General features: G+C 60.1%; 9 protein-coding genes across 14 annotated transcripts in view; 4 read left to right on the top strand and 5 right to left on the bottom strand.

Annotated features, from left to right (window-relative positions):
- Positions 1 to 32,562: 32,562 nt before the first annotated feature.
- Positions 32,563 to 34,971, bottom strand: PPIA (peptidylprolyl isomerase A). The gene is made up of 5 exons (XM_074808031.1): positions 34,828 to 34,971; positions 33,515 to 33,545; positions 33,332 to 33,420; positions 32,962 to 33,134; positions 32,563 to 32,875 (listed from the first exon to the last, which is right to left on the bottom strand). The coding sequence occupies exons 1-5, from the start codon at positions 34,894 to 34,896 to the stop codon at positions 32,740 to 32,742; spliced, it is 498 nt and encodes a 165-aa protein (XP_074664132.1). The 5' UTR covers positions 34,897 to 34,971; the 3' UTR covers positions 32,563 to 32,739.
- A 557-nt stretch (positions 34,972 to 35,528) lies between these two features.
- On the bottom strand, positions 35,529 to 43,422 carry ZMIZ2 (zinc finger MIZ-type containing 2). Its single transcript, XM_074807907.1, is given in 31 exon segments — positions 35,529 to 36,045; positions 36,161 to 36,361; positions 36,475 to 36,555; positions 36,557 to 36,651; positions 36,741 to 36,985; positions 37,100 to 37,168; positions 37,256 to 37,323; positions 37,416 to 37,450; positions 37,453 to 37,572; positions 37,744 to 37,849; positions 37,940 to 38,150; positions 38,399 to 38,543; positions 39,310 to 39,387; positions 39,390 to 39,480; positions 39,559 to 39,584; positions 39,587 to 39,623; positions 39,704 to 39,823; positions 39,826 to 39,876; positions 39,955 to 40,013; positions 40,016 to 40,208; positions 40,292 to 40,472; positions 40,572 to 40,641; positions 40,644 to 40,730; positions 40,733 to 40,772; positions 40,885 to 40,999; positions 41,088 to 41,223; positions 41,666 to 42,270; positions 42,272 to 42,298; positions 42,300 to 42,475; positions 42,591 to 43,025; positions 43,348 to 43,422. Coding segments are annotated over 31 exon segments (4,086 nt in total). The 3' UTR covers positions 35,529 to 35,937.
- Positions 43,335 to 79,489, bottom strand: OGDH (oxoglutarate dehydrogenase). 5 transcript variants are annotated; one of them, XM_074808296.1, is made up of 24 exons: positions 79,410 to 79,489; positions 75,989 to 76,238; positions 68,886 to 69,074; positions 63,504 to 63,606; positions 58,625 to 58,669; positions 56,114 to 56,229; positions 54,793 to 54,947; positions 54,205 to 54,351; positions 53,661 to 53,751; positions 52,557 to 52,736; positions 50,371 to 50,499; positions 49,602 to 49,781; positions 49,102 to 49,254; positions 48,332 to 48,434; positions 47,989 to 48,117; positions 46,929 to 47,079; positions 46,307 to 46,434; positions 46,045 to 46,223; positions 45,812 to 45,883; positions 45,222 to 45,344; positions 44,661 to 44,733; positions 43,895 to 44,058; positions 43,658 to 43,812; positions 43,335 to 43,565 (listed from the first exon to the last, which is right to left on the bottom strand). In XM_074808296.1, the coding sequence occupies exons 2-24, from the start codon at positions 76,208 to 76,210 to the stop codon at positions 43,445 to 43,447; spliced, it is 3,108 nt and encodes a 1,035-aa protein (XP_074664397.1). In that variant the 5' UTR covers positions 76,211 to 76,238; positions 79,410 to 79,489; the 3' UTR covers positions 43,335 to 43,444. The 5 variants fall into 5 exon arrangements, with proteins under 5 accessions (XP_074664397.1, XP_074664399.1, XP_074664398.1 ...); XM_074808298.1 differs by lacking the exon at positions 63,504 to 63,606 and adding an exon at positions 63,736 to 63,826; XM_074808297.1 differs by lacking the exon at positions 79,410 to 79,489 and adding an exon at positions 78,086 to 78,232.
- A 2,096-nt stretch (positions 79,490 to 81,585) lies between these two features.
- On the top strand, positions 81,586 to 83,256 carry LOC141916012 (interleukin-1 receptor antagonist protein-like). Its single transcript, XM_074808037.1, has 6 exons — positions 81,586 to 81,720; positions 81,808 to 81,856; positions 81,963 to 82,152; positions 82,260 to 82,430; positions 82,540 to 82,685; positions 82,773 to 83,256. The coding sequence occupies exons 1-6, from the start codon at positions 81,680 to 81,682 to the stop codon at positions 82,983 to 82,985; spliced, it is 810 nt and encodes a 269-aa protein (XP_074664138.1). The 5' UTR covers positions 81,586 to 81,679; the 3' UTR covers positions 82,986 to 83,256.
- Positions 83,257 to 84,263: 1,007 nt separating this feature from the next.
- Positions 84,264 to 91,878, top strand: CKAP2L (cytoskeleton associated protein 2 like). 2 transcript variants are annotated; one of them, XM_074808179.1, is made up of 9 exons: positions 84,264 to 84,336; positions 85,437 to 85,503; positions 87,342 to 87,411; positions 87,767 to 88,893; positions 89,336 to 89,528; positions 90,170 to 90,325; positions 90,857 to 90,920; positions 91,237 to 91,384; positions 91,477 to 91,878. In XM_074808179.1, the coding sequence occupies exons 1-9, from the start codon at positions 84,309 to 84,311 to the stop codon at positions 91,718 to 91,720; spliced, it is 2,097 nt and encodes a 698-aa protein (XP_074664280.1). In that variant the 5' UTR covers positions 84,264 to 84,308; the 3' UTR covers positions 91,721 to 91,878. The 2 variants fall into 2 exon arrangements, with proteins under 2 accessions (XP_074664280.1, XP_074664281.1); XM_074808180.1 differs by lacking the exon at positions 91,477 to 91,878 and having other exon boundaries at positions 90,823 to 90,920; positions 91,237 to 91,375.
- Positions 91,879 to 92,563: 685 nt separating this feature from the next.
- On the bottom strand, positions 92,564 to 98,032 carry LOC141916029 (cytosolic purine 5'-nucleotidase-like). The gene is made up of 18 exons (XM_074808065.1): positions 97,890 to 98,032; positions 97,347 to 97,420; positions 97,121 to 97,238; positions 96,954 to 97,049; positions 96,760 to 96,851; positions 96,596 to 96,653; positions 96,371 to 96,464; positions 96,170 to 96,223; positions 95,975 to 96,058; positions 95,788 to 95,829; positions 95,600 to 95,707; positions 94,768 to 94,834; positions 94,520 to 94,690; positions 94,268 to 94,319; positions 94,117 to 94,177; positions 93,845 to 94,021; positions 93,596 to 93,697; positions 92,564 to 93,480 (listed from the first exon to the last, which is right to left on the bottom strand). Exons 1-18 carry the CDS (start codon positions 97,976 to 97,978, stop codon positions 93,424 to 93,426), a joined length of 1,596 nt encoding a protein of 531 aa, XP_074664166.1. The 5' UTR covers positions 97,979 to 98,032; the 3' UTR covers positions 92,564 to 93,423.
- Positions 98,033 to 99,280: 1,248 nt separating this feature from the next.
- SLC20A1 (solute carrier family 20 member 1) lies at positions 99,281 to 108,257 on the bottom strand. The gene is given in 16 exon segments (XM_074807995.1): positions 99,281 to 100,002; positions 100,423 to 100,507; positions 100,805 to 100,990; positions 101,092 to 101,641; positions 101,728 to 101,976; positions 103,556 to 103,675; positions 105,417 to 105,489; positions 105,492 to 105,515; positions 107,054 to 107,139; positions 107,239 to 107,310; positions 107,313 to 107,378; positions 107,464 to 107,545; positions 107,547 to 107,582; positions 107,584 to 107,708; positions 107,711 to 107,964; positions 108,128 to 108,257. Coding segments are annotated over 15 exon segments (1,995 nt in total). The 5' UTR covers positions 107,790 to 107,964; positions 108,128 to 108,257; the 3' UTR covers positions 99,281 to 99,840.
- Positions 108,258 to 119,939: 11,682 nt separating this feature from the next.
- On the top strand, positions 119,940 to 122,460 carry LOC141915953 (uncharacterized). Its single transcript, XM_074807908.1, has 4 exons — positions 119,940 to 119,971; positions 120,418 to 120,454; positions 121,143 to 121,287; positions 121,597 to 122,460. The coding sequence occupies exons 1-4, from the start codon at positions 119,940 to 119,942 to the stop codon at positions 122,421 to 122,423; spliced, it is 1,041 nt and encodes a 346-aa protein (XP_074664009.1). The 3' UTR covers positions 122,424 to 122,460.
- Positions 122,461 to 123,531: 1,071 nt separating this feature from the next.
- NUDCD3 (NudC domain containing 3) overlaps positions 123,532 to 134,866 on the top strand; it is a 33,321-nt gene continuing 21,986 nt past the window's right edge. The window contains exons 1-2 of the mRNA XM_074807899.1: positions 123,532 to 123,793; positions 126,396 to 126,703. Coding sequence (XP_074664000.1) covers positions 123,596 to 123,793; positions 126,396 to 126,703 — 506 coding nt within the window. The 5' untranslated portion in view covers positions 123,532 to 123,595. The remainder of the gene's footprint in view (positions 123,794 to 126,395; positions 126,704 to 134,866) is intronic.

The raw sequence follows: 134,866 nt of genomic DNA on the forward strand, positions 1-134,866 counted from the left end.
GCTGGCTGGATTAAATGGTTTCATAGTATTACAGAAAAAGAAAACCTAGGAGGCATTACATTTGTTGGGGCCAAGGACTTTGCTTTGTTTCAAAAAGCAGTGGGGAAAAACCAATTTACTCTTCTTGGATATCATGGTTGCACCGCTAATGTTGGGGTGTGCAAAATGTAGACATTTGAGATACTGTCTTGATTTAGAAAAGGAGTAGAGAACCAGCTCAGGGTTTGGAAGTGGGATGTAAAATAAACAGAAAGTGAGGAAAAAAATTGATTCCGAACGTGGGAATAAAAAGGGAGAAAGCAAACCCAGGGCTGTGTGTTGAGGTGTGTGCTACCAAAAAAATCAATGTTCTCCCCTGCAATGTGGGATTGCACTGCTCAGAGGAAGGCAGGGGAAACATGGCTGAAAGGAGCCAACTTTATTTCCCTTCTTTCTCAGAAGAAAACAAGTACAAACCCTGCTTGGATTAGAGAGGATTATGGGCTGCCCATTTGGGAATTCATGCTTGGGACTTCATGATGATGCAGCTGGGTAAGTGATCTCACTGCAGTTATTTGGGAGGAAATGTTTTGATAGCATCTAAAACGGTTTGAGTGTCGCAGTCAGTCCCTTCGTTGAACGCTGGAGTTCTTCCTTCATGGGTTAAAACAGAGGAAGGGAATGCTCCCACGGATGGTGTAAGCTGTCTGTGCCAGCACTGCCCTCCTCTCCCTGGGGCCTCACTGCAGCCCTTGTCTTTGCCTTTGCTGCAGCTCCGTGTCCTCTGCAAGACACCAGCTGTGCCCAGTTACTCTGTGGGTTCGATCTGGTGAGTGCAGCACTGATGCCAGGAAAGATGTTTCTGATGTGCCTGTGTCACCCGCCAGGGGCTCTGGTCCTGGTGTCCAGAGCTGGGCAGTGCCTGTGCTGGGGCTTTGTCTCGGAGCCTGCAGCAGGGCTGCGGGGGGATGCAGGCTGATGGTGCCCTGTGTCCTTCTGGCACTGCAGCAAGAGAGAGGTTAATAATGCCACACGCCTGCTGCTGCCCTTGGCTGTACGTTCGTGTGTTTGTGCAGGAGGATGAGAGCTGTCAGCAGCATTTCCCAGGGCGTGGGGGAAGGATTTTCAGCCCTGTAGATTGGCTCCCTGCGTGAACCAACAGTTCCCTGTGCCTCTGAAGAGAGCAGGGCCAGCAGCCTGCTTCGGTCAGACCCTGCTAGGATGGAGGAGGGTGGCTTGTCTGAAGTGCTGAGGGGGCTGGCTTGCTTCTGTGCTGGGCTGTGTGCCAGTGTGATCCCCTCTCCATGCCCTGGGCTGCTCCACATGTCTTCTCTTGGAGTCAGAAATGCAGGCAGCCAGCTGAGAGCCAAATGTGAGTTGGGAATGACGGCTCCAAGCTAAGCTTACTGGTGACAGTTGGATATTGTGCAGGAAAGCAGAGGGGAGCTCATGGAGCAGAGAGAGTGTTGGCAAGGGAAGAGGGGCTTGTTGGTCCCTGAGGGAGCAGAGGTGGGTATGTCCAACCCCCGGAATGGAGAGGGGGCAGCGATATAAACCCTATACCTCCTCTGACTCCGCAGTCCTGAGCATCCATGGTGGTGTGAATTTCAACTTCTGGGCTCTCTTTTTGAAAGCGGGGGTCTCCCCTGGGGGCAATGGCTGGTGCTTCATTTTGTGGCTGGCTTGCAAGCCTTCTTGGAACCGATAAGCCCGGACATTGGGAAGAAGCCTGGAAGAGACTTGGTCCTTCCTCCACTTCCCTGTCTCAGCTGCACCCGTGTACCTGGGCAGGGAGCTCTGTGTGAGGGGGGGGTCTGTCTGAGGAATTTTCCATCTCCAGTCACGGTGAGGCCCAGGACTGGGTCAGAGAGCGGAACGGGGTCAGCAAGGGACTGTCTGTAGCCGCTGCCCCGTGCCGGGGTAACGCACCCGGGGCTGCGGCTGTGCTGGAGCCAGGCGGGTGTGCTGGAGGCGGTTTCAGGGCCTGCTTGCTGTGCTCACTGGGTGCTTTGGGCACTGAGCATCCCTGTCCCCTCTGCCCCCGTGTCCCGGAGCTGCCCCCCATTGTGTCCCCGCCGTTGCCGTGGCAGTGTTGGGGCCAGCCGGGACGCCCAGTCGCCCTGTCAATGGGGGCAACAGCCAGTCTGGCATTGGGGATCCTCCCGTGAGTGTGTCCCCACGGCCCCGTGGAGTGGGAGAGGTGGGGGATGTAGGGGGAGGTGGTGGCTGCATCCCCTCCCTGGCAGCACTGGGGAGCCCCTGAGCAGCGCCCAGCAGCACTCAGGCCTTTCCGGGAACAGCTGGCACCACTGCTGGCACCACTGTGGCCTGGGAAACAGTCACCCCTTTCCCCTCTGATGTGGAACTAGCATCTAATGCGGGGAGGAAGAAAGAGAAGTGGGAGATCTTATGGACAGGGAGGAAGCAGAGAAGTCCCGCAGGCTGAGCTCCGGCCACCTGGCATGGGATCTGCTTGCAATGGAGCCTAAAGGTGTCTCTGAGCTGGGAGAGGCCCCTTGTGCCCAAGCCCCTGAGCAGGTCCCAGGGGCAGCTGCTCAGCCTGGGCCTGAATCAAGTGCAGCCAAGACCTTGGGTGTCCCGTGCAGGTGTCCCGCCTCGGGGTGAGGTGTCCTGGGGCAGGACTGTGCCAGGGAAGGACACGCTCTCTGGTTCGGAAAGGGGAAAGCCAGCCATCAGAGGGATCCCTCTGTCTGCAGCCAGGACTTTTACATCCCACATAGAAAGCCTTTTCTGGGTGCCCAGGCAGTCCCCCTTGGGTGTCAGGTTGGTCCAGCCCAAAGCCAGCCTCCAGACCCTGCTGCTGTCTCATGAGGGGTGTCAGAGAATCCCCTCTTTCCCCCAGGGCTGCCCTCAGTGGAGGGATGGGCCTTGCAGCCAGGGAAAGCGCAGCCCTTTTTGGAGACAGTTACCAGGGGAGCTACTTCTGCTGCTCTTGATGCCACCTGTTGTTCTCAGAGACGTGCCTGAATATGTTCCTCCATTGGTGATAACGGCTCCAGCCTTCTGAGGACCTGGACCGTTCGTGGGGAAAGGTGGCTGCAACAACAGGGAACAGCCCACCTCAGCCTCTGCCAGAGATCCCCTCTGCCTTCCCCTCGTCCAGCCCCTGCACCTACCCAGTCCCACGTGTGCCCACCCTTTCACCCTGTTGAGAGTTTTCGGCCTTGGCTGGGGGGGTAACCCAGGTCACACCCATGTTAAGAGAGTCCTGGGTGCCACATTGTTCTCCCAGCCCGTTGGGACCCTCAGGCAGGGCTCTCGCAGCAGCCCCCAGCCCTGTCCACCCACCCCCACAGACCAGCAGCTGCAGCTTTTGACACTGGACAGCCCCACTAGGTCACCAAAATCGGGAATAAACCTCTCAACACCAATGTAGCGTTAAGAAGCAGGCATTTCATTATTCGGCGCTGGGTGCGTGGGGGATCATGCACACACTAAAACAAAAGGTCACCCTTTATGTACCTTCAAGCCATGAATATTCATACGTTTTTCGAGAAGCCTCCGCCTTTCCACCTATCTACTCCATTTCCATAATGCAGGTGTTGCAACACTTCACTACGCATGTGCAGGGGTCTCAGGTGGTCGTCTGGGGAGTCACCCCCCTACTCCTTTTTCCCTTTTATGGTCACGAGACTTTTGAGGACAATTTCTTCTCCTTGGATGTTCCCCAACTCTGTTGCCCGGCCAAGCTGTTCTTTCTTTTCTGCCTTGTTCCAGCAGTTCTGCCAGGATGTGTCTCTTATCAAGGTTAGGATATCTCCTCTGTACACTTCAATTACTCAGGCCTTGTTCCACACAAAGTTCAACATTGTCTGGCAACACAATTTTTCAAAAACTGCAACCCTTTGTAAAAGAGCTCCTGAAAAACTTACCCGTGCTGGAGAGCTGCAGGAGCGTGGGGAACAAGCTGCACAGCTCACAGCTGACAGCCACAGTGCAGCAGCCCTCCATCACGCTTGCCACCTGTTGCCGTCAGCTCAGAAAAAAAGATGCTCTTCACAGTGTCCCTGGAGCCGGCCCTGTGCCACCTGCCCCGGGGCAGCCCCTCCCCCGGGCCGTTGCTGAAGGGGAGAGGCCGCACTGTGAGGTCACAGAGGCCTGCGGTGCCACGCCGGGGTGTGCAGTGCTGTTGCCAGGCAACACATCAGATGTGCCAGCAGCTGCAGTAGCAGCAACACTGTGCACATGCAGGTGAAGGGGACCATGGCTCCCACACTGATCCTCGTCCTGCTGCTAGTGGCCCTGCGAGCCCAGGGTGCCGGGGCTGCTCCATGGCAAGCGCGGGGATTAGGTAGGTGGGCAGATGAGGGCCAACGCCCAGCCCTGGCAGCGTGGGGCAGCACCCACTGCACCTCGGGCTGACAGCGGGGCTGGGGTCGTGGTGGGGCAGGGCCGGCAGAGCCGCAGGGCCGGGCTGGGCCGGGCGAGCTGTGTCCAGCTCCGCGGGCAGCAGGAGGCAGATGCCCTGTACGGAGGCGCAGGGGGCTGCCTCCGCTGCGGGGGCCTTTTCCGGGTGGATGGTGGGACTGGGAGCAGCAGTGAGAAAGTGTCCCTGGAGCCGGCCCTGTGCCACCTGCCCCGGGGCAGCCTTGCCCCAGTTTGCGTGTCAGGGCCCGGCAGCACGGCAGCAGTCGGGCAATAGCGCTCGGGAGCACTTCTTCCCCAGGCCGGGCACAGCCACGTCTGGGGGGTTTGTGTCTTTGCCGTTCCCCGGCTGGACCCCAGCTTTCAGCCTCGGGGACGTCCCTCCTGGGGAGGTGTCCACTGGGGAAAACAGGAGCATTCCTGCTCCAGCCCTGCAACGCTCTCCCCGCTCTCCCCGGGCCAGCCCGGGTCACCATGGGACACACAGCCCCAGCCCACAGCCCGGGGAACAGACAGGGCAGCGCTGGGGCAGCCTCTCCCTGGCCACTGGGCTCTTCTCCGTCAGATAGGTGAACAATAATGTCTTCACGTGGGCGCCTTTTCTGCCCAGAAAACGTGTCCCAGGAAGAAATGCCCAGGGGCCATACATGTATACATCCGGTCCTTGAGGGCTGTTGCACAGGTCCTGGAAACAGTATTTTGAAAGGCTCCAGGTGCAGCTAACAGGTCACCCCGGCCCCTCTGCACCTCTGGAAATGTCCACCCACGTCTGGGTCCCATGGCATCACCTGACCCCCTCCAGTCACTGCAGGTCACTGGCAAAGGAGCTCACAACCTCTCATGGGAATGTGCTTGATTACAGCTGTGCCCGAAGCCAACGGCCACCCGACGGCTCGGCCGGATCTTGTCTCGGGGCCTGGAGGCGATCGCACAGGTATGTCCCCTGAATGAGTGAGCACTTAGGTTTTAATATTCCGTTCTTGTGAAATTTCAGTTAACGCTCTCTTGGCCCACGCTCAGCCGAGCAGAAGAGGGGCAGAGAGGGACTGGCTTGGGCTCAGAGATGTGAGCACTCTGCCTTGCGAAGGTGTCTGTGCCAGCCTCTCCGGCCCTGCGCTGCTTCCAGTGCCTGCTGCAAGGCCAGCGGTGGGCTTGTTGGGGTTGAGTTTAGAGCTGGTTCGAGCTCCAGGGAGTCCTTTCTCCCAACACCTCCGTGCATGTCTTGTTTTAGATCCTCCTGCTCCAGGCACCCAGTACCTGTCTCCACAGCGCTCCTGATGGAGGGGGGGGATGAGTGCCACGGAGCACTCCCGTGTTGGAAGTGCCTTCGCGGCCGTTCAGACCTGCAGAGGTGTATTGAAATAGCTCATGGGAGCTTCTCTGTTCTGTCTGTTCACAGACGTGGCTGGAGGCGATCACTATCCTGTTTCCCAGCTGGGTTCCAGGGGGGACGCTCAGGGAGATGGCACGGGTACGTCACGGCTTTTGAATTCCTCTGAGAGCCGCCGGCTCAAAGCCCAGATGTGAGCGAGGCGTCTCTCGCGGCTCTGAGAACGTGGACCTGCACTGTGTGTGCCGTGCCATTGCGTGATCCGCTCGTATGTTCTGCTGCTCGGTCATGACGGTGTATGATGGAAATTCTCGTGGGTGTTTGGTTGCAGATGTGGGTACAGGGAGGGCTTTTCCAGCTCCTCATCCGGATCCTGCGCTGGCACTTCCCTGGCGTCGCAGGGGCGAGTTTTCTTGGCTGACTCCACAGACGACACACTTGTTTTCAATATTCTATTTGTGAGAAATTTAACTTTGGACTTTCCATTCAGGTCCTCAAAGAGCAAAGTACAACTCTGAAACAGGAAAACCCTCCCAGTGGACCTCAGAAGTCATGCAGAGAATTCTGAAGGAGCTTGTCAGGACCACCCGAGCCCAAGGTGGGTGTCTGTCCCTGTTAAGCAGAAGCCTTGTCAAGCTGAGGTTTTAGATGCGTGGATGGACAAGCCGTAGCCTGCACAGTAGGAAGGGGCCGCTCAGAGCCTCACTGCAGTGACACTCAGTTAAAGGCCTTGCGGGCGCTGGCGAGCTGCAGACATGGTCGAGTCTCTGGTGGCAGTTGGGGTTCCAGCCGAGCCCCAGGAACAGCTGCTGCCCCAGTTACAGCCTTAGTGGGGCCAAAGCTGTTCTGGGCAGATGGTGGTGTCCATCTGGCAGGAGCTGGTGGGACTCACTGCCTTGAGTGGGTGAGGGACTTGCTGAGGAGCTGATGGCTGCTCAGTGCTGAGAGGGCAGCACCTTGCCAGTCCCCAGAGGGGAGAGCGCAGAGGATGCGCAGGCAGCGTGGGGCAGCACCCACTGCACCTTGGGCTGACAGCGGGGCTGGGGTCGTGGTGGAGCAGGGCCGGCAGAGCCGCAGGGCCGGGCTGGGCCGAGCGAGCTGTGTCCAGCTCCGTGGGCAGCAGGAGGCAGATGCCCTGTACGGAGGCGCAGGGGGCTGCCTCCGCTGCGGGGGCCTTTTCCGGGTGGACGGTGGGACTGGGAGCAGCAGTGAGAAAGTGTCCCTGGAGCCGGCCCTGTGCCACCTGCCCCGGGGCAGCCCCTCCCCCGGGCCGTGGCTGAAGGGGAGAGGCCGCACTGTGAGGTCACAGAGGCCTGCGATGCCATGCCGGGTTGTGCAGTGCTGTTGCCAGGCAACACATCAGATGTGCCAGCAGCTGCAGTAGCAGCAACACTGTGCACATGCAGGTGAAGGGGACCATGGCTCCCACACTGATCCTCATCCTGCTGCTAGTGGCCCTGCGAGCCCAGAGTGCCGGGGCTGCTCCATGGCAAGCGCGAGGATTAGGTAGGTGGGCAGATGAGGGCCAACGCCCAGCCCTGGCAGCATGGGGCAGCACCCACTGCACCTCGGGCTGACAGCGGGGCTGGGGTCGTGGTGGGGCAGGGCCGGCAGAGCCGCAGGGCCGGGCTGGGCCGGGCGAGCTGTGTCCAGCTCCGCGGGCAGCAGGAGGCAGATGCCCTGTACGGAGGCACAGGGGGCTGCCTTTGCTGCAGGGGCCTTTTCCGGGTGGATGGTGGGACTGGGAGCAGCAGTGAGAAAGTGTCCCTGGAGCCGGCCCTGTGCCGCCTACCCCAGGGCAGCCTTGCCCCGGTCTGCGTGTCAGGGCCCGGCAGCACGGCAGCAGCCGGGCAATAGCCCTCGGGAGCACTTCTTCCCCAGGCCGGGCACAGCCACGTCCGGGGGGTTTGTGTCTCTGCCGTTCCCCGGCTGGACCCCAGCTTTCAGCCTCGGGGACGTCCCTCCTGGGGAGGTGTCCACTGGGGAAAACAGGAGCATTCCTGCTCCAGCCCTGCAACGCTCTCCCCGCTCTCCCCGGGCCAGCCCGGGTCACCATGGGACACACAGCCCCAGCCCACAGCCCGGGGAACAGACGGGGCAGCGCTGGGGCAGCCTCTCCCTGGCCACTGGGCTCTTCTCCGTCAGATAGGTGAACAATAACGTCTTCACGTGGGCGCCTTTTCTGCCCAGAAAACGTGTCCCAGGAAGAAATGCCCAGGGGCCATACATGTATACATCCAGTCCTTGAGGGCTGTTGCACAGGGCCTGGAAACAATATTTTGAAAGGCTCCAGGTGCAGCTAACAGGTCACCCCGGCCCCTCTGCACCTCTGGAAATGTCCACCCACGTCCGGGTCCCATGGCATCACCTGACCCCCTCCAGTCACTGCAGGTCACTGGCAAAGGAGCTCACAACCTCTCATGGGAATGTGCTTGATTACAGCTGTGCCCGAAGCCAACAGCCACCCGACGGCTCGGCCGGATCTTGTCTCGGGGCCTGGAGGCGATCGCACAGGTATGTCCCCTGAATGAGTGAGCACTTAGGTTTTAATATTCCGTTCTTGTGAAATTTCAGTTAACGCTCTCTTGGCCCACGCTCAGCCGAGCAGAAGAGGGGCAGAGAGGGACTGGCTTGGGCTCAGAGATGTGAGCACTCTGCCTTGCGAAGGTGTCTGTGCCAGCCTCTCCGGCCCTGCGCTGCTTCCAGTGCCTGCTGCAAGGCCAGCGGTGGGCTTGTTGGGGTTGAGTTTAGAGCTGGTTCGAGCTCCAGGGAGTCCTTTCTCCCAACACCTCCGTGCTTGTCTTGTTTTAGATCCTCCTGCTCCAGGCACCCAGTACCTGTCTCCACAGCGCTCCTGATGGAGGGGGGGGATGAGTGCCACGGAGCACTCCCGTGTTGGAAGTGCCTTCGCGGCCGTTCAGACCTGCAGAGGTGTATTGAAATAGCTCATGGGAGCTTCTCTGTTCTGTCTGTCCACAGACGTGGCTGGAGGCGATCACTATCCTGTTTCCCAGCTGGGTTCCAGGGGGGAAGCTCAGGGAGATCGCACGGGTACGTCACGGCTTTTGAATTCCTCTGAGAGCCGCCGGCTCAAAGCCCAGATGTGAGCGAGGCGTCTCTCGCGGCTGTGAGAACGTGGACCTGCACTGTGTGTGCTGTGCCATTGGGCGATCCACTCGTATGTTCTGCTGCTCGGTCATGACGGTGTATGATGGAAATTCTCGTGGGTGTTTGGTTGCAGATGTGGGTACAGGGAAGGCTTTTCCAGCTCCTCATCCGGGTCCTGCGCTGGCGCTCCCCTGGCGTCGCAGGGGTAAGTAGTCAGTCTTAACTGACTCCACAGACGACACACTTGTTTTCAATATTGTATTTGTGAGAAATTTAACTTTGGACTTTCCATTCAGGTCCTCAAAGAGCAAAGTACAACTCTGAAACAGGAAAACCCTCCCAGTGGGCCTCAGAAGTTGTCCAGGGAATTCTGAAGGAGCTGGACAGGACCATGCCAGCCCACGGTGGGTATCTGTCCCTGTTAAGCAGAAGCCTTGTCAAGCTGAGGTTTTAGATGCGTGGATGGACAAGCCGTAGCCTGCAAAGTAGGAAGGGGCCGCTCAGAGCCTCACTGCAGCGACACTCAGTTACAGGCCTTGCGGGCGCTGGCGAGCTGCAGACATGGTCGAGTCTCTGGTGGCAGTTGGGGTTCCAGCCGAGCCCCAGGAACAGCTGCTGCCCCAGTTACAGCCTTACTGGGGCCAGAGCTGTTCTGGGCAGATGGTGGTGTCCAGCTGGCAGGAGCTGGTGGGACTCATGCCTTGAGTGGGTGAGGGACTTGCTGAGGAGCTGATGGCTGCTCAGTGCTGAGAGGGCAGCACCTTGCCAGTCCCCAGAGGGGAGAGCGCAGAGGATGTGCAGGCAGCGTGGGGCAGCACCCACTGCACCTCGGGCTGACAGTGGGGCTGGGGTCGTGGTGGGGCAGGGCCGGCAGAGCCACAGGGCCGGGCTGGGCCGAGCGAGCTGTGTCCAGCTCCGTGGGCAGCAGGAGGCAGATGCCCTGTACGGAGGTGCAGGGGGCTGCCTCCGCTGCGGGGGCCTTTTCCGGGTGGACGGTGGGACTGAGAGCAGCAGTGAGAAAGTGTCCCTGGAGCCGGCCCTGTGCCACCTGCCCCGGGGCAGCCTTGCCCCAGTCTGTGTATCAGGGCCCGGCAGCACGGCAGCAGCCGGGCAATAGCCCTCGGGAGCACTTCTTCCCCAGGCCGGGCACAGCCACGTCCTGGGGGTTTGTGTCTCTGCCGTTCCCCGGCTGGACCCCAGCTTTCAGCCTCGGGGACGTCCCTCCTGGGGAGATGTCCACTGGGGAAAACAGGAGCATTCCTGCTCCAGCCCTGCAACGCTCTCCCCGCTCTCCCCGGGCCAGCCCGGGTCACCATGGGACACACAGCCCCAGCCCACAGCCCAGGGAACAGACGGGGCAGCGCTGGGGCAGCCTCTCCCTTGCCACTGGGCTCTTCTCCGTCAGATAGGTGAACAATAGCGTCTTCACGTGGGCGCCTTTTCTGCCCAGAAAACGTGTCCCAGGAAGAAATGCCCAGGGGCCATACATTTATCCATCTGGACCTTGAGGGCTGTTGCACAGGGCCTGGAAACAGTATTTTGAAAGGCTCCAGGTGCAGCTAACAGGTCACCCCGGCCCCTCTGCACCTCTGGAAATGTCCACCCACGTCCGGGTCCCATGGCATCACCTGACCCCCTCCAGTCACTGCAGGTCACTGGCAAAGGAGCTCACAACCTCTCATGGGAATGTGCTTGATTACAGCTGTGCCCGAAGCCAACGGCCACCCGACGGCTCGGCCGGATCTTGTCTCGGGGCCTGGAGGCGATCGCACAGGTATGTCCCCTGAATGAGTGAGCACTTAGGTTTTAATATTCCGTTCTTGTGAAATTTCAGTTAACGCTCTCTTGGCCCACGCTCAGCCGAGCAGAAGAGGGGCAGAGAGGGACTGGCTTGGGCTCAGAGATGTGAGCACTCTGCCTTGCGAAGGTGTCTGTGCCAGCCTCTCCGGCCCTGCGCTGCTTCCAGTGCCTGCTGCAAGGCCAGCGGTGGGCTTGTTGGGGTTGAGTTTAGAGCTGGTTCGAGCTCCAGGGAGTCCTTTCTCCCAGCACCTCCGTGCTTGTCTTGTTTTAGATCCTCCTGCTCCAGGCACCCAGTACCTGTCTGCACAGCGCTCCTGATGGAGGGGGGGGGATGAGTGCCACGGAGCACTCCCGTGTTGGAAGTGCCTTCGCGGCCGTTCAGACCTGCAGAGGTGTATTGAAATAGCTCATGGGAGCTCCTCTATTCTGTCTGTTCACAGACGTGGCTGGAGGCGATCACTATCCTGTTTCCCAGCTGGGTTCCAGGGGGGAAGCTCAGGGAGATCGCACGGGTACGTCACGGCTTTTGAATTCCTCTGAGAGCCGCCGGCTCAAAGCCCAGATGTGAGCGAGGCGTCTCTCGCGGCTGTGAGAACGTGGACCTGCACTGTGTGTGCCGTGCCATTGCGCGATCCGCTCGTATGTTCTGCTGCTCGGTCATGATGGTGTATGATGGAAATTCTCGTGGGTGTTTGGTTGCAGATGTGGGTACAGGGAAGGCTTTTCCAGCTCCTCATCCGGATCCTGCGCTGGCGCTTCCCTGGCGTCACAGGGGCCAGTAGTCAGTCTTGACTGACTCCACAGACGACACACTTGTTTTCAATATTGTATTTGTGAGAAATTTAACTTTGGACTTTCCATTCAGGTCCTCAAAGAGCAGAGTACAACTCTGAAACAGGAAAACCCTCCCAGTGGGCCTCAGAAGTCGTCCAGGGAATTCTGAAGGAGCTGGACAGGACCATGCCAACCCACGGTGGGTGTCTGTCCCTGTTAAGCAGAAGCCTTGTCAAGCTGAGGTTTTAGATGCGTGGATGGACAAGCCATAGCCTGCACAGTAGGAAGGGGCCGCTCAGAGCCTCACTGCAGCGACACTCAGTTACAGGCCTTGCGGGCGCTGGCGAGCTGCAGACATGGTCGAGTCTCTGGTGGCAGTTGGGGTTCCAGCCGAGCCCCAGGAACAGCTGCTGCCCCAGTTACAGCCTTACTGGGGCCAGAGCTGTTCTGGGCAGACGGTGGTGTCCAGCTGGCAGGAGCTGGTGGGACTCACGCCTTGAGTGGGTGAGGGACTTGCTGAGGAGCTGATGGCTGCTCAGTGCTGAGAGGGCAGCACCTTGCCAGTCCCCAGAGGGGAGAGCACAGAGGATGCGCAGGCAGCGTGGGGCCACTGAGACCAGCAGACACTGTCAGGTCTGCAGGCCTGTCCTTGCCAGGATCGGAGCAGCCTCAGCTTCAGATCCTGGTCCGGGCCCCTGGTGTTCCTTGATGTCTGAGGCCTCTCGGTGACGCCTCGGTGTCAGTGATGGATGAAAGCTGGACACCCAGCATAAGGCCAGACACCTGACCTGAAGGCAGCGAAAAGGAAGGGCTGTGAATTCAGTCTCGGGTGCTTTAGCTCCCTCCTTCTAGTTACAGATGGACGGTGGGACTGGGAGCAGCAGTGAGAAAGTGTCCCTGGAGCCGGCCCTGTGCCACCTGCCCCGGGGCAGCCTTGCCCCAGTCTGTGTGTCAGGGCCTGGCAGCACGGCAGCAGCTGGGCAATAGCCCTCGGGAGCACTTCTTCCCCAGGCCAGGCACAGCCACGTCCTGGGGGTTTGTGTCTCTGCCGTTCCCCGGCTAGACCCCAGCTTTCAGCCTCGGGGACGTCCCTCCTGGGGAGATGTCCACTGGGGAAAACAGGAGCATTCCTGCTCCAGTCCTACAACGCTCTCCCCGCTCTCCCCGTGCCAGCCCGGGTCACCATGGGACACACAGCCCCAGCCCACAGCCCAGGGAACAGACGGGGCAGCGCTGGGGCAGCCTCTCCCTGGTCACTGGGCTCTTCTCTATCAAATAGGTGAACAATAGCGTCTTCACGTGGGTGCCTTTCCTGCCTAGAAAATGTGTCCCAGGAAGAAAGTGAAAACGGACTTGTTTTCAATATTCTCTTTGTGTGAAATTTAACTTTGGACTTTCCATTCAGGTCCTCAAAGAGCAAAATACAACTCTGAAACAGGAAAACCCTTTCATCAGTCCTCAGAATTCCTCGAGGACATCCTTAAGGCAATGGACAGGGCCGCTACAGCCTACGGTGGGTGTCTGTCCCTGTTAAGCAGAAGCCTTGCCAAGCTGAGGTTTTAGATGCGTGGATGGACAAGCCGTAGCCTGCACAGTAGGAAGGGGCTGCTCAGAGCCTCACTGCAGCGACGCTCAGTTTCAGGCCTTGCGGGCGCTGGCGAGCTGCAGACATGGTCGAGTCTCTGGTGGCAGTTGGGGTTCCAGCCGAGCCCCAGGAACAGCTGCTGCCCCAGTTACAGCCTTACTGGGGCCAGAGCTGTTCTGGGCAGACGGTGGTGTCCAGCTGGCAGGAGCTGGTGGGACTCACGCCTTGAGTGGGTGAGGGACTTGCTGAGGAGCTGATGGCTGCTCAGTGCTGAGAGGGCAGCACCCTGCCAGTCGCCAGAGGGGAGAGCGCAGAGGATGCGCAGGCAGCTGGGGGCCGCTGAGAGCAGCAGACACTGCCAGGGCTGCAGGCCTGCCCTGGCCAGGATCGGAGCAGCCCAAGCTTCAGATCCTTAGCATTGTGAATGTATTTTGGGAAGTACTGCCCTTGGAAGATGTCATCTTCTTGAAGGGGAACAGTTCCTTCAACTTAATCTGACCTTCTTTCTTTCTAAAGGGATGAACGGTGAACCTGTGGAGAAGGAGGCATTTCGGGAAGGAGGCAGCCAGGCAGCGCCAGCCTCTGATGAAAGTACAGGGGCAATTCAATCAACGGGCATGCCAGGTAATTGCTGTCCTTTGTTCTCCCAGTGTCATACATCCAAACCTCTCCCTGTCTGCAGGCTCTGCCCCCAGTGCCCGCTACTGCACACCCTGTCAGCAGCACAACCCACAACTGTTAGTGCAGAGCAAGTGTTTTAAAAGAAGCCGGGAAGGGCTCTCTGAGGAGGACTGTCACCTCTGGGGGGTGGAGTTTTTTGCCAGAGACACACACACTCGTAACGCTCTGTGGATGCAGAAAGACGCTCACCTCCCAGCACAGCCCATCACAGGAATTTCAGGACTTTGCCAGTTGGGGAACAAGAGCATCTCAGACACGCTCAGCAGACAGTGGGAAATGTGACTCTTAATCAAATGGGCCTCCCGCAACACCTGCATCCCAGAGCTTGCTGTGGGTGCCTGGAGGCCCCAGGCACAGCAGAGGGGGATCCCTGCTGTGACCTGAGGGCCAAAGGGGTGCACTGACAGATCAGGCACAGGCTTAGAGGGAACCTGCCCCATCCTTCCGCACCCTCTATGCCTGAGCCATGACCTTTGTCTGAGGCATTACCTTTCTCTGACTCTTGGCAGTGCTGAAAACTGGAGGCACGTGAGCAGTACCCACACTGGAGAAAAGGCGAAGTGGGAGAGCGAGGCTCAGGCCTCTCCCAAGAGGGCCCGAGTCTGTCCCCTCGGGCTGTGGGTGCTGGGCTGGGGAGGGAGAGCTGGGGGGGCACGCCCTGATGCAGGGATGTTTTCTGTCCCTCTCGCTCAAAGGGGCGATTGCTGTGCTCCCCCACACGCTCTCCATCTGGCCCAATGACTTCAGTTCAGAGGGACGACTTGTCCCAAAGGGCCAGAGGGAGCCTCCGTGCAGCAGCACTAGCAAGCCTCGGAGACTGACGGTGGGCAAGCGCCAAAGGAATTGTGCGCAGATGGGAAGGGTGACCAAGAAAGGGGAGGAACCCCTGACACTGGGAAAACTCAATTATGGCCACCCCAGAGTGTAGGCAAAGCTGAGAGGAGAAAGGGACGCTCCAGAGTGCATTGATGTGCAATGGCTTTGGGAGTTGCCTTTCTTCTGCTGAAACCAAGGAAACATCACAGCCCCAGGACAGTCACTGGCTCAGAGTTGCTGACAAAGGGAGAAGGAACTGTCCCTGGCCATGTCAGACCTCCTGTGAGATGACCAGTCATGTGCGGGACACACTAACGCACAGAATTGTTCCTCCAGGAACGGACGGCAAGAGTAGACCAAATGCCACGGGTCCTAAAAATTACTGGAGGTACATCGTAGACGCCTCCCTGGTATGTCTGGGCTACATTCTGACTTCCATGATCTTCTGCTGTGTGATCCATGTGTGCACGAAGTTAAAACGGTGAGTGTTGGCAAACTTCTGTCTCAGATGGCTGTTCTATTAGCCGTGAAGCATGTAGAGGTGGGGTATTCTGGAGTGCCGAGTTAGTCACTGGCCAAACTCTACTGAGATTTCTGCTGCAAGAAGTTGGAACTGCCCTCTCAATTCATGGGCACTATTTTCTGAACCCCCTTCTTCCTGTTGCAAGTGTTACTTAAAAGCAACCCTCCCCCAGCAAGAGCAGACCCAGTGACAGAGGTAGGCAGGGCAAGGTCAGGAAGAAGAGCAGTGAGGAAGGGCGTTGCCATGGAAAGGGAGCAGCGCAATAGTGACATCTCCCTGCCAGTGAACCTCCCGGCAGAAATCACCGTGTTAGGCAAAGCTGTAAATCCCACATGTTCCCCTCGGCCAAGGTGTCCCGGCAGCTCAGACCGTGATGATGAACCTTCCCAGCTCTCAGCCTGGCTTTGGAGCAGGAGGGTCGTTCTGTCCCACCTGCGCCCAAACGCTGCCAGCGTGCGTGTTCTCAGCACAGGCCCCCAGGGGTTTTGTCTGTGCAGAGGTCTGCATCTCTTTGGATAAGTGTTCTGAAGAGAGGATGGAGGGCCCCTCCCCTCCCCGAGAGCCGAGGCTGCCCCTTGTCTGGGCAGGGACGGGCAGGGGAGCCACGTGCTGGTCTCTGGCAGCACCAGGAGCCAGGAGAACAGGAGGCTCTCCTGGCCGCGCAGGGCCGTGCCCAGCTCTGGTCCCCTCGCTCTGCTGGGGTCAGGTCTCCTTCCCGGCACGTGCAGAGCAGCCAGGTCAGGATGGTGAGGGCGGAGAGGAGATGAGCCCAGGGCAGGCCAGCAGAGCCCCAGCCGAGGGGTGAGGGGCACCCCATTTTCTGCACAGAGCTCTCTGTGCCCACAGCTCCCACGTGCAGCTGGGTGCCCACACTCTACAGGGTGCCCAGTGCTGCCCCACACCCTCGCACCCGCCTTCAGTCAGGCCTCAGCAGTCTCCTCTCTCCTCTCTCTGCAGGCGCCTCACCAAAACTTCAGGATCCCAACCACCAGCACCGTCCCTCCCACCTGAACAGCCGGACTGTCCACCCCAGCAACCCTGAGAGCTGGGACAGACACCAGCAGCCGCCATCGCCTGTGCTGGAAACCTGTCCCGCCTGCCACAGAGCTCCAGGGGCCTGGCCCTCGCCAGCCCGGACAAACACCTGGCCCGCCTGCTTCCAGCCTGGCCTCCACGTCCAGTGTCCCAGTTTCGACCAGGATGGAGTTAATTTTCATTGGAGTATTTCATACCATGTGATGTCATGCCCAGGTGAGTGGGCTCTCTCGCTCTGGTTCGCTCTCCCTCTCGCTGGCGCGCTCGCCGTCTGCTCATCGGCCGGTATTGTTGCTGTGTGGGGGCGATCTCTGCGCTCGGTAAGCCACTGCTGCATTTTACCTGTTTTCTTTTTGAACTTACTATTGCTACTGTTGTTCCCTTGTTATATTTAGTAAATTCTTTCCTTTTATTCAAGCCACTAATTCTCTTCTTTTGTTCCTCCCCTATCTTACCAGAGCGGGGAGGGGGAGGTGAACGGCCGGCCACGTGTGCCTGGCTGGCAACTGAGTTCAGACCTCCACATCCAGCCAGCACAGGCAGCCAGCTGCTGTGGGACCAGCCCAGCACCCTCCTGCCCCCGGAGAATGGAATCCAGAGCCCTGTCTTCTGAGCCCATTGCCCCGGCCCTCCTGCAAGGGCCAGAGGCGGCCCCGCCAGGGCACAGGTTTGGCGTGCAATGACAGACTCCCAACCGTCAGCTCCAGGGACCGACCATTTATTTCAGAATAACTGCATGTCCTGGTTTAGCCAGGATAGGGTTAAGTTTCCCCAGCAGTGGGGGGGAGCTCTAGCCGGGTTATTCAGATACCATGCGGACGTCACATCCTGGCGCCGAAGCGAGACGGTCGGTTAACACGTGTGTTATGCCATCACTCTGTTCTCACTGCTGTATTGGTAGATAGCTTGCTCTGTTCATTGTTATTACTGTTGTTGTTTGTTTTGTTGCTGTTGCACTGTTGTATTAAACCTCTCCTTATCTCAGCCCCGGGGCTTTGTATTTCACTCCCTTTGTGGGGGAGGGGCAGCGGCCGCGTGGTCTCAGACCCCGGCAGGGACTAATCCACCACACTGCATTGCAATAAATACAGATCAGGAGCACAATTGTCCGGGTCGTAATGACAGCAAACCCAGGAATTCACCAATTCTGTGCTGAACTTCATCTCGGGACAAGCAGAGACATGTGTCAGCAGGCAGGAAACTGGGCATGGGACCATGGTGCGGACTGTGGGAACCCAGCTTCCCTGGTGTTACCAACCTGATAAATTCTGAGCCGCAGAAGCACTGATGGGGCTTGTTAACAAGTCATCACCTCACCTCTGCTCCCTGTGCCAGCTCTGTCCTCAGGTGCACAGGAGGTGGATACTCTGTAGGGCAATACCAGCCCCAGCCACTATGTTGTTTGCACACCAAATACACCATAAACAAATAAAAGAAATAAAACACAGAGTGGTACAAAGCTGCTGTCAAGCCATAATGGATATACCATCTGTTGCCGGTTTGACTGGGATGGAGTTAATTTTCTTCCTAGCAGCCCGTATGGTGCTGAGTGTTGGAATTGTGACCTAACCAGTGTTGGTAGGACACACATGTTTTAGCTATTGCTGAACACTGCTTGCACAGCACCAAGGCTTCCTCTGTTCACATGCTGCCCTGCCAGCAAGGGATCTGGGGGTGCACTGATGGATAAAAAACTGGAAGTAAGTCAGCACTGTGCACTTGCAGGCCAGAAAGCCAAATGTGTCCTGGGCTGCATCAAAAGCAGCATGGCCAGCAGGTCCAGGGAGGGGATTCTGCCCCTCTGCTCTCCTGAGACCCCACCTGGACCACTGCATCCAGCTCTGGGGTCCCCAGCACAAGAAAGACGTGGACCTGCTGGAGTGGGTCCAGGGGAGGCCATGAAAATGATGCCAGGGCTGGAACACCTCTCCTGTGCAGAAAGGCTGAAAGAGTTGGGGGTGTTCAGCCCGGAGAAGAGCAGGCTCCAGGGAGACCTTACTGCAAAAAGAAAGGTGCAGGGAGACTTTTTACCAGGGTCTGCAGTGACAGGAGAAGGGGTGAGGGTTTTAAACTGAAAGAGGGTTGGTTTAGATTAGCTATACGGAAGAAATGTTTTATGGTAACAGTGGTGAGACACTGGAACGGCTTGTCCAGAGAAGTTGTAGATGCCCCATCACTGAAAGTGTTCAAGGTCAGGTTGGACGGGAGTTTGAGCAACCTGATCTAGTGGGACATGTCCCTGCTGATGGCAGGGGCAAGATAGACTAGACGATCTTTGAAGGTCCTTTCCAACCTAAACCATTCGATGTTTCTATAATTTTTGCTCCTTACAGTGGGAGGACAAAACGCTCTGGGAGAAGCCTGGGAGGAGTCTCAGGGAGCTACTGGGCATTGACCTGCCTCCAGCAGACACAAAACTGCTCAGGTAGCTTCCTTGGAGAAGTCTGGGGCTGCTAACTTTTTTTGCCTCTTGCAGCAAGCACAAGGCAATAATTTTATGTTCCCAGAGTTCCTCTGCTGACATGGGCTGCCATCAGGACATGCTGTGCAGGACAGCCAACAGTCCTGGGCTCAGGACAGCATTGCAGCTGCGAAAGCTGGTTGTGTTACAGCTGCTGTGGAGTATGGACCCAGCAGTGTGGTGCCTGGTGACGGGTGCTGAATTGGGCTGTCCCTGTGGCAGTGACACGCTGGAAATCTTGTGGAAAGGAAACATATTTTGAGGAGCAAAAACCAAGGGCCAGACTCCCCAAAAAACCTGCCAAGAGCTACAGAGCACAACCAGGGCAGGAGGGCAGGGACCGGTCACCTCGAAAAGTGCACACAGACGCGGGAGCAAGGTCAGACCGTCGGCGCAAGGGCAGCAGAGGCGTCAGTGCAAGGGCAGTGACCCACTGCTGACCCATCCAGCATGCTGACATTTTACTGTTTCCTGACTGTCTACACAAGTTCCCTTGATTTAAATCCCCTTCATACCCTTGCTGGAGAGGGGACAGTTAAATGGCCCACACAGCTTCCTTGGTGAGGCCTTGTAACTTCTCTTGACCCCAGGACCCAGCTTCTTCACACCAAGCAGCAGAGAGGGCACAGCCTCCACGAGAGCCATTCCTGGTGCTGGATGTGCTCAGCGGGGAGGCTGTCCTGTACCTCCTTGGCTCTCTCTGCACCTCCTGGGGATGCGCTGGCTCAGTTGATCTGCGATGGAGCAAAAGTTCCTGGGGAAAACTGAGACCTCTGAAGCAATTTAGCTAATTAGAGCTGTGATTGTCTGCATGCTCTCCATTTAGTCTGAACACTGGAACTAAGTCTATGTCTTAATTTGCCCTCCCTGAGTGACACAGGCAGGTGGTCTAGAAAAACGCAGCCGCTTTCCAGCCGGCACACAGCTCCCCAATAACAAGACACACACAGACATGGAGTGAAGCCTCCCCTTTGTTCACGAGTTCTGGAAGAACAAGGATTTTCCTGGTTCAAGGGAATTTGCAGGCAGTGAGTCCTGGGCAGGACCAGCAATGCTGCGAGACCTGCATCTTCCAGGCAGGTGCTGGTGGGTCTCCACTCCTCGCACAGGAGGATTTAGTGTCCCTGTGCAGAGAAACAGCTGCACAAAGCGCTGGGATGTGACCGTCCCAGGTTGCTGTCACCTGGCAGCCGTATGCTGAGAAGACAAATGAAATTATTTCCCAGTGGCTCCAATTCCTGCAGGAATTACCTACCTGTTGTGGAGTGCGCTAGGTCCCCTTTCTGTCTGCTTTCCAAGTACATTCAAGATGAGCATCCAAGTGCACATGAAAGGTGAATTTTTCAAATCACCTGCCTGGACATTCTCATGAGGTTGTATATTCAACTGCACCAGACAGAAGGACCTGTGCTGAACATGCTTGTGCAGTCACCCGGACTGGAAGAAAGCCACCGCTAGCTAGCTTATCTGACCGGCCACAGCTCACTGACAGTGTGTGAAAGGAACAAGCTTTAAACATGCAGTTGGGACAAGAGTTAACATGTATATGGACTCTAGATATGCTTTTGGTATCTGTCACGCAACTGGGACTTTATGGAGAGAAAGGCAGGGAAGACTATGGCTCATGGAAAGCAGATCAAAGAATTATTAAAGATGATACAACTACCCTCTGAGACTTCTGTCTTCTATATAAAAGCACATACTCAGAGACAAGATATGATTTCAAAAGGAAATTCTTTAGCTGACCAAGCAGCCAGAGCCACAGCACGGCAGGTTGTGTCTACCATGTCATTATCACAACATGAGATGATATCCGAAGTCCCGCATATAAATAAGTTATATGAAGAAAAAGAGCAGTGGATCCAACTTGGAGCCCAAGGATGAGGAGGACAATGGATGCTCAATAATAAGCCTCTTCTTCTAAAAAAGTGTTGAGTACCGATTACGTGATGGCATCACGAAAAAACTCACGGGGGTCCAGAGAGCTTCACGCTCCGGATTCAGAGATTTTGGGCTGCCCTGGGAATTTGTGCAGCAGCCAAAAGAATCTGTGAAGGATGTAAACTTTGTAAACAGTATGCTTCTGTATGAATTAAGGCTCCCAGTGGAAAAAAGGCCTCCAGGCACCTTTCCTTTTCAAAAACTTCAACCTGATTATGCTGAAATGCCAAAAACAATGGGGTACTCTGACATGTTAGTGATAGTTGGTCAGCTAACAGGATGGGTAGAAGCTTTTCCTGCTAGGAAAAATGAGTCAAAAGCAGTAGTAAAAATTTTACTGAAGGAAATAATTCCAAGATACGGAGTTCCTGAAGTTATCGATTCTGATCGAGGAAGCCATTTCACAGCTGCAATTTTAATTTAAATTTATAATTCTTTAGGAATTTTTAGTCAATTTCATACTCCAATCACCCTGAATCATCCGACCAAGTAGAATGAATGAATAGAACCTTAAAAGAAAAACTAGTTAAGGTTTGTAAACAGACTGGCCTAAAGTGGCCCCATGCTTTAAATTTAGTGTTATGGGATATAAGGAATACCCCAAGACAGCTGATTGGGATTTGCCCAGCTGAAATTTTATTTGGAAGAATACTTGCTGTGCCAGGTACGTCCATGCCAGCAAAAACCAGTCTTTTGGATGGAGATGAACAGGTTACACAATATCTTTTATATGTGCAAAATTCTTTTTTTTTCAAATGCGCAATTACGCTTACTGGTATCAGGGAGGTACCCCTGAGATTCAGGTTCACGACACCCAACCAGGAGACAAAGTTTACATTAAGAATTTGAAAAGGAAAAACAGATTTGAACCAAAATGGGAAGGGCCTTATACTCTTTTGTTAACTTCTTTTTATGCTATTAAGGTATCTGGGAAAGAGACTTGGATCCATCGTTCTCATGCCCGCCAGGAATCTGAAGCATAACGGGCTGTTGTGAAGTGTTAGTCTGGTCTGTGCTTATCTGTATCTTTTCCTGGGGCTACACCTTGTGGACAAAGTTTGTGCTGCGCTATCAGGATGCCAATGCCAATAGAACTGGTATTGTATAGAGTGATTGTTCTTGTGAGCTTACGGGTCAGATTACAGGTCATCAAACAGAGGCTGACAAAAATTTTTTCGTCTAGTCATCCGAAGACCAGCCAGAGAGACCTTATTTATCCGTCTAATAATTTTCTCAAATTCTGTGCAAATGTTAGATGTAGACTTGGCGATCCATGGAATACTTGGACCGAGGGCTGTGGCAAGTCTAAACGGTTGGGCTTTTCAGATCTTGTTTATGTGTATCACATCCAGAGAGAGGAACCAACGTGGGGAGTTGGGACGTGGTCTCCGATCATCAGATGTGGGGAATTTGTGAGAATGGAGATGGGTGCTGTTGTGGATTTAATGTATCGGGCAATCATTTCACTTTTAAATTTAGGATTGTGATTCATAACATGATGTGGGGATCACAATTAAATTCTTCTTTTTGGCTAATGAGTTTAGGCATGCCACAGCTCGTGTAAATCATCCAGACTATCGTTCAAATTTATATCGAAGTGAGCGATCAATTCAAAAATCTAGGGATCTTAACCAAGTTAATCCAACGAATATGTGGGAAGAACATGTGCATGTGTCTTTAACGAGATCTTTTACTAACAATTTGAATCTAAGTGAATGTTGGATTTGTGTAGCCTTACCTAAACCGGTGAATCAAGGGTTTCAATTAGTGGGAATTCCAATTCCCAAAAATACAGATTGGACGGAATATTGGTGTAACACCACTTTCTCTGAGACTTAGGAGGAACAAATTTGGGAAATAGGTTTATCTGCTTTAGGAGATTACTCGCAGGCCCACTGTGTGCAGAGATGTTATCCCCCAAGTGCTGATAATCAGCATTTATGTAAAAATCATTCTTTTGTAGGAAATTGGACTCAATGTCAAAATACTACTTCTATTACTACAGAATTGCATTTAAGCTGGCGAGCACCTGAGGATCTGGGAATATTTTAATTATGTGGAAACAAGGCCTATAAAGCCTTACCACTGAATTGGGGAGGTATTTGTACTTTAGGAATGATGTCTACTGATTTAGAAATTCATCCAAAAACTATGGCAGGTTCAACATGACACAGAACCTTTTTAATTCGAACTCAAAGAACAAGCAATCCCCTAACTGAAAGACCAACTGGATTTAATTCATTTGTTAGATGGCTCAGCCCCTCTTTCGGAGTTAATGAGTTAAGGAGTTTTGCTCCATTAGATCTTGTACATGTGTTTTTTTCCTTGTACAAATTACATAATAGCCTCTTCATTTCCCTGTTCTGTGTTGGTAGCTCTGAACATTTAATCTGGTCCCCCTGAGTCTCCTCAGGGTGTTGGGTAAGAGCCCTGCGGAGTGAGGGTGAGAGCGTGCGGAATGGCTGGGCGTGAACAGAGGGATGGTGGAGGAGAAGGACTTTCCCAAGCGGGGGGCAGATGCGAGGTTAATCACTATCGGTGTGTTGAATTGTTTGGTTCTGTCATATGTCAAAGCAAAGCTAAACCACATTCCAAACAAAACACACACACACACACACACACAAAAAAAGGATAAATAGTATTACAATAATAAGAGCTTTCATTAGTATTTTTTGGAAATTTAAGCATGGTATCTAACCAAACAGTTCAGAAAGTGAAAATCCGTCAGGAGATACTGTGATTTGATGTAGCGGTTGTAAATGTCTGGAAAAGATGCTGACATCATGTTCAGTTTGTTAAGATTTGTTAACATCAGTGCAACAGATGGAATTCATGAATGCACAGATGCCTCCTTGTTGCAGGGTAAGCATTGCAAGTACCAGGCAATTTTGTTCTACTGTAATGCTAAAGAAGAAACTTCTTGTTGCAAGGCTCAAATGGCATCTCCTGTGCGGCTGACCATGAGCCAGCAGTGTGCCCAGGTGGCCAAGAAAGCCAACGGCCTCCTGGCTTGTATCAGCACTAGTGTGACCAGCAGAAGCAGGGAGGTGACAGTCCCCCTGTGCTCTGCACTGGTGAGGCCACACCTGGAGGGTTGTGTCCAGTTTTGGGCACCTCAATCCGAGAGAGATCTCGAGGGGCTGGAGCGAGGGCAGAGGAGGGCAACGAGGTGGGGAAGGGCCTGGAGAATAAATCCTGTGAGGAGCGACTGAAGGAGCTGGGACTGTTCAGTGTGAGGAGGAGAAGGGGAGGGGAGACCTCATCACTCTCTGCAGCTCCCTGAAAGGACGTTGTGGAGAGGTTGGTGCTGGTCTCTGCTCCCAGGGAATTAGTGACAGAACGAGAGGGAACGGCTTTAAACTGCAACAGGGGAGGGTCAGACTGGACATGAGGAACAAATGTTTCCCCGCCAGAGTGGTCAGAGAGTGGAATAGGCTGCCCAGGGAGGGGGTGGAGTCCCCACCCCTGGGGGTGTTTAAGGGCCGTTTGGATGAGCTGTGGGGGGATGTGGGGTAGGGGAGAACTTTGTAGAGTCGGGCTGAGGGTTGGATCGATGATCCCGAGGGGCTTTTCCAGCCTGAAGGATTCTGGGATTCTGTGTGATTGTCTGTGTCTTCCATGGTAGCGGGTAGATTTATAAGACCTCTTTCTAGTTCATTTACCGCAAGTCTGGGAATTAAGGTTCTGATTAAACTTCTCCATCTGGAATCGTCAGGGGTTCCTCATATACCGGAGTGAAGAGGTGGGGGGTCAGATCTACACATGCAGCGGGGGCTGCATTAACCCTCCCGCCTCCTGCTGCGCCAATGCCCGCAAGCAGAGGCACTGCAAAATAAACACCAAACTTTTAATGAATTAAGCAATAAATAGAGACATGGCAGAGGACTGTGGCCGGGGTGGGTGGATCCAGGTCACATGTCATGGGGATGCATGTCCACACCTTCCCCATCAACAGCACTCAGGGGGGGCACAGGGCACTTTGCCCCCCTGCATCTCCTGGGCTCTATCTCTCTTCCTGGGCACATTGCTGTTGTCAGATGCCCTCCACTTGCTGCCCACTGCTGCCTGCTCGTTGCCTGCAGCTGCCTGACTGTCCCCATCTGGCTTCTCCTCCCACAGTGTTTTCCATTGTTTTACCACCTGGCACACCACCACCTTCTTCTCCTTGGCTGGAATATTGTCCTGCGGGGAAGTCTCTTCTGCGCTGTGCCGGCTGACACAGGGCACTTGCCCGCTTCAGGCAGCAAGAATGGTGAAAAACCAGAGTTGCTTTGCAAAGTTTGACTATGAGGAGTAATCGGTAGTGTGGGTGTTAGCGATTAGTCCAGTCATCCTGTACCTGAACAATTGAGGGGTATAAGAACCCTGTGTAAAGGCACATTTGGGGTGCCCCAGTTGGGCTGGGACATGGCATGTGCATGAAAAAATATTTGCCTCTGTAATTCTATAATTGTGTCTCAGCCCCTCTCCTCGGTCAGCACAGGCCAGGTGTGAATTTTTCATGACACCGGCTCGGGGCTCACCCGTGGACAGGGGGGTTTTCTGGGTGAGGTCCAAGCAGCACTGGACGATGCCATAGAGGGGGTGGAGCGGGCTGGGCAGTCAGCGCAGCACCAGCTCTGGGATCTCAGCCCGCGAGCCCCGAGCCAGCTGCCAGCTGAGTTTTCCACATTCAGCCAGTCCCTGCCTGGTCGCCCCAGGGCAGCTGTGGCTCCTTCCCAGGGCCGAATCCAGCTCGCCGGCAGTGATCTGGTGCTGAGGCCATGATGGTGATGCCGGTACTGGGGCCTCCATCCTCCTGGCATTGATACTACTCAGCAGGTTACTCCCAAGGGGACCTGCCACCCAGAGCGGTGCCCCATGTACCCATCTTCTCGGTGGCCTTCCCCAGCCCAGCTCAGCCCCCCATGGGGTGGGCAGGGGCTGAGTTAACCCCCTCACAGCCCTTCCCACTGTGCAAACAACTGCAGGCAGAGAGAGGTGCTGCGAAGCAAACACCCAACTCTTTTAATGAATTAAGCAAGGATCTGAGAGAGGGCTGGGGCTGGAGTGGCTGGGTGGGTCTCTGCCTCCAGATCTCCTTTGCATGTGGGTGCTATGGGGGATGGTGCTGGACCGGTGGGCTGTGGGTGGCTGTACTCGTTGGCTACCTCTGTGTCAGTCTCCCTCAGCACAAAAAACTGCAGATGGCCCAGTGACATCTGCAGGGTCACCCACTCCTCCTGGGCAGCTTCTTCCTGCGCTCCCACTCAGGCCTCTGCTCACGTGTGATGGGCACTGACCCCTCCTGCTCCACCAGCAGGGTGGGCGCAGCCGTAAGGCCGCCCCCAGGCACCAAGGGGTAGCACGGAGTCAGCAGGAGGGCATGGCAGCGGCAGTGGCAGCCCCTCCTGGGGGGTCAGAGCCACCAGCCAGGGATTGAGGACGTGGGGGGCACGCCAGGGCTGGCCTGGCCTCTGGTCGGGCATTGGCACCCCAGCCCCAGCACCTTCACACTACCCCAGAGGGTTGAATCTCCGCGGGAGCTCATCAAGTGCTCCTTCGGGTCGGTGTGGGGCCCCACAGCATTTTGCCCCAGACCATTTTGCGCAGCAGCCTGTCCTGGGGCTGCGTGTTGTGGGGATGGGAGGGCAACGGGCACAGGGCGCTTCGGCCCCCGCTGTCCCCAGGGCACACTGGTCTCCTCAGATGCCCCGTGCTCACTGCCGCCCACTTGTTGCCTGCTGCTGCCTGCTGCTGCCTGCTGCTGCCTGCTGCCACGCCATCCCTGTCCAGCTTCCCCATCCACAGGGTTTTTGAGTGTTTTGCCACCCAGCACAACACCATCTTCTTTGGTGGGATCTTGTTCCACCAGGAGGTTTCTTGTGTCTTGGGGGTGCCGGCCGACCTGCTCGCCACCCACCTTGCCCACTCTGGGCACCACCTGTCAGGAGACAGCAGCAGCAAGCAGGTCAAAACCACCCAGGGCTGCTTCTGCAGGGCCTCCTCCACCAGTTGGGCCGTGTGGGGTGGATGATGCTGGGGAGCAGCTGGGGTCTGGCCAGGGATCCACAGGGGGATCTGTAGGGGACTCTCCAGAGGACGCTTCCAGGGACCCTCCATAGGACTCTCCATCAGAATCTCTGAACTCTCTATGGGACTCTGTAAGACTCTCCTGAGAAGGGTCCCCAGGACTCTCTGGCAGCCAGGTGGGGAGGACCATCACCACCCCACCCTGCTTCCTTTTGGGGTCCAGCAAGGGGGACATCACCACCCGCACCCCACTCCCCTCCAGGAGGGGTTTTAGCTTCCCCCAGCATTGCTACCACAACTTGACCCTCAGGGCAGTCACCCTCTGCCCTGTACTCTGAGAAGTCAGGGAGCTGGTTGAGGAAGGAGGTTCTGTTGGGGACCTCAGGGACACCGAGGATGTCAGGGCCATGGGGGATGGTGCCCATCCTGTCCCCCAGCATCACGGCCCCTGCTTGCTCCTTGGGGCAGCCGCCCTCTGCCACACAGTCAGAGAGGTTGGGGAGCTCATGGAAGAGGGCAGTCAAGCTGGGGCTGTCAGGGACATTGGGGACAGTGTCCTGCCATCCACGGTGTCGAGCCAGGAGAGCATATAGTTGACAGTGACGTCCTCTGCCTGCTCAGGAAAGGCCTCAGTGAAGGTGGCTGGCCCCTGCTTGGGCAGAGCCGTGGACTTCCCCAGGGCCATCAGGGTGGTCACGGCTGCTGAAAAAGCAAACAAACCCAGCCCAACCGCGGGGCCACGGGGATGGATGTGGAGCTTGGCCACCCACCTGTGGGCTCTGCCACTCCCTAAAACTCACCTCTGGGCTTTGTCGTGGTTCTGCCGGTCAGCAGAGCCAGAGCGGGCTGGTGGGGGCTGACAGCAGGGACACTGTCCTCCATGGCCACTGCTTCCTTTTTGGAGGTTTCCAAAGGCTTCTGGGCACTGCCAGGGAGAGTGTGGAGCACAGGGGGGCCCTGCACCCAGTGCTGAGCCATGGGGTGGTGGGGGGCCAGGGCAGGCAGCGATGTGCAGCCTGTGGGGTACAGGGGATCCCCCTAGAACACAGCCCCCCATCAGCTGGGGGGGCACCAGTGTCCCCACCACCACCTGCTGTCCCCAGCTGTGGGCAGGGGCACAGGGGGGAACTGCACTGTAAAAGGAACAGCTTTTAGGAAACTCTTTTCTCTTAGGATATTATTAATAGCAGGAATAATTAATAAATAGATATTGGTTTGTAGGTTTAATTAATAGAGCACAGGTGCTCTAGAAACAATACTGACAGTTCAATGCCAATACTGCTCATCTGTCCCCTGTACAGCCCCTCATCACAGCTGGCTTGAAACCCAGTCAGGCTGAATTACTAAAAATTAATCTTACGTATTAAGTTTTAGATATAACAAAAGGGGGGAGCTGCACCAGCTTCCCTGAGGCCCCTATGGGCCCTGGCCACCCCCTGCCAGACGCTGGCCTGGGGCAGCTGCGGGGAGACCTGGGCAGGCTCAGAGGATGCCGGCAGCCCCGGGACAGAGCGCAGCATATCGGCAGTGACCAGGGGCAGCACGGCCGGGGCGGTGAAGCTCACACCAGGCACCTCCAACACCGTCAGCAGCCGGAGAGGGAACCTCTGTTGGGGGAAGTGAAGGGGGTGACAGGGTGAGATATCGGGGGGCAGAGCTGGCTGGGGTGTCACCCGCAGGGCAGGAGCCCCAGGAGGGGCAGGAGCCTGCTGCTGTACCGGCCACGGCGGGTGGGCAGGGTGGGGTTTTGGGGGGCAAACAGCGTTCTGGGGGGTCCCTCCCCACAGCAATCGCTCTGCCAGCACCGCTTCAGCCAGAGCCTTGCGAGGCTTCGAGTTTTCACACCACAACTTCCCATGGGAAATCTCAATAATTTCCTGTCCTACTGTCCTCAGTGATGATTTCCCATCCCCATGATGGTTTCCCATCCCAACAGATTTCTATCCCAACGATGATTTCCCATCACAGTGATGGTTTCCCATCCCAGTGATGATTTCTCAGCCTCGTGATCATTTCCTGTCCCAATGGTCTCCCATCCTCATGATTTCCCATCCCAAGTGTGACCTTTGTGGGGCGGTAACTTCCTGTACAAGGGGAAGGGATGGAGCCAGCACTGGTGGCCCTGGAGGTGGGCGCTTGGGGCACTTTTGGGTTGTTTTTGTCCTCCCCCTCTCTGCCCCAGGGGGCAACTGCTGCTCCCAACTGTGGTGGAACCAGCGGTACCATGTGGCCATGATGAGGAGCTGTCACAAAAATTCTGCCGACCGAGGAGAGAGGCTGGGACACAAAGTATAGCATACAAGAGGAATTCTTGCATTCATGTGCATGAAGTGTCCCGTTCAAACTGGGGCATCCTGAGCGTGATCTTACACATGGTTCTTACACATCCAAGTCCAACACGATTTGGCTGATTGCTGCTTGACACGCACACACGCTGCTGTTTTGCAAAGCAACTCTAATTCTGCGTCGTCGTCATCCATCTGCTTCTTTCCTGATCCAGGCATCCCTGGAGCAGGTCTTGTGCTGTTCCTTATCTCTGATGCCAGATAAGGGGATGGGTTCACTGCGGTGTCGGAGGGGCTGGGATGCCAGCGTGATCTGGGGAGTTCAGAGGTATCCTTTCTTCTTGCGGGGGGCTGTCCTTCTCCTCCCTGCAATGAGTCCTTCAGTCACGCTGACTGAACCATGGCTGATACATCTGTATCTCTCTCTCTGTCTTCATAGAATCTCGGAATTACTCAGGTTGGAAAAGCCCCTCGGGATCATCGAGTCCAACCCTCAGCCCGACTCTACAAAGTTCTCCCCTACCCCACATCCCCCCACAGCTCATCCAAACGGCCCTTAAACACCCCCAGGGGTGGGGACTCCACCCCCTCCCTGGGCAGCCTATTCCACTCTCTGACCACTCTGGCGGGGAAACATTTTTCCCTCCTGTCCAGTCTGAACCTCCCCTGTTGCAGTTTAAAGCCGTTCCCTCTCGTTCTGTCACTAATCTGTCTTAAGGAACTGGATCCAGTTTCATACTCTCAAGACAACTTGGTGCAATAGTTAGGGAATGAGCTTTTCACAAGACTGCACCTGGGGTGTTCCCTCGTGGGGGGTCTCTGGGAGGTACTTGTGGGGGTTGCTTGTAGTGGGGGGGGGGGGTATACTGGAGGCGACAGCAGCAGCGAAGGGTGGAGATGCTGTTCCTGGGGACGCTGGTAGTGGCCTGAGGTGGGAGGTTGGGGTGGGCCTGGGTCCCAGGGCCTGGGAGGGGGCAGCGCTCTTTGTTCATCTCCATTTGAGCTGAAGGCTGTCATACATCATCAGCCTTGGCCAAACGAGAACTTCAGCTTCTGGGCACGTTTGTCACGCTGTAGGGCTTTGCCCCAGTCTCAAGTCATCGGTCAGGCCTGGAAACCCTCAGCTGAACCGTCCCAAAGCCTGAGCACGGTCTGGCTTGGCTCGGTGTAACCCGAGTGTCAGTCTGTGCCTGGCTTTGCTCGCTGCCTGCGTCCTTCTCTTTGAAGGGATGGTCTTTGGGAGATTCTGCAGCACCGATCTGCCTCCTCCGACCTATCCCGCTGTGCCTGCATTTAACGCCCGCTGTTCCACACCTTCTCCTCTCACAGTGCCAGCAGAACCTTCATCCGGGGGAGAGCTGTCTGCCTTGTGACTGCACGAAGAAAATCTGCGAGCAGAAGGAAGAGCTGGGCCTGATGATAGACCTGATGTTCAGAACTCGTGACTTGGGCCAGAGGTCAGTGCTGGTCTTGCTGTCGGGGAGCGAAGCTCTGGGACGGTCACGTGTCGGGGCTGTGCCAGGGAGTGACAACTGAGTCACAGAAACAGACTCTACAACTCGAGGAGAGTTATGGACAGGTATGTTTACTCCGGTGCCGGGGTGCAAGGGGATTTCTCCACAAAGCTTGCACCCCAACGGCACATTTTACCAGAAACTTATCGAGTGTGGATATACATATTCATTGGATTACGTAGCACAAATATCCATATGCATGAGTGAGGCTGGGGTCAGCAGTTTGTGTTCTCTTTGCACCTGCCCATTGCCTCCTGGGGGGTGTCTCCAGGGGTCTGTTGGAGGAAGGCTCACAGTCCTCCTCACCTTGTACTTTTCTTGAACACCCAGAATGGTTCCCACTGGTTTATCACCTCTATCTTATCTAAAAGTACAGGTCTATTAATTTCTACCGCCCATACGTGGCTATCGATCCACTGCAAAGACTAAACTTGCTAGAACTCATCTGCTTTCCAAGGACACGTCGCTTAATTTTGCCAAATAGTAATTCTTGGTAAGTTTGAGGCCGCCCCTCGATGAGTGGGTTCAGTTTTGGGCCCCTCACTCCAAAAAGGCCCTTGAATGACTCGAGCGTGTCCAGAGAAGGGCAACGGAGCTGGTGCAGGGTCTGGAGCACAGGTCTGATGGGGAGCGGCTGAGGGAACTGGGGGGTTTAGTGTGGAGAAGAGGAGGCTGAGGGGAGACCTCCTGGCCCTCTACAACTCCCTGAAAGGAGGGTGCAGAGAGGGGGGAGGAGTCTCTTGAGCCAAGGAACCAGCGGCAGGCCAAGAGGGAATGGCCTCAAGCTGCGCCAGGGCAGGGTCAGACTGGCTCTTAGGAAGGATTTCTTTGCAGAAGGGGCTGTTGGGCGTTGGAATGGGCTGCCCAGGGCAGGGGGGGAGTCCCCATCCCTGGAGGGGTTGAAGAGTCGGGTTGAGCCAGCGCTGAGGGATCTGGTGGAGTTGGGAACGGTCAGGGTGAGGTTCATGGTGGGGCTGGAGGAGCTTCAAGGGCTTTTCCAACCCAGATGGTTCTGGGGTTCTGTGTAATTCCGAACAAGTTTCCACAGAAAACTGCTTTGTTTTGATGACCACAGCAGCCCTTCCACAGAACAGTCGGGGCAGGCAGGATTATGAAGCCGTGCTCAGAAATCACTGCAAGTTGCTTTAAGTAAATAAGTTGCAAAGCAGGGGATCGTTCCCGTGTATCAGGAGCCGTCCCGAGCACGCGGCAGGGTGGTGGCAGCGGGTCCCCGCGGGGTCTGGCAGCACGAGGGGTCCGTCCACCCGCAGTTAGCGAGGGCGGCCGGTGCCCCCCGCCACAGCCCGGCTCGGCCGGTCCCTGGGAGCGTCCCCGACAGATGCCCAGACCCCGAAGGAGGCCGAGGGGAGATGTCAGAGGGAGCCGGAGCTCGAGCGCCATGATGGGGAGATGTGGGAAGGGAGCGGCCCCCGCTGACCCCGCCGAGGGAGGAGAAAACATCGGGGGGGCGAGGAGGCGCCCACCCCCCCCGCCCTGGTGCTCCACAGGCGTCGCCTGCGCTGACCCGCTGCGACCCCGACCGCTGTCCCCCTCCCGCCCGGGTGCTGCAGGGAATCGCCTCCCCGTGTGCACCGCGGAAAGGTTCCCCCAGCACCGCCCCATCCGGCCCCCGCCCCCCCCGCGGCCACCCGCCGCCCGGGCTCCCCCTCAGGGGCGGGGCCAGGACCGAAAGCAGCGCCCGGGCCTCCCCTGGCAGCCCTTGCACCGCCCCCCCCCCCCCCCCCACGGCGGACCCTCCTCCTCCTCCTCCTCACCCCCCCAAGGCGCAGCCCAGCTCCAAAGCGCGCCCCCCCCCGCGCAGTGCGAGGGGAGGGTGGAATGGGGCAGCTCTGGGGGCAGGCAGGGGGCGCAGGCAGCGGGGTCATCCCAGAGCCAGGCACCAACCACCCTGCCCCCAACTGGGACCCAGAACAGAGCTGGGCACCCCCCAACTGGGACCACTGCCCCCCCCCCCAGGACAACTGGATCCTCCCAGACCTGGACTCTCCTACTGGGACCACCAGGGTCCATGTTCCGCAACAGCCCAGCAGCCCCCAGGGGCAGGGGAGGGCAGTCCCACAGCCACAGGGGGTCCATGGCAGCCGGCAAAGCCGGTGGGAAATGTCTCCCTTCCCTTTTTGCAGCAGAGGCCCCCAAGGATCGAGTCTGAGCCAGAACCAGCTGCCTGGTTCACTCTGGACCCTACTGAGAGCCTGGCACAGCCACATCACAAGGGTCCTCATGCCCCCCCCTCTCCAGAATCCCCTCCTTCCTCCCCCTCCAGCCCCACACACACCACCCACCCCAGTAAGGGGGAAGAGAAACAGGCCACTGTGGTTTAACTCTTTTTATTTAGACTCGTAAAGGTAACTGCGGCCCAGCTGGACCGTGCACATGGGGCTGAGACCCAGTAGAAACGCAGCAGTAAGTCAGGAGCGGGGTGGGATGGGGTGAGCTGCAGCGAGGTGCAGCGCCCAGGCTGCCGAGGAATGGTCAGTTGGAGGAGGGTTTACGAGAGCTGCCCGCAGTCGGTAATGGTGATCTTCTTGCTCGTTTTGCCATCTTTCGAGCCACAGCGCTCCATGGCCTCCACCACGTTCATCCCCTCCTTGACACGGCCGAAGACAACATGCTTGCCATCCAACCTGCAGGAGAAGCACCGGTCACGGCTGGGCTGTCACCTCCCCAGCTGGGGACCCCCAAACTCGCCCTCCCACAGCCCCCAACTCACCACTCAGTCTTGGCAGTGCAGATGAAGAACTGGGAGCCGTTTGTGTTGGGGCCAGCGTTGGCCATGGACAGGATGCCAGGGCCCGTGTGCTTCAGGATGAAGTTCTCATCAGGGAACTTCTCCCCATAGATGGATTTGCCGCCAGTGCCATTGTGGCGTGTGAAGTCGCCACCCTGTAAAGAAGCGGCATTTCAGGTCACAGGCAGAGGAGAAAACTCCCCAAGCAGGCGTGGCAGCCCCGCAGAGGCTGCAGGCAAGAGGCAGAACCACCCTCCCACCCCAAATCTGCCAGCACCCAACTCCTAAACCCATGCGAGTGCCAGATCTCCTCACCCGCCCACCTCCCTGCTGCAGCGGGAGCACCACGCACCTGGCACATGAACCCAGGAATGATTCTGTGGAAGCAGGATCCCTTGTAACCAAATCCCTTCTCACCAGTGCTCAGGGCACGGAAGTTTTCTGCAAAGAGGAAAACCACCATGAATGGCTCGTTTTGTCCAGAGAGCATCGGCGTTTGGTGTAGCCACAGCGTGGCCAGTGCCGCTTTACCCACCTGCTGTCTTGGGGACCTTGTCTGCAAACAGCTGCAAAGAGAGGAGAGGCCGTTAGTCAGGTCGGGGTGAAGACTGGCCACCGCCCCCCCTCCTGGGGGCACCCCCAGCCCGTGGGGATCCCCCCCCCGCCCCCCGCTGCTCGTAGCCCATGGAAGGTGGATCCCAGCCGTGCCTGCGGCTGCAGAGCACTCCCCACCTCGCGCTTTCATCTGGGAACCAACCAGACACGGCATCCAACCGAGTTTAAATACGCCACACGTCTCATCAGCGGGGCAGATGCGCCTTCGTTCCGCTGGCTGGGATTAAATTAAAAACCTCTTTGACTGGAGCCTTCGCAGACAGAGCGCACGCCGCCTCCAAATGACTTCAGGAGGATTTTGGGCAGGGAGCTGCCATCTGCACAGCGAGGCGCTGCCAGGCGGGGAGGGAACGCGCTCGCCGCGGGCTCTGCGACAGCCGCAGCGCAGTCCCCGGCCGTGCCAGAGATGCTTCGCACCCCCGGGGGCCGCTTCACGGGGCGCTAAATGCTTTGCTCTGGCCGTGACAATCCCGCAGCGATCAGGTTGCTCCCGCTCGCGCTCTCCGCTGGCCCGGCAGCACGACGGGCGCCCTAGAAGAGCATCTCCCGGGATGGGGGACGCGACTCGCCCCGATGCACCGAGCGGCTCCGGGGGCCGCTGCCGCCCGCTGAAGGGCGGCCCCGTTTCGGGGGGGACTGGGACAAAATGGCGGCGCGGGCCCGATCCCGCAGCCGGGGAAGCCGCCGCCGCCCCCCCGCCGCGCCGCTCCCCGGGGCGGAGCAGGGAAGCGCGGGGCAGGAATGCGGGCTGGCGGCGGGGCCAAGGCGGGCCGGCGCTAACGGGCCGGCAGGTGCGGCGGCCCGGCGGCGGGGCGGAGCACACGCTGCGGCGGCGGGGCGGGAGGTGCAGGGCGGCGGCGCAGCCCGGGCTGGCCCCGCACCGCCGCCGCCTTCCCGGCGAGCCCCGCCGCATCCTCCGCCGCGCTCAGCCCGCAGCGGGGGCGGCGGCACCGGGTCCTTTGTTCCCTCCCCGCCGCTGCCGGGGCCGAGCAGCCCGGGGCGCCGTTAACACCCCATCCCCCCCCCCCCCTCCCCGAGGGAGCCGCGGCCACGTGGAGGCGGCGCGGGCCCCCCACCGCCCCCCCACCCCCGGCCGCGCAGGCGCAGCGCCCACCGCCCCTCCCCCCGGAACGGCCCCGCGCGCCCCGGCGAGGAAATGGCGGCGGCCCCCTCCCCCTTCAGCGCTGCCGCCCGCCTCCCCCCCCGGCCTGCCCACCCTCCCCACCCCCCCACCTCAAAGGTGACGCGGCCCAGGGGTTCGCCGTTGGCGGCGATATCGAAGAAGACGACGGGGTTGGCCATGGCGGGGCGGGAGCGAGGCGGAGGCGACGGCTCCGTGCAGCGGGCGCGGCGCAGCAGAAGGAGAGGGGCTGCCCGCCGCCCTTTATATAGGGCCGTGGAGGACCCGCCTCTCCCGCGGCGCCGGCCAATGGGCGCCGGTCTTGTGGCGGAGTGGCGGGGCGGACGGCCAATCGGCGGCGCCGCGTTTGAAAGGGGGAAGAAAAAAAAAAAAAAGGCGGGGGCGGGGGGCGCGCGGGTCTGGCGGCCGGGCAGGGCGGGGCGCGCATGCGCAGTGCCGCGGGCGGGGGAGGGGGCGATGGGGGCCGCGGCGCCGGGCGGGGGCCGGGGCCGGTTCCAGCAGTCCGGCGTGCGGGGCCGGGGGCTGCGGGGCGGCCGGGCCCTGCTGGGGGTCCAGCCGGGCCCCGCTCCCACCGTCGAGGCGCCCCCGGGCCGGGGCCGCGCCGCCGCCCCGCCGTGCTGCCCGGGGCCTGCGGGCCGCGCTGCCCGCCCCGCCCGCCGTTAATGATTGCCGGCGGAGGGCACGGTCACCGCCCGCAGCCGCGCTTGGGGGGGGCAGCCCCCACCCGGCCCCGCCGCGGGGTAACGAAAGCCCGAGGGGACCCGCGGGGAGCACCCCAGTGACACGCGTGAGCCCCGCCGAAACGAAATCCTTTAATAGCGATATGGAGCCGGTACAGGGAGCCACGGCGGGGGGGGGCCGTGGGGCGGGGGCTGAGCCCCGCACGCGTGTCCCGCAGGGAAGCAGCGTATGCACATTTATACAGGGGGCGCGGGCCAGCCCCGCAGCGACGCACTTGCCTTTAAATACGGGGAGGGGGGGTCTCGGTGAGGGGGGGGGCAGTAGTGTTTCTACACTATGTACAGCCTTGTGCTTCTGGGGGGGCCGAGCCCATCCGTCTGTCTGTCCCATGGCATCCTTTCAGAGGAAGCCCCCTTGCTGGGGGGGGATCCCGGCTCTGCGGCGGGCAGGGGCACACCAGTGCTGCCCCCCCGGCCCCGTGGGGGGGGGTGGGGGGGTCCAGTGAGGAGGGCAAGGATGGCTCAGTTGTTCTCGAAGAGGGAGAGAAGATCATCGTTGCTGCTGCTGGGGAGGTCGGGGGGGCCCAGGTAGGAGAGCAGCTCGTCGGGGTTCGTCAGCTCGGGCAGGAGCTGGGGGGTGGCAGCGTGTGACAACCAGCTTCCCCCCCCCCACCCCCACCCGACGGCGGCCGGGGTCCCAAACCAGCAGCAGCAGCCCCGGCCGCCCCCTGCCCAGGGTACTCACGTCGAGGGCAGGCTCTGAGCCATCGCCCGTCCCGGCCATGCCGGGCGCAGGGGGGAAGGTGAGCTCCGCAGCGTGGGCCGGGCCGGGGGGGCCCAGGGGGGGCCGTGCCGGCACGCTCCGGTGGTGCAGCGGCTGCGCTGGCTGGCTGCCCGGGGGCTGCATCGGGGGGTGGGACGGCTCCATCCGCCCCGGCGGGGGCAGCTGGTGGGGGGAGAGCGCGGCAGTGAGAGCCACCCCCCACCGGGACACCCCTGGTCCCCCCAGAGGGAGACGTGGGTGCTGGGGGGGAGCCCCCCACCCACAGCCCAGCTGACCTGTGCAGGGAGAGGGGGTGCGGGGGGTTTCTCAGGGGCCAGGAGGCCACCGGGGATGTCGGACTGGTAGGAGATGGGGGGGGGGTCCCGGCGCGAAGTCGCTCAGCGTCGGCGTGCCGGGAGCGCCGGGGGCAGGGAATGGCTCTGGGAAGCCCCCGGGTCCCGGAAAGCTGGAACCTGCGGGAGGAAAGGAGGCGATTGGGGCAGGGGGGATCGGACACGCCAGGGACAGGGCCCATCCCCATCCCCCGTGGGCTCCCCCGTACCCGGGGCACCGTAGTCGGCGGCGGCACCCGCCGGTGGTGGCGGCAGTGCCGGGAAGGGCGCGGAGCCGGGCCCCAGGGCCGCGATCATCTCCATGATGTTGGGCAGCACCATGTGCGTGGGGCTGAGGGTCCGGCACCGCTTCAGCGCTGGCCCCTCCGGCTCCTCCTTGACGTGGACGTCGGGTTTGACCGGGACGGGTTTCCAGCTGCAGGTCGGGTCGATGGTGATCTCCTCATGCTCCGAGCTGGGGGGGCAGGAGAGTGGGGAGGCTCAGGTTGGGGTGGGGGGGTGTCAGCTGCACGGCCCCCCTGGGGGTGGCACAGTGCTGGCCACGGACAGACGGAGTGGGGACACTTACTTCTGGATGTAGATCAGGATGCCCAGCATGTACTGGTCCACCTCCAGCCCCTCCAGCAGGGCTGTCTTACTGCAGGCAGGGAGAGGCAGGGTGAGGGCAGGGAAACCCCCCCCAGGGAGGGAAAACGGGGCACGGCCCCGCTGGGGGGCCACTCACTTGCAGACAGGACAGCGCCACGTCCCCCTCTCGCAGTTGAGCTGCAGGTAGGACTCCAGGTCAAAGCACTGTGGGGGAAAGCGGTGGCTGAGCTGGGGCAGGGGGGGACCGGGCACAGGGTGGGGAGCACCCAACAGCCCCCGGCCACTACCACCCCCACCTGTATGTGCCGGCAGTCGTGGCCCCTGGCGGGAGCTGAATCCTGCGGAAGGTGATGGGGCATTTGAGAGACACCTTGATGGCCGTCTGCTCCACACCGTCCTCGCCGTTGGGCCCCGGGGTCCCCGGGATGGTCCCGCTGCTGAAGTTGCGCTTGACTGGGGGAGGGGGAACCCAGGCACCAAGGGTCAGAACTTGGACGCCGGGATGGGGGTGGCACCATCACCCCCATCATGCTGCAGCCCCCGACCAGGGTGTTCCCCCCTCCCCCACCACGCTGCAGCCCCCCAGGACCTGGGGGGGCCGGGGGTGCCGGCCGCAGCGCTCACTTTTGGTGATGCAGTGCTCAGCGGGGAGCAGGCGCTTCTTGATGAGACCCTGCAGCACCGAGCGCACCGAGGGCCGGTGCACCAGCTGCAGGACGAAGAGGTGGGACTGCGGAGAGACGGGGCGGGGGGGGGCTGAGCCACGGCCCCAACTGCCGCCGCTCACCCCCCACCGCGGGACCCCCCGTCGGTGACTCACGCAGCAGCAGGCAGTGACGGTGATCTGGATGGTGTTCCTGCCAGGCTGGCAGACGTGCTTCAGGTAGAGCGGCTTGTGGGAGGTCTTGTTGTCGCCGCGCTCGATGGTGAGCGGCGTGGCGTTGACGCTCACCTGCACGGAGGCCGGCCAGTTGGTGTTCATCTGCCGGTCCTCGTGGTGGTAGCACTTGAACTGCAGCTCCAGGTCAGGCCTGGCGGGGCAGGCAGGGGTGTGGGCAGGGGTGCGGGCAGGGGGGGGTCCCACGCGAGCCGCCGCGCCACGTACCGCCGCGCCACACAGCCCCAGGCCGCGCCGAGCCGTGCCCTGTACCACGGCGCTGTGCCGGGCCGAGCCACGCCGCGCGCCACCGCGGCGAGCTACATCGCGCACCGGGACGCGACGCAGCGCCGTGCCACTCTGTGCCCCCGCGGTGCGCGCGGTCCCCCCGCCGCCCCCCACCTCATCATGAGGGTCTTGTAGACGGAGTCGCGCAGCTGGAAGACGTGGGTTGCTGACGGCCAGGTTGTGCTGCAGGCGAAGGGCTCCAGCACCACGCCGTCCCGCACCGGGAAGGTCAGCCGCAGCTCCTCCCCGGGGGCCGGCCCTGCCAGGGGACGTGTCAGCAGGGACCCCCATGCCCGGCCACGCCCCGGCAAGCCCCACCCACTGGCTGAAGCCCCGCCCCTCTCCAGGGTGCCCGTGGCTATACAGCAGCTCCTCCCACTCGGAGCCCCCACCCCCCCAGTGGAGCCCCCTCCCACCCCGGGCACCCGTCCCACTCAGAGGCCCCACCCCTACACCACAGGCCCCTCCCACTATGCAGGCCCCCCCCAGGCAACGAGCCCCTCCCACTGCAGCCACACCCCATCCCTGCAGGTAGCCCAGCCCCCTGGAAGCCCACCCACTACCCGAGAGGCCCCGCCCACTACCTGTGAGGCTCCTCCCACTACTCAAGAGGCCCCACTCACTACCCAAGAGTCCCCGCCCACTATCCCATAGGCCCCTCCCACAGCAAATAGGCCCCACCCTTTCAGTGGAAGCCCCTCCCACTGACCCCCACCCTTTGCACAACCCCCTCACTGCTCCTAGTCCTGCCCCCCCACGTCCCGCCCACTGCCTCCAGCTGCTCTCATTGGGCAGTGCCTGCAATGCCACGCCCCCCCGGCACTGGCCACGCCCCCTGCACTAAGCCCCTCCCTCTCCTTCAATTCCTCCCCCACAGCACCTTGTCCTTAAAGGGGCAACAGCCACCGAGGTACCAGCAGCGCCGCTCACGCGGGGGCCCTGGGGCATGGCGGCGGGGGCGGGGGGGGTCTCTCCGACGTGTCCCCCCACCCGGCAGCCTCCCCACCCCTGCTGGGGGCACCTACCGAGGGAGACGGTTGCAGGGGAGGTGACGCTGGGCTTCATGTCCGGCAGGAAGGGCGACTTGACGTCCTGACCCGGGACGCGTAGGGGGGGATGCCGCTGCCCGGCGTCATGGGCGGTGTGGGGTTCCCGGCCAGCGGCGAGCTGGGGTACCCCGGCAGCGACCGGCCCGGCTGCGGAAGCACCGCGCACCCTCAGCGCCCAGCCGGGCCCAGCACTGCCCCCCCACCCTGCCCGGTGCCGGGACTCACCCCGTTGACGGCTGCTTGGCTGTAGTGCCGAAGCCGGTGCTCTGCCCGTTGAACTGCTCAGCCGGCTGCGGGAGGAGGGAGATCCCCAGGGGCTGGCACCAGTGGACGGCAGATCCCGCCCCCCGCCCCAGCCCCGCTGCGGTACCTTGTAATAGGGTCCGGAGTTGCCCGAGGCAGAGAGGTACTGGCCCATACCCTGCTGCAGCCTGTGGCCGGGGTAGGAGGGGGACGGAGCGGAGGGCTGGGGGGCGCTGGGGGCGTACTGGCACCAGCCGCAGCATACTGCCCGCCCTGGAGGTACTGCTGCGCCGGGTACCCCTGCAGGGCACAGGGCTCAGCGCCGGCAGGAGGGGAGGGGGCGGCACCGCCACGGCCCCCACCGGCACCCACACTCACCTCGTTGGAGTACGCCCGCTTGAGGCCCTGGCGGGGGAGCTGCTGGCTCGGGGGGGGCCGGGGTAGGCGTGCTGGGGCATCCGCTGCCCGCCGTACAGGGGGCTGGTCCCGGGTGCCCGCGCGGGGCTCATGCTCACGGGGGAGACGCCGAGGGAGCCATGACGCCCGCCAATGCCAGCCGGGCTCATGCCAGAGGGGCCACGAGGTCCCGCGTGGGGCAGGAACTGGCTGCTGAAGGGCTGCCCTGCGCCCATCTGCGGCGGGGGAGACGGCGGGGGGTCACGGTGGGGCAGGGGTGGCCGCCGGCTCCCCAGCTCTGCCACGGCCAGGCTCTTACCGCGCCGTACTGGCTCAGCTCCTGGCTCTGCTTCTCCTGCAGCGCCGCCACCGTCGCCGTAGCCGTGGCCGTGGCTGTGGCAGCGGCGGCAGCCACGGCGGCGGCGGCAGCCGCCTGGGTGAAGTCAGCGGGGGGCCGGCTGGCGTGCGAGGGGAGCCCCATCCCACCGGGGCCGCCGGGGCTGCCCGGCGTAGCTGGAGGACAGAGAGGCGGGCGAGGGGCGTGCAGCGGCCCCGCGGCAGGGCGCAGGCCAGGACGGGGCGGGCAGGGCCGGCCTTACCTGGCAGCGAAGCCCGGCCCGCCGGGGTAGGTGCTGCGGCCATAGACGCCCGGCTGCACGTAGCCCTTCCCGGCGCCCCCTCAGCGAAGGGCTGCTGCGGCAGGAACGGTGGCGAGCTCATGCCCGAGCCGGTGCCGGCCATGCCGGGCAGCAGCGGGTGCTGGAGCTGCTCCCCCCGGGGCCCATGGGGCTGCCGAAAACCTGAGGGGTGCCGGTGGGGGGTGCGGGGGTGGGCAGCGGGTCAGGCAGGGGGCAGCCATGCCCGTCTGCGCGGGGGGGTTCCCGGGGTGGGGGACGAGGATGCTGCGGGTACCTGGCTCTGGGAGGTGTTGCTGACACCCCAGACGGTGGTTACCACGGAGAGGGATCCCGCCGGCTGATTGGTGCTCGGTTGCCAAGGAACAGCCTCGTATGCAAATGAACCATCACTAGAAAGAAAAACAAATTAATTAAGACGAAGGACAGAGGGACAGAGGCCACTGGCCAGGGCAGCAGCGGGTGCAGCCCCCGGGGTGCCGGCGCTCACCCCGTGGGGGCGTGGGTGGCAGGGAGGGTTTCATGGGTTCATGGAGTTCATCGGCGACGGGCGGGCGCAGGCTGGGTCTTCCGAGGCCGTGGCGGGCGCTGCGGGACGGCGTCACCGTCCCCGGGGCTGTGGGAGGCGGAGGAAACAGCGGGTGAGGGGACGGCCACCCCCGGCAGGGGACCAGGGACCCCGGCGGGGCCGAGGCTGGGGAGGGGGGAGGCCCGAGCCCGCACGGCCCCCCCCGGCCTCCAGCACCAGGACTTGGCGTCCTGCCCGGGCCTGGCACCGGGACCCGGCCGGCACGCGGCCGCCCCCACTGCCCCCGGGGGGGGGTGTCCGTGGCCCTCCCAGGAAGCGCCCCCCCTGCCCTCCCCTCCCCTCCCCTCCCCCGTGGCGGCCCCCGCGGCTTCCACCCCAAAAACCCCCGCGGGCACAGACACCCCCCCCCCCGCCCCGGGGCCGCGGCTGCCGTGGGCTTTCCCCCACGCCTGCGGGTGGGGGGGAGCCGCGGGGACTTTCCGGGGTGCGGGGGGGTGGGACACACACACACACACACACACACACACACACACGACACGACGCGGCCCCCCCGTGGCATCGCCCCGCACCGGGGGCCGCCGGCGCCGCCCGGGGTATTTCCAGCGCGGCGAGGGGGGGGCCCGCGGGGTCACCGCGGCGGCTTTCGGTTCCCTCCCGGCCCCGCGGGAGGGCGGCGGGGATGGGGCCGCCACAGGCCGGGGAGGGGGGCGCAGGGGGGCATCCGCGCCGAGCCGGGCCTGCCCCGGCCCTCCGGGAGGTGCCACCGCCGGGCCACCAGCCCCGGGCGCCCCCCCGCCGGCCGTGACAGCCCTCTCCCTCCCCGGCCGCGGCCCGGTGGCACCGCGGGGACAGGCCCCGGGGCCAGGCCGCCCCCCCCATTGCCATAGCAACCGCCCCCGGGCACGGGGCGGGGGGGAGGCGGGGGGGGGGGGGGGGCGCGGAGCTATTTTCAGCCGCGGCGCGGGGCTGCGCACAGGGACCCGCCTGGCGCGGCGCTGCCCGTCCCTGCCCGCCCCGGCGCTGCCCGCACTCACCGTCGCGAGCGGCCCAAAATGGCCCTGGCGGCGCCGGGCGCGCGCGGCTGCGCGGAAGCTGCGCGGGATTTTCAGCCCGCGCGCGGCCCCGGCTCCATGGCGGTGGCGGCGGCGGCGCGGGGGGGGGCGGGGCGGGGCGCGCGGGGGCGGGGCGGGGCGGGGCCGAGCCGAGCCGAACCGGGCCGGGCCGAGCCGAGCCCGCGCCGCCGCGCACAATGGGGCCGCGGGCGCAAGCAGTGGTGCGCGGGCCGCCCCGCCCCGCCCCGCCCCGCCAGGCGCGACCAGCCGAGCGCCGAGCGGCAGAGCTGGGGGCGGGGGGGGGGGGGCGCAGCTGTGCGGGGGGGGGGCGCTCCGACACGGGCACCGCGCGCGACAACCGGCGCGTGAGCAGCGGGACACGGCGCGTGACCGTGTCGCGACACGGCGTGTGCGGGGCGATGGGGCGCGACAGGCGCGTGGGGCGGCGGGAGAGGGAGCGAGGGCGGCGGTGGCGTGAGCAGGGGGGGTGCGGAGGGGGGGGGGCCCGCTGTGTGCGACCGGCTGCGCGGCAGCACCCCCGCACCGACCCACCCCCGCGCTGGGGGCGGCCGCGCACGCCTGTGGCACCACGCGGGGGGGGGGGGGGGGGGGGGGCGCGCGCCCCCTCCCGGTCCCGCCCCGCGGCCGAAGGACACGGGTGGCAACCGGAGGGTCTCGGTGTTTATCGGGGAAGCCGAAGGCGGGCCCTGACCGGCCGGGGGCGCCCCCCCGCACTCGGGGCCCCCCCGGAGGAGGCGGCGCCCAGCACCGGCGCAGGCAGAGGGGGGCGCAGCGCTCCCCGGGAACGGGCAAACGGCCCCAGGGGGGGCGCTGAAGCTGCGGGGGGGGGGGGCAGGGGGGAGGGCAGCAGCCTCAGCCCTGCCTGGGTCCTGCGAGGGGGGCAGCCCCCCCCGAACTCCCCCAGAGAGGCTTGCAGGGGCAAGTGTGACACCGAACTGGGAGGAACTGGGAGGGGGCTGGACCCAGTGCACCGGCCCCCCCCCAGAGAAGTGTCGTGGGGCCCAGCCCCTCCTGGGGGATGTGGGGGCCGGATTGGGGGCGGGGGGGGGGCATTTTGCATCCCCTCTTGCCCGCCGGGACGGCACCCACCCCCCGGTGCCAGGCAGACAAGGACTCAGGCGCCAGCACGGGGTTGTACAAGGTCTGTAGTTAAGGAGGGAGGGGGGAGGCGAGCAAGGGACAGGCAGACGGACAGACAGACGGACGGGCGCATGCTGCCGCCGCCGCGGTGGCGCTTAGGCCAGGTCCTTGAAGGCGTCGAGATTGAAGGCCGTGTCGAGGAGCCGCTGCAGCTCCGTCAGGTGGGTTTTCTTGTTGCCAGTGGCAGGGGCAGCTGCCGGTTCTCGCCCCGCGTACCTGCGGGGTAAAAGGGGGGGGTGAGGGGGCCTCTGCACCCCCAAGACCCCTCCCCAGCATCCCAGCCCCCCTCCCCGCCCCCAGGTCCCTACCAGACGGGCTTGGCGCGGTTGATGGTGGTGCGGAGCCGGGGTTTGACGTAGTCGTAGTAGCCCTGGTTCTTGTGCTCCTCCTGGCACCACACCAGCTCGGCAGCCGGGTACTTCTGGGCTTCCCGCTGAAGGAGGTCGAAGGGGAACGGGGAGAGCTGCGGGGGACACGGGGGGGGGCGTCACGGGGGCCGCGGCAGCCCCGGCTCACGGGCTTGGAGGTGGCCGGACCCTGCTCACCTGCTCCACCCTGGTGATGGCCACGTCGGCCTCCATCTGCCGGGCCTTGCGCTCGCGGGTCAGGTCGTAGTAGACCTTCCCGGTGCAGAACAGCACCCGCTTGACCTGCTCGGGGCTCTGGGCCGCGGGGCCGCCGTCGGGGATGACACGGAGAAAGTGGGTGCCTGCCAAGGGACAGGACAGCAGCGTCAGCCACAGTGGCCCAGGGGACCGCGCCGGCAGCTGCCTGCACCCACATCCCCTGCCAGCCCCTCCCGGGACTCCAGCCTGAGCAGGCAAAGCCCAGAGGCAGAGACAGACCAGCTGGTACCGGGTCCAGCTCCCAGTACAAACCATCAGGGCTCTGGGACACTCGGGGCTGCCGAAGCCCGGCTGCACCGCTGCGGCAGGAAGGGGCTGTCGATGGAGGAATTGCCACGGCAACCCCCGGAAAGCCGAGCCACGTCTCTCCGGGATGCCAGACCCGGCGCTAACGAGGGGGGGCTCCAATTTGCTGGGTAGATGGGTGCAGCTGGCCCAGCCCGGCCGCGGTGGGGGCGAGCACGCCAGCTCGGCACCGGAGGGGAGCGGGGAGGGCGGGAGGCAGCCCACAGCCTGTGCCGTCCGCGCTGCCCTGATGCCGCTGGCGGCAGCCTCGCTCGGCCGCTCACCGGCACGGGGAAGCTGCTGCCAGGCGGACTTTACCCACGGTGGCCAGCTCCTGCCCTTCACCCTTCGTCCCGCAGAGCGGCGCGGGGGCAAACAGGCACCTCCGTGCTGCTCGTACCTGGCAGCATGTCATCAAAGCTGGAGCGGGCTTCGGGGTGGCGCAGCAGCGACTTTGGAGTGAAGATTATCAGCTGGAGGAGGGGAGAAGAGGCAGAGCAAGGTGGTCAGCCTCACCAGAAACACCTCTGCTGCAAGCAACGGCCGGAGCACCGACCCCCGTCCTGAGCACCCTCCCCTGCAAGAGATTTGCTCCCTGCTCGGCCGCTGTGCTCGGCTGGTTTCTGACAGCACCGTCTTTCCCCTGGGGAAGAGGCTGAGGTGCTGCCGGGGACCCGCGTGTCCCGCAGCCGGAGCTGGAGGCAGGCGGCTGGACCAGGTTATTCACTGACCACGGGCCCCGACGTCTCCCCACGGAGCGCAGGAAGGGGCTGCGGCCACCCCAGCCTGCACGAGCTGGCCGGCGGCACGTCCCGTACCGAGCCAGCCCCGAGCGCCAAGAGGTCCTTGGCCCAGGCAGAGGCAAAGGGCCCGTGTTTGCTGCCAAGGTGAGAACCAGCCCCCTGCGAGTCCTGTCCCCAGGCCGGGCAGGGACGCGGGGCTGCCCTGCCTTGGCACTGACCGGTTTGCGGAAGGGCAGGAGGATCTGGCGCCGGAGGACGTGGAAGAAGTTGGCCGGAGTGGAGCAGTTCACCACAATCCAGTTGCAGTCGTAGAGCTGGCGCACGTCGAAGTCGTCCAGTTTCTGCCTCGGCAGTCGAGGGGATTTCAAGAAACACAAGGTGCCTCTTGGCCTCGCAGCTCCGGCAGTGGGGAGAAGAGTGGCCCCCAGCCCTCCCTCCCTCCCTCCTCTCCCCCTCCAGAGCACACGGAGACCTGGGAGAGGCTGCAGGTCTGTGCCCCCCCCACCTTGGGCCAGCAGCCCCCTCCCACGCTGCTTCTGGAGCCACCTCTGCCTCGCACATGGCAGCAGCCCGGGGGGTGGTGGAGGTGCAGCCTGGGCACCAGGTTCAGCCCTTTTCCCCAAACCCTCCCGGCCGCAGCGTGAGCTCAGGGTGTCCCACACCTGCTACCCGCCCCGTGACAACCCCCCCCGCCGGCAGCGCTGCGCCGAGCCCACCCGGGCAGGGTTGCTCCCCTCCCCATTTCAAGGCAGCGGTGGATCCGGGACACGGGAGGGGCCGTGCTGAGCTCGGCGTGGCCGCCACTCACGGGGAAGACATCGGGATCGTCGTTGCACATCTGCAGGAATCGCTCCGGGCGGGCGGAGGAGTGCTCGGGGCCCTGCAGGGAGCACGTAGAGGGGGGAGTGAGCTGGGGGGGCAAGGCTGGCGCGAGAGGCTGACGCCCCACCCTGCCAGCAGCGCTGCCTGCCGCTGCTGCCCTCGGCTCTGCTGCTGGGCAGTGGGCACCCCTGGGTGCCCACGAGCTGGGGGACCCCTTACCATGCCCTCCATGCCGTGGGGAAGCAGCAGGACGATGCCGTTCTGTCTGACCCACTTGGCCTGCCCGGGACAGATGAACTGGTCGATTATGCACTGAGCAGTGTTGTGGAAGTCCCCGAACTGGGCTTCCCAAAGCACCAGGGCGTTAGGGCTGGCCATGGCAAAGCCCAGCTCAAATCCTGAGGGATGGGAGAGAAGCGAGGGGGTTATCGTCCCAGAGCGGCCTCGCCCCCGGGCGGCAAGCGCGGAGCCGTTCACTCACCGAGGACGCCGTACTCCGACAGAGAGCTGTTGCAGACAGTGTAAGGAGCCTGGTTGGGCCAGAGGTGGTTCATGGGGATACAGGTCCTCTTGTCCACGTTCTGATCGTGCAGGACGTGGTGGCGATGGCTGGAAGAGGGGAAAGCGTTACTCCACCGTCACATTTCACAGAATCCCAGAATCCTTCAGGCTGGAAAAGCCCCTCGGGATCATCGAGTCCAGCCCTCAGCCCGACTCTACAAAGCTCTCCCCTACCCCACATCCCCCCACAGCTCATCCAAACGGCCCTTAAACACCCCCAGGGGTGGGGACTCCACCCCCTCCCTGGGCAGCCTATTCCACTCTCTGACCACTCTGTCAGGGAAACATTTTTCCCTCCTGTCCAGTCTGACCCTCCCCTGTTGCAGTTTAAAGCCGTTCCCTCTCGTTCTGTCACTAATTCCCTGGGAGCAGAGACCAGCACCAACCTCTCCACAACGTCCTTTCAGGGAGCTGCAGAGAGTGATGAGGTCTCCCCTCCCCTTCTCCTCCTCACACTGAACAGTCCCAGCTCCTTCAGTCGCTCCTCAATTTCAGATCCCTCCTGGAAAGGCCTTTACAGCCACCAGCAGCCACGGCTTTACCTGAACGTGCCCCTCTCGACGTCCTGGCCGCTGAGGCGGATGTGGATGCCCTCTTTGAGCAGGGAGCCGAACGCCATGTACTCTGCCAGGGCCCAGTCCACCGTCCGGTTCTTCACCATCTCCCCACGGGTTTTCAGAATACGGCTCAAACCTGCCGGGACAGAAGATGGTTCGTAGCCCTGTGACACCGTAGGAGGCTCCAGTGACACCGTGTTTATTCCACAACCTGCCCATGGACGGAGAGACTGCGAATGCCCAGGGGCAGAGGAATGGATCCACCTCTGCCGGGGGGATGAACCAGCGATGAGGAATCAGCCTGCAGGGAAGGATCAGCTCCAAAGCAGAGCTACTCCTCAGTTCACTTCCCTTAACCACAGATCCCTCGTGAACTAATTCTTGTAGACTCACAGAAGGGTTGGGGTTGGAAAGAACCTTCAAAGGCCACCTAGTGCCATGAGCAGGGACATCTTTCACTAGATCAGGTTGCTCAAATGAACCCTTCCAATGATGGGGCAGCCACAGCTTCTCTGGACAACCTGTTCCAGTGTCTCATGACCCTCACTGTAAAACATTTCTTCCTTACGTCCAATCTAAACCTACCCTCTTCCACTTTAAAACCGTTGCTCTTTGTCCTGTCACTACAGGCCCTGGAAAAGTCTCTCTGCCTTTCTCATAAGCCCCCTTTACATATATATATATATAAAGGGGGCTTATATTTATATATGAAAGGCCACGGCAAGGTCTCCCTGAAGCCGTCTCTTCTCCAGGCTGAGCACCCCCAACTCTCTCAGCCTCTCTCCGTAGCAGAGGTGTTCCAGCCCTCTGACAATTTTCATGAACCCACTCCAGCAGGTCCACGTCCTCCTTCACGGGGGACATCAGAGCTGGATGCAGTGCTCCAGGTGGGGTCTCAGGGGAGTGGAGCTGAAAGGAAGAATCCCTTCAACCTGTATATCGAAGCCCTGTAACAGGTCCCTTCCTTCCAGGTCACATTCCAGCCCAATCCCACATCTTCTCTGGAACAAACGCCCAGTCTGGAATAGTTTCCACAAGCTCCTACCTCCATGGATAGTGAAATCCTCCACCGGCACCGAGCTCGCCACTTGACCAATGTGAGTCAGGTCCTCCTCGTTCAGACCGGTGGAAGGGCAGGTCATGCTCCGGGGCTGGCCGTCCAGAGTGAAGAAACCTGCCGGAGGAGGAGCAGTCCGCTGTGCTGGGGGAGCCGTGCCCAGCTCCATGGGGAGAGCTCAGCTCACAGACACCCTCAAGGAACGGTGGGGATGCCAGGAGTGGAGAGCACCACCCTGCCTCCCCCCGCCATTTACTAGAAAATAGCTGCCATGGCTCTAGAGACACCAGGTTTTTTGCTAGAGACTTCCAAAACGTTGTGAGTGACTTACCAGGCCAGGGTGAGTCCAGCCAGTGCTTGATGTGCAAGATCTTCTCATCCTTGGATCTCGCATGGGCCTCCTCGCAGATCTTATCGTACTTGGCAATCTCCTCCTGAGAGGCAGAAAAGCATTAACGAGGGGTCTCCAAACAAGGGTGCCAAGCCTGGGGGCCTCAGCATGAGCTTGCAACGGTGCTGGAGGGAACAGCTGGTCCCCAGAGCCGGGGAGGCCCAGGGCTGCACAGCTCAGCCTCAGAGAGCAGAGCTGCTGCTGGAGGCGCCTGTCCCACCAGGGACAGCCCTGACAACTCGCATCCAACCCTAAAGATGCTGCAAAGTGGTACCGAGGCAAGGAGGAGCCAGCAGAGCTGCTGCAGTGCTTGCTGCCAGAGCAGCAGAACCGGGGCGGGGACCTGCCCCAGACACCCCCAGGGCACCACGAGCCCGAGCACCGCAGAGCCCAGCTCTCCCGCGGGTCCCAGCCACGCTGCGGTGGCCCAGTGTGGCCTGTGCCATGCTGATCACGGGGCAGTCCTTGAACTAGATGTTCCTGTGCTGCTCAGAGCTGGCACAGCCCAAGGACGAATCTCAGCTCCTACTCCCGTCCCTGCCAGGTCTGTAGCGCTCGCCCAACCCTTGCACAGCTTTGCCACCTTCAGGTGACGAGCACGAGCAGAAACAGGCCCCGTCACATCATTCACACCCAGGTCTGAACCAAACAAACAGTTTTCCCCGGAGATGCTGCCCGCAGTTTACCTCCCGGGCCCCGCGGGACAGTACCTCATACTCCGGCTGATTCACCACCCCCTGGGAAATCAGCAGCTCTGCGTATTTCTGCAGCACTGGCTTCTGCTTCCGGATCTGTTTGTACATCAGGGGCTGCGTGAACATGGGCTCGTCCATCTCGTTGTGACCATTGCGCCTGTAACAAACCTGCGGGGAAGGGGAAGAGCCTTTGAAAGCAGCTGCTTGCAACCCGCAGCTCCAAAAGCGGTGGAAGGTACCTGGGTTTCTGCTAGGAAGAGTCTGAAACAGCCCAGGAGGGACTTGAGTGTGTGCTCCTGATGTGGGAGGCGAGGGCAGGCTCCATACAGAGACAGCGTTGCCCTTCCAAGTGCCACTACAGCCTCGTTGCTTTGCTTTACACCACCTCCTCCCCCTCCTCACATCAAAAGGGCCAGACAAGCCCTGAGGAGAAACCTCAGGTTTCAGAAAATACACCCCAAGAGGTACTGGTGAGCACCCACAGCAGAGCCACAGCCTCGTGCCACGTTACTTACCAAGTCCACCACCACGTCCTTATGGAAGGTGCTTCGCCACTCCGCGGCCACGTTGCACACGTAGACGACAGCCTCAGGGTCGTCTGCGTTGACGTGGAAAATGGGTGCGTTCACCACGCGAGCGACGTCAGTCGGGTATGGGGAGGAACGGGCCATCCGGGGGTCTGTTGTGAAGCCGATCTGAGAGGGATCAGGACCAGCACAGGGGTAAGGATTTGGAAAACGGCTCTGCTATGCAGCTCCTTCTTTGGATACTGATGTTAAAGCTGGCTCGGCGTGGGGCAGCTGCATTTTACTGGCTCAGGAAAGCACCAGGAGATCACGCAGGTGGCTCAGCTGCTGCGGCTGAGCTGGGGGTTCCCCCACAGCTGCGCTGCTCACTCGTAGCACAACCTGCCCATCTCCTGCCTCCTGGATGCCACAGCCTGTCCCAGTCCTTGAGCCTGGGCCGTCATCCCAGTGCACCCGTGGGGATGGGCTGGTCCCAGTGGAATGTCTCTGGTTTACGCAGGGGCAGAACAGAGCAGCCCTGTATGGTCTCGCATGCCGAGCATCACGTCGCACCGCCTCTGCGCCAGGCTGGACTCAAAAGCTGCTGTGGTTGAGCAGCCGGGTATGAAGTACCCTCTGCTGAGCCCAGGATTATGGCTCCTGCCAGGGAACACCAGCTGGGAAACAGCTACTGCCTGCTGCCAGATGCCATCCAGACCTGAGCCTGCAGCAGCTGCTCTGCGAGGAACCCCACGGACGCAGGGGATTTGGTCCTCACCTGGTTGTTCACCACGACGTGGACGGTGCCGTGGGTGGTGTAGGAGGGCAGGTCGCTCAGGTGGAACGTCTCGTACACGATGCCCTGCCCGGCGAAAGCGGCGTCTCCGTGCAGGAGGATGGACATCACCTGGGAGAGGCGAAGCCACGGCAGTCAGCGGGGGCTCTGTGGGGATGGCGGGCACCGGGAAAGGGCCCAGGTCTCAGCCCTGTGAGCCTTCGGCATCCCAGAGGGACACAGAGTAGCTCGTCAGTGCATCTGATGCTTTCTCGGGGGATCGGAGCAGAGCCAGCCGCGGTTGGAACTACCACCGGGAAGAAAGCCGTGGCCACCAGCTCTGCCCCCGAGCGAGGGCAGCACGAGGGGGCGCCTCGGTCAGGCCCTGCGATGGCACTTGGTGCACAGCGGCCGGGAGGCGAGTCCCATTTCCAAACACACGTATCTCAAAGCAAAGCCTTTTTCTAACCGAGGGAAGATGAGAAAAATGCCCCTTTCCCCCACGCTTTCACCCCAGAAGACCTCTGCAGAGGAGCCGGGCCAGGAGCTCGCTCCAGCTTCGGTGACGTTCTTTTGCTGTCATAGCCGGGGCTGGCTGAGGCCACCGCCTGTCAGACAAGGACAGAGTTTATCTATTTATATCCAGCCCCTGGAGTGTAGGAGGAAGGGAAGCACTTTTGATCTCACCCTTCCACTTCTTGGTGTTGGGAGACAGGTCTGCGATGAATCAGAGCGCAAATAAACCCCCCCCGCAGCCCATTCCCCGCCTGCTCTCCCACCCGGCTGAGGAGAGCTGCCTCCTGCTGCCAGCTCCAGCTTTCCAGCCCCAGGAATGGTTCTCCATGGTCACGCTGAAATCCTTCAGCTTGTGGCTCCTCCCGCCGAGCCCCCCAAGCTGTGACGCTCAGGTTGTCTTTCAGGAGCACCCCTCATCTCCCCGCTTTCCGACCAGGGGTTGGGGCACCTGCTGCTCCCTGCAGCCCGGCTGAGCCGGACGTTCAGAGATGGAGGAACCAGCAATGGGAGCCCAGGGTGGGTGAGCCCCTACCAAAGTCATCCCCAAAGACAGATGGGGGAGCAAAGTCAGGGTGAGGGCAGAGTGAGGGCAGGGGAAAGGGGCACAGCAAACAAAAACCAGCTGGGTTTCTTCACTTTCACAGAATCCCAGAACCATCTGGGTTGGAAAAGCCCTTGAAGCTCCTCCAGCCCCACCATGAACCTCACCCTGACCGTTCCCAACTCCACCAGATCCCTCAGCGCTGGCTCAACCCGACTCTTCAACCCCTCCAGGGATGGGGACTCCCCCCCTGCCCTGGGCAGCCCATTCCAACGCCCAACAGCCCCTTCTGCAAAGAAATCCTTCCTAAGAGCCAGTCTGACCCTGCCCTGGCGCAGCTTGAGGCCATTCCCTCTTGGCCTGGCACTGGTTCCTTGGCTCAAGAGACTCCTCCCCCCTCTCTGCACCCTCCTTTCAGGGAGTTGCAGAGGGCCATGAGGTCTCCCCTCAGCCTCCTCTTCTCCAGACTAAACCCCCCCAGTTCCCTCAGCCGCTCCCCATCAGACCTGTGCTCCAGACCCTGCACCAGCTCCGTTGCCCTTCTCTGGACACGCTCGAGTCATTCAAGGGCCTTTTTGGAGTGAGGGGCCCAAAACTGAACCCACTCATCGAGGGGCGGCCTCACCAGTGCCGAGCACAGGGGGCAGATCCCTTCCCTGTCCCTGCTGGCCATGCTATTTCTGATACAAGCCAGGATGCCATTGGCCTTCTTGGCCACCTGGGCACACTGCTGGCTCCTGTTCAGCCGGCTGTCAATCACCACCCCAGGTCCCTCTCTGACTGGCAGCTCTCCAGCCACTCCTCCCCAAGCCTGTAGCGCTGCTGGGGGTTGTTGTGGCCCAAGGGCAGCACCCGGCATTTGGCCTTAGTGAAACTCCCCCAGTTGGGCTCAGCCCATCGCTCCAGCCTGGCCAGGTCTCTCTGCAGAGCCTCCCTACCCTCGAGCCGATCAACACTCCCACCCAACTTGGTGTCATCTGCAAACTGACTGAGGGTGCACTCGATCCCCTCGTCTAGATCATCAATAAAGATGTTAAACAGGAGTGGCCCCCCTGGTTTCCCACCAGCCTGCCTCCCACCGAACCCCGTCCAGCCCAGGCCACTTCACTGTGGGCATCTCAGCACCACTCACCTTCTTCCCTTCCGTGTCCCCGCAGTAAAACTGCTCCGCTTTAGTCTTGCCTTGAACAACAGGATCAGCTGCCTCCAAGTGGGAGGGATTTGCCACCAAGGAAAGGGTGATGTTCCTGTCGGTGACGCGGTTAATCCGCCGGTGGTACATTCCCAGGTGGTACTTCACGTCACCAGAGCCCTGGTGGAGGGGACAGGAGAGTCACCCCCAGGAATGGGGGCATGGAAGGAGACCTGAGGCAAGGCAGTGCTGACCCCAGGGGCTGGAAAAAGGGGTGTTTCCTGGAGGCACTGGCAGGAAGCAGCAGGCACTCACTTTCGGAGCTGACCTGGCACCCAGCAAAGCCAAAGTAGCCTGTTCCAGGTGCCAAACCGCCCACAAGCCCCAGGCATGCGTCAGGCCCATCTAGGTACGGTTGTAGGGGCAGGGGAAGAAGCAAGTGTGGTGGGTTTGGGGAAGACACCGGAAAACAGCTGATGCTCACCCCAGCTGTGCCCCCACTGCAGCAGCACAGCCGCCCCTGGCACCGCTCGCGAGACGCTGCAGTTCCCAGTCAGGGCACCTCGATGCCCCAGGATGCCGCTTTCTCCCCTCAAAACCCCACCTGAAGGGCACGGCAGGATAAAGCCAGCCCAGCCTTCCAAAAGCCAAATCATCCTGGTTTATGATACTGGAAGCTCTGGAGCATGAGAGCATCCCAGAGGCAGAGCCTGCAGCATACGTGACTCAAGCCTCGGGGTTTTTGGAGCTGCTTTAAGGCCCCGATGGGGACCAGGGGCTGCTGCAAGGGGACAGGCCAACCTCTGCGCCGGGCCCCTTCCCCTCACCTCGCTGCTCACCCCAAGAGAGAGTCGCTGACTGCCCACAGCCTGCACTGAAGACACCGGCAGCGACCAGGGCACAGGTCACCCGCAGGACAGGCAAGAACAGACCAGCACCAGCACCAACACGAAAGCGTCAGTCACATGGGTGCGCGTGCAACGTGGAAATCCTTGTGACACTGACGCCACCGAGTGACACCACAAGTGGTGGCATAATCCAGCTCACGCTGCAAGGCCACGGCCTTTGGGGACCGCATGGGGACAGGCAGAGGAGGAGACTCACCTCATCAGCAGCCTCCAGCTTGGAGTCGAACTGGCAGAAGATCTGCTCCAGCTCTTTCCTGATGACGTTGGCGAGAACATTCAGGCGTCCCCTGCAAAAGCAAGACCGTTGTGGGCAACCAGCGGCGCCAGGCCAGCATCGAGTGCCGACGGTGACCTGCCATCCCCTCTGTCATGAAGAGGTGATGCAACAACCCCACACCTCCTGTGACAGCTGTAGGGTCACCAGGGGAGGGGGCTCCTGAGGAGACTGCAGACCCCCATCCCGACAGCTGCCCTGGCGCGGGCAGGCCGGATCCTGCTCTGGGATTCCAGCTCTGCCACTCGAGCCACCACCCCTCTCCAGGTGACTTTGCAAACGAGATGAAGCTGAAAACACCGCAATGAGTGGAGAGCAGCCAAGGCCTGAGCTCTCCAGCTAAGGTTCACCACCAGCCAAGACCAGTTAGGTGATGGCAGAAACTGGTGTGCCCTCCAGTACCGCACCCCAGCAGCATCCCTCTCCTCCACGCCCCAAGCACTGCCCTGGAGAGAGGCAAGGTTACCTGTGGGGCATCCCCATGATAACATAATCCACTCCCTTCTCACTCGACTTATCAATAATGGTCTTTAAGGCAGGGATCAGCACTTCACAGCCCTCCAGACCAAAACGCTTCTCCGAAGACCATTTCCGATGGAGGAACTCCTCGAACCTGGAAGGCAAAGGGAGAGAGGGATCAGTGCCAGGGCTACAGCTGAGGGCAGAAACCAGAGGAAGGATGAGAACTGCACCAAGGGAGCCAGAGCACTGAGTGATGCTTAAACAGGCGTCACGCAGCAGCCTGACAGCCTTCCCAGCCACCCCAGCCCACACCTGCGGAGCCCAGCTGGCTGCTCCCCCACCCCGACACTGTGCTGCACTTAAACCTTATTTTTAGACCTTTTCTTTCAGGATCATCCATGTTTTCAGGCTCTTTGCCAGCACCTGAGCCTGCCAGCCCAGCAGCTCACTGGCGTCACCCTGCTGATTAAGCCAACCACGACAGATGACGTCAAGATGTGACTCAGGTGGTGACCACGTCGCTCTGGCTGTGAGCAAACCACCCCTGGCAACAAGGGGAGATAAGGAGAAGGTGAAGACCCCCCCAGGGTACCTGGTAGAGCGGACCAGCCTGGCCAGCAGCGTGCGTTTCTCTTCGTTGGTGAACTGCATGATGCCAGGGGTCTCAAACTTCTGCCGGATCCACTGGCACTGCTCCAGGTCGTTGATGAACATGAACTCCACCCCGATGTGCTGGCAGTACGCCATCTGCCCGAAGGGACAGGAAGGGCCATGAGACAACAGCCTTCAGCACCTCCTCACCCCCAGCGAAGAAGACAGGCATCGTACTGGGACCAGGGGTTCTTTCATTCCCCTCTAACCTTTCAGCAAGACAAAGAGCCCTCCCGCACCGGCCCAGACAAACCCTCCTGCCTGGCAGCCGCGCTGCCCTGCCTGAACGTGGGCAAGCGCTGCCCGTGACGGCAGCCCGGGGACACGCGTGAGCGGTGCCCAGCAGCTGGTCCTCTCTCAGCCCTGTCTTGGGACCCTGGTTTGAGCTGTCTGCCTGGAAAGGGGACACTGCAGGGGATGTCCCGGGATGTTGCGGGGCAGCTTGGACCCTGCACATGACCCAGCATCAAAATGTTTAATTCCCTTTCCCTGAGGGCCCAAGGGGGAGTCCTTTACATCCACCTCAGAGGTGAGATTTTCCCTCTCGGTGGCATCAGCTGTGACCAGATCCACAACCTCACTTCACACGGTGGGAAGAAAATCAGCAAAACAACCTCCCCCAACAAATAAGGAGCCCGTTCTTGCAGCTTATCTAAGACATTGACGCAGCTTTGCTTCTCCCCAAGGTCAACTTGTCTCAGCAGAGACCTTCTGAGCAAGCCTGCAGCTTCCCTGAGAGCCGTCTGTGCTCTCAGACCAGGCAGAGCAGGGAATGAAATTTAGCAGGAAGGGGGAACCAGCTGCAAGAGCTGGAAGCCCCAGCCCCGGGTTGGTGCTGCTCCTGCACAGAGACCCTCCAAGGGGCCACCACGCAGGGCACCAGCACTCCTGCAGCGCATGGAGGTGAGCATCACCTGCCTGCAGCCCGCTCCTGGGCTCTCCCAGCACCGTTTGCTGCTTTAAACTGGAAAACATAGCTGAAGAGGTTTCCAAAACTGCAATATTTAGTTGCCTGGGATTTGCTCCACCTTGGGTAGACCCAATGCATTGCCCCAGTGCAGCATGAAGCTGGCGGCGAACAGAGATGAGCAGGTAACACGCTGCTACGAGTGGGGCAAGTGCTGAGGAGCAGCTGCCAACCTGAAAAGCTTAAAACCTGCAGGTTGGCCCAGGCTGTGGGCAGCAGCGGGGCCCAAGACCTTCAAAAAGCAACTGCTCTGCCCCTGACCCGGGCTGCAAACAGGCCTCCCCACCCTCCTCACCTCCAGCCGACGGATGATTTCCCGGAGTGGAAGAGCCGATTCATTTCCACCGATGAAAGTTGTTGTGGGCAAGTGGAAGACCTTGTCGAGGTCAGATTCATCCAGCCCGTAAAAGCCTGCAGGATTTTTCATGGGTGGGACAAGCGAAAGCAAGAGAGAGAAGGAAGGAAGGGGGACGGGGGGACACCGTCACGCAGGGACCGGGTACGTTTGGGAGAGGTGGGGAAGGGACAAAAAAAAAAAAAGCAGCACAAAACCAAAAATAAGCATGAAGGAGGTTTATATGGATAAAAACCAAGCCGTAATTAAACAAAAAGACATTAAGCACAGAACAACAAGGTTATTATGAAAGGTAACGCAGGAAACAAAACACAAAGCAATACATATACACATGTAAATGGGCAATTAAAATCCAGGGTGAGAGTCAGCAAGTTTGTAGCCCCAAGAACGCAAAAAATACACCACGAATTATAACAAAGGGGAGAGGAAAGAAACAGGAATTGAGGAGCACCGAGCACAACAGAGGTGTGTCACCACGTGGTGGGAATTAAAAATGAAGAGTCAATGCGGAGAAGGAAACAGTTACAACGGACAAACCCCAAAGAGGGAGAGGAAGAGAAGCAAGAGAAAACAGCATCAGGGCTCTGCAACGGACTCTCCTGAATAGCTCAGCCCGGGAGCAGGGCAGCCAGCCAGCCCCTCAGGGGTTCTGCTGCCCAGATACCCTCTTGCCCCAATTAACAGCCTTTTAATTAGGGGTTTAGCCTAGCTCTGCTCAGCAAACCCCCTCCTTTCTGGTGCTGGCACCTCGTGGTTCGTAGGCAGCTCCTACTTGCGGCACGTGGGGCTGTGGGGAGCTGAGCTGTGCCTGGAGAAGGTGCCGAGCAGGGCTCAGAGCCAACCGTCGGGTTTAATTGCTGCAGATGAGCCCTGCCGCCACCGTCTGCTGCTGTCACAGCATCGCAAGGTCCCTGCCAGGGCCCGCAGCAGCTCACTGCACCTCAAAGGAGGTGCCTCGGGGCCTGCTGAAGCTCATGGTTTTCTTTGGGGAAACTGAGGCACAGAGGAGGAGGGAAAATGAACTCGCTGAACTGATGCAGCAAGGCAGAAGCAGATCTGGGAAGGGGACTGGGGAGTCCCAAGACCCTTTTGACGCAGGAGCTTGGCTGGAAAGAGGGTGGATGAGTGAAGCTGCCCACTGCCAGCCCAGAGCCCCAGCATCTTCCCTGTTCATCCCTCCCAAACTCCCAGCAGAGCCAGGTTTCACGGTGTTTTTCTAACCCAGGGCAGGAGCCACAGAAGAGGCAGAGTTACCACCACCCCTCCTCCCAGCTCCCTCCAAACCAGCCCAACGCCCCGGCTGGGGTTTCTTCTAGGGAGGGTTCGGGGGACGCCACCCCCCTAAACACTGCAGGACAGCGTAACCCACCCTCCTCCAGGCAAAGGGAGGCAAAACTTGTCCCCCTCCAGAGCTGGCCCTCCTTGAACTTAATCTTAAAAGAGTCTAACCCTTGCTCTCTGGTCAGGGATGGAGGACGAGCTCACAACGGGGCTGGTCACAACTCGTCCCTGGGCAACTTCGAGGACGGCGCTTGCCAGAGGCTGGGAACACCCAAGAGCAGGCTCGGTCTTCCTGGGTGCCACCATCGTTCATCCCCTCCTCTGCCCACATCACCCTCCTGGTTGCCACTAGTCCCCAGAGAAGGAATTAAACTAGACCCAGGGGAGCTCCAGAGCCAGGCCTGGGGGCACTGAAACACAGCTGGAAGGAGCTGAGGGTTTGGCCTCCGTGTCTCCAGGACTTCGCTGTGTTTCCCATCCAAACAGAAGTCCTGGAGAGAGGCAGCATTAGTACACAGTATCCCAGATAAACTGCTGGCTGGAGGTTTCAGGGAAGCCTTGTTAATCTGCTGCGGCCCTCAGCCCCGCGGCACGGGGCTTCGGCTCGCTCTGCCACACTGGTTTGAAGACAGGCACGCTTTGGGGGTATCAGATTTTACAAGGAGTTTTCAGGGCTCTAAGCATCTCTGCTTCTGCTTTGCTGCAGCCTGTCAGCTTTTTTTGACAGCGCTCAGTATTCACAGGCAGCAATACCATCAGATAGGGAGGAAGGCTAGGGATGAGCTGCCAAATTTTCACCGCGACAAAACCAAGGGAGAGTCAGGAAAAGACAGCTTGGATTTTTAGGAAACTCAAACCAATCAGGGAGATTGAGGCCTCGTAAAATTAATGTTCACAACAAAACGTGTACTCTAGCAAGCTAGGCATGCAAACACACAGTATGGAGAAGGCCAGCAAGGCTCTAAATTGGGATCACTACAGGTGAAGCATCACTAACCAAGCGCCTACATTGAGATTTCTAGTGGGACAAATTAAAAATAAACATGTTACAAAACTCAAGAGTGGTGCGAGATGGGAGGGGACCGCTTTACCGGCTTGGTTCATGCCCAGAATAACCTATTCAAAGAGAGTCCTGCACTCCAGAGGGTTAAAGGCTCATTAATTGCATACCTCCTACTGTTAACACTCTCAGCCGCTCCTTGAACACTGCGAGATCTGGGGTGGGCAGGGAGGGGGGTGCAGAAAGGGAGAAGATAGAGAGACGCAGTCAAAGTTAGTAAAAAAAAAAAAACCTGGAACCGTGAAAACTAGTCATGGAAAGTCAAAAAAATACAGTATTTAAAATACAGTCAAAAAACATCAGAGGCAAAAGGGTTGGAACGGAGGATGACTACGCACTAGGCGGAAAAGAAATCCCGGTGGAAAGTCTGGTGAGAGGAGGGAGGAGCAGGGAGGGGAGCAGAGGGCATCAGACACTGGGGAGCAGTTGAGCTGCATGGTTTGAGATCTCCTCTCACGGGCGCACCTCATATGGGAGAGGGAGACCTCCCGGCACGGCATCTTCACCTGCTACGACCAAAAGGCATCTTCCCACCAAGCGGCATCAAGGGGAGCGTTATCCTCTGCAGAGCAGGGAGCTGCCTCCCACAACATCTGCTCCCAGAGGGTTTTGCTCTGCTCGTTGCTACCGGGAGGATTTCAAGGTCACTCCCAAGGAGGCACTGCTGCTGCCTACACACAGGCAGGAGGGGGATCGGGGTGTTAATGAGCAGGCTGTTAATGAGGCAGACCAACGGTGAGGCAGGCAGACGCAGGCGGGAGCGCTGGGACGCCATGCCAGGTGCAGGCAGGGCTGCCGGAGCAGCGGGCAGCGTGCGTCACCGGAGCCAGTAACCTGGCGAGGTTAGGTGACCCGAGTGCCTCAATCTCACCTGGGTTACAAGAAAGGCTTTGGAAACACTTCTCCTTTTAGTCAGCGGGGAACAATCACATTTAGGTGAGACGTTTGGTTGGCAAGGCCTCAAACTGGGGAAAGGGGAGGTGGCAGCACTCCCAGCCCACCTCCCCGCAGGGGCTCGCCCGGCTCTTCCCGAGCAGGAGAACAATTTCCACCAATTCCCCTGGGCGGCAGCTGCCTTCCGCGGAAAGACACGGACAGACGGACACTCGCTCCGCGCACCACCTGGATTTCAGCACGCTAACGTATTATTTCCTTGGACAGGTCACATCAAGTTCCTGTGGTCATCTTTGTCCTTGTTTTACACCACTTACCATGCCAGACCAGCTGCAGTAGAAGACCAGGAAGAGATTATTTTGTTTTTTAAAAAGAAAAGACAAGAGAAAGAGGAATTTGGAGGCTCCAGCCCCACCACTCATCAGACCGAGTGCCCCCAGGCAGGCTTTCTCCCCCTTACATTTTCTGCAAAACTCACACTGCTTAATCCAAAGAGAGCTTCCAAAACAGACACAAACCAGTTGCTAAACAAAAGGCAATTGAGAAGAAAGATCCATTTCTGAGATTAACCATGCAACTCCTTTGAATTACAGCACTGCCCGGCCACAGTTTAAGATGTTGGCAGCAGAGCTCGCGCCACAAAAGCTGACTTTTAAGGATTTTACTGCTCAGAAAGAGGAAACAATATTGTTTCCAAGTTTCAAAACCACTCCCGTTATTAACTGCTCTGTCAAGTGTTAAGAAATACTCTCTCAGAGCAAAAAAAAACCAGCAGGATCTGCTTAGAAATTGGCTTTCTCTGCCACAAGCAGGCAACATTCGATCTTGGGCTCGGTCAGAGCTCTGCCCACGCTCTCCTCCCCTCTTGCTGAGCCTTGTTCACAAGCTACGTTCACCAAGTTGTATTTTAGGATTGACCAGATGAGGTCTTCCAGGATACGGATACCAGGGGAAAGTCTATTCAGTAGAAATAATACTTACAGCAAGATAATAAAGCCTCCTTCGATTAGACACAGCCGTCTGAGACTGGGGTCCTACCACGGAACACAGCCCCAGCATGAGCTGGGGGCTGATACCAGCGTAGCTTGTTCACAGGACTCGTTATTTCCTACAAATTCATGGGTTCCTGGTAATTAAATCAACGTCAGGAACCGCAATGACAGATATCTTAGGATGAAAGCCACGAAGAAACAGAAATTAAACTTATCGCCTGGCTCAGACACGGAGATCGCGGGCTGAGATTCTCTTCCAGCTGATGCCTACAGACATGCTTGAACACTTTCCACCGCGGTGAGCCAGGCTGGGTCACGCTGCTGGGCTCGTGACTGCTCACCCTGGGGGAGCAGGAAAAATGGAGCCTATGCTGCTTTATGCAGGTTCTGTTACAGCTGTGAGAATGCTGTCAGCCCAGCTCTGCAGCTGGGGCTCCAAGGAAGGACCTGTTCTTGGATCGCTTTGGGCTCATCTTCCTCTGAAGCAAGGACGCTGCTGGAGCACACCTTGCTTCATGGGCAAAGCAGAAGAAAAGCCCTCTGAACTGACCCTCCCTGCTGAAACAGCCCTGTGAGTTCAGTGTCCAAGTGGAAACCAGTAAGCAGTAGTGCCCGTACTGGGACCAATATGGTTTAGTATCTTCATCGATGGCACGGACAGAGGGATCAAGGACCCCCTCAGCCAGGTTGCGGGTGACACCAAGCTGAGTGGTGCAGCTGATACGCTGAAGGGAAGGGATGTCAGCTAGAGGGACCCTGACAGGCTGGAGGAGTGGGCCCATGTGAAGTTCATGAAGTTCAACAAGGCCAAGTGCAAGGGTCAGGGTAATCCCTAGTCCCAGCACAGACTGGGGGATGGACAGATGGAGAGCAGCCCTGCAGAGAAGGACTTGGAGATGCTGGTGGGTGACAAATTGGACATAAGCTTTGAACTTCCAGCCCAGAAAGTCAACTATATCCTGGGCTGCATCAAAAGCAGCATGGCCAGCAGGTCAAGGGAGATGATTCTGCCCCTCTACTCTCCCGAGACCCCACCTGGACCACTGCATCCAGCTCTGGGGTCCCCAGCACAGGACAGACGTGGACCTGCTGGAGTGGGTCCAGGAGGCCACGAAAACGATCCCAGGGCTGGAACACCTCTCCTGTGCAGAAAGGCTGAGAGAGTTGGGGGTGTTCAGCCCGGAGAAGGCTCCAGGGAGACCTTACTGAGGCAGTCTGGCATATAAAGGGGGCTTATGAGTAAGATGGAGAGAGACTTTACCAGGGCCTGTAGTGACAGAACACGGGGCTACAGTTTTAAAGTGGAAGAGGGTACGTTTAGATTGGACATAAGGAAGAAGTTTTTTTTTTTACACTGAGGGGGGTGAGGCCCTGGCACAGGTTGCCCAGAGAAGCTGTGACTGCCCCCTCCCTGGAAGGGTTCAAGGCCAGGTTGGACGGGGCTTTGGGCAACCTGGGCTAGTGGAAGGTGTCCCTGCTCGTGGCAGGGGGGTTGGACTAGGTGACCTCTGAAGGTCCCTTCCAACCCAGACCCCTCTGTGAGTCTATGACTTACTGAGCAGCACTAACTCTGCTCCCCACACCTGGCTCCCTTTTCTCGTGAGGGAGAGCAGTCACTGCAATCACTTGCAGGAGCCCGGCTCTGGCTTTCATGCAAGACCCTGCTCTTCTCTCAAAAGGGAAACACATCTGCCCGGCACAGGGCTTCAGGGCTCTCCTCTGCTGTTCTGCTTCAAAAGGACTGTAGCACCCACAGCAGAGGCCAAAAACCCTGAGCTAGAAAAAGCTTTCCTCACCCTTTCCTCTGGGTGGGGCTTCAAAGTCACCTAAAAAAGTCTCCCTGCTCCCCTCGCAGTGCTGACTACGAGCACTTGTGTCCTCTCCTGTGCCTGGGTTCACGGCCAGCATCTCCCCACCTCTTCCCATCAAAATCTCCCAGGCACAGGGTTTGCTCCAACCCAGAGCCAGCTGGATCCCAAGGCCCAGCCAGGGCTTGGTCCTTCAGACAAGCATGTCAGAAGTCCAGACCTTGGGATGAAGCAGCTTCTCCATCACCCAGTAAACTGAGACAACCAAAACCTAATCCTCCCCTAACCACTCCCAGCACATGTAACCCTGTATGAAGGTCCAGCAGGTCCAGGGCTGGCATCCCTGTGCTGGCAGCTGAACAAGGAATCAAGATCATTCACATGCACTGTACACTCTGATCAGCTGTTCCAGTTGTGCGAGGTTAGTAATCATTACTGCTGCTCTACTCTAAGTTAGAAGCATGCCTCTCGAGCGCTCAGTGCCAGGGTAACGACCCTTGGAAAGCACCAGCAAGGGGAAAGAGCTCAGCGCCGCAACCTCGTTCTAGCTAGAAGAATGGCAGCGTACTACGGAGATCAAATCTAAAGCACGTTGAGAGGTGCCGAGTTTAAGCACTTTCAGATTAGGATTTCAAGTCCTAGGCACCACACACGCTTCTGTGCAACACTCATGCATCTTTCACTCGAAGGCACTGGGATCTCCACCTCTCTACTCGGATGGGAACACATCCCAAAGCTTCCTTGTTATGATCACCAGCAGGGACTCATAGCTCAGTCTTGGAAAAAAGGGGCAATTAAGGGATTTACAGATGCTGCAGCAAGCTGGGAGCAAAGGAGGACAGGGCATCGTCACAGGGGCACCCCAAGAGGTGCTTCTCAGCCCCACAGAGACGAAGGCAGCCCATTCCCCCCAGCTCTCAGGGTCCCCAAGAGCAGCAAGAGGAGCTGAGGGAACAGACCTCCAGCTCTCACCAACACAAAACCTCTCTGCTTTGCATTTCCAGAAGATGCAATTGCTTCCACCCCTGGATGAGCAAGTTCAGTGACATAATTAATTGGCACCGGTTGGAGGAGAAACATGAGCTGAGCAACAGGGCTTTGGCACAAGACCCGTTTGCCACAACAGCCGGAGGGGGGCAGAACTGCTCCGCAGCAGCTGGTTGACTATAAATTTAGAGTGATCATTACTAAGGAAACTTAAGACCTTTCCCCCCTTACTGGTGAAGCAATCTACCTACAAAGCTGAAAGAGAGGAGCTCAAGCAATGCAGCACTAACTGCTCTCAAAGCCCTCACCCAGTTTGTCTGTGGATGTGATAATATCAGCTGGAAGGGAGGAGTCCAGATCTGCATCCAAGATGCCCAGTGGGTCGAGTTGTGCTACATGATGCCCTCGAATCTATGAAATGGGCCAGGAATGGAAAGGAGAACAGATACCAAGAAGGAGAGGGGAAAGGGAGAGAAACAAAAGAGGGGAGGGGTAAAAAAGTTAAATTACATTAGAATTAATTTGCAGAGTAATTCTCACCGACGTTTGGAGAAACAGTTACTGGCGCATCATCAAAATTTACACAACTAATGCCGAGAGGATCAAGCTTTGCAATGTGATGACCCCTGACCTGGAAGCAACAACACAAATTAGTCATTAAAACAAGTTAATTGAAGAGACATTCCTTCATTTAAAAAAAAAAAAAAAGTTTCCCTCTTTACATTTTCTGCAGAGCCACCCCAGTAAAGGCTGGAGAAGTTGGGTTTAACTTTCAACTCCAGCACGTAGGCGTGAGTGCCACCAGCTGCAGGGAGCGCTCTGCTCTGCCCCAAGCCAGGCTTCGGCAGGGCAAGGCCAGCGCCTCCACAGCAGAGCCCTTCCAGAACTGAGATCCGAGGGTCTCCCACCGCTTTCCCTGTGTCCAACCCGAGAACCTCCCCTCTATGGACGCACTAACTCCACACCGGTGGTTTCCTCCTGAGCATCATAGAAAATGAAGAGGCAGTTTCCCAGATTTCAGCAGATCTAGGTGCTCTCTTGCCAGCGTGGCAGAGGAAACAAACACCACCACCAGCAGCAGGAGCTCCTGAAAGGCAGAGGAGTGTGTCTGAGGAACATCTGCCTGTCTGCGCTATCGGAGGTCAGCAGCTCACAGCATCCTTTTGAAGAGAGGAACCTACAACAGGACCTGGGTCACTCATGTTGCTCTGCTGGGAAGGGGCAGGTGTGGAAATACCAAAGAGCTCTGGCACCAAGACAGCCTTGAGGCTCCTGGTGGTGGCAGTCAGGCCAGGAGTCACCACGCTGGGTTTGATCCACTTCAGGAGCCACAGAGAGTGACGAGAGGTAATGAGGAGTTTTGATTTTCACAGGAGGAGGTGCCCGCAGACGGACCGCAGCACATCTTGCTGGGCAAGCTCAGTTCACCTCGGTGGCCAGCACCCTCCAACTGACAAGCCACAGTTTATTTCTTGACAGCTGCTGCTCTCGAAGCTTCAGGCTCAGCTATGCTGGGAGCAGGACAGGAAACACTACTGCCATGGTATGGGGTGGAATGCCTTCTTTACACTGAAAATTATATTCCCAGCCATCAAATCTGTTACCAGCTAGAAAAAGCACTTATATACGAGGGGATTACTAAACCTCTTGTACAAACCAGACATACTGATCTGGCCTTATTTACCAGAAAGGAATTCCTATTCAGAGTATCCCAAGGGGATTTTAGGAAAGGATTTTTGTGGTTTTACCAGGCAAAGAGCCTGAAATCAGCCACCGACGTTAAGGCAAATTGCTAAGAAAGCACCGATCCCCCCTATGCTCTCTGCAGGGCCACATGACGACGTGCCCCTGAGCACTGGTGGCCACACGGGAAGCTCTTCTTCTGGGCCAGCTTTGTCTGGGAACTATTTGCTTGTCCATCTTGCAACAAAGCACAGGGGCTAGCCCATCATTTCAGCAGGACACAAGCTCACCACACTGCTCCCCATGGCCAGGGTGCTCTCACGGGGACCAGGCAATCAGCCGGTGGCTTTGAGGTCAACTCTGCAGTTTGCAAATACGCAGCAAATCCTCAAATTGTCGTCGGGGCAAGGAGAAGGTCTTTTCCCCCCCATCGGAGTCATGCTGCTTGTTATTCTCCACATGCAACACAAGCCAAAACAAGAAGCCCGCGACCCAAAGCAAGACCACAGCAGATATTTGCAGGAAGCATCATGCTCGCAGGCCCTGACCCTGGCAGGGGACTTCAACCACCCGGACATCCGCTGGCAAAGCGGCACAGCGAGCTGCAAGCAGTCAGGAAACTACTGGAGCGTGCTGAGGACAACTTCCTAGTAGAGATAATGGAGAGGCACTGCTGGACCTGCTGCTCGCTAATGCAGAAGAACTTATCAGAGGGGTCAAGACTGGAGGCAGCCTGGGCTGCAGCAAACACATCCTGGTGGAATTCTCAGTTGAGGACGGGTAAAAAGTAGAGGCAGGACCCTAAACCTCAGAAAGGCAAACTTTCAGCTGTTTAGGGCACTAGTGCATGGTACCTCTTGGGAAACTGCCCTCAGAGGCAAAGGAGTGAACAAGAGCTGAGAGATATTTACCTTTTTCTTAGGGTGCAAGAGCTCTCAGTCCCGACGTGCAAGGAGTCAGGCAGGGGAGGCAGGAGGCCAGCTTGGCTAAGCCAAGACCTCTTAGCCAAACTGAAACCCAAAAAGAGGCAGGGACACACATCCTGGGGAGATTATAGGGATATGGCCCGAGAGTGCAGGGCAGGGATCAGGAAAGCCAGGGCAAGCTGGAGCTGAACTTGGCTAGGGACATGAAAAGTAACAAGAAGGGTTTTTTAAGGTACATAGTACAAGAAAGGAAGATGAAAGAAACTGTACTCCCCCAACGAGCAAAACAGGAGACTTGGCTACAACTGAAATGGAGAAGGCTGAGGTACTTAACTTTCTTCCCTCAGTCTTCACCGGCAAGTGCACTAGCACAGAATTCACAGAACCCAAAGGCAGGGACTGGGACCATGAAGTACCACCCACCGCAGAAGATCAGTCAAGACCATCCAAGGAACAAGTGCACAAGTTCATGGCACCTGATAAGATGCATCTGCAGGTCCTGAGGGAACTTTCAGATGAAGCAGCTCAGCCACTATCCATCATATTCAAAAAGTCGTGGCAGACTGGTGGGAAGTTCCCAGTGACTGGAAAAGGGGAAACAACCCCCATTTTTAAAAAGGGAAAAAAGGAAGACCCAGGAAACTACAGGTCAGTCCGTTTCACCTCTGTGCCCAGCAAGATCATGGTGCAGACCCTCCTGAAACTATGCTAAGGCACATGAAAACCAGAGGGGATTGGTGACAGCCAACATGGGTTCACTAAGGCCAAATCGTGCCTGACAAACTTGGTGGCCTTCTACAACAGGGTTACAGCATTGGTGGGTAAGGGAAGAGCGACTGACATCATCTCCCTGGACTTGTGCAACGCGTTTGATACTGGCCCACACAACATCCTTGTCTCTAAACTGCAGACACATGGATTTGACAGATGGACCACTCGGTGCAGAAGGAATTGGCTCAATGGTCACACTCAAAAGACTTGTGGTCAATGGCTCGATGTGCAAGAGGAGACCAGTGGCGAGTGGTGTCCTCAGCGGTCAGTGCTGTTTAACATCTTTGTCAGGGACATGGACAGTGGGACTGAGTTCACCCTCAGCAAGGCTGCAGATGACACTGAGCCGAGTGGGGTGGCTGATACTCCAGAGGGAAGGGATGGCATCCAGAGGGACCCTGACAGGCTGGAGAAGTAGGTGTGTGCAAACCTCATGAAGTTCAACAAGGCCAAGCACAAGGTCCTGCGCCTGGCTTGGGGCAATCCCAAACATGGCTACAGGCTGGGGGATGACTGGATGAAGAGCAGAGAAGGACTTGGGGATGAAAAACTGTCTATGAGTCAGCACTGTGCACTCACAGCCCAGAAAGTCAACCGTGTCCTGGGCTGCATCAAAAGCAGCGTGGCCAGCAGGTCCAGGGAGGGGATTCTGCCCCTCTGCTCTCCCGAGACCCCACCTGGACCACTGCATCCAGCTCTGGGGTCCCCAGCACAAGAAAGACGTGGACCTGCTGGAGTGGGTCCAGGGGAGGCCATGAAAATGATGCCAGGGCTGGAACACCTCTCCTGTGCAGAAAGGCTGAGAGAGTTGGGGGTGTTCAGCCCGGAGAAGAGCAGGCTCCAGGGAGACCTTATCACAGCCTGTCAGGACTTAAAGGGGGCTTAGAAGAAAGATGGGGACAAACTTTTAAGTAGGGCCTGTAGCGATAGGACAAGGGGTAACGGTTTTAAACTACCCATCAGGGCCTCCTCCTGCCTTCCTACTCTTTCATCCTCCACACACTGTGGTCAGCTCCCCCCCCGGACACCCCACTGCAGCCACAGCCCTACGGTGACAGTGGGGTAGGAAGGGAGGTGATTTCTCACTGCAGATAGCTTAGAAAAATACATCCAAGAGCAATCACCTCCCAGCGCTGCCATTCAGAGACTGAGGAAGTGATGGGAATGCAGAAGAGCTTACGGATTTTGGGTTCAAATCGCTGACTTAAGAGCTGCTGCCTCCAACTACACCAGTCACCACTTGTTTGAACTTGGCATCTGCCTGCTTGTTCCACCAAGAGCTGCTTGGCCTCTAGAAATGGCCCACCAGGATCCACCTGAACTGGAGAGCTGGCAGGGTGGTCGCCTCCCGTGAAATCAACCACGAGGGAAGAGGCAGGTCCTCACAAACATGTCCCAGCTTTCCCTTCTTACAGAAAAGCCAGGCGGTGCCCAGCGTTGCCGTCAGCACCTCGGCTGCAGAGGCAGGCAGGGCGGGGGCACTGTCTTCAAGCCAGAGAGCAGGTCCAAGGCTGGGCAGACCTTTGGACTCGCCCAGTGCTGCAGTTCTCTCCTTAACCTGTGGCCTTGTACATTGGATTTTCCCCGTGCCTGAGCAGGAACACAACCTGCAGCGGGCGCTTCTTTGCAGGAATAGGTGAGAAGCCCATGGTCACACCTCCGCAGCAGCTGGGTTCGTTACCTTCTCACCACAGCCCCCATCAGAGCGCCCACACTTGACAAACCAGAGTGACCAACCAAAGGTGAAAGGATGTCACAGATGTACAAACACATTTAAATGTTCTCTCAAGTTAAAATATTGGTTGGTCATCCCCTGCTCGAAGCTTCTTTCTCCTGGAAGGCTGACTTTGGTCTGACTTGCAGCCCAGCAGCACTCTTGCAGGTTGCAAATCACAAGGAAATGTTTCCTGTGCTTTTATTTTTACGATTTCAGAAATTCTCTCAGCAACGTGGGGGAAGCAGGATGAGCATCCCTCACCGCTGCTGAGCACGGCAGGAGCCCACAGCACAGGAGCATCATTCCAGAAGCCAGCAAACCACCCTGTGCAGAGAAGACCTCCCCCTCCCTGCCACTGTAACGGCTCTGTTTGGGTAACAATAGCTTTAATCTTCATTTGTCCAGCAAAGCATCAGCTGAGCTTCTGCCCCAACAGATCAGCAGCTCCTGTTACAAACCAGGCAGCCCAGCACACATCCTGCCACCCTCCATGCGAAACACACGCATCAACTGCACAAAGCCCAGCCCACCTCGGCCACCGCACACCTCTACTGAGGACATGCTCCCCCTGGGCGCAAAGCCCATCTCCTTACCTGATACGCCCTGATGAGAGATTGCACTGCGAGATGGTCCTCCACCAGTTTATCTACGTTGGGCTGCGCTTGAACCAGGAACTGGGCTTGGGACAGCGTGGAAAGGCTGGTACTCAGTGGAGGGGGGCTTTGGTAAGCAGTGCCTGGAGCAGCTCCAGCGTTGGCATTGCGGAAGAAGATGTCCCATGACTAAGGAAAGAGGAGAGGCGGCAGGGTCATTACCCACAACCCAAACACCTCCTCACTCGAGGTTACTGGGGTCCCAACTCAATTATTGCCACAGCAGGGAGTAAAACCCCTGTGGGTAGAGCTGCCTCTTCCCCTGCACCCCAGCTCCATGCAGCTTCTTCCGAAGGCACCCCATGCCTCAGACAGGAGAGCACTAAAGCTCTCCCACTATTCCAGTTATGCCATTATCCTACTTCCCATCCATCTGGATTGTTTCTTTTGGCACAAGACCATCCCCAGAGAGCTCCCTCCCTCGGCAGCAGTGCTTAGGACAGGACACAGATGACACCACTCGCCCAGCTTGGCTCTTGAAACCACTGCTCTGAGCAATGAGCCCCAATCTGGTCTTCAGGAGCTTGTTTCCTTCTCTCCAGGGCAGGAGACTGCCCTCTAAATACCCACAATATTTTCTGAAAAATACTTTTTCCCTGTAATCAAATACACCTCTCTCTCTTTTCAGTCATCTAAATGTCCTGAGACCCAAATCCCAGCATAAGCTGTGTTGTCCAGCCCTCACAGAATCACAGAATCACTTGGGTTAGAAAGGACCTTGAAGATCATCCAGTCCAACCGTTAACCCAGCACTGACAGATCCCAACTCCACCAGATCCCTAAGCGAATCCCCTAAACAGCAATGGCTTTTTCCTTTTTCTGTCCCCTTTAATTTTTCCCCACCCTTTCAGTGACACCAGTGCCAGCACTATGTGGAAACTCCCATGCCAGTTCTCTGTGCCCTTAGCAAAGCAGGTATCACCTCTGCTCCCGTCCCCCTCGGCAGATGGGCGCTTCTAGGTGTTAGGAAAACAAAGCAAAACACCCCAAAAAAGCTGACAGACTTGGGTGTAACTTTGTGGTACTTATCCAGCGCTGCCTGAAGAGCCCAGAAGCATCCCAGGCCAAACCCAAGTTAATCTGCCTACTTGGAGAGGCAGCAACGGACCTGCAGAAGGGGAGCGACCAGCAGAGCGAAGTCCAAGCCACGTCCTCCCGGCACGCTCCCACCCTTGCCCGCTGCCCACGGGCCACGGAGCGATAGCAAATGACGGAGGCAAGGCGGAGGCGTCTGTACGCCTGCACGTACCTGAGACACCCGCTAGAGCAAACAAATCCCGTCAGATTTGCACTCTGGTTTCAGCCCAAGGGTCTCTCCACTAACTGGGAGCAAGAGCCCAGCGCTCAGTGCCCTGCACGCCCCTGAACCTCGTGTCTGCGGAGAGCAGCAACTCCAACCTTGGTGATGCAGAGATGGGCGAAGTGCTGCCCAGCCAACCCCAGCGTGTTTAAACCAAGTTGAAAAGAGCTGTAAGAGCAGCTCCAGTGGTGGTTTGGGGAAGAAAAAGCAGCTTCTGCACGCTGGTAGCAGGGTGGAGGGGACTCAAACCCTGACTTTTGCCAGAGGAGCACCAGCTCTCCCCCTTCCCTGTAGCTCCTCCGGCTGCAGGGCCCATCACATGCCCCAGGAAGCTATTTCCAGCCCTGATTTACCCAGACGCCCCATCATATGGCTGCACAAGGTGATTAAATTTAGAAATAGGTCACACTGAAGGAACATAAATAAAATCTGGAACAATTTGGCACCATAACTGATAAACAATAGCTCCCCCAAAGGGAAAAAAAAAAAAAAATAAAAAAAAAGAGCAAAGCCAGAAAACGTTTGACCCCATTCTGATTGCTGTCTGCTAAAGGAAATTTCAGTAGGAAAAAAGGGAGAGCTGCTTTTTGTACAATCCTTACTGCTGGGCACTGGTGAGAGCAGCTCAAGCCCCTTCCCTTCCCCAGGCTCACAGAGCTCATGGGTGCCCCAGAAGCCATCAGCTCCTGCGAGCGGGAGGGCCGAGCACCCTGGGATGTGGAGGAATCTGGCTGGCAGCTCTGCTCAGTGGTTTAAGGTTGTTTAATGTACTGGAAAATAAAGGCAGGCAAGAGAAAGGGAGCATCTGCTAGCCCAGGGAGGGGGCTGGCAGCAGTGCTGCGGGGACAAGAACAGAGCCAGGAGGCAGCAGTGTTGCCTTTATGACCTCTTCCCTTCTGACACTCAACAATATTAACCTCTTGGAGATGCAATTTGCTTCTGTTCTGAAAGAAAAAGTTCATTTTAAGCTCTCCAAACAAGGTGCGGCACTGGCTCGGTCAGCTCAGGCACTTTCGCTAAATGCTTTATTGCCCAATGTAATTAGAGAGTATTTCAGACTCCCTGACTGCAGGCTTTGCCCCTGATAAGCACTATAAAAACATCAGCTTTCAAGTTGCTGATGTGGTTTTGAACACAAGAGTATTCGAGGGCCACTCCAGGGGTTTCTGGTGACCCAGGGAGGTGCCTCGGGAGCTCACGTATCCCGTGGGAGAGTCTGAAGGGCCCCATCAGCGTTATCCTGCTTTATCACAGGAAGGACTTCGCCTTCATCCAGCTCTCGCCAAAGGTAACAGCAGTAATAAAGCTCATCAGGTTATTTCCCTCTGACCCTCTCCATGCCCACGGCGGCCCTACAAGTGCTCCTCCAGCTCTTATACGCTGCGAGTATATATATATAGGGTATAAGATACATAATAGGGGATAAAATATATATACAGGGGATAAAAGAGCTCAGCTTCACTCGTTTTTACCAAGAGGGCTCAAAGCCAGTATCTCCCTGCTCCCAAGCGCGCAGGCAGCCCCCAGCTCTCGGCACACTAAATACCACCAACGCCAGGTCCCTGCTGGGACCCTCCCACGGCCACGTGTCCCACCACGGCCACAGCACAAGGCGTCAGCCTTCCCGGCGCTCCTCTGTGCCGCTGTTCGTGCGCCAGCGAAGCGGGACAGGAGAGGCAGCTGACTGCAGCAAGCCTGGATAGGTCAGGCTTTAGAGGGATTTTGAGCTCAAGTCCGAGAGCAGAGCTCACCGCAGGCTGACAACAGCCCCAAAACCAGCTCACCCAGTGAAACCAGCATCTTTCACTTGGTTTATCTGACTCGGTTGCTGGAGAAGGGTGTGGGCTCAGACTGCTACAGCCCAGCCTCCGCCACAGAGCCAGCTCAGAGGGCAGGCACGCGTGGCGAGGGGAGAGGGGGGACATCTTCCACCCGCTGCAGGGCACCTCAGACTGCACTGGGGCAGCGCCAGGCTGGGCGGTGCACAGAGGATACACAGCCTCTGCCTCCAGCTCAGGCTGCGTCCCTGCTGCTGCTCCTGCACGGACTCCAGGGTACAGAAAGCACCAGCCACACCTGCTCCGCATGGCTGGCAGGCCAGGCATCACCTCCTGCGTTAGCAGGGAGAAGGGGAGGAACGTTCAGAGCTTAAGGCTCGAAAAGGAGGTGCCTGAACAAAATTTACAGCAGGCAACCTCTGCTGAGAGTAAAGGGTCAAGCAGCGATCGATGGGTTTGTGCTCCGCACGTTGCCTCGTCCCTTATCAACATAAACAAGGACCTTCGGTTCTCCAGGGTGCTCGCTTTTGAAGATGGGGGATGAAACTCAAACATTTCAAACTCTCAAGCAAGATGACTACAAAATTCAGCCTGGGCCGCTGTTTGTGAGCACGACTGCAAAGGACACGGCAGAGGCACCTCCCAGGGCTCCGGCCTCGCTGAAGACCGCAGGCTCCTGCCGTAGGGCCGGTGAAGCTGGGGTTACACGGCACGGTCTACACACATCGTGGTCACAAAACCACTTCAACATGAAAATCAAAACACTGACATATTAAGAAGTCCACGTTAAAGACTGATGTACGTACATATGGGGAGAGCTGCATCCCTGCAGCAGTTCAACCCAAACACCGGGGCTGCTCTTTAGGAAGGCTGAGCTTGTCCCAGAGCTCTCTGGCCACCTGCCCTGCAGCCAGCGAGTCACTTCGGGTGCTGGGGAGACGGCAGGGGTTGTGCCCAGCACTGCTGGCAGCCACCATCACACCCGAGTGGCGAAGGGGGGGCACGAGGAGGACGCGGCCCCAGGAGCGAGCAGCACTCACCCTGCGGCAGCCCACCAGCACCGACCTCCCGCATCCTCAACCCCTCCTTCCCCAGCTCTGCTCTTAGATGCTCATCAGACTCAGAAACTGGAGTTCAGCTGAAGGACTGCATGCAGAAAAAAGCCTAAAATAGCTTGTTTTTTAAAAAATAATCTTCCCTACTCTAAACAAGCACTTAAGTATATCCTGCAGTTTAAACCACCGATGTCTGCACGGAGGAAGCGAATTCATTTTGCTCAGCTGGGTCATGCTGGCTGGACGGCTCCTGGGTTTCAGTGACAAGAGCAAAGAAACCCCAGTTGTCTCCTGGCGGAAGGTCTCACCCTCACCAGCACAAAGCAGCACGGCAAGGCGTAGCCCATCTCTGCTCTGTGCAGGGAACTGATAAGCTGCAGCCAGGTCCGTGTGACAGCCTGGCTTTTTTGGGGAACTCCACCCTCAGATCTGACCCTGTGTCTAACGGGATGGAGGCCAACACTTATCAGGGACAGGGGTGACACCCTCCACTGCTGCTTCAGCGTCATGCCAGAGGGGACACAGGCTGACAGGGACCGCTCGCAAGCCAAGACCAGGGATGGCCACAACCCCGATCCTATCACAGCAGCTCGGTGTCCCCATCGAGGACGGGGTGAGCTACAAAAAAGTGCAGAGAGGAGACAGGGACAAAGCTAGGAGCTGGGAATGGATCTTGGTGAGCCCACCAGAATGAGGTGGGATCCATCCAGGAGAGACGAGTCAACAGCAACAACAGCAGAAGCCACAGCAATGGCCAAGTGCATCAGAGAGCAACAGCAAAGGCCACACCAAACCTCAGGTATCAACCCCACCAGAATTCTGGGACCTGGAGCTGGATTTTGCAGGATCACAGCATGGAAGGGACTTTCAAAGATCATCTAGTTCAACACCCCCTGGTCCAACCCCCTTTCTGCCAAGCTGGACACCAGCTTGATTTTGTTTAAAAAGCAGTTCCTAAGACTTGCTTTTGACACTACTAGTGTCAGGTTCACTTCCTGGCAATGACAAGACCCTGCTTCATTTTCATGCTGCTTCTCCTACTGCCAGAAACCATTCCCAGCCCCGCTGGAGGCAAAAATCTTGTATCAACTCCTGCACTGCTCTCTAAGCACTTAGAAGTAGTTTAAAAGGGACACTGATTTCCAGGGGTGACTAATACACACTTGCAATTCTTCCCCATAAACACAGGACTGGGGGCCTGGAGAGGTGGTGGGAGCTCCACCCTTGTAGGTACTCAAAACTTGAGCACACAAGGCCCTGAGTGACCTAGTCTAGCCATGAAGCTGGATGCCACCTCCAAGATAGCCACGCTGGAGCAGAGGCTCCAGAGGCTCCTTCCAATCCTAATTTCTCCCCCAGTTTCTTCAGCTGAGCGTGCATGAGGACTCCAGCACAGCACCACATTCACTGCCTACCTACAGGCGAGCTGATGAAGCTACAGGGACTATGTTAAAGAGGAAACAAGAGCAAAAGAGATCCACAGGTCCGGCCTCAGGACCCAAATACACCTCCCAGCCAACTGAGTCTTGATGTTTACTCTCACATCTGCTCAGAGCAACATTCAAGCCTGAGCAGGGTCTGTAGATTAAAAAGCCAGTATCAAACCATGAAGTCTCTTTGCTACAGACACAACTGTGCCTGCCACTGGGACACGCGTGGGGTAACCCTCACTTGTTTTTAAATTAGACTACAGCATTTAGATTCGTGGCTTTTAATTCCATATCCCACCTCTGAAGGACTCGGTTGCACCACACGTATGTGTGCTTGGGGAGCTCTCAAGTCACTATTTGACAAAGGGCACAACCCAAATCAATACACATTGTGTTTTCCACGTCTGTATTGCTTGGCTCAGCCACCCATTCGCCTCGAAAGCAGCATAAAGTCAGCATTGTTTGTGAAAACCCAGCTTTGAGCCTACCTTAATACCTTTACAGCAGCCTACAGGCTCTGTTTTGGACATGTGGGATTGATGCCATCAAAAATACACTCAACACTGATGCAGGTGTTGGGGCATGAGATTCCTTACTCACCCTTGACTGCTCATTTAACCATCACATCCTCGTTTGCAGACTGCTCATGTGCTACTGAATAAAGAAAATCCTTGCTCTACATCAGGACATGTACAATACTGCCTTAAAAATCCCCTGGGTAATGCTGAGACTTAGTCACACGGGATCATTTTCCTTGTGAAACACTGGGGTTGGGGAAAAATGCAGTCAGGTTTCAGAAATCCTCTTCCCAGCTGAGCCCTCACCTGATGGACTCGACTTTAGAGCTGGCCTTCTCCTGACTGGAGGAGCTTCAGTAATTCAGATCCTCTGTGCATACTGCCCACAGCCAGGTTGGTTTCCCAGTTTTAAGTTAAGGAGCAGCTGGTGGAAATCCCCCTGGCCACCAGACCCAGTCCCCCTCCCCAGGCTGCAGATCAGCAATCTGGCTTTATGCCCACAAGCTCAGAGTCAAGCTTAGCTACAGCCCCAACATGTAACACCACCCGTGCCTGAAGCAAAAAGGAAACCAGTCAAGATGTAGAAAATACCCTCCCTGCCTTCCCCCCCCCATCCTCCATTCCAGAATAAATCCTCCTGATGAGCCATCAGAGCTGGAAAAAATGAAGCATCAGGAGTTGGTTAAAGGTGGATTTCCAGAAGGCATTCTTTGTATCCGCTGTGATCCAGGATGCTGCCTGCGTCCCACAAGCCCACGGCATTCCCTCTTGAACAGAGAAGCTCCTCTTGGCTCTTGCTCAAGGAATTGCTGATGTTTCTTTCGGGCAAAGCAAGGCAGAAGGACCATCCACAACCATCCGGCCGAATTCAATCCTCCTTCGGACGTGTGCACTTACCTGAACCCACTGCTCAGATACAGAGAGAGAAGCGAAGGCGATATCCTGGCAAGGTTGCTCCTTACCTTATGTACACTTTTGGGATTTTCCAGCCAAGCATAATACATTTCCTCCACGTAGTTTGAACTAGTCCCACTCAAAAAAGGCTCGGCAGCCACCGGTGCGCTGTAGCACCTGATCTGTTGAAACGTCCTGGGTGCTGCCGGCCTGTGTTGGGAAATTGTCTTTACAGTCTGTGAGGCCGTCAACGGCCTCAGCTTTGCCGCACAAGTCCTTAAGTTAAGCATGTTTGTCCTGTTGCCTCCACACAAGTTCCTGTTGGGAGAGAAGGGAAAAGTGGGTTAGAAATTACTGCAGGAGAGCGCAGAGCAGAGACCACCCCCGCTCCACCCACCCCCCTGTCAGCCCCAAGCATGGAGAACTGAACTTAGGATCAGTTTTTAATTCGGATTAATCCATCCGCCTCATCCCACAGCCAAATCCCTGAGGGCTGGGAAACAGTTTTTGCTCAAGATGCTCGACACGGCCAGGTCTGCCTCCCCCATCCCTGCTGCATGGCACCGTCATCTCCCCCGATGCAACAGTGAAAAGTGGATTTGCTTGGTGGGGTTCCCAACACCAGCCTCAAATGAGCCGCTGCACATCAAAGCCACCCGCACCTTTTTATATCAGCACCGTACAAAATGAGGCACGCTTGATGGTGAAACACAGCCCGGATTCATGGTACAAGGTATCATGTTCCCCCAGAGCTTTCCTCTTTAGTTCTTAGCCAACGACACCTACACCTTTTCCAATAATAAATCCATAAAGTATTCTTTGATTTCTTTTGATTTTTTAATTCTTCCTCTGAGAATCCTCTTTCTGTTTGTTTTAAACAGGAAAATCCTCTCTATGAAACTCCCGATTCCAGCAGCAGTTGGATGCTTTGGCCCTTCAACATCCCATCTGCAGGGACGTCGTACAAATTTAAAGAAAAGTACTTTAAAGTACCGTGCCCAGAAAGGTGCTGGAAAAAAATTGTTACCAGCTGGATTTGAACACTGAACATCACGTTTTATTCACACGGAGCTGATCGAGTCTAGCAGGGCACACTCCTCCAGGTCTGCGCAAGCTGCAGGACAACTCTCATCATGCTGACCCAGCATGGAAGCCTTTTCCATCGCTCCCCCAGGTAGAGGGTCTTGGCCTCAATTTTTGCTGTGTAACTCACCCCACAACCACTCTGCTTGGCCAAGTCACTTGTTTGGGTTACATGCACCGGGATAAAGCTGGGAAGAAACCATCTCTGGGAAAGACCCCTCACAAAGTAGAGGCATGGTGGTGCAAAGCACTTGGGATGTTGGCTCCAGGACAGACCACTTCATTGCTTCTCTGTAAAAGCTCAGACCCAAGAAGGCCAACGCGGTGGAAGGACCCAGAGAGGGGCTCTCCCCTGCCCAGAAAACCCAGAAAAGCAACCCAGAGCCAGCGTGGGACCTCTCAAAGGTCCACCAGCAACGTCCACCTTGCAGCTCATGGTGGGGTGCAGCCCGGCGAGGACAGGGAGGCCTGGGGTTAACCACGCTCCCCGTTACACACATCCAACCAGCAGCCGCAGCCCAAGGGAAAGCGCTGGAGCAAAATCATCTCAAGGGAAGCACTTGGAGCCAGCTCCTCTTGGAGCTGCCCTTTCCATCCAGCTCCTCCCGCAAAAGGCAGGACCCGAGGCTGGAGGTGACCCAACTGGCCAGCTTCCATATCCCCGACCAGTTTAACGAGCAGCAGCCCAATGTCAAAGCAGCTATCAAGCGTTCACCAGATTAAAATGAAGTTTCACAGCAGAGTGGAGAAAAAAAATACACCTTCATCACCGGTGTTTCATCAGCCACGCTTTCAGATTCGCTTTGCTGAATCTAGTTCTGGCTCCTTGGCATGACAGCAGCTACACTTCCTGCCTCAAAACACAAGATTTTGGTCCAAAGAGCCCGAGGAAGACCTGGGATCACTCTAACTCAGCCAAAGCGATTTACAGATTTACCCAAAGAAAAAAGGAAAGACCACTCGTCCTTTCCACCCTGCTTGCTCCCTTCTGCCCGCAGTCAAACCAGGACCACAACAGGCAAGAAATGGCAGGCAGGAGCAGCACAGCGAGTGTGGCAGCACTAGATGTTTTCCCAGCTTACCCTCCTCAGATGTAAGCAGCGTAATACGGGCAGATATTTTAGAGAGCCGACTGAACTGGGCGTCGGCGCACAAGAATGCACATGGCAGGGAAAAAGCTTTAGGACGAAAGAGTCGGCGGTGTCTCTGGCTTTGGTGTCTGGTTTCGGTGCTGCTGCTCAGCAGCGTCCCGGTGACCTCTCTGGAAAACAGGGGGGTTAATGCCAGGGTTTAACCCAAAATGAGCAGAACCAGCTGGTCTTTTGAGGGTCTCTCGCAGAAAGGGTTGGCTTCCCGAAGGCGCACAAGTCCATGCCGCGCCACGGACCAGGGCGAGCTCGGAGCAGGAATGTTTCCGATGCAAATCAAAAGAGCACACAACAACCAGGAGCAAGAACGTAGGAAACCGAGCCCGAGATAACCGATACAGGGGTCACACACGAACACAAAGTTCATGCACAGAGTTACAGCTGAAGAGGGAGTAAGGAGAGGAAGCCCCGGCTTGTTGGCCAGGCCGTCGTGGGCACAGCTGGACCACAGCCCAAATTTCACCGAGAGGTCAAACAACAGGAATATTCGTAACAGATTAACGTCTGGGACGGGCGAGAACGTACCGTTAAGCAGATTAAGGTGCTAAATTTGACCTCTGGCAGCCGGAGTCTGTGACAGCTGCCCCTGAAGGCAGTTAGGTGGGAATTGGTTGTTTTGGGGGGTTAAAAACAGAACAAATTCGGCGTTAAAGGCAGCGGCGGGCCCAGCGCTGTCCCAGGGCCGCGGGCTCTGGGCCCAGCTGCTCCAGCACTGGCGCTTCGGGCCCGGGGCAGCCGCGGGCCCCCGGGGCACCGGAGTCAGGCGCTGACCCTCTCCAGGGGGTGTCCCACAGCCCCCGCCCGCCTCAGCCCCCCCGGTGCCGCCGCGGGAGGCGCCGCCGGCTCGGAGCGGGGGATGCACCCGCCGGCCGGGCCGGGCCGGGGGGGCCCCACGTGCGGGCGGGCGCGGGAAGGGGCCGCGGGACACCCCGCCCGCCGCGCGCGGCCCGGCAGCCACAGGAGCGCGCGCGCCGGGCCCGCCCCCGCTGCACGCCCACCCAATCAGCGCCCGACCTTCCCGCCTATGGGAGCGTGACGAGGCGCCGAGCCGCGTTCCCATTGGCCGCGCCGGGCTGCCCTTCTAGCACCAGTCCCGCCCCCCCCACGCCCCGAGGCGCCCGGGCGGCGGCGCCAAGGACACCGGAGCGCTGCCGCGGCCCCGCCGGCCCCGCGCGCCCTCCCCCCGCCCCCCGGCCCTGCCGCTCGCCCCGGCCCGGCCCGGCCCCGCCCCGCCGCCCGGCCCCGCCGCGGTACCCACCGGCGCGTCCGGCCGCCCCACTCGTGGCCCCGACTCTGACAGCGGCCCCCAACCGCCGGCTGCCGCCCCGCCCCGCGCCGCCCCGCCCCGAGCGCTGCGTCACCGCGTCGCCACGCCCCCGCCTGCCGCGCGCCCCGAGCCGAGCCCGGCCCCAGGCGCCTGCGCGCGCCGAGCGGGGGAAGCTCCGGGGACGGGGCCAGGCGGGGCCTGGGCCGCGGGGACCGGGGGGGGGCGGTCGCCATGGTTACCCGGCGCGGCTCTCGCGTCAGGCCTCGGCCGAGGAACCCCTAATACTCCCTGGGGACCCCCACCGCGGCCTGGGGAACCCCACCATGGCCTGGGGACCCCCACCACGGCCAGGGGACCCTCACCACAGCCTGGGGACCCCACCATGGCCTGGGGACCCCACCACGGCCAGGGGACCCTCACCACAGCCTGGGGACCCCACCATGGCCTGGGGACCCTCACCATGGCCTGGGGACCCCCACCACGGCCAGGAGACCCTCACCACAGCCTGGGGACCCCACCATGGCCTGGGGACCCCCACCATGGCCTGAGGACCCCACCACAGCCTGGGGACCCCCACCACAGCTGGGGACCCCACCACAGCCTGGGGACCCCACCACGGCCTGGGGACCCCACCATGGCCTGGGGACCCTCACCACAGCCTGGGGACCCCACCACAGCCTGGGGACCCCCACCATGGCCTGGGGACCCCCACTACAGCCTGGGGACCCCACTACAGCCTGGGGACCCCACGACCCCCACCACAGCCTGGGGACCCTCACTACGGCCTGGGGACCCCACTACGGCCGGGGGACCACTAGTATGGCCTTGGGACCTCTGCCACAGCCTGGGGACCTCCACTGTGGGGACACCCCCCACCACTCCCCAGCGCCCTGGGGATCCCCACCAAGGCCTGGGGACCTCTGCCATGGTGTGAAGGACCCCCTGGCCTGGGGGACCTCAGGCCTTCAGGGCCATCTCAGCACGATGACAGCCAGCGCGCCTCACCCCTGCGCGGGGGACAGGCAGAGCTGGCCGGGGGCGCGAGCAGGACTGGGCAGGCAGGAGGCGCCCCGGGGAGTTTCAGGGTTTCTGGAAATTTCCTGCGGGGTGAGTCATGGCTGCAGCAGCCCCAAGTCGAGGAGCCACGCAGGGCTGGTCAGCGCTTCTGGGAAGCGAAACTGGCCCCAGGAAACCACCCCAACAGCCCGCGGCCACGCAAGCCCGGCCACGCACTTCCCTGGACCGGCCAGCATGGTGCAACCGCTGGCAGCCCAGATGGACATGGGGCGTCCTGGGGAGTGGGTGTGCTGCCGGCGGGGTGGTGACGAGGAGTGATCCGAAAGGCACCGCATCTCCCGGGGGCACAAGGGACTGGGGGGGACAGTGGGGTCCTGCACCCTCTGATATGGGGACGGTGGGGACAGGAGTTGATGGAGAGGGCCCTGACGGCCACAGGGCCGCAGTGCCACGGGCCCCGGGAGCGCAGGAGGAAGCCGTGGGGAAATGGCAGAGCAGCAGTGCTTGCGCCACCGGCCCCTTCCGGGGCAGCCGCGGTCCCAGCTCTGACGAGGGTGAATGTCATCGCGTCCCCGGTGGGATGGGGCTGTGGCTGGGGCAATTCCTGCTGGGTCAGCTTGGCTGCCAAGGGCCCAAACATGAGCATCTGCCCCACACCCTGATCCCAAACATCATCCCTGCTCCCTGCCCCACACACTGACCCCAAACATCATCCCTGCTCCCTGCCCCACACACTGACCCCAAACATCACCCCTGCTCTCTGCCCCTCACACTGATCCCAAATATCACCCCTGCTCTCTGCCCCACACCCTGACCCCAAACATCACCCCTGCTCTCTGCCCCTCACACCGATCCTGAAGCATCACTGCTCCTCTCCTCCCCACACCCCAGTCCTGAAGCATCACCCCTGCTCTCTGTCCCACACACCAACCCCACAGCATCCCCCCTGCTCTGCCCCACACACAGCCCCTCACACAGCCCCACAGCACTGCTCGGGGGCAGCCAGCCCCCCAGCCCTCCCAGCCTCGCCAGAGGAACTGAGCAAACCCATTGCGAAAGGTGGAAATCCCGCCCTGACAGTGCTTCCTTCCAGAGACTCTTGAAAACCCGGCGCACAGACACCAGACTCAGAGAGCGCCCAAGCAACGCTGCAGGCAGGACAGGCAGGAGCAGGCAGCCAAGTGCCACAGTACTCAACAGGTACCGACAGGTCTCTGCCCGGGCTTTTCCAGTCAGCAGCGGCGATGGCGTTCGTCCCCGATTTAGACACACTGGAGAGCAGCAGGTAAGTGTGGCCGTGCCAGAGGGGACACGATGATGCCTCCCTGGTGCCATGGTGGCCCTGGCTTCACCATCTCCCTTTGCCTTTCAGCCTGAACGAGGAGACATTTTATGACCCTGACTGCGTCTGCCTGCAGAAGGTAACACGGGGTGGTGGAAACAGCGAGGTCCCCATGATGGGGAAGCCGGGCTCTCACCCCACGTCCTGAAGCCGGGCTCTCACCCCATGTCCCCTCTCCTTCCCAGAAACCTCGCCTGGACTCAGAGGTGACATCACCCGGGGTGGGCATCCAGGTGACCGTGACCAAGGAACACCCTGCCAGGAACTTTCGCCGGGCTGCCATCCTTGTGGTGGCCATGACCAAGCTCCTGAAGCAGCCAACGCACAAGGACTTTGCTGACAGTGACCTTGCGGGCTTTCTGGATGATATTTTTGGTAAGGGGGGGTGGTGTTGGGGGTGTTACCCCAGCTGGGAGGTGCTCTTGGGGATGCGCTTGGACCTGGGAGCATCAGCATCCCCCTGACCATCTCCCTTCCCGCAGAGCCCGTCTCCTTCCAGAGGGTTGAGAGCAGCTACGCCAAGGCGCCCGTCTACCGCTACACCCGCTCCCAGTCCTTCGACATCCTTGACATCGACCAGAAGTGCTTCGTGCTGGAGTCACCCACCCAGCTGGTGGCCCTGCACCTTCAAGGACCTGATGCTGGGCGGAAAGGTGAGGGGACACGGTCCCGACCCAATGTCCCCGTCCCCAACCCTGGAACCACTCAGGAGCCACCCCACAGCCCCAAGATCACTTGTTAAGCCATCTCTTCTCTCTGCAGTGAAGCTCAACATCGCTCTGTACCGTCCCCGAGCATCACAGGGTGGCGCAGGGACTGGGCGGATGCCAGTTGCGCTGGGCATCAAGGGCTTCCAACTCTACATGTCCTGTGTGATGAGTGGTGCTGAGCCTGTGCTGCAGCTGGAGGTGAGTTGGAGGTCCCACTGGCTCCATCCCCCATGGGGCTGGGGGGTCCATCCCACCCTTAACCCCGTTTTGCCCCACCGACTGTAGGAAGCCGACATCAGGAGGGACATCGAGAGCGTGGAGCTGACCCGCTTCATCTTCTACCGCTTGGACAGCCCGAACGAGAAGACCACGCGCTTCGAGTCGGCCGCCTTCCCCGGCTGGTTCATCTGCACCTCCCTGCAGCCCCGCCAGCCCGTCGGCATCACCAACCAGCCTGACCAGGTCAACATTGCCACCTACGAGCTGAGCGGGCACTGAGGGGCCCCCGCGCCCAACAAACCCAACCGGCAGTTGCCGGTTTTCAGGCTGTATGTACCGAGTACAAACCCCCCCGCTGGCACCCCCATCCTCCCCATCTATTTCATGTGAAATAGCAGCTCTGGGCCCTGTGGGTCTGAGTCACTCCAATTTATCCCTATTTATTGTGTCTATCCAACTTGCTTTTAACTTATATATAATTTTATTGGAAATATTGTGGTTTTGCTATCGAGAATGGGGGTTGATAATGGAAATAAAAGGTTTCCCAGGATGGCGTTGCTCAGTTCGTTGCTCTCACAGGGGTTAAATGAGTCTCTTTAACCAAGTAATAAGTGCCAGGCCAAGAGGGAACGGCCTCAAGCTGCGCCAGGGCAGGGTCAGACTGGCTCTGAGGAAGGATTTCTTTGCAGAAGGGGCTGTTGGGCGTTGGAATGGGCTGCCCAGGGCAGGGGGGGAGTCCCCATCCCTGGAGGGGTTGAAGAGTCGGGTTGAGCCAGCGCTGAGGGATCTGGTGGAGTTGGGAACGGTCAGTGCTGGGTTAACGGTTGGACTGGATGATCTTCAAAGTCCCTTCCAACCCAGACGATTCTGTGATTCTGTGATGTGGGGGTGGCTTATGGATGGGAAAATCCTGCTGGTTTGGCTGTTTTGGGGGCTCTCCAGGCCTGGGTGCAAAGCCCAAGGGGTACAGGGTGGCCTCACAGCCCTGGGACCCACCCCACACCCACAGGACCACCCCATCCCCATGCCCATCCCCATCCCCACCGCACAGCTGGGGGATGTGGCCGGGGTGGCCGTCCCAGGGGTGGGGGTCACCCCCAGCCCCCAGCAGCCCCCCATGGCTTCCACCTCTGTCCCAACCCCTACCACCACCTCCCCCTGTGGTGTGGCAGGCTGGGGCATGGCGTGGCATGGCATGGCATCATAGGACACGGCATTCCACACTACACCACCCCACGCTAATTGCCGGAAATCGGCTCTAATTAACGGGGCAGCCGCCGCCCCCCCCCGCCCCGCCCCGCCCCGCCCCCGGCTCCCGTGAAGCCACGCCCCCTCCCACGCCACGCCCCCGGGTCCCGTTAAGCCACGCCCCCTATCCGCCCTGCTCCCCGCCTCGTCCCGCCCCCCAGCGCGGACGCTGAGGGGGACTCACTGTCCCCGCCCCCCTGCCCGCCTCTAGCCAATCAGAGCTCTCCTCGCCCGCCGGTCCGGCGGTTTCGCGCTCTCCATTGGTCGGTTTGAAGAAGGCGGTGGCCAGCGAGCGCGGCGCGGCGTTGAGTGGCGGCGGGTGGGCCGTTGGCCGCGCTGAGGGGAGCGTCCGCCATGGAGCGGGCAGGGGCGGCCGCGCAGGGTGAGGCTGGAGGGGTTGGGGGTGCGGGCACGTCGGGGGGGAGTGGAGGGAGATCTGGGGGCCTGTGAGGGGTGATGGGAACACGGGCTGGCATGGGGCGGGGGGGCGGAGGACCCTGTGGGGTGGGGACACCCCGCCGTGTGTGGGCTGGGGGCGGTCTGTGGGGACCCTGCGGTGACAGCGGCGATCGTGAATGGGGGGGTGGAATGGGGGGTGCTGGGGGGCAGGGGGTGATCTGGGGGGTGCTGCGTTGGGGGTGATCTGAGGCAGGCTTGGGTGGCCTGGCGGGGTAAGGGGGCAGGAAGGGACTGGGTGGCTTCTGGGGCTTTGGGAGGAACGTTGGGGCGGTCTGGGGGGGTGAGAGTGTTGCGTGCCTCAAGGGGTGCACAGGGGGGTACCCACAAAATGGGGTATTGATGTGGTGGTGGGGGGATTGGGGTGTGCCTTGGCGTGCTGGGGAGACTGGGGCCCTGTGGAAGCCTTGAGGTGCAGTGTCAAGGGAAGGGGGTGGCTTGGGGGGCAGGCGGCTGGTGGGGGGAGGGACTGAGATGCCCTCAGAGCCCTGGGCACGTGGGCTGTCAGACGAGCGTGGGACGGGGTGAGGCCCTGGGGACGGGGCGGTGCTGGGCTCCAGCCAGGCCAGGCTGTCCGGCCGTGAGATGCCCCAGTACCGCAGCCAGGCAGAGGCTGTCAGAGGTATCCCCTGCCCCCTCTGTTGAGATGCTCCTCGCTTTTCCCACTTTCCCGCTGTGTTAGCAGAGGGCTTGGCCACGGCAGGGGACAGGCTTAGGGGATCATTGCTAAGGCAGAGTTGTCAGCAGCATCTCCCCTTTCCTTCTGCAAACTGGCTGAGGCCCACACAACTGAGGTTTTGAGCGGCATCACACTGTGAGCATCAGAGCGTTCTGGTCTTCATGTGCCGATGAGCCCCTGGGGAGTATCACGTTCATGAAAATACTCTGGGATGCTGGGAACAGCATTGCCGAGCGCGGGAGACCTGTACAGTAGTGTTGTGAATGTAAAAGAAATCTGTTCTTCTCGGCGTTTCAAATGCCAAGGTTGTGGTGTGTGCGCTGCATTTTCCTACCTTCCCTTTGCAGGAGAGCGGAGAAGATGGCTCCAGGAGTACCTAGCAGCCAAAGAAAAGCTGAAATGCCCGAGTGCAAAGTAAGTCAGGGGGGTGCTGGGGTTGGACTAGATGATCTGGCTTTAAACTCTGACAGGGGAGGTTCAGACTGGACAGGAGGGAAAAATGTTTCCCCGCCAGAGTGGTCAGAGAGTGGAATAGGCTGCCCAGGGAGGGGGTGGAGTCCCCATCCCTGGGTGTGTTTAAGGGCCGTTTGGATGAGCTGTGGGGGGATGTGGGGTAGGGGAGAACTTTGTAGAGTCGGGCTGAGGGTTGGACTCGATGATCCCGAGGGGCTTTTCCAACCTGAATGATTCTGTGATCTGTAAAAGCTCCTTCCAACCCAAATCACTCAGGGATTCTCTGAGGTAAAGCTGACTTCCCGGCTTGTCTTCTCTCTGCAGCGATCCACTGACGTACAGACAGTTCCCTCCTGCCAGGGTCCCACTGTCAAGGCAGCAACCGGGGGCAGCTCTGCTCCCGCAGCACCCCAGCAGCACTCTCTGGAGTTATTGGCAGCAGGAGCAAAGGGATGGTTTGAGTGTTGACATTTCCTGCTGGTTGATATTGTTTCTTCTGGATATTTTTTGAGTCTCTGTGAAACTTTCCCATCTTAGCCCTGGCAGAACAGGCCCTTTTTGCCAATAACTCGGCTTCCTAACGGGGTCTTGAAGAAAGGGTGGTTCAAGTCTTGCTGCTGCTTTTTAATGGCAGCTTTCAGTGGCCTTCTGGGATAGGTTAATATTAGGAAGGGGCATTTTCAGTGCATTTAAAAGAAATGTTAAATGAGTTACCTGGCTGTGGGACGCCTTCGCTGCCTTGCTCGGTTCCTCTGGAGCCAGGCTGTGTGCAGATACGCGGCTTGCAGGCTGTGGATAGCGAGACACCTTTCTGCAAAGCTTTTAATTGAAACTGCTGATGCGCTTGACAAATCTGAACGCTTGAAAGACTCCCCATTGCAGTATTTCTCATGACATTGTAGCGCAAAGGAAGCTATAAAACCTCTCCGTGGGGAGAAGATAAAGGGAAGCAGGATCAGAGACCAGAAAGAGCCAACCAGTCCCTGGTGCCAGGCTCTGGAAAACACCACATAGCAATGAGGAGAGAAGATTCATGATCTTTCTTTATGGCATAATACACCACTTGTGTAGAATAGAGGACAATACCATAACTCTCCAGGCTCCTTCATTGCAGAAAAATATCTGCACAGGCATTAATCTTCCCTAATGGCTGAGCTGCTAGCTCCGGAGTGGAGGGGTGGGAGAACCCTGCAGCTGGTTGCTGTCAGCGGGTTCCAATTCAGAGAGGAGGAGGAGGACAGGACAGGGTGGAGCTGACAGCCAGGGCTGCTGCCCCACCTCCCTGCTTTGCTGCCAGCGCCTGGGCAGCTGAGGGGCTCCCGCATCAGCCGCCGCAGTGCTGCAGCTCACTGTGGCAGAGTAAACCCTGGCTGATGTGCCCCGAGACACCCCTGTGACCTGCAGCACGGCAGCAGCCGCCTCGGATGCACCTCGGCTGTCTGTAGCATGCGGGGCAAGGTGGGGTGGTGGCCGGGGCAGCAATGTCAGGAGCCTCCACACCTACTGCAGTCTCCTGCCTGCCCGACCCCGCTGCCTGCAGGAACCATTTTGGTCACTTCTGTGGTCAGTGGAAGCCCTGAGTTTTGTGACAACCCTGGGTGTCAGTGATTTGTGTTGCTTTTCTGTTGCAATGAGAAAGAAAAAGAATTAATATTACGTGGTACTTTCTTGACAGCTTTTTTGATTTCCAAAAGCTTCTCATAAGCTCCTGTGACTGAGACACCCAGCAGTGTTTTAGATATTTAACTTTTTCTGTAACAGCTGTTAAATAACCTGATATACTGTTTGACTTCCTACAGACCCTTTTTAAAGGACCAGACGAATTGCCTGAATCCACCCTTAGAACCAGCCTCTTCTAAGCTAGGGCATGTAAGTAGAAATCTTTTGAGTCAAGTTTTGTATTTCACACTTGAAGCGAGTCTGAGCAGAACAGGATGCCCAAATCGGGGTAGTGAGTTCCCAACCCCAAGTGGGGTGCAGTCAACAGATTGCTAAATAGTTGTCAATAAGTCAACTAATTATTTTTCAGACGAACTTAGCGTGGGAGACTTATCCTCTGCCCATGTGCTGGTGGGTGTTGTGTTATTGTTCTGTTGACAGCTGCTTTGTTACTGTGGGCCCTCGTGGATGTCTCCTGGACTAGCAGGGCTGGGGCAGGAGCGAGCTGTCAGGGTTTGAGGAAGCTGAGCTCTCCTCAGGGTTGAGGTTCGCTTTGTCTCTCCAGGTTGACAGGAACAAGAAGGATGTTCTCAGAAACACGGCAAAGGGTGCTCAGAGGGATGGCAAGCTTGGTGCCAAATCCACGCAGCACACTGGCCACGCTGCTCAGCAGAAGTCTTCAAGTACCTCCTGGAGAGCAGCGGTGGTGCGTCCCGAGCAGCTGAGGAAGAGCACAAATCTTCCCACGGGGCTTGTGCCAAGCATGAGCCACACTACACAGGCCAGAGGAAGGCTCCCAAATTCAAACTCTGGTCACCAAAATCCAGCAATGAACAAGAAGCCTGCACAGGAGACTGTTAGTGCTGCAGCACCTCAGACTGGAAGTGACCACCCCCCTCCTGGGTCACCTTGCTCCCCAACTGAGGGCCTGCAGGACAGGCTGGGCTGCAACAAAGAAAACATCCGAGCACAAGCCTCTACACAGCCTGTGCTGAACAGAGTTTTTCAGCCTGATGGAAACAATCTTGGGAACAAGAGACTCTTGGCTCACAGGCAAAGCTCAGCCATGATGTCAAGAACCATCACAGGCCCAAAGGGCAGAATTAATAGCTGCCAGGCTAAGGTAGAGCCTGTTCAGGATAAATTCAGGAAAACTCTGCCAGGCTCAAAAAGCACGTCTCAAAAACCAAGTGTCAAAACTCAGCCGTTGCAGCCCCCTCCGTTACTTACTGTTTCTACTAATTTGCTACATAAAAAACCAGGGGCAAACCAGGAAAAAACTAATCCGGCAAGGCAACCGGTGGGAAAGCCACTCAGCATGCTTCCGGGGGGAAGTCTTAAGCACCACAGTAGACCGCCCCAAATGAAAAGATCTCCTGTAAAACCTGCAGCCTCCAGCAGGCCCCAGGGGACCACAAACCCGAAACCCAGCCTGAAACCATGTGGCCCCACGCAACAGCAAAGGCCTGTGGCTAACGGGGAGGTGGGTAGGAAGGATGTGAAGGTGGTGCCTGCCGGACGCCCAGCAGCATCCCGAGCGACAGTCCCCCAAAACCAGCCTCACAGCTCCAAAACTCAAGCAATTAAGAGCGATTTTACGAGTAGGAGAGATAGGCTTAAATCAGAGCTGCCAAAGGCAAGCGGCATACAGGCTAGGCGTGTTCCCAAGACCCCATCGGCTGCAGATCGTAAGTAAGTAGCAGCTTTGGCCAGCTCTGTCCTTGCCTCCAGGGGACAGCAGAGTTTAAACTGTTTAACTGGGTGAACCAGCACTAACCTGCTGAAAACAGGGTCCAAAGTCCCCTTATCAGTGAATGCCTGTTGGAGGTTGATACCCCAGAGAAGAGGAGGGTGGGGATGCGATTTGGTGGTACCTTGGGTTCTTCTCCCACCAATTCAGCACGTGGGAGGAGAGCGTGCAGCTGCTCTCTTGTTTTATCTTCAAGGCACACTTAAACTTGAGGGGGTTTTCCTTTCCCAGCCTAGAGCTCGGATGCATTTTTAGGATAGATATACTTTTTCTCCCCAAGCAGCAGAAGTTGGCTAGAGGGGAAATTGCAAGGGAAAAGAGTAGCCTGGCAAGTGGTGGCGGTCTGCTGGGGTGGTTAACGGTGATCCCTTGGTCCTTTGACAGGAAACAGCTGGAGGAGTGGTTGGCATCCAAAGGCAAGACGTACAAGCGGCCACCTATGACGCTGCTTCAGAAGAAGCCAGTGAAGCTGTCCTGGAGGAATGTCAAGGTGGAAGAGAAGCAAGAGAAACCAGAGCAGCTGTGCCTGGAGAAGATCAACAACATATTAACTGAGTGCCTGAAGCTCGTTGAGGAGGTAGGAATGGGAAAGGAGCTGCTTGAACCTTCTGCTGGAGCATCCCAGGAGTTGAGGGCCATGTCCCCAAGCAGCACCGAGGCGTTTGGAGCGTTCTTGCTCGCTTGGCTGCAGTTGCCAGAGGGGTAACATCGTATGTGGGGAAAGTGAAAGTCCCCGTGGAGTTACATATAGGCCAAAGGCACGCAGTGAGCTGTGCTAAGGGGGAAAATGGAGCAATACCCAGTCACAGGGCTTGCATGGGTGTCCTGGTACCTGGCAGCGTGGTCTGCAGCAGGAATTTCTGCGGCAGCAGCCCGGGCTGATGGAGCCAGCGGGAGGTACGTCCCTGGTGGGCCTCACAGCTGCTGGGGAGGGTCATCCCAGGAACGCTGAGCGCCAGCCCTGCGCCAGGACTTAGTGGCTCTGCCAGTGCCAGCACTGAAGAGTCTATCCCTCAACACCCTTCTAGGCTTGTTTTACCAAGGGGAAAATAGAGGCAGAAAAGCTGTTATCTGTCCAGGGACTTGCAAAACCAGACTCTTCAGACCCTCCTTTTCCTAGAGAGCGCTGGGAGAGCGGTTACGCCCTGACAGCTCCTCCAGTGCACACCTCTGGCCCTTGCAATTGCACCTTTCTCCAGGACATTGCCCTTCTTGTAGGGTGTCGAGACAGAAGAGCTCTCTGCGGTGTTGTCCCAAGTGCCCCAGGCAGAGAAATTTGCCAAGTTCTGGATTTGCAAAGCGAAACTGCTGGCCCGGAGCGGCCCTTTTGACGTGACGGGGTTGTACAAAGCCGCAGTCTGCGCTGGTGCTGTGGTGAGTGAGGCACGCTTCTCTTCAGCAGCTCCCTGTCTCTGCGCCAGCCGGTTTCCTCAAGATCCAGGGGTTGGATTTTGGGATGAGTTTAGCAGCACTAGTCACTGGTAAAAAAGCTTTTTAGAGCTGCCAGTCCCGTTTCGTCGCGTAGAAACAGCTTTGGCTTTAATCAGCCAAGCAGGCAGTGCCGTGTGGGCATGAACGGGGCCAGGGGGAGGATGGGGAGGACACACACACCCTGCGCCGTGTCGGAGCTGTAGCTGGAAGCAGCGTGATGGCAGCTCTGCGCCGCTCTAGGCAGCGTAACTGCAGCATCTCGTGGGGTTTACCCCGTCAGGGTGGACGCCTGCCCAGCCGTGCCTGGGTGCTGGGAGATCTCACTTGGAGAAGGGAAATTCTGCAGCCTTTTTACCACTGACTCCAGCACAGGGTGTCACAATGCAGCAAAAACCTTTTCTTCTGTTCAGCTCTAACTCTAGTCTCCATTCCCAAGTCAGGCCTACCTTGATCTGTGCTCTGCTTTTCCTGCAGCCGCTCCAGGAGCTCAGAGAAGTTGTCCTTGATATTTTGAAGGCTACAGACAAAACATCAGAAGGTAACATGTGCGTGTGGGGGCTGGCTGGAAGCGTGGGCAGGCTGGGGTTCCCTGCTGCTGCAGGCAGGGAAGCAGCATGGTTTGCAATCTGTCCCAGCACCCCGTGTCCCCGTTGACTTTGATGGAGACTGAGTGTTGTGAAAGTCCAGAATCCTGACCTCAAAAATGGGGCGAGATTCCTCTGCCAGGGCCGGGCACAGTCCCGGCCCAGCAAGGCGCCCTCACCCGTGTCTGAGCGCCGCGGTGTTGTAATCCCTTCCTGGCCGCTGCTCTCTGCCCTCTCTGCAACCACGCTGCCCTTTTCCTCTCCCATCAGGGGAAAAAGCTGCTCAGCCCATTCCTTGGGAGCCCGCAACACCTTGTCCAGGTGAGAGGCAGCACGTGGCAGCGACTCCCTGCCTGACGGGGAGGTCCGTGACCAGCCTGCCCGTCTCAGTCAAGTTACAAGTTACGTCTGCAGCCAGGTAAGGCTGAGCTGCCCGCTCCTGGCAGCAAGCACCCTCTGGGCCAGCTCTCCTCTGCAGGATTTACCTAAAAACTCTTGTCCTTCCCACAGACAAAAGGAGTTGCTGGAGGGCCCGGAGCTGAAATTCCTGACGCCAGTGCGGCGCTCGCTGCGGATAGAGCGGGCTGGGAGCTGCTATCCAGAGATGCTGAAGGACCATGACCCTGTGGTGTCATCCCTCAGGGAAATCCTGGATGTTGAAGAGCAGACTCAGTTCTTCTTCCGGAAAAACAAGGCTTTGCCAGAGGTGGCGGAGCTGGAGGGGTTGAGTGTGTATCCCCCAGAGTGCTGCTGAGGGATTCCTGGGGAGGTGCAGGTTGCTTGCTCCCCCGTACTGCCTTGCATGCACTTCACTGACTTTTCTTGTTGCCTCCCAAATGTAAATATGCAGGGGTGGCACATAATAAGCCTGTTACAAATATATAGGTACTGTTTTAAAAGTATAAACACTTGCAGTAGAGATGCAGCGTGGCCTAGTGAGTAGCGCGCAAGGTGCGGGGTTGGAGACGTGGGCTGCGTCCCCTGGGCCTGCCCTTGGCTCCTCTGCTGTGACGTGACGCCCCCGTTTTCCTGCTGTAGGATGCTCTCGGTCAGGCTCTGCAGCGCTCCAGGCACCTTCTGCGCTCTCGGAAGCGTTAGCCCAAGGGATTTGCTCCAGAGCTGCTGCGTTGTGCCCTGCCCAGACAGCACCTGGCTGGTCCCCACGTGCAGACCCCGTGTCTGCGCCAGACTGGCGAGGGGCCGGAGGGGCCGGGGTACCCGCGGGGCCCAGCAGCTCCCGCACGGGCCCTGAGGAGGCTCCCGCAGGGGGTGCAGAGGCCCTTGGGAGGCAGCAGGCCGGGCTTGCGCACCCCTGGGTGTGGCTGGGGGTCGGGGACAGGCCTGTGGGCTCAGCTGAGCCCCGTTAGTGCGCTCAAGGCCCTGCAGCAGCCTCCCCTGCTCCCTCAAGGGCTGCCCAGAGTTGAGCAGCGGCACGAGGAGCTGGGACTGAGCCCGGCTTCGCTGCTGTGAGGAGAGGACGAAGGCGATACGGCCGCCATGAAGGCGGGGGAGCCCTGTTGTCACATTGCTGTCCCCAGCAATCAGCAGTGTTGGCCTCATCCCACCCTTCCTCCTCCCAAAATGGCCACCACCAGGATTGGCTCAGCATCTTTATTGAGAAACCTCGATGCTGGAGGAAGTCTGGAGAGCGGTAGCTGGAAGTCCTGGCGTGGGTCTGGGGAGCAGGGCAGGCCCGGCCCTCTCCTCTGGGGTGCAGGATGGTGCTGACAGAGGTGGGGGGGGTGTCCTGGGGCTGCCACCCTCTGCCCAGGGGCTTGCACTTGTCCCAGCTGCTGGATCTGAGAACTGCCCTTTGCCCCCATTTCCCAGGCTCGGGGGCAAAGCAATTTTCCTTTAAAATGGCCAATTTTCTGTCTCTGTGGTGCCAGGAGTTTGAGTATCTTCTATAAATAGAAAAGGATAGAAAACAGAAGAGGGTAATAGCAGGTAAAAGGGATTTCCAGGGAGTAGCAGTTGCCTCCAGAGCCCTCCTATGCTTAAGCAACATCCACCTCCCTCCACCCGGAGCCTGGGGCACCCGAGCTGGGGGGGTGGCAGCTGCTGGGACCACCAGACGGTGCAAAGGGGGTTTCCAGCGGTACCTGGAGCAGCGGCGCTGCCAGCTCTGCCCACTGCTGGGCAGCCCCAGGCCGGCAGCGAGAGGGCTGCGAGACGCGGCTGATGCCAGGGGGGGCCATGAGTGAAAGTGGGGGCACGGGCAGCTCATGGGGGGCCCTTCTCCCAACTCCCGGCTCCGTCGGGAGAAGGGCCCCACTGCAGGGACAGAGGCGTGGCCTGGGGCATTGGCAAGCTACCAGCCATCCTGTGGCCACTGGAGGGGTGGCTGACCATGGGTGGCTTCAGTCTGCCGCTGGCAGCGCAAGTGGTCCAGGGCCACCGAACGCTGTCCTGGGGGTGGCACCTGCCAGCTCAGCAGCTGTTGGCGCTGGGGGGGACTCAGGCTTCTCCATCATCCTCTTCCTCCCCGCTGGAGTCCTGCGGGACCCCAGCAACCTGAGATGGAAGTGGTGGGGGGCTCAGCGGGCACAGGACCCCACCGGCATCAGGGGGCCAGTGCTGGGACTCCCATGCCTGCAGCCTCCAGCTGCTTCTGTGCCCCGCCACCCACCTGCTGGCCAGGGTGGCCATGCTGGGCCAGCCAGGGGGCCAGGGCTGTGCCTGCCTCCCCCACATCCAGGCGGCTGTGCTCCACCGTCGACTCGTGTGCCATCTGCGGCGGGGAGAGGGCGTGCAGAGAGGGGCCGGTACCGACCAGCCGAGGGGTCGGGTGCCCACCAACTGCCTCCATCAGCCCCGTATCCAGGGAGGGAAACTGAGGCAGGGGGGTGAGTGGAGGGGAGGGATGGGAGCTGCGTACCAGAACGGGGGGTGCCCGGAAGAGGTAGCTGAAGGGGTAGTAGAGGAAGTTGATGAAGGAAGCAGCGTAGAGGTCTGCGTAGCGCATCAGCTGATTGGCGAAGAGTGTCTGGCGCGAGCCGCAGCGGAAGAGGCTGCCCATCTTCCCGTAGCACATGTCCATCTCGTGCGTGACTTTCTGTGGGTGCAGCGGGATGGTCAGGGACCCAACGCCCCCCGGGGGGTCCCCGTGGGGGGGATCGGTGCCAGCTGGGTCGGTGCCCCGGGCATCACCTGGATCCGACGTTTGATGGAGCTGATGTCTGGGCGCTCGCTGCTGCCGCTGTCCAAGTGCCTGGAGTGGGAGAGACCCAGCTGGGGGCTCGCCGGGAGGGGCCCCCATGGGTGCCTGCGCACCCCCCCCACCCATCCTGTGCCAACTCACTGGTACAGTTCTGCCAGGAAGAGGTCCAGGCTCCGCAGCTCCTCGAACAGCTCTGCAAGTGCAATGGGGCCAGCTCAGTGCGGGCAACGTCCCCCACCGCCTGGCACGACCAGCAAGGGCTGTCGGGGCACATCCCACTGGGCCCAGTTTTGTCACTGAAGGGGACAGGAGGCTCCAGGCCACCTCTCCCAGCTGGGCTTGGCTCTGTCCCTGGCCGGGCAGGGTCCGTGTCCCTGGCCGGGTGCTGCTCACCGCTCTTCTCTGTCCAGACCTGCAGCTCCCGGGCCAGCTCAGGCACCACCAGGAAGGTGCGCCAGCCCTGTCGCTTCTTGGACTTGAGGATGTCCCCGAAGATGTGGTCCCCCATGTAGAGGATGTCTTTGCCCTTCACACCCAGCAGGTCACACACCACATCCGAGGAGCCTGCGACAGCCAGACGTCAGGGCGACAGCGCGGGCACGTTCCCCTGTGCTGCCCGCAGAGCCCGGCCGGGTGCTCACCGCCAGAGTAGACGGCGCAGTGCTGGAGCGGGCCGGTGTACGTGCCGATGCGCAGCTTCCCTGTGTCCTGCGGGAGAAAAAGACCCCAGGTGGGGGCAGGTATCACAGAACCATCTGGATTGGAAAAGCCCTTGAAGCTCCTCCAGCCCCACCATGAACCTCACCCTGACCGTTCCCAACTCCACCAGATCCCTCAGCGCTGGCTCAACCCGACTCTTCAACCCCTCCAGGGATGGGGACTCCCCCCCTGCCCTGGGCAGCCCATTCCAACACCCAACAGCCCCTTCTGCAAAGAAATCCTTCCTAAGAGCCAGTCTGACCCTGCCCTGGCGCAGCTTGAGGCCATTCCCTCTTGTCCTGGCGCTGGTTCCTTGGCTCAAGAGACTCATCCCCCCTCTCTGCACCCTCCTTTCAGGGAGTTGCAGAGGGCCAGGAGGTCTCCCCTCAGCCTCCTCTTCTCCAGACTAAACCCCCCCAGTTCCCTCAGCCGCTCCCCATCACACCTGTGCTCCAGACCCTGCACCAGCTCCGTTGCCCTTCTCTGGACACGCTCGAGTCATTCAAGGGCCTTTTTGGAGTGAGGGGCCCAAAACTGAACCCACTCATCGAGGGGCGGCCTCACCAGTGCCGAGCACAGGGGTCAGATCCCTTCCCTGTCCCTGCTGGCCACGCCAGGGCTGGTACAAGCCAGGATGCCATTGGCCTTCTTGGCCACCTGGGCACACTGCTGGCTCCTGTTGAGCCGGCTGGCAACCAACAGGTACCGTTAACTGTGCCCACTCGGTGCCCACCCAACAGCAAATTGACCCCGCAGCAGTGGTGGGGTTCCCACCGTGTTGACTTGGCGCAGGACGGTGCCCTCGGCGAAGAAGAGCGGCTTGCGGGTGTCCACCACGATGAGGTCGAAATAGGATCGCCAGGGGCGCTGTGGGGCCACGGTCTGCGGGTGTCGGGGTGTCAGCGAGGGGCTGCCAATAGCACCCTGCACCCCCCCCCGGCTCACACCAGGGACAGACTCACCTTGTCCCCATTGCTGAAGTCAAACAGGTAGGACATGATGGCCTGCAAGGACACCAGGGGCTGCACCGCTGTCCCCCGGGAGGGCAGAGCCCTGCCTGCGCTTCGCCCCCCCCCCTCCAGGTGCCCCCCACCCAGGGCAGGCTGGACCCGGGGTGTGGGGGGATGGACACAGACACCCCTTACTCACGTCGGTGTAGTTATAGTCGCTGTTGGTGGCCAGAAAGACCTTCCCCACCTCCTTCATGCGGCTCAGCAGCAGCGGCACACGGGGCTGGCAAGGGGCAAGTCAGCACGGGGGGGGGCCAGGGGGGCCACTGGGACCTGGCCGAGGGGGCTGGAGGAGGGGGGTGGGGGGGATCCATGGGGGTCCACAGACACTCACATCCTTCACCACATATTTCTCCAGGTTCTCCAGCGTCTTCTCCTTCAGGCAGCCCTGCAGAGGGGATGGGTGGGGCTGGCTAAAACCTCGCCGAGGTGGGAGCACCCTCAGCATCCCCCCCAGTGACACACACACACACACCCCCCCCCCCCCCCCCACACACACACCCCCCCCCCGCAGCCCCCTGCCCACTGCACCCACCGAGAGGTGGACGTGGTCCATGGCCTCACGCACGTCCTGGAACATGCTGCGGAAGGACATGAAGAGGTTCCCGTGCTTGTAGCCGGTGTCGCAGCTGTAACAGTCGGGAAAAGGTGGGGGGTGAGGGGGGTGAAGACACACACACCACACCACACACACACACCCCCCCCCCCCCCCCCCCCAGATCCACCAGGTCCCAGCCCCCACCCACCATCTCCCTCTTACTTGACATATCTGGAGCAGTTGGTGAAGAAGTCCACGAGACAGGCATAGAGGTGGGCCTCTGGCGGGGGAGGGGGCTGTGAGAAGGGACGCAGGGGACAGGGGACAGCACCCCACGATGGGGGGGGGGGGGGGGGCAGGAGGTGGGGGGGGGGGCAGGGTCTCACCCGTGAGGTTGAAGAGGGTGTTGAGAATGTGGAAGCGCTTCATGTCGTCCCGTTGGATGAACTTGTTGGGGTAATAGTGGAGAATTTCGGCCCTGGGGAGGGAGCATGGAGCTGTACCCCATACCAAGGGTCCCCCTCGGCCTTCCCCCCCCGCCCCCCACCTCAGCCCCCGGGGTGGGGGGTCCCAGACTCACCCCTTGAGGAAGCGGAAGCCGTGGGCGCAGACCAGCAGGTTCCCGTGGGAATCCACCTTCAGCAGGTTCCCGTACAGGGCATCGAAAACCAGCCCCCTGCGCCACACACCCCGTCAGCGGGGGGGGTCCCACTGACACCCTCACCCTGTGCCCCCCCCCAAACTCACCGTGTGGGGAAGGTGGAATCATACTTGTAGGCGAGGATCTCGTGGGGGTACCCGATGGAGACGAGGTGCTCCAGCAGCAGGGCAAAGGCCAGCTCCTCGTAGTCGGGGGACTTGTACACTGCGGGGGGGGGGGGGGGGGGGCAGAAGGGCGGTGTGGGCAGGGGCTGAGGGGTCCCACCGCCCCCCACCCTGCCTCAGTCCCCCCACCTGCACCCCAAAAACGCACTGGCCAAGGTGTAGTCCATGTCGAAGCCGAAGCACTTGATCTTCTCCAGCGCCAGGCTCCGGTTGACAAAGATGCTGGGGATGAGCGGGGGGGGGTTATGGGGTGTCCAGGACTGGGGGTGGCGTGGAGGAGGGGATGGGGACCCCTCCCCACTTCCTCTGTCCCTGGCCAGGGGGCTGGGGGGGGCCACGCACCCGCCCTGGCCCAGGGGCCCCACAGAGAGTTATTGGAGCAGAAAAATGGGCTTTTGAGCTGGAAATGGAGCCGAGGGGGGGGGAGACGGGACACACGGGACACACACGACGACATGGCAGGGAGGGGGGATGGTGAGCCCCCTCTTTTGGCGTCTCCACATGAGGGGTCACCCCAGGGCCTCTGCCCCCCCCTGCCCCCCCCGAGTCCTCCCCCACACCTGCACACCCGGGGGGTCCTTTCCCGAAGACCCACTGCCCCCAGCGTATCCCCCCAATACCCGCCCCCCCCCTTTCCCCGCACCCTCAGGTCCTGCTGCCCCCGGTCCCCCCCGGTCCCCCCCGGTCCCACCGGTGCTGGCAGTCCCTCCGCAGCGCCCGCGGGTCGCCCTGTCCCGGGCCCGGAGCCGCCGCCGGGCCCCGCTCCCCCTCGCTGCCCATCGCCGCCGCCTCCGGCCGCCGCCTCCGGCCGCCGCCGCTTTAACGGGGCCCCGCGGGACCGCCCCGACCCGGCCCCGGCCCCGGCCCGGCCCCCCCCGGGCGAACAGCCGGGACGGGACTCGGGGCACACCGTGGTGGTGACCCCCAAAACGGGGCGGTGGTGACCCCCAAAATGGGGCAGTGCCCCCCCCCCCCCGCCGTGCGCCCCCACATGGGGCAGCGCCCGCCCATACACCCCCAAACGGGGCGCTGCTGCCCCGTGCACCCCCAAAAGGGGCTCCCCCCCCCCAGACCGTGCCCCTCCCGGGCCGTGCCCCCCAGCCCCCCCTTCCCCCCGCGGTGCCCAAGCCGCCCCCCCCGGAGGAAGCGGCCTCCCACGGCCCCGGCCCCGACGGCGCCAGGAGCGGCCGCGGGCGCCCGGCCCGGAGCCCCCGGGGCCGGTGTTTGCCCAGCGGGGCCGCTGGCAGCGGGGAGCGACCGGCGGCGAATCATTAACCGGGGTCAAGGACCGGCCCCGCCGCCACCCCGATGGGCGCCCCAACCCCCCCGAGAGGGGCGGGAGCTGGGGGGTGCTGCGCGGCAGAGTGAGGGGGGGGGGGGTGTCCAGCAGCAGGGGCCACCCCCAGCACCTCACACCGGAGGGACAGGAGGGGGCACCCACGTCCCGTGGGACAGGGCCCAGTCCCGGTGGGAAATGCCCCCCCCCCGCCCCGTCCCCCACCCCAGTGGGTCACATCCCCCCGCAGCTCCACCAGGCACAGCCCAAACCCCCCGGCGCGTGTTCCCCATCCCTCTACCCCCAGGCAGGGCTCAGCACCCCCACAGAGCCCCGGGTGTCCCGGCTGCCCCCCACCCACCCCCCCCGGCCCAGTGCCAGTCCCGGGTCCCACTGCAATCGCCCGCAGATCTTGCAACACCCTGGTGCCAACGCGCTGACGTGGGTCCCCCTGCCCGGCCTTGACCAGGGCTGGGCGCCCCAGGACAGGAGGGAGCATCGCTGGGGCACCCCGGGGCTGGGGACAGGGCAGGAACGGCTCCTGCCCTGAGGCTGGGGGGCCACAGGGGCTGGTAACAGGGCCAGGAGCTGCCCCCCAGGTGTGGGGCTACGATAACCCCCCCAGGCAGGGCTGGGGTGCAGCCCAGGGCTGTTTACAGCCAGTCCCATGACAGGGGGGGGACACGTGGGGCTCTTATCTGCCACCCCCACCGTGGGGCAGGGCAGAGGCCACGGGGCAGCACGTGACAGGGCCCAGGGCCTCCCCAGCACCCCCCCCAGCCCCAGAATCACCGGCAGCGCTGGCGTACGAAGGAAATCTTTATTGAGTCCGAGGTAGCAGCAGTGGGGGGAGGGGGGAGGGGGGGCATGTGGGGGCTGCCCCCCAGGGACCCCCGAGCAGGATGGTGGGCAGCATCTGATGTCCACACCACTACAGCAATGGAGGCAAAGCTGAACGCAGCACAGCCTGCGCTGGGGGATGCCCCACGGCCCCCACGCCCTCCCAGGAGGGGCAAAGACCAGCCCCAGTCCTTACTCACGGAGGAATCACTGCCAGAGGATCTTAATTAAGTCATTAAAAATAAGAAAAGTGGCCTCCCATAACTGCTAATCTAAAGCTACAGTGCAGCAGGGGAGTCACCCCAGGGGCAGGCGCAACCTCAGCGCTGCACCCCCTCTAGAAACTTAGCGCCAAGACATTTATATTAAAAAAAAAAAATATATATACTTCAGTGACAACACTATGCAGAACTGAGGAAGCCCCAGAGATGACGGTAGCCCCCATCCCGCGGTGGGACGAGCCGCCCCAGCTCCTGGAGGGGAGGGTGGCAGCAGGGAAGCAGGAGCAGCAGGAGCCCCGGTGCCCTCACACCTTCAGGATGGCGTATTTGAAGACAGCCATGATGGCAGCGCTGATGAGACCCGAGATGGGGACGGTAACGAACCAGGCCATGAAGATGTTGCGGAAGAGGCGCCAGTCGACCGCTTTCCTGGAGCGCAGCCAGCCCACCGAGACCACCGAGCCCACCTGCCCGAGGAGCCGGGGCACGGCTCAGCAGGGAGGGGATGGGGCACCCCCCGGTGCCCACCGCCCCCCAGCTCTTCGCAGGGTGCCCAGGGAAAGCCTCAGCCGTGGGGCCGAGGGTCTTGCTCCAGCCCCGGGGACCCAGCAGAGCGAGGAGCTGCCGCCCCAGCGCGGCGATGGGGACAGGGAGGTTCCCACGGCCGCTCGGCAGAGCCCAAGGGTCCGTCAAAGGGGTTTTGTTCTTCAAAACCTCCCCCACCCCACACCGAGATACAGACTCGGAGCTGGGACCTGAAGGCCCGTCAGCAGTCAGCAGCCTGTGTTTGGGAGCTCCCGCAGAGCTCAGCCTTATCAGCACCAGGATCTGGGGGAAGCCAAGCTCGGACCAAGCCAGCGCCGCCCCCTCCCGCCACCCCCACCTACCTTGCAGTGGGTTGTGCTGATGGGGAGGCCAACGTTGGAGGCGATCACCACCGTCAGGGCAGACGCCAGCTCGATGCTGAAGCCGCTGCAGAGACAGAAAGGGGGTGAGAACGGGGGCACGGGAGCTCCCGCGCTCCTGGGGCGTCCGGCTGGCTCAGCCCAAGGCAGACGTGGGGCTGCTCTCCCCAGGCACACCCTGCACAGCAGCGTCAGCTCCTCATCTGGCTCAGCAGACCCAGACTGGCCCCCCAAGGGACGCAGGGATAAGTTATGGGGCTACACACCCCCCAACTCCACCACCCAAGCAATGAAACCCCCAAGGAGAGCGTGGAGAGGGCTCCAGGAGCTGGATGCCCGAAGCCTCCCGCAAGGCCGACCTTACCTCGATGGTGTGATGGGAGTCAGGTCCTTCCCCATCGTCTGGATGACTCTCCTTCCCCAGACCCACAAGCCGATGCAAATCCCCACACCTCCGTAGAGCAGCAGCCAGATGGGAGTTGCCGCCTTGGTAGCCACATCACCGGTCTGATAGACCAGGTAGAGCGCAACCAGGGGCCCTATGGCATTGCTGGAAGAGAAAGGAGAGCTGGACTAGAGGGCCAGAAGCTCTGGGCAAGATGGGCACCAGCCCCGGCAAGCGAGCCCACCGCTCCTGCTGACCCAACTGACCTGACATCATTGCCACCGTGAGCAAAGGAGCCAAAGCAGGCTGTGAGGATCTGCAGGAACTGGAAGAGGAGGGACACCTCGGGTTTGTCCTGGTCGTGCCATTCTTCCAGGGAGCTGCTGCTGCCCTTCCGCTCGCCGCCGCCCATCTCCGCCTGCGCCGCGTTCAGATCCACGTCAGCCGCCGGGTGGGCGTCCGCCACCGCGTTGCAGTAGCTGGTGTAACTGTCCATGCGGACCCTCTTCTTGGTGTCCGCCACAGGCCAGGTCAGCTTCTCCATCTCCTCGCCCTCCTTGGCACGGAGCGAGTCCAGGGGCATGCCGCAGATGGCCATGGTGTAGGAGGTGTAGCTGTTGTTGCGCCGCAGGGGCTTGTCCCCCGAGTCCCCCATGCAGTCCCCCATCTTGGCCAGGTGCAGTTTATGCAGCAGCTCCTTGTAGAGGCCGGAGTCCTTGTGCACGGTGTGGTACTGGTACTGGCCACTGGAGCTCATCTGGTGGCCCACGGCCTGGTTGAACTGGACGAGGTTGCCATTGGGCAGTCGCACGGCTCCTGCCAAGAGAGACAGCAGGGGCTCAGCACCTGGGGTGGGGGGAGACCGCCCCAGCACCCCCATATCCCCCCCGTCCACCGCTCACCACTGTCAATGCTGGTTTCCTTCAGGTCAAGGCTGGGGAGCCGCTCCTGCTCCGGGGCCTCCTCCAGGTCCCCCAGGTTGAAGGAGACCGTCCTCTCCTCCACCGCTGCCCGGTGGGGCACAGCCGAGCCCACGCCAGCAACGGGGCTCTTGGCATCGCCCAGGGGCACCTTGGGCTCCTCGTGGTCCTCCTTCGGGCTGATGTTCTTCTCCATCAAGGGGCTTTCCGAAGGGCTGGATTTGATCTCTCCTGAGAAGGGAGGAAGCTGCCATCAAACCCCTTCCCACCACCACACCCAACACCAAGAGCAAGCCCACACCCCTCACCACTCAGATTTATGGCAGCTAAATAAAATTTACAGCTTCCCCTCCCCATCCTGAACTTTGGAAACTGCTGGACAGTCGCACCTTGTCCCAGGCACAACAGCCAAACCATCACAAGCCAGCTCATCTCCTATTTTTAGACCCCCCCACCCACACGGGGTGTGGTGAGCACCATTATGGGGCTTTTATGCCTGTTCGTCCTACGGCAGAGGTTCCGGTTCGAGCCATGTTTGTCCCATCCCTGTTCCCGGTGGCCGTGGGATGCTCTGGACCTGCTCCTGGGGTGGTTGTGGTCCCTGAAGCTGATGGGAAGGTGCCCAGTAGAGCCCAGCTACTCCACCAGGCCACCAGCTCCAGCCTGCTGGGAGGACTTGCCCACCCAGGCTCCTCTCCAGCTCCCACCGGTGGGTGACAAACCCAAACAGGAGCTGGTCTCCACCTCCCGAGGGCAGCCTGGTTTCCTGTCCCACTGGAAGAGCCAAGCCAGTGGCACCAAGCCCTGGAAGCTGAGGCTGTTCCTCCCCCTCTACCGGGAAAAAGCATGTTTTCTTCAGGTGAAAACATGAGGTCAGCTCCTTCAGACAACAACAAAAACCACCTCCTTGTCACAAACATGACCATTTCCCAGTTTGCTCACTACAAGGGCCAGGCTGTGGCATCAAGCTCCTGCAGAGCTCCTCTCCCCCTGCATCACCACCTCCTCCCAGCAGTGCTCCCCGGCAGGCAGGAGAGCCTGCCTTGCAGGCAGGAGTTAAGCCAAAGCTTGAACAGCTGGAAGAATGTCAAGGGCAGCCATAAAGCTGTTAGTCACACCCCAATTACACCAGTCTGACAAGGACACTGGTTATCCCCTCATCTCCAGTTCCTTAAGTGCCCCAGACTGCACACGAAATTTATATGCAAGACCACACACGGCTCCAGGAGAGCTGCCTGTACTTTTCAGGAGGCAAAGCTCAGGACTGCTCTTTTGGATGCCTTTCAATAGAGATTTTTTTTTTTTTTTTTTTTGCTACAGGGAAAGGATTTCATCAGCTTACACAGCTTTAAACTTGTGATCTGCATCTGCCAGGCCAAAGATTGATCAGCGGGTATGCAGAGGATTAAAGGTTACACACTGGTTAACAGGCAGGTTGTCTCCTGCCTTCTCTTCTCTATTAAAGAGTAAAATCAGGCTGTTTAATATTGCCTGCTGGCCTGTGCAGTTCAAGGAGAGATCACCCTGCTCAGAATTCAGCTGCCAGACACCCCTCAGCAGCACAACAGCTACTTCGAGGGGTGTTCTGGGGTTCCAGGGAGCAGCTTTCTGGCGCTGCCGCAGGTGAGGAGCACGCGGGGTCCAGCTCAGTGAGATGTGCCCCAGTGACTCAGAGCAGCTTAAGCGATAACTGAAGCTGAGGATCCCTGCTAATAACAGCCCTGCAGCTAATGAGATCTCCCGCTAGGAAAAGAAGTTGGTTAGTCCGAGCATGCCCTTCCCCAAAGGATTGCAGAGAGGCATTACTTACGTTCAATTTTCTTCTTCATTCTTGGACATACAAAGAACCAGACGACGAGAGCACAGACAACAGCACTCCCCGCCGAAATTAGGAGGATACCCCACAGAGGAAGTTTGTCAAAGCCCAGCACTAGGAAATAAAACAATGGATCTTTCAAAACCTCTGGGCAAAAGCCTCCTCAATGTACGACTCTGCTCCTCCCGGCACAGGGACTCCATCACCTGCAACATCCCTGAGCTGATTTGCCTGCCAGGGAGAAATGCCATCAGAGAGCCACCACTGACAGCACCGAAACCAAGAGCTTAACCCACACAGAAGCCCCCCCCCCCCCCCAGGTTACAGTCTCCCCCATCAAAAGCTAATCTTTCACATGTACAGACACTTTCTCCTCCCTCCTGCAGCCAAACCCGACCAGGAACTGGTGTGTACCCTGAGCAGGGACAGAAGGCTCCTCACAGCCCTCGTCTCCTCACTTGCTGCAATGTCAAAGAAAAAAAAAAACCAAACCAAACCACCCAGCACGGCTGCTGCAGCGACAGCGCCGCTTCCCCCAGTTGGGGGGAGGACACGCAGGACCTGCTCCCCCCAGAGCCCCCCCTTGTCTCCATTCACTCCTCCCGCCACTGGGGAGAGACGGTTCTCCTGCTCCTCGAGTCCCTGGGAACTTAAGATCAAGTTTCAAGGCATCGGAGGTGTTACATGACCTAGTTAAAAGCATTCCCACACGCAGCGTGACTTTTTGCAGAGGTTTTGCATGATCCAGCCTGCTGCAGCCCCCAGTCAGGGTATCAGGTGCTTGCAACCGCTCAACTCCTGCATTTTCTGCTGCAGGCAATAACTTACGGCCCCTAATGCACCACCAGCAACATCGCAGCTGCTTTACCCACGCAGCTGAGTATTTGCTTGTGCCAAGCCTGGGTCACTGAAGGCTACAAACCCCGCACTGGAGTGGCACAGGGCTCACCCAGCCCTCCCGCAGCTGCGGACTCCGGATAAACGTGAATCCACCTCAGGGGTGCCAAGTGATAAAGTGATCTTGGAGCAGCAGCGCTGCTGCTTTGCAGCCCCCGTAACTCCAGCAGCACCACAGCAACGCTGCCTTCTCCCCCAGGCTGCAGAGCCAAGGCAAAGGGAAGCTGACACCCCTCCAAAAATTTTTCCAGCCGCTGTTTACAGAGAAAACCCTGCGGAGCCAGCGCCGACTGCCCTTCACCCCACCTCCAGAGACTCCTCCACAACAGGAAACCCATGCTCAGACCAAAAACAGCTCACGCCGAGTCACCCCAGCGATGGAGGTTACGGAGCCTCCAGCTCCACAGGCAAAGCCGCCCTCCCCTGCCAAGCCCTCCCTGCGACCTGTCCCCCTAAACAACAGCCAAACGGGCATTTCCATTTGGCTTTGCAAACTGAAATACAAACTCATCTCAGTACAGGTGCCAGCTCTTCTTGCCGGGGTAATTAGTTTAGTCCTAGGGACAGGGTGAATCAGGAGGCGCAGCCTCCAGCCCTGCTCTACCCCGCTACGGGGCAGCCTCCAGGAGTCTAGCTGCTACGGCAGGAGGCAGGCAGGGGTACCTGAGTTTTAGCACAGGTAAGAGAAGGGAAGGGGAAGTCATGTTATCTGCCAGTCCTGTGAAGTCTAAGAGAAAGGTCTGGAGGGGTTTAGTTTGAGCAGGTCTCTTTGGCTGGGCAACTATCTAGCCCAGAACTCAGCGCACGCTAGCCTGCAGCCTTCTGTAACGGGCACAGGCCAGCCGCCTTCTAGGAGATTTCAGCCCTGTAAAGCAAAAAAGGGGTAAATCGTGCATTTAATGGAGGTTTTGTAAAGAATTTCAGAAATTCAGGTTCAAGTATTCTGATGCCTACTTACAGGGTGCACCGGTATACATGATTGAGAAGAGGTTGATCCCCACAGTACAGGCATAGAAGATGGGCATAGCTCTGCAAGCCCGTTGGGAACAGGATCTGCCTGCAAGGACAAGGAGCAGCGCTGCAGAAAGCCAGACCCTGAGGGTGGTGCAGCAGCCAGGGAGCAGCCAAGAAACAGCCCCTTCCCAAAAGGGGGCTTGTGCCTTCGGTCAGCTGCTGAGCAACCCAAATACCAGGCTCCCACAAACTCCGCCAGAGCTCCCGACAGCTTTTTGAGGAGAACTCACGGGGCTGCCACCGCCAGAGCCCCACGGGGGGGGGGGGGCAGGGCACTGTGGGTCCCACAGGGCTCCCAGGGACCCGGGCAGGACCAGACGAGTGTCCCACCACCCCAAGGATGGGGTTATCTCATCTGCTGCCTGCTCTTGAACCCCTCCTGCGGCTCCCCAGCCTGCAGACCTCCGCAGCCTCCAGCTGCAGGTATGTTTTCTTTCAACTCCCCAGGTGCTTTCAGACAAAACCATTTGTCAGACAAAGCTTTTACCTCTTTCAGCTGACTTGGATGAAATAAAAAAAAGTCGTTACTCACAAAGCAGCTTATTTGCCCACATACCCGCACAGAGAGGCCCTCACCGAGCAGCAGGAGCACTTAATCTCCACTGCTGCCCAGCAATCTGGGTCTAGCGTCGGTACAAACACACCGAGCCTCACCCAGCGCCGAGCGGGACGGATCAGCCCGACTGTTCAGTACCAGAACGAAGCACGGCAGGGCCAGCCCGGCGCTGAAAGGCCGGTGACGCAAGTTACTGACAGCAGCGACGCTGAATTGTTTTAAAGAGCTGCCAGGTAGAAACTAGCAGCGATAAGATCTTAACATCTCTAAACCAGAAATAGTTAGAGCTAAGACCTGGAATAGTGTAAGTTAACCTCAAATAGGCAGAAGAAAATGCTGGAGTGTGTCTGCGCAGCTGGCTGGATACCCCTGCTCTGGGCTGGCACATCTGCACTCCAGGGTCATCATCATCTCTGAAAGATGAGGTCTAAAGCTGCACCTCCGTTGCGAGCACCTTTGGGTGTCCAATCCCTCTTCTTGGGCTTTCAGACCCTCCCAGCAGCGGGAGCATGTCCCTGGAGCCAGCCTGAACACCCCCCACTTTACTGGGGCCCCAGATGGGAGGAAGGCACAGTTTCTACAGCACCAGGGACAATTCTGGGCCTCCTGGCTTAAAAAAAATAAAGCCATCCCTGTTGGTCATTGCCTCCATCTGCAGCCTGACATAAGAGAAGGTCCAGCCTCGCACCAGGACTTAAGATCAGAGCTGCCTGTCAGGCTTTTCCTACCAGTTCTGGGCTACTTCACTACTTGGAAAGTGCAGCAGTTTCTGCTGAGGCAGGCAGGACACTCTGGCCCAGATGTTTTGGAGGAGGTGAAGTGATGCCTCCTCACCTCCCAGGCTCTGCTTTGTGGAGCAGCTACAGGGCTCATGTTCCCACCGGCTCCTCCCGAAGGGCTCACCCGAGTGTCAACACAAGGATGGATGAGTCTGGAGAAGCTCTGGTGCACATAAATCAACCAACCACCCCAACAGGCAGACGAGGGAGCCCCCGGTGTGAGAAAATGGGGTGGACAGCACTTACCTTACGGAGGATGAACCTCTGGACAAGGAAGAACAGGATAGCAGACATGATGCCAGAAAGGAGGGGTGAGATGAACCAGGACAACACTAGGAGAGAAGAGGCACCATCAGCATCCCACTGCTGCAAAGGGAAGCCCAGAGGCACACGAAGGCCACGCACGGGGTGGTCACAAGAGCTGGACTTACCAATCTTTAGCAGCTCGGACCACTTGACACCTTCTTGGCCTCTGGCCACCAGCGAAAAGCCAATGGTTGCTCAACGATGCAGTGGGTACCAGAAATGGGGAGCTTCAAGAACGAAGCCACTAGCTGCCACACAGCAGATCCTGGAAGGAAAAGCCTGGTCAGAAAGTCACCCCCAGGGCACAGTGTCCCCCCGTTTAGACACCCCCCCACCCCGCCATTCCTCACCAAACATGGCGCTGATCGAACCCGCCATCAGCAGCTGCTGATGTGCAACTGTGGAGTTGTACATCTTCACGTCGATCAGCCCCCTTGCGGATGGTCTCGCTGACTTTGGCTCCCAGGAGGGACGGAGCCCACCGTCTCGAAGACGCTGGCCAAGATGCAGGCTTGCCGGAGGGTCACCACCCCCGAGCCCACCGCCGTGCCGAAGGAGTTGGCCACGTCGTTGGCGCCAACGGAGAAGGCAAGATGAAGGCGATGACGAAGCCCAGGACCAGCATCCAGAGGGAGCCCACCATGGGGGCGGATGGCACTGCGGGGGGTCGGGTCATGGTTTGGGGAGGGGGGGGAGCGGGGCGAGGTATTAATAAATTAGGTATAAAATTAAATAGGGGGGGTGGGTGGGGGGTCGCTTAGGGCGCAGTGGGGCTCCACCGTTCTACAACCCCGCCGGCCGCGGGGGCTGGGGGCCGGGTGCTGCGCCATGGGCCTGCGCCGCTCTTCATCCTGCGGGAGAGACAGAGCTCAGCGGGGGGGGGGGGGTACCGGATAACGGCCCTTCCCGCGCATCAGTAACGGCCGCTCCCGCGCGCGCCGCGCCGCCGCCGCCGCCCTCTCCCGCCGCCATGTGCCCGCCCCGCCCCCGCCGCCGCCGCACACCGCCGCTCACCGGCAGGGCCGGGCCGCGCTCGCCGGAAAGCGCCCGCTCCGCTGCGCGCCCGCTGCGCCCGAACCGCCCCCGCCTGCGCCCGCCGCGGCCGCCGCGCGCTTTAACCCCGGCCTCGCCCCACGTGACCGCCGTCCCGCCCCCTCCCGCTGACGCGCGGCCCCGCCCGCGGCGCCCATTGGCCCGTTCTGCGTCGGAGGGGCGGGGCCGCGCCGCCATTGGGCAGCGCCGAGCAGGGACCGGGACCCGCCCCCCCCGGCCACCGCCCCCCCCCCGGCCACCGCCCCCCCCCCGCGGGCAGCGACACCCGGCACCACGTGCGCGACCGGCGGCCCCGGGCGGAGCGGGGCGGGGGCGGCTGGGCCCGGCTCGGCTGGGCCCGACTCAGACCGGCCCGGCCCGGCCCGGCTCGGCTGCAGCCTGCTTGGGCCCGGCTCGGCTGGGCTCGGCCCCGCTGGGCCTGACTCAGCCCCGCTCGGCTCGGCTCGGCTGCAGCCTGCTTGGGCCCGGCTTGGCTGGGCTCAGCCCCACTGGGCCCGACTCAGACCGGCTCGGCTCGGCTCGGCTCAGCTCGGCTCAGCTGCAGCCTGCTTGGGCCTGGCTCAGCTTGGCTCAGCCCCGCTGGGCCCGACTCAGACTGGCCCAGCTCGGCCCGGCTCAGCTCAGCTCGGCTGAGCTCAGCCCCACTGGGCCTGACTCAGCCCGGCCCAGCCCGGCTCGGCTCAGCTGGGCTGCAGCCTGCTTGGGCCTGGCTCAGCTCGGCTCGGCCCCACTGGGCCTGACTCAACCCGGCCCGGTTCAGCTCATATCAGCTGGGCTATAGCCTGCTTGGGCCTGGCTTGGCTCGCTCAGCCCCGCTGGGCCCGACTCAGACTGGCCCAGCCCGGCCCACCCCAGCTCGGCTCGGCTCAGCTGGGCTCACCCCTGCTGGGCCTGACTCAGACGGGCCCGGCTCGGCTCCGCTCAGCTGCAGCCTGCTTGGGCCTGGCTCAGCTCGGCTCGGCCCCACTGGGCCTGACTCAGCCCGGCCCGGCTCAGCTCATATCAGCTGGGCTATAGCCTGCTTGGGCCTGGCTTGGCTCGCTCAGCCCCGCTGGGCCCGACTCAGACTGGCCCAGCCCGGCCCGCCCCAGCTCGGCTCTGCTCAGCTGGGCTCATCCCCGCTGGGCCTGACTCAGACCGGCCCGGCTCGGCTCAGCTGCAGCCTGCTTGGGCCTGGCTTGGCTCAGCTCAGCCCCGCTGGGCCTGAGTCAGACCAGCCCGGCCCGGCTCAGGTCGTTTCGGCTCAGCCCCGCTGGGCCTGGCCCAGCCCGGCCCGGTCTGACACAGGCGCAGGCTCAGCTCCAGCACGGCCCAGCCTGGCCTGGGTGCGGGCTGGGCTCAGGCGTGCTCTGGCACAGCCCAGTATGGGTGTGGGCTGTGCTGCGCTCTGGCACGGCCTGGCACGGGTGTGGGCTCAGCTCCGCCACGGCCTGGCACAATTGGGCTCTGAGCTCGGCCCCAGCCTGGGCCTGGCCTGGCCAGGCTGAGCCAGGTCCGGTGCACCCCGCAGCAGTGCCTGGCCCGGGGGGCACCCGCCTGGCCTCAGCTCTAGCGCAGCCCACACCCCGCGCGGGGGCCGAAGCTGGTTCCCACCAGGACCCTCCCCAGCACCAGCACCCACAGCCGGGCAGGCCGGGGGGGGCCCGCGGGGTGCCAGGAGGTTTGTGGGTCCCCCCAGCCCCCCCCAGCCTGGGCAGCGCAGCCCGGGGGGGCACCCCTACATACTGCTGGTGCACCCCCCCCATGGACGCGTGTGCACGCGCAGCCCCCATGCGTGTGCTCCTGGGGGGGTCAGGTGCCGGTGCCTGTCCCGCCTCGGGGTGACCGTTGCCCGTCAGGAACCGCGGCTCAGCGGGCACAGCCCGACCCCGGGGCAGCGGGTCACCGGGCGCGGGAAGCTGGGGTGTCCGGCCGGGGGTGTGCCCGGGCACGGCTCAGCGGCTCGGTGCCGGCCCGGGCTGGTCCGTTGCGGGCCATCGCGTCGCGGGGCCACTGGTGACGTGGGCCCACGGATGGCACCCGGTGTGGGGGGGGAGCAGCCAGGGTGCCCCCACGTCACCCGGCCAGAGTCCGTCCCGTGTCCCCGCAGGCCCTGTGTCCCCGGCCACGTGCAGCGCCGGGCAAGCGGAGCTGCAGCGCGGGGCTGGGGGGCAAGGGGGGGGCTCGTGCCTGGAGCCCGGGGTGCCCTCACCCCTCTCAGCCCCCAGAGGCAGCAGCAGGGGATGACCCTGTGCCCTTACCCCACCCCATCCCGCGTTCCTGTCACCCCTGGGTGGCCCCACATGCCCAGGGGAAACTGAGGCAGAACCCCTGGATGAAACTGGGAGGACTCAAAGCCCAGGCCCCCGGGTCCCATCCCCCTGCACCCCCAGAGCCGGGAAGGGACCCAGGTGTGCCTGCACCCCTGCAGAGGTGGCCCCGGGGGGCAGCGCCGGGTGCAACGCGGAGCACAGTGGGTGCAGCGCCGAGGATGTGGGGTGCAGGGCTGAGCACAGGGGGGTGCAGCGGGGAGCAGAGTGGGGCGCAGGGCCACGCACACGGGGAGCAGTGGGGCGCTGAGCACAGCGGGTGCAGGGCTGGGGACATGCTGGGGACACGCTGGGGGATGAGCCGGTGTGGGAGCTTTTCTGAGCTGCCTCCAGAGGAATGCAGGCGGGGTTGGGACCCAACAGGAGGAGTCACTGGGCTGCTTGGGAGAGCTGGATGTGGATTAGCTTTGTGATCAGGTGAGCTTCCTGAGGCCTGGGAGAGAGCAAAATACCACTCTTACCTTCAAGGAGGACAAGAATGAAGACCTGGAAACCATTTCCAAGCGCATGATGAGCAAGAAACTGATGGGGAGTGGTCAGCTTGGGGGAGCACAGGTCTGATGGGGAGCGGCTGAGGGAACTGGGGGGGTTTAGTCTGGAGAAGAGGAGGCTGAGGAGAGACCTCCTGGCCCTCTGCAACTCCCTGAAAGGAGGGTGCAGAGAGGGGGGAGGAGTCTCTTGAGCCAAGGAACCAGCGCCAGGCCAAGAGGGAATGGCCTCAAGCTGCGCCAGGGCAGGGTCAGACTGGCTCTTAGGAAGGATTTCTTTGCAGAAGGGGCTGTTGGGCGTTGGAATGGGCTGCCCAGGGCAGGGGGGGAGTCCCCATCCCTGGAGGGGTTGAAGAGTCGGGTTGACCCAGCGCTGAGGGATCTGGTGGAGTTGGGAACGGTCAGTGCTGGGTTAGCGGTTGAACTGGAGGAGCTTCAAGGTCCTTTCCAACCGAGATGATTCTGGGATTCTGTGAAAATGGCTGTACCTTCACTAGAGGGCTCCTGGGCTCTTGCCAGTGTTGCCCTCCGTGTTCCCGCTCTGCCAAAGGCCGTTCCCTGTCCTTCGCAGTGCACAAGGGACACCCGAGCGATGCCTCGCAGGGCTGTTGAGGTGACTCTCCTGGTTCCTGGACAGGGGCTGGGGCTCAGCCAGCATCAAGAGGGAATTTTTCCCTGCTGTTGTAGCATCTTGCCACCATAAGCAAGAGAGGTTCTGGCAAGGCTGGAGACAAATAAATCCTGCCAGGAAAGGTGGAGGAGGAACATAGAGCCTGGCTCTGCCCTTCCACCCCAGAGAGCCTGTCCTCTGGCAGAGCAGCCACCTCGCCCTTGGGGCCAGTGGTTCCTCCTCCAGGAGCTGGACCCTGCAGCAGGTGGGCAGGACATCTCGCCCTCTTCGTGTACACATGGACACCTTCCGAGCTGCACTTAGGCTTGTGGGGAAGGTTGTGCTCCATCAGGAAGCGGAGGAGCCCTTCCCAGCAGGGTGGCAGAGCTGTGAGTCTGACCGCAGACAAGTGACCCTGGAGGGGACCCCCAAGGTGGGGAAACGCCAAGGTGAGCAGTGCTGGGGCCACACAGAGGGGTGCTCGTGTGGGAGCTCCTGCTGCCCTCAACCCCCTTGGAAATGCCAAACAAAGCCCCCTGGGGCCAGCTCCCAGCTGGTGTCAGTAGCCGGTGCCTGGCAGGGCGTTGATCTGGGGTGGCCGTGCACAGGTAGCTCACCCCTTTCTTTCATGGGGGACTGGAGCAGGCACAGGGAGGGGAAGGGAGGGTCAGCGTGTGCCTGGAGGGCAACCCCGAGGGCACCCCGAGGGCAGCGGAGGAGGTGGAAGAGGAGGAGGTGTGAGCCTGCAGGAGGGGAAGGGCAGAGACCTGAGCCATTGTCCTGGGAGGGGAAGGGGTCTCACTCGGGGGCAGGCAGAGTGTCTCAGCGCAGGCCCGGGTCGGTGGAGGAGATGTCAGCACGTGTGGAGGGAAGGAGGGGACTCTGAGCATCAAAAGAGGGGAAGGAAGGAGACTTGAGTGATCCAGACTGGACAATAAAAGGGATGTGAGCATGAACAAAGGAGAAATGGAGGGTCAGAGGAGACCCAGCAGGCAGCAGGAAGAGGTGTGAACAGGCACTGCAGGGAACCTGCATGGGGGCTGGAGGAGCCTTGGAGGGGAAGTGGTGTGCTGGGTGTGCAGGGAGGGGGAGGCCCTCGGAAGGCAGGGAGGGGCTCCAGGAGCCTGCAGAGGGGAAGGGAGGGTGCTCAGAGAGGGGAAGGGACGGGAGCACACAGGGCTGTGTGGTGGGTTGACCGCGGCTGGATGCCAGGTGCCCACCCAGCCCCTCGATCACTCCCCGTCCTCAACGGGACGGCGCGGGGGTGCACGACGAAAGGCTCAGGAGTCGAGATAAGGACAGGGAGATCGCTCAGCAATTGCCAGCACCGGCAAAATGCTTGACTCAGGGAAATTAATTTTAATTTATTGCCAGTTATCGACAGAGTAGGATAATGAGAAATAAGAATAATTCTAAAAACGCCTTCCCCCCACCTCTCCCTTCTCCCCAGGCTCAACTTCACTCCTGATTTCTGCTCCACCGGGGACCTCCATGGGTGCAGGGGACAGCCTGCCCCGCCGTGGTCTTCTCCAGCGCCTGGAGCGCCTCCTCCCCGTCCTTCTTCACCGACCTTGGTGTCTGCAGCGTTGTTTCTCTCACATTTTCTCACTCCTCTCTCCCAGCTGCTGTTGTGCAGCAGTTTTTATTCCTTCTTAAATGTGTTACCACAGAGGTGCTACCACTGTTGCTGATGGGCTCAGCCTTGGCCAGCAGCAGGTCCATCTTGTAGCCGGCTGGCCTTGGCTCTGTCAGATATGGGGACAGCTCCTGGCATCTTCTCTGGCATCTTCTTCCCGGCTACCAAAACCTTGCTACGTAACCCAAATACAGATGGGCATGGGGGGATTCAATGTGCCCCTTGGAGGGCAAGGCAGGGGCTGTGAGGACAGGGGAGGGATGGAGGGCTCTGGCAGTGCTGGGCGTGGTGTCCCCTCAGGCCGGTCTCAGCGGTGGTGGGGGTCTGGCAAGGGATTAAATGGGTCAGGGGGACACTGGAGGAGACCTCAGCAAGGAGGGGGAATCTGAGGAGTGGAGCCAGGGTGGGCAGGGTGATGACCAGTGGGGTGCTGGGGGGTTCTGGGGAGTACTAGTGAAACTTGGGAGTCCCTGGTGGGCCAGCGAGTGTTGGGGTGCCCAAGTGATGTCATTGGGGCACCTTCAGGGACCTCCAGATCAAAGCCAGCGCCAGGTCTGGGAGCACTGATGCGTTTTGCAGCTCAGCAACACCAGGAACTCTGTTCGCCTTCTGCTGTGCCACCCCAGGGGCATTTTGGACAGCTCTGCCCCAGGGCTCACAAGCTCCTCTCCCTGGAGCCTGCTGCCAGGTGGGAATGCCCTGTGCCCAGGGGGATTTTGGGGGAAGGCAGAGAAATTGCAGCCCTGGAAACCTGCACTACCAGTGCATCAAGGACAGGATTTACAGACTTGCTCGTGCTGAGCACACCTGGAGTGTTGTGTCCAGTTTTGGGCACCTCAATCCGAGAGAGATCTCGAGGGGCTGGAGCGAGGGCAGAGGAGGGCAACGAGGTGGGGAAGGGCCTGGAGAATAAATCCTGTGAGGAGCGACTGAAGGAGCTGGGACTGTTCAGTGTGAGGAGGAGAAGGGGAGGGGAGACCTCATCACTCTCTGCAGCTCCCTGAAAGGACGTTGTGGAGAGGTTGGTGCTGGTCTCTGCTCCCAGGGAATTAGTGACAGAACAAGAGGGAACGGCTTGAAACTGCAACAGGGGAGGGTCAGACTGGACAGGAGGGAAAAATGTTTCGCCGCCAGAGTGGTCAGAGAGTGGAATAGGCTGCCCAGGGAGGGGGTGGAGTCACCATCCCTGGGTGTGTTTAAGGGCCGTTTGGATGAGCTGTGGGGGGATGTGGGGTAGGGGAGAACTTTGTAGAGTCAGGCTGAGGGTTGGACTCGATGATCCCGAGGGGCTTTTCCAGCCTGAAGGATTCTGGGATTCTGTGAGCCGGGCGTTGGCTCTCGCCCTGCCATCACCAGCGAAGCACCTGCCCAGGCATGCTCTCCCCCAGTGCCAGCGCTCTGTGGAGCTCCTTGCCTGCGCTTGGTGGTCTCGGCTCCAGACGAGGCCCGGAGAAGAGCTGCCTTGGCTCGAGTCACCCCCCTCCAGTCCGGGCTCCGTTCCCGGCGGCTTGAGGCAAGCGGGGGCACAAGTATCGTGGCCGCCATTCGTGCCCGGCCTTCGCCGTCCTTGCCGGGACGAAGCTCCCCAGCGCTGGCGGCCTCCTCGCTGCTCCCGCAGAGCGGCACTGCCGGTCCCCGCGGCCGCCCGGGACAGGGCCGCAGGCCGCTGGCGGGGCCGCCGGAGGGGGCCGGGCCGGGGCTGTCGGGGCCGTCGCGGCTGCAGGGACGCGGCGGGGCCCCTGGGGCATCTCCCCGTCCCGCGGGGCTCTGGGCTGGGCCGCAGGGGCGGGCAGCGCCGGTGCCGGCCCGGGGGGGGGGGGGCCGGGTGGGGTCCCAGTTCCGGGGGGGGGGTCCCGGGGCCGGGGAGGCGGTTCCCATGGAGACGGGCCCGCGCTGCCGGCAGGGGGCGGTGCGGGTCGCGGGAGACGGCGCAGGGCCGGGTGAGCCCGGCAGAGTGCGCATGCGCGGGGCCCCGCGGCATGCTGGTAGATGTAGTCCCGGCGCGGGGGGAGCGGTGCCTCTCCCGGCATGTGCGGGGCCCCGCGGCATGCTGGGAGATGTAGTCGCGGGGCAAGGGCAGCGCCTCTCCCGGCATGCCGCGGGGCGGCTGCGGCCCGGCCCGTCTCCATGGCAACCCCGCCCGCAGGCCCCGGTCCCGCCGCAGGCCCCGGCCCCACGTCTGAGCGCTTCGACAGAGGGTGGGCACGGTGCGGGGCGAGCGCTCAGAACGAGGCCTTTTAGCAGAAATTATGTTCCACCTTGGTTCTTCTCCAAACCAACAGGCCACTTTCTGCTGAATTGGTGGTGAGGAGCTACCAACTCGGAGGAAGAACAGGCAGGGCTGTGGGGACTGGCTGGAAGGACACTTCAGACCACGTTGTGAAGGAAAAAGGGCTATGGAAGTGAAAAAGCACACAGAAAAAATGTGACTGCAAGGGAAGCTGGTAGCTGAGAGTGAAACAAAGAAATTCACTGAGCAGTCAGAATCCAATCGAAGTGTCAAGGAGGCATCCCAGGATCATCGGGGCTGGAAAAGCCCGTGAGGAACCTCCAGCGTGACCATGAACCTCACACCGACCGTCCCCAGCTCTACCTGAAGAACGTATTCTTGATTCTGGGGGATTCTCCACCGTAAGGGCTCCCACCCTAGCAAGGGACATCAGTTTACACACACAAAAATCATAAATATTCATTAGATTTCCTGGAAAGGGGTGTTTTATGATCATGAGTTCGCGGGATTTATTTACATAATCCGAGCATGCGGAGTGAAAATAGAGTGAGGGGCTTCGGTGGCTGAGGGCAGAAGTACATGGTCCTCTTCAGGGTGTCGGCTCCTTCCGGAGCATGGCTGGGAGGTGAAGTCCGGGTGTCTTCACCCTAAACCGGCGATGTCACCCTCCCTAGGTGGTGTCTCTGAGCCCTTTGGGTCGAATTCCCCTGATCTCACCTTGCCCGAGTGCCCGCTGAGGGCTTTGACTTTGCCCTCAGGGAGCGTTTTACCCTTCTCGAGACAGACAAAGAGGCCGAGGGAAAAGTTGAGGAGTCCCTGAGAAACAAACACAAGCAGAACTTTCCTGCATCACATTTTAGTCTTAATCAGAAATTCATTGCTTTGAGCCTTTTCGAGAGGGCTGGTGCAGGGAGGGAGGGGAACACACAGGGTGGGTCGTTCTTTTCCCCTTTTTGCTCTGGTAGTGGTGTGTGGTAGGTACCAGCCAGCTGCTCCATCACCCCCCTCCTCAACTGGACAGGGGAGAGGAAATACGACGAAAGGCTCATGGGTCAAGATGAGAACAGGGATATCACCCCCCAACAACAGTCACAGGCAAACCAGGCTCAACTTGAGGGAATTAATTAAATTTATTGCAAATTACTGACAGAGTAGGATAATGAGAAGTAAGAACAAATCTTAAAACACCTTCCCTGGCATGGAGAGGGAGGCCCTGTAGACACAGATGTTTGGGCTGTAGCGACTGAGGACAAGAAACAGGAATATCAGTTGATTTTGGGTGCTGCAAACTGAAATGTAAGTGCAGGACGACCATATCCACGTTGGACGTGAGGACTCCTCGTCCTTCTGAGTCGGATCCCTGAGCACTTGTGGCAAGAAGTTCTCTCCAAAACCCGTCAGCACTTCCCCAGACCTGCTCGCCACAGCAGGATGGTAGTCCCAGCTGGGCTCCGGGAAGCCCAAACCTCCCAGAAGAACACGGGCTACCGCTCGAGAAATCGCTCCCCATCGCCTGCAGAAGAGCTCCGCAGTGCTGGCGTCCTGGCTGGGCCAGCGCTAGCAGACACCCACGACAGCATCTGCTTGCTTTGCCATCCCCCTCATCCTCCCCCAGAGGCTCCCAACCACCTCCTCATCCTCGCTGACTCTCAGGCCTGCACCATCATGCCTCTCCCTTAGGGCTAGTGCCAGCCCCAGCCCTGCCCCTCGCCTGCCCCCTCCATCCCGGCACTCCAGGCCTGGGGCTCCGGCCACCAAGTCCCCCTGATCCCAAGGCTGTCCCAGCTCTGGGAACCGACCAAGGCTTCCAGCCCAAGGCACCTGCACCCACAGGCCCCTTTTAACCCTTTCCCTCCCCGGGAGGAGCTGGGGAGGTTGCTGGGGACGGGGCGTAACCCAGGGAGCCCCAACATTCCCTCCGGGCGGGGCGACCCCCAAGCAGAAGGCCACAGCTGGCAACCCCCAAGAGTCCCCAGCAACCAACGGACAGAACGTCTCTGGTGCTGCCACCGCTGCAGCTCCCACTGTGAGGACCCCGGCATCTCCTGCTTCAGCCTCCCCAAAGGCTCCCCAAAACCTGCTCCACCGAGGTAGGGACCGACCCCGACTCCAGCAGCCCGGGGACGCTCTGCGGGGAAGGAGCAGAGGTGACCGCCGGCCATCGCTCCTGTCTCTTGCTCAGGTTCGGCCAACCTGTGCCCACTGCCCGGGCAGGAGCAGCACTTCCCCCGGCGGGTGGGGGCACCCTGGCGAGGATGGCACCCCCAGCAGATACGGCCAGCTCGCCCAGCTCCCCTCCTCGCAGTGAGTAGCCTCCCTCCTCCGACACCCCGGCCACAAGCTCCCATGGGCCTGGCGCAGAGCCGGGGCACGCTGGCAATGGGGGCTGGCTCGGCGGGTGCCCCTCAGGGTGGGTGCCCCTCAGGGTGGGTGCCCCTGGCTCAGCATGGCTCTTCTCCCCCACACAGGGCTCCAGAGGGCTCCAGGTGGCTCTGCCTTTCCGCCGCCACTCTCCTGCAGCCAGCAGATGGGCATCAACCTGCCTCCAACAGCCACGGCCACGCTTGGCCAAGGCGCCGCTTCTCTGCCGGGGGCTGTCCTGTGGGGTGCCGGTGACTGCGGGACCCCCCCGGCCTGGGCAGCCCCTGGCACCCCCCAGGGCCAACCACACACCTCTCGGGGGAGAGCGGACGCCCCAGCCCCTCCAAGGCGGCTGCCGGCCTTCCCCGGCTACCAGTGCATGGAGAGGCACCTGGCACAGCTCAGCCTCTCCAACACGGCCACCCCCGCGGGGGCACCGCTGGGCACCAACAGCCCCCTGCGCAGCGATGTCCTCCTCAGCCCCTGGGCTGCTCCCCGCCGCCGAGCTGCTGGGCACCGGCCAGGTGACACCGCACTGCTGCGCCAGATGCTGCTGCGCTGCTCCCTCGCTAGCCACCATGATCCCAGCAGTGGCCCCACGCCCGGGGACCCTGGTGGCACTGCCAGAGCCACCCCCGACCGCGACATCCACTCGCTTGAGCTGCCCCAGGAGCTGCTCACACCCAACTACAGCCTCCCGGAGAACAGCGAGGATGCCAGCCTCAGCCTGCAGCTCTTCGACACCATCGGGACGGGGCCCCAGGACCTGTGCTGGGACGCCCAGAGGCACCGGCCACCGCTCCAGCCTGTCATCTTCCAGCCTGGCAGGGCGGACGCCAGCACCGGGCCAAGCCTGGAAAAGCGGGGCCAGAAGCGCAGGAGCACCTGCCCAAACGCACCCAGCGAGCAGGCGGCACCGGGCTCGCAGGGGGGGATTAGACCCACCGCAGGGAAGAGATGGAGAGCGGGGGTGTGGCGCGGAGGGGGTGGGTCTGGGCCGGGCCGGGGCCTGCTATGAGAAGCCAAGAGCTTGCAGGAGCCCTTTCTTTCCTCTTGTTTTTTTTCTTCTTGTTTTTTTTCCATTAAAAACCCTTTCACCACAACCGTTCTGTGCCTCTGTGGGAGGGGGAGGGAGCCCGGGGGGCACCAGGATATGGCACCCAAGAGCCCCAAAAGCCCCTCTGAGCCCCAAACGTCACCCAGGCACCCCCAGGGCCGAGTCAGCGCCAGCGGGGCAGCCCATGGCTGAGGGGGCTCCCCTTGGCCCCTTCCCCGGGTGAAGCAGCCCTTTGGTGGGGACCCAGCACAGATGGCTCCTGCAGGACTCACGGACACGGTCCCAGGAGCCCCTGGGATGAGGACAGACCTCGGGGCCACACGGTGGGGGACGGACACACACCACAAGGCCTGCAACGCCTTCGTCTCGAACACCACCTGTAGCGGCCCCTCCGGCGGGGACAGGGCTCGCTGCAAAGCCCTTCAAAGCCTCAAGACAATCACACCCTTCCTCAGGTCCCACCCTGCTCAGCTCTGCAGCCCGGCTTTGCCTCACTGCTGCACCAAAATAACCCCAAATCACCCCGAGAATGGCGAGGGAGGGAGCTGCAGGCCAGGCAGGGACCCTCCTCCCCTGGCCTGGCTGCACCCTGGGCAGCTATCGCTGACCAGTGCTGCCTGTTCATCCTGGCTCTGTCTCAGCGGGTCTGCGCTGGATGGATGTCGACCTCCTCTGTCCCGTGCCACTTCACATCTCCCTCCAGAGCTGCCACCAGCACTGGGACAGGCTTGCAGCCGAAGCGGGGCTCAGTTTTCAAACTCTTTGCTCCTTTCCAGGCACTAGGGCAGAAGCTGAACCGCTCCGGTCATCCTGGGCCACCTGCGTGTCCTGCAGGCGCTGAACTGGCAGCACCGCTTGTCCCCCTCATCCCCGTCTCCTCCTTCCACACTGCGCCCCCACAGCAAAGCCCCTGCAGCCCCCAGCTCAGCACAGTGACACCACACTGTGCTTCAAGTCACTGTCAGCTGGGGGATCTGTGGGAGACCGTCATTGCAGGCGATGCAAAGAGGGGCCAGTCCTGACTCATCGAGGCAGACAGAAAACCGAAATCCCTGTTTGCAAAGTCCATCAGAGAGCGGGACATGTACGTGATCTCGCCCTTTGTCACTATCGTGTCATAGCGAGCAGTGAGAGCTGAGGGAGATGGCGCAGAGAAAAGCCTGGAGACAGTTCCCAGTGGCCCACGGTGGGGCCAGAGCCAGGCACAGCTGCAAGGACCGAAGGCCCCAGCGTGGCTGATGCCGCAAGTGCCGAGCCCATGGGCAGGCTGTGGGGGAGGCCCCAGGCGGGGCTGGCCGGGGCCACCAAGGCCTGTGGGTGCCCTCTAGACCCTGACAGGGAGGACGAACCACAGAGGAGAGAGAATTTGAGACACAGGGCTGCTGAGCAAGGCCGGGCCTTTCTGCAAAAACCTTCAGCCCACAGGACCCCACGTTCTCCCCACCACTCGCTTCCCATCTTACAATAAACCCAACCAGGCAGAGCTTTTTTGGATGAACTCTGTGCAATTTGCATCTTTCTTTGGACATTTCTCCAAATGTTTCTCCTCTTTTCACACAGGTCACTCGATCAACTTTCTTCCACACCAGACAAGCAGGTGAGAGGCCGTGCCCGAGCAGCAGCAGGTCTCCACCCCCACGTATCCCAGATGGGGGGTGCAGCTGGGGGGCCGCGTGCTCACAGGGAGACCCGAGGCAGGAAGGAGTCAGGGTTGTGCAGCCCCAGAGCTGCACTGACACCGGGATCCAAAGGCGAGGGCAGGGACAGCCAGAGCCTCAGCTGAGGAGTGGGAAGGGGCACCCGGGCAGAGGTTCCTGAGGCCATTTCTGAGGCCTTTGGGTACCTGAGACCTCTGCACGGGCAGGGAGACACAACACAGGGCGCAGCTTTGACAGAAAAGAGCAGGCAGAGGCTGCCCCTGCCAGCAGGAGGCAGAGCAGACACCGGCAGGGAGAGCTGCAGTCAGTTCTGTGCGGCACAGCGGCTCGTCCTTGCCCGTCTCAGGACAGCTGAGGGCTCTTCCCACCACCCCGGGCTCTGGGGTGCGGGTGAGGTGGTGGAGGGAGCCCAGAGCCCTCGTGCTGTGGAGCTGAGGCCCTGCCCGGTGGCAGAAAGGGGAGAACATCGGACAGGAACAACGCACCCGGCGCCTCAGCACTGAGCACGGGGCCGCCCCGGGCCGGCACAGCGCCCGCCGCCCGCCATGATGGCGCCGCCCCGAGCCCGCCAAAAGCCGCTGCCGCTGCCGCGTTCCCGCGCCCCCGCCGGGGAGGCCCCGCCCCCAGCGCGGCGGCTGGAGGGAGAGCGCCCCCTGGCGGCCGGGAGCGGACAGCGCCCCGCGGCGGCAGCGCCGGGCCCGCGAGCCCCGGGACACCGGAACCACCCCGGGGAGAGCGGAACCGGCCCGGGACACGGGAGAGCGGCCGGGGGGTGCGAAACGGGCATTCGGGAGGGGAAATCAGCGGCAGGCTGGGAAATCACTGGGGCGGGAGGTGGCTGTGGTGTGAAAACTCGAAGCCTCGCAAGGCTCTGGCTGAAGCGGTGCTGGCAGAGCGATTGCTGTGGGGAGGGACCCCCCAGAACGCTGTTTGCCCCCCAAAACCCCACCCTGCCCACCCGCCGTGGCCGGTACAGCAGCAGGCTCCTGCCCCTCCTGGGGCTCCTGCCCTGCGGGTGACACCCCAGCCAGCTCTGCCCCCCGATATCTCACCCCGTCACCCCCTTCACTTCCCCCAACAGAGGTTCCCTCTCCGGCTGCTGACGGTGTTGGAGGTGCCTGGTGTGAGCTTCACCGCCCCGGCCGTGCTGTCGGGGCCCCGATGGGGCCGGGGGCCGTGGTCCAGAGGGATCCCCTGTTCTGCCCACACTGGCTCCCTGCCACCCCACCACCCCCCGGCTCAGCACTGGGTGCAGGGCCCCCCTGTGCTCCACACCCTCCCCAGCAGCACCCAGAAGCCGGCAGAAGCTTTCCTGAGCTGACAGAGGACAACCTGCGGGTGCAGGACCAGCAGTCGTTCACCACGGACATCACCAATGTCCACAACACGCTCGCCTGGCTTCACACCACAGACGGCAAGGACACCGTCCCCGATGTCCCTGACACCCCCAACAGCACCGCTTCCTCAGCCAGCTCCCCGACTTCTTGCAGTATGGGACAGAGGGAGGGCGACTGCTCCGAGGACCGAGTGGGAGCAGCGATGCTGGGGGACGCCAATCCCTCCTGGAGCGGGGTGGCAATGTCCCCCTTGCTGCACCCCTGGGGGTCCCCTGAAGGGTGGCCCAGAGGATCCCCTGAAGGTTCCCCGACAACCAACATCCTTCCGTGTCGATTGTCCAGCAGCGTCTGCAGAACCTGCTGTCCCGATGAAGCAAACCAACCGTCCAACCGCACCCAGAAATCGCTGGATGGGGATCCAGCAGCACTTGGGGTGCTGAGGCTCCCCCGCTCCCCAGCGCAACGCAGAGGAGGCCCACGCTGGGACGGGGGAGGAGGGACGGGCACTCTCACCCTCTCCCACCTCATAGGAGCAGGAGTTACAAGTTATAAGTTACAAATTATGAATTAGAGAACTTGTGGGTGAGAAACGCATGACAGAAATGCTGAATTAGTGAATTTATGTGTCAGACAAGCCTGTGCAGAGGAGATAGAGCCCTTGTTTGCATCTTTGGCTTCTTTCCTGATGAGCTCGTAAATTAAAGCTTAATTTACAGAGTATGTTGTCCTGTAAATTTGAGAGATCCGAACAGACCATGACAGGGGACTTGGGGACATGGGGGAATGGGGACACAGGAGGGGGGCAGCTGGGGACATGGGGGTGTGCGAGGACATGGGCGTGGGGCCGAAGGTGAGGATGGAGCTGTGGGGGGATGGTGACTGGGGGCAGCATAGAGCAGGGTGGGGGGGACACCAGTGACTGTGCTGGGGCGCAGGGCTCAAGCCAGGGGAGCTGCTCACCCGCAAGGGCCTGAAGGACCCCATTGCCCCCAGATCTGGGGGGGGAGGGGGATGTGTGTGCTTGCCACCCCCCACGGGGCACCCTCATGGTCCTAGGGGGGCAGGACCCCTGCACCCACAGAGGTCATGGTCACGCCAGGCTGGGTGTGGAGGTGAGGTTCCCTCCTGTGGGGTAACGGCGGGGTGACCGTGGAGCCAAACCTGCTGCCGGGGCTCCCCACGGCACATGGGCTGGTGGGGTGCTGTACCCCATGGGGGCTCTGTGCCGGGACCACCCACAGTGAGGCCAAGAATTGTCCCCGTGTCCCCCCCCAGCTGGCTGCAGTGGGGCAGGGGTCCCACTGCCACTCTTGGGTGACTGGGGGTCCCCAGGGTACTGCAGCACAGCAGGGGGGGGCACTGGTGCCACTGGGGTCTGGGAGTCCCCTGGGTATTGAAGTGAGCTGGGGGGACACTGGTGCCATCGCGGGGCTGGGCGCCCCCTGGGTGGTGAAAGGGGACAGGGGCCCCCATGGGTGCTACTGGGGGGTCGGGGGATCCCCTGGGTATTGAAGTGAGCTGGGGGGGGCACTGGTCCCATCGCGGGGCTGGCGGTCCCCTGGGATCCCCAGCGTGGCGCCGGGGGGGCGGCGGGGCGGCCGGAACGTCGCGGCGGGGGGCGGGTTCCGGGCGGGCCGTGGCGCGGGCGGGGGGCGGGGCCGGACCGGAAGTGCGGGGGACGGCGCGGCGCGGACCGGAAGCGCGGCCGGGCGCGGTTGCCGTGACAGCGGGCCCGGAGCCGCCATGGAGGCCGCGGCCGCGCTCACCGATATGTACGACCAGGCGCTGCTGGGGATCCTGCAGCACGTCGGGAACGTGGAGGAGTTCCTGCGCGTCCTCTTCGGCTTCCTCTACCGCAAGACCGACTTCTACCGCCTCCTCCTGCGGCCCGGGGACCGCCTGGGCTTCCCGCCCGGCGCGGCGCAGGCCATGGCCCTCCAGGTACCGGCGGGGCGCCCGGGCCCGCTGCGCGCTCCCGGCCCTGAGGGGCCTCCCGGGGCCGCTGCTCCTCGGCGGGCTGTGGAGGTGACGAGGCCCGGCCGTGCTGGCCGTCGTGTGGGAGGCGGAGGCCGCGGTGGCCGGTGCTGTCCCCGTCGCTGGGCCTCACCAGCCGTGTTTTTCTCCTCCGAGCCGAGCGGGCCGCGTCCCCCCGGGGCTGGGCAGGTGTCTGCCAGCGGGCCGGCCGGGTCTGCGCTGTGGTGGGGATCCAGGCAGGGTGGGGGAGACCGGGAACGGGGCCCCCGGTTACCGAGCCTGCCCGCAGGGGTGGAGGAGGAGGCGGGAGAGGTGTCCTGGCAGGCCGGGTGCGGGGGGAGGATGGAAGCATCACCCTTGTGAGAGGATGCGGAGCCCCGGGGGCAGGCGGGAACCGCGAGACTCTCCTGGGAAGAGCCGGGGTGCGATAGCCCTCTCGGAACTTGGCCCTGGCTGAGCCCCGGCACAGGGGGCAGGGTGGGCTCATGGGGAGCTGCCACCGTGAGCCGTGGGAGCAGGGAACCTGTAGAGCAGCCGGAGGCGTGTGGAGACCCTGACAGTCATGTGGGGAGCTGGTTTGGGCTCTGCTCAGCGGGAGCTCGTGGCCAGCACCAGGCTCGCCTCAATCCTGGGTGAGGTGCCAAAAGCCCTGACCTGCTGTTTTTGCTGCCTGGCTGGGCTCAGCTTGGTTTTGGGGCAGTGCTGGAGGTCTCTGACTCAGGGCTGTTCCGGGCTGTCATTAATTTTTATTAGCAGCGAGGAAACAAGCTCATAAAACTAGGTAAGACTGGATTTGGGGTGTTCATCTGCTCAGACCGGGTGAGTTTTCCTTCCCAGGTGCGTAAGGCAGGGGCGTGACGCAGGCAGGCTGACAGGAGATCCCTGCGGTGGTCCTCATCACCCCTCAGCCCCCGGGTCCCCGGGTTAGCCCCTGCCACGGGAGCGCACTGGGCTCTGTGGATGAGTGGGGAGCCCAGGGGGGTCTCAGGCTGCAGAGGGGAGAGTGCAGAGCCCAGACCACTTGGCAGTGGGGCAGTGATGGTGGGAGACCTGTCTCGTGTCCCCCTGGGCCTGAGCACAAGGAGGGAGCCGCAGCTCTGTGGCCGCAGTGTTCGTTCCCCAGAAAGGTGTTGGCCAGGGGAGCCTTGTGGCTGCAGCCACAGGGACCCAGAGTGTTGGGGGCCAATTTGGAAGGGAATTGTCACCCCTCCTGACTTGGCTGCAGCCCGGGGGAAGGACGCAGTTTCGAGGTGTCACTCTGCACAGTCCGTGCGGGGCTGGCTTGAGCTTGGACGTTGGCTGGGGAGGATGCTATGGCTTCGCGTGGAGTAAAAGTGATTGCAGAGAAAGAAGCAAACAGAGCAGGGACGATGCCCAGCACTCACCTCTCCTGCGTCCTCATCCCATGGGCTGGTCCCTGCCTGGGGAAGAAGCCTGGGGTGAGGGGCACGAGCAAGCACTACCAGAGAGTCCTCCTGGCACCGCGTCCCTTTGTCTTACGCCTCCTGTACCCAGTGAAAGACTCGAGTCAAGCGGCGCTGCAGGCTGGGTGTGCAGCCTAGCATCAGTCTCCCACTGGAAGCACTGAAGCTGACTCTGAAATATTCCTGGGAAGTGAAGGAGGGCTGCGTCTGACGCTTGCTCACTTTCCAGAACGTGTTTGCAGTGACAAATGGCCTGGCATTTGGGTGGGAGAAGCTTCAGCTCCTTCAGGGAGCAGGCGCAGGTCCCCGACTGCCGCGCTTCCCTCAGCTGCGTCCCGCAGTTGTGGGTTTAACTTTTAACCTCCAGCCTGCACTAGACAGGCAGGGCTAGAAGCAAACTGCAGGGTGGGATTACATCTTCTCCTGCTGGCCCTGACTTGGGCAGCGACCTTCTCACCTGCAGCACCTCTTGGGGTGGGGAGGGATGGCTTTTCTCTGAGCAAGTGCATGTTTTTGGCCAGGATCAGTCAGTTCTGGCTCAAAACCCCACATGAGGTCACTCTGCTCCTTCGCCTGCGCTGTCTAAAAGAGCTCCAAGTCTGTTTGGGCTCAGCCGGCACTAAGTAAGCTGTTCCCCAGCTTCTCCTGGGGCAGCTCATCCTGTTTGTGCCTTGGAGGTTTGGTCTGAGCTTTGGGCTTGCAAACAGCCTCTCGTGAACGCTGGAACACAGGGTGGGGGGAGGCTGGAGGGGTGACGGCTCGCTCGGAGCCCCCTTCCCAGCCAGGAGTCAGAGCTCGTTGCTCTCCTTTTCCCTGGAGTTACCAGGCATCATCCCAGGCTGATGTGAGTTCAGCTGCCAGAACACGACGCAAGAAACTATTTCAAAACAGCTCCCAGGATCTCAGGCTTTCTCCTGAGGCGTGTTGAACGTGGCCGTGTGACTTTTGAAATAGTTGTCAGCTGGTTTTGTTGGTGACTGAAGCACCTCGGTGTAGGCCGTGGGGGCTGTGTGGTATCCAGAGATGGAGGGAGGGACAGTAATAAGTGCCCCAAGCGTGCGATGCTTCTCCTCTCCTTCTCCCCTGGCTTCTCAGGCAGAGCATGGTGGCTTGGTGACCCACTTGATTTGCTTTTTATCTTTCAGGCCTTCAAAGTCTTTGAGCGGATGGCTCGTCAGGATGACGAGAAGAGGCGCCGAGAGCTGGAGGCGAAGCTTCGCAAGAAGGAGGAGGAGGAGGAGGCTGCTGCAGCTGCTGAGAGGGTGAAACTGTCCCCTGCAGCTCAGGAGGTTGAGGTAGAGACAACAGCAGAGCCCGTCCCAGTGCCAGATGCCGGGGGAGCTGTGGGGACGCAGGATGTGGCTGTAGCCCAGGACGCGGTGCCCAGTCCTGTGTCGGTGGAGCCCCCGGGGGCCGCTGCCCCAGCAGAGCCCCGGCCAGCAGAACTGCCCACGTAAGGGTCTCTTACTTTCTTCGTGCTCCTGGCAGGGGGGAGGCAAAAACACAGAGGTGGTGTTCCCTGTCCTGCTGTATGGCCCTTTTCGGGAGGGGTGGCCCTCCTCTGCGGGCACTCAGCCCTGCGGGAGGCTGTGAGGATTTCCCTTGCGGGCTCCCGTGGCTGGAAACATCATGTAATTCCCCAGAGGAGGGCAGGGGTTTGTTCCTCTGTGGATGGTTTGGTGTCTCGCCCTCTGCTCTGAGCAGGGAAGGTGGCACATCCCTGGACACAGCCCCGCAGAGCTGGGCTGGGCTGTGCGGCTCCTCCCTGTGCTGGCTGCACTCAGCTGTGTCCCTTTTCCGGCGCTCACCATAGCGAAGCTGGGCTGACGGTCCTGTCTGTTTGGGAAACCCTGGCACCGTCCTGTAACCCTTTTCTCACAGCAATTCAGTGTCGTACTCCCCTGGTGTGCTGTGAGACATGCTGGTAGTTGGCTAGGAGCTTGCACAGATACCCGCAATGCCTGTGAGGCGGTGCAGGCGTGCGAGGCCAGCCGCAGCATCAGATTTGTGCAGCAAAAAATGACTTGGAGACCTTCAGAGGTCTCTGGCCCAACCTTTTGCTCAGAGCAGGGCCAACTTTGAAGATCAATCAGGTGCTGCAGAGAGTTTTCTCTTTAGCTGTGTTCTTTAGCAGGGCTAAGCATCCGTGGTTTCTACAAAAATGTCCTCGTTTCAAGGTCCTTCCAAGGTATCTGTGACTCTTCCAGCTCGACTCTTGTCTGCTGAGCAGCGGGAGGTGAGCTCCAGCGGGCCAGCATGGCCTTGATGAACGACTTACCTGAGCGCAGGGTCCTGTGCCGGGTTCACTCGTCCTTCCCTGGACATCACCTTGACCCCCGAGCCGAGGCAAAGCTGCCCAGCCCTCGCTCAGGGCCTCACATGCCGTTTTATTTCAAGCTCCCATGTCTCCTCACTGCCTAAGTCAGTGCTTTGCCTCCCCTGGCGTAGCGATGCCGCGAGCAGGCCGTGGCAGACCGCAGTCTCCTCCTTCCTTCCCCGGTGTCTCTCATGGTCAGAGCCCCACGTGATGGCCATGCTGCCCCCCACCCACTCACTGCTGCTTTCCTGGTCATATGTGGGGCTTTGCTGCAGTCTGTCCCCGCTGTCCCACGGGTGCTTAGCAAGGAGAACAACTTGGGGTGGTGACCCCTGTCCCCCAGGGCAGTTTTAGACACATCAGAGGGGAGAGCAAGCTGCTGGAGGGACGTGGGCTTTGCTGGGAGAGCCCCAAGTCCTGGACAGGGGCAGAGAGGACTCAGGGTTTGGACTTTGGGGACTGTCGGCCTTTGGCATGTGGAAGGGATGGTCTGAGGATCAAAATCTTGGGGGCAGTGGAATGATACGTGGCAGAACTGTGTCAGAGTCTGAGCCTGCAGCCTCAGCTCGAGGCAGTGGTAGAGGGGAGGGCCCGAGCGTGGCAGCTGTTGGTGGAAGGGGAAGGCAAAGTGCCTGCCAAGTAACTTAATCCAGTGGGGAGAAGGAGAAGGACTCATGCTTAACTCAACCAGTCTGACACACATCCCGCAGGATAAAAATAAGCCAGAAGCCAAAAATGAAATCACCTGAAAAGCCACGTTCTGCTGCCGGTGCCGGAGCTGTCCTGTGAAAGAAAGATTGTCCCCAGGGCTGTCAGTCTGACACCTCTTCCAGCGCAAAATTAACAAGCCAAAAAAAGCCTCGTTAGAGCGGGCAGGTCTCTGTGGCCGGGCTGCGTGGCCGTGGTGCTGACCCGGGTATTTCTATCCCGGCTTTATCCTACACAGAAAGGAGAGGGAGAGGCTGGAGCCGCCTGCGAAGCCACGAGCAGGAGGGAGCTGGGGCTGGCCCGAGTGCTGGCTGCTCGTGCCCCCTTGCAGTCCACATTTGTTGCTTTCTGCCAGCTGAAATTTCGACTTGGGCCTTTTGTTGTGGGGGCAGCAGCTGTTGCGAGTGGTATTTAGTTGCCTGAAAACAGATGTCAAGGCTGCGGGAAGGAAACTGGAGGGATTAGGAAGGAAGCTGAGCGCTGGCGCGGGGGCAGGACGTGTCTGACGGGGACAGCTCCTGCCGCAGGTGGGGGGAGCTGATCTCGCGTGCTCGGCTGGGTGCAGAGCCCAGCCCTTGCGTCTTCCACCCTCTGAGCGTTTGTCCTGGCCCAGCTGGAGAGTGGCCCCTGACAGACTTCAGACGGTCGGATGCTGTTTTGCAGCCTGCAGACGTGGTATGCAACGCAAAGCCCTGCGTGGCAGCTCTCCCACCAGTCTAGCCATGAAAAAAAGGTGCCTCCAGCTGGATACACATGCGCCTGCAGCTTCTGCCCTGCCTGGCTGGCTTCTCTCCCTCTTCCTGCCTGCACCTGCTCCTGCTGCCCCAAGCGCTGGTGGGGTAAAACCCCACGGTCCCCTTGGTGCCTGCCCAGTTTGGGTGGGTGCTGGGTGAGCCCGGGCACAGGAGGACCCGTCCAACGAGGCTTCGCAGCCTTTGCAGCTGCTTTCGAGGCCAGAAGAACAGGGTGTCTGTGGGCTCCAAGTAGGGCAGAGCGGCCAACAGGTTTGTTAAACGGCTGTAGTTGGTTTCTGTGCCTCTGGGGGGCACTGGAGCCCCCCAAAAGGCAGCGGGGACCAGGAGCAGGCATCCTGAGCACCCCCCGACAGACTATTAATAATTGAACCGGCTACTTAATTCTGCACAGCCCCTTCTGAGCAAAACCCAGAGCCACCAGCCTGGTTACGAGGGGCGCATGAATAATGCGCAGCTCCGGCAGCAAGAATGCAGAAAAGAGCTTAAACGAAAATATTTTCCATCTCCCTTTTTTTCCCCCCACCCCCACCCCCTGCTGCCAGTGAAGAAAACCGCTGCCACCAAAATCTATATAAAAACTCGCTCATTCTGTCAACCTGACTGCTCCATAAATGTAGGGCAGGTACCATCCCAGATCTGCCAGCTCCCATCAGAGCCTCGCTGTGCGCCCGGGTGCTGGGGCGCTGTTCGTGATCATCTCTGCGAAGTGCAGCGAGATGCTGGCAGCTTTTTTGGGGTTGATCCGGAAGGGGAGAGCGGAATCAAGGCGGTTTGGTGGGTGTGGAGGATTGCCGGCAGGCGAGGAGAGTAGCAGGGCTCGGTGGCTTGCTCTGCCTGGGGCTCAGCTAGGTCTCCCCAAGTCCCTCGCCCTCCCTGCCTGTGAGAGGCAGGAGGTGCAGTTCCTCGTCGCTAGGAAGGCTGCCCCGCACACGCTGAGGACTGAGGTGTCTTTGGGGTGACCCACGTGCCAGGAGCTGTGCCGAGGGGACCAGAGGTCTCCTTCGTGCCACTGAAGAAGCCGGCTCCTTAGGCTGGCTTGCACCTGCCCTGGGTGTCCTTGCCATCCTTCCCCGGCCGTCGTTGCCCGTGTGCTCTCCCCACCTCGCTGGAAGGGCAGAGGGGAGCGTGCCCCCCGCCTTGTGCCCCCCACCACGGGGCTGTTCATCCCGGGAGCGCACAGCCGGGGCTGGCATTGCAGCTGCACAGCTCGCGCAGGCCCCGGCTCCGGCTCTTCCCCCATCTGCTCCCAGAAGCCATCCTTGCCTGAGCTCAGCTCCTAATTTTGAACACCTCTGCCGCCCAGCACCCTCCCCTTCCCCCAGCTTGGATTTCATCCTGCATATATTTGCCACACAGCATTTAAAATAGAGCCCGGCAGCCCACGTGTGGCACTGCGCAGCCCGGCCTGGGCGCTTGGCTTGTGCGTTCTGACTCCAGTTCCTGGCTCCCCTCTGCTCCTTTATTTCTCTGAGTATGAACGCGGGGGGGGGGAACACTCCCCTCTCCTGTGAGCCCCATCCCAGGGGTTACTCCGTGTGCGGGCAAGAGGGGGTGGCAGAAGGTTAGTAGCAGCAGCTCTGGGAGCCTGTGCAGGATGGTGAATATCCCACCTTCAGATATTTCTCCATCCAGCCCTCGTGTCTGTCCCGGGTGCTCAGGATGGGGCAGCTCTGGGCTGTTTGGGGTGCTCTGTTAGAGACTGTCTTGGACCTTCAGGGAATGGCCCACTGGAAAGAGCAGCCAGGCAGGGGATGTCTCCCAGAGGAGGATCTTTGTGGGGTGAATAGATGTTGAAAGGTTCCCCAAAAAAGGATGGTTTCCCCCCTAGGTGACTCCAGCCTGGCTCCTGCCTCCCCCCAGGCAGCGGGGAGTTGGGGGAGTGCCTGGTTTCTCTGCTCCCCTGTGTATATGGGGCCATGGCTTGGGTTGGAGCAGGCTGGGGTGCAGCCGTGGCACCCACACGCCACGGGTTGGGCTGCCCTGCTGTGCACAGCACACCCAGGGCTTGAACCGGGACCGGCGGGACACGGAGCACCGGTGAGCACCGGGCGGGCCGAGGAGGGCGAGCAGCACCTCGTCCCTGGGGAAGGTTTGCGGCCGCTGCGAGGGACCTGGCACGGGGACTTGTGCTGCTGGGCCAGAGCAGAATGAAACCCTGGGGCCTCCATGGCCAGACCGTTCACCTCCTTTGCCGTGGGGAGGGAAGAAGAGGCTGTGGGGGGGACTGGTGAGAAGGGGACTGTTCACGGCTCCGCCACCGCCTTGGTCAGGCCACGAGGGAGACCCTGCTGGTCCTTTGCCATGTGTGACCTGGGGAAGAGATCCCCTGCCCCACACGTGCGGTGCTGTTGTACCGAGGAAGGGGCCAAACAGGCACCAGCGTTGCCTGCGCCCCGTCCTGGCCCGCGCTGGCCACCGTGTGCAGGTGAGCTCTGCTGCGGGGCCAGCCGCCCGCTCTGCTGTCCCCGTAAGTGGGTGGCGGGGCTCGGCAGTGACCTACAAAAATCACTTGTGTACTTTCCAGCTCGCTGTCCCCAGTGAGAGGCAGAACAAAATTGAACTGAAATGTGTTAATCTGGTGAGCTGACTTCTCTGAGGCTCCAGCTCTCTCCCAAGAGTGGCCACTTCCATTCCCTGAGCCCGTGGGGCCTGGGGTTAACCCTTTGTAGGGCACACTGGGGAGCATCCTCAAGATGACACAGCAGTGCTCTGGGAAATTTCCATGAGGCTCCTGTGTGAATCTAATTCGACTTAGCAACGGCTTGGCTTTGCCGGAAGCCCAGATGGTTGTTTTTTTTTTTTACATTGTGAGGTGCTTGCAGGATGGGCTTTCTGGCACGGCTTCATTCTCCTTGGGGTGCCAGCGAGGGGAATTTTGTTGCTGGTCACCCTGAGTGGAGAAGCAGGGCTGTGGAGAGGAGGCATTGTTGCACGCTGCTGGCTTCGAGGCCGGTTTTGTTTGACTCAGAGGCAGCGTTATCCCAAGCTTTCTTCTCTCAAGCGTTTTCCAGGAGAACAGGCGAGGGAAGGGATTGGAGCCCGTGGATGCTCCTGTTCCGCAGGCTCTGTCTGGGACCATCCAGACCAGAAGGCAGTTAAACTGGTTTCCTTCCATGTTGTCCCTGTGGGCTCTCCTGGTGAGCTCACCGCAGAGTCCGTGCTGTTCTTCCAGCCTGACCCAGAAAGACGGAGCTGATCCTGATCCATATTTAAGGGAGAGTCTGTCCTGGTTCCGATTCCTTTTGCGTGCGTGAGCTGCGCAGAGGTGCCGCAAGGCACCCGGGGCTGCGCGCGGGGAATTCCCCCGGCACAGCCAAGGCCCGTCATGAGCAGGAGCCAGACAGACCTCCGGAGAACGGCCTGACCTGGTACAGCCGAGCTCCATCTGGCCCCGTATCCTGTCTCCATCAGCAGCAGACGCTCGGGGAAGAGGAGAAGAACAGAACGAGCGTGCAGTGATACTTCCTCTGTGTTTTCCCCCTGCCACCAGCAAATTGCGGCTCAGAGGCTTTTGAGCCAGCACAAGCGCTTGGTCTTTCGTGTCTCTCGGTGGATTTTTTTTTCCTTTTGTCTCAGAATTTCAGCCCTCATGTGTCTGGGGTCTCCACGGCAGCGTCCTGCAGCAGGTCCTCCACCATGCAGCACCACCGTGCGTGGCTTTTGTCTCCATGCAGGTGGGGAGGCAGCGAGTAGTTCCCCAGTTCCCTTTTCCACCCTGTGTGGGGTTTTCCTATCATGTTTGTTTCCCCCTTTCAGCCTGTTTTTAGGCTGAAGAGTCCTCATTTGCTTGGTTGTTTCTCACTTAAGCATCTTCTTGCTCTTCCTGGTCCTACACGATTCTCCGTTGTTCCTTGCTGATGCTTGGGGTGGCGAGGGCCGTCCCCATGCTCTGCGTGTGTGTGTGTGTGTGAACCCATCAAGGTTCTCCACTTCCTACTCTGTTTCTTTGCTCCTGGACTGTCCCGCTCTCCCGATGGGGCCAGGAAACCCTCCTCCAGCCACATGGTTCCCCCCCCCCGACAGTCAAGGGGCATCGCTCAAACCCTTTTCCTCCCCTCCCAGTGCTTCCCAATGCTAGTGACCAGCTTTCCAGGTGGGAGCTGCAGCCCGTGCCAGCTGGGAACACGAGCTGTGTGAAAGCCTTGCTGCTCAAAATCCCCGTGTGGGCCAGACCTCCCTCCAACCTGCCCAAGAGAGGAAAGGCAGCGTGTTCTCAGCTCGTCGTGTAACACAAAGGCTGTCTCGCTCTCAGGAGCTGCGGCGCTGGACTTGCAGTGCTGTCACGTTTGGTTTCTAGGAGGGATGTGTCCAGGTTATACTGAGGGAAGCAGCAAAACTTTAAGTTAAGTTTTCCCTGCCAAGTGGAGTCTTTCTTCTTGCAACGGAGAGAGGCCGTGGCTTCCCACTGGGAGAATTATTTTAGTACCTAAGCCTTCTCCCATAGCGGTGGAAACTCAACTGCTCAGGAAGCATCTTTTGAAAGGGCTGAAATGCTTGAGCTGAGGATGAGATCCCCCCCAGCCCTCTGTCTGGTGCAGCCCTTGACTGTAACGAGCCTTTTGCAGCTGAGGAGGAATCGGTCAGGGCCCAATTTTTCAGCGCTTTCATGGGGAATCGGACTCTGGTTGGGTTGCTGAGATCAGCAGCAGAGTGCCAGTTCCCCTGTCACACACTGAATCGCTTAGGGCTTTGGTTGCCCTACCAAGGTACTGAGCTCCAAAATTAGGTCCTGGGACCAAAAATAACTAAATTAAAACCTATAAATTTTTCTCTTAACAAGCAGAAAATCCCAGGGCTGGAGACCGAGGGACAGCGTGTGCCTGATTCTTATTTAAAAAAGCAATATCTGTTTGCTTGGTCTAATATCACATTGTTCACCAGAAGAAGCAGCGTAACGTGGAAAGCTGCCACGCATGCGTGGGGCTGGCGTGGCCCTGGCGTGTCGTCAGGTGTCGGGAGAGATCGGGCCAGGCCGTGTCAGTGGCGTGAGGGTCTGAGAGGCCGCCTTGTCCTGTGCTCCCACGGTTCAATCCCGTTGGATTGCTTTGGCCTTATCCCCTTTTTCCAGGGGAGCTATAATTGAATCCAGCCTTGGCTGCGCGTAGGTCTCTCGAAGGAGACCTCTGAAACCCAAGGTTGTATAAGCTCTGTGCAAACAATAAAGATCCCAGGGGACTTTTCCAAACCGTAGCGTGTCCTGCTGTCCTTGACCTAAATATCTCAGCAATAGTGAAATCTAGCCCTCTGGTGACGATGCTCTGAAGCTCTCCTGTGAGCTGGCGGTGGCATTTAAACTCGCCTAATGTCAGTAAGTTGGCTCTGTCGAATGGCTCCGTAAATAACTCGGAAACCGAAAGGGAAGGCTGAAAGCTCCCCTGAAGAGTGTGAGCTTGGAAAAGAGCAAGCCTCTTGCCTGGCAGGGAGAGGGGCAGAGCGTCTTGGTCCTGTGTGGTGGCACTGGTGGGACTCCAGCTGCTGTGGGTTGGGTGGATTCGCTGTCTGGCCGCTGGGTTGGGCAGTAAAAGCGTCGCCTCGTGCAGGTGGTGCCTGGGGCACCTCATACAGGGGAGTCTTGGCCCCTTCTCCCCACAGCATTGTCCAGGCTTGACGATGTGATACAGGGGGAAAGCGTCTTGATGCTCTGGTTTTGGTCGTTGGTCCCATCCTGGTGATGAGTCGGAGCTCTGAGGCTTCCTGCAGGCAAGGATGGTGGGTGCCACAGGCTGGAGCCCAGGCTGCACGGCCTGGCCGGGGCGTGCCTGAGTTTTGGGGGTGAGGGGGAAGGCATTGGCTTCCATTTTTCATTCTTTTTTTTGAGAGCAGGACCACCAAGGCT

The sequence above is a fragment of the Strix aluco genome, chromosome 28, assembly GCF_031877795.1.
Source record: "Strix aluco isolate bStrAlu1 chromosome 28, bStrAlu1.hap1, whole genome shotgun sequence".
Taxonomy (NCBI): domain Eukaryota; kingdom Metazoa; phylum Chordata; class Aves; order Strigiformes; family Strigidae; genus Strix; species Strix aluco.

Coding starts and splice junctions, on each gene's coding strand:
- PPIA (XM_074808031.1), bottom strand. CDS start 34,896: ATGGCCAACCCCGTCGTCTTCTTCGATATCGCCGCCAACGGCGAACCC. Junction 33,546..34,827: donor TGGGCCGCGTCACCTTTGAG/GTGGGGGGGTGG, acceptor CTCTCTTTGCAG/CTGTTTGCAGACAAGGTCCC. Junction 33,421..33,514: donor CAAGGTCCCCAAGACAGCAG/GTGGGTAAAGCG, acceptor TCCTCTTTGCAG/AAAACTTCCGTGCCCTGAGC.
- OGDH (XM_074808296.1), bottom strand. CDS start 76,210: ATGCTTAACTTAAGGACTTGTGCGGCAAAGCTGAGGCCGTTGACGGCC. Junction 45,345..45,811: donor ACGATCCCGATGTCTTCCCC/GTGAGTGGCGGC, acceptor CTGCCGAGGCAG/AAACTGGACGACTTCGACGT. Junction 44,734..45,221: donor TCCTGCCCTTCCGCAAACCG/GTCAGTGCCAAG, acceptor CCCCTCCTCCAG/CTGATAATCTTCACTCCAAA.
- LOC141916012 (XM_074808037.1), top strand. CDS start 81,680: ATGGCGTTCGTCCCCGATTTAGACACACTGGAGAGCAGCAG. Junction 81,857..81,962: donor ACTGCGTCTGCCTGCAGAAG/GTAACACGGGGT, acceptor TCTCCTTCCCAG/AAACCTCGCCTGGACTCAGA. Junction 82,431..82,539: donor ACCTGATGCTGGGCGGAAAG/GTGAGGGGACAC, acceptor TTCTCTCTGCAG/TGAAGCTCAACATCGCTCTG.
- CKAP2L (XM_074808179.1), top strand. CDS start 84,309: ATGGAGCGGGCAGGGGCGGCCGCGCAGG. Junction 89,529..90,169: donor GCCTGAAGCTCGTTGAGGAG/GTAGGAATGGGA, acceptor CCCTTCTTGTAG/GGTGTCGAGACAGAAGAGCT. Junction 91,385..91,476: donor CAAGTTACGTCTGCAGCCAG/GTAAGGCTGAGC, acceptor TCCTTCCCACAG/ACAAAAGGAGTTGCTGGAGG.
- LOC141916029 (XM_074808065.1), bottom strand. CDS start 97,978: ATGGGCAGCGAGGGGGAGCGGGGCCCGGCGGCGGCTCCGGGCCCGGGA. Junction 96,224..96,370: donor TGGACCACGTCCACCTCTCG/GTGGGTGCAGTG, acceptor TCCCCTCTGCAG/GGCTGCCTGAAGGAGAAGAC. Junction 94,835..95,599: donor TCCTGCGCCAAGTCAACACG/GTGGGAACCCCA, acceptor TTTCTCCCGCAG/GACACAGGGAAGCTGCGCAT.
- LOC141915953 (XM_074807908.1), top strand. CDS start 119,940: ATGTACGTGATCTCGCCCTTTGTCACTATCGT. Junction 120,455..121,142: donor CTTCCACACCAGACAAGCAG/GTGAGAGGCCGT, acceptor CCCCGCCCCCAG/CGCGGCGGCTGGAGGGAGAG. Junction 121,288..121,596: donor CACGGGAGAGCGGCCGGGGG/GTGCGAAACGGG, acceptor TTCCCCCAACAG/AGGTTCCCTCTCCGGCTGCT.